General features: G+C 44.0%; 1 protein-coding gene and 3 long non-coding RNA genes across 4 annotated transcripts; 2 read left to right on the plus strand and 2 right to left on the minus strand.

Annotated features, from left to right (window-relative positions):
* Positions 1 to 46,103: 46,103 nt before the first annotated feature.
* Positions 46,104 to 46,782, minus strand: LOC135295579 (uncharacterized). Its single transcript, XR_010357702.1, has 3 exons — positions 46,660 to 46,782; positions 46,377 to 46,425; positions 46,104 to 46,278 (listed from the first exon to the last, which is right to left on the minus strand). It is a non-coding gene; the product is annotated as an uncharacterized LOC135295579 (long non-coding RNA).
* Positions 46,783 to 46,913: 131 nt separating this feature from the next.
* On the plus strand, positions 46,914 to 47,490 carry LOC135295580 (uncharacterized). The gene is made up of 2 exons (XR_010357703.1): positions 46,914 to 46,982; positions 47,083 to 47,490. It is a non-coding gene; the product is annotated as an uncharacterized LOC135295580 (long non-coding RNA).
* A 13,459-nt stretch (positions 47,491 to 60,949) lies between these two features.
* GAP43 (growth associated protein 43) lies at positions 60,950 to 119,338 on the plus strand. Its single transcript, XM_064410213.1, has 3 exons — positions 60,950 to 61,103; positions 91,142 to 91,769; positions 113,404 to 119,338. Exons 1-3 carry the CDS (start codon positions 61,074 to 61,076, stop codon positions 113,490 to 113,492), a joined length of 747 nt encoding a protein of 248 aa, XP_064266283.1. The 5' UTR covers positions 60,950 to 61,073; the 3' UTR covers positions 113,493 to 119,338.
* LOC135294632 (uncharacterized) lies at positions 83,225 to 83,948 on the minus strand. Its single transcript, XR_010356712.1, has 3 exons — positions 83,881 to 83,948; positions 83,557 to 83,778; positions 83,225 to 83,460 (listed from the first exon to the last, which is right to left on the minus strand). It is a non-coding gene; the product is annotated as an uncharacterized LOC135294632 (long non-coding RNA).
* Positions 119,339 to 129,685: the final 10,347 nt, after the last annotated feature.

Below are 129,685 nucleotides of genomic sequence, written 5' to 3' on the forward strand. Positions count from 1 at the left end.
CTCTGAAAAGATGAGAGTTAAATCCTGATGAATAGAAAAGAATGAAGGAGGCCCTGGTTTTACCCTTGATCTTTGGTGAAGGTATCTGTCTTGCCTAAATGGTTTTCCAATACAGATGAAACTTACCCACTAAATATTTGGGTAGAGCCTGCCATGCAATACACTAGAAGTAGGCAAATCAGTGCATACAAGAAGAGAAATAACATCTTGCTTTTTTGGCCTTTAAGTAGAAGTGTGGTAGGGCTAGGAGAGGTCTAACTCCATGGAATTAGTTTACTCAGGAATTGTTATTTCAGTAGAAATCTAAGCAACAGTCTATAATCTGCTGTATGAAGGAGGATCACAATAAGGAGTGGTGAAGAAATCAAGCCTTAGCATTGCTAAGCTCTGAAGATAAAAGCAGAAAAAGCGCACCAGTTTTGCTAGAGGGAGTAAAACAGGCATGCATTTGGGTATAATTTGGTTATAATTTCCCCTGTTTGGGGAAATTATAAGAACAAACAACTGGAGAAATACATGACCTATGATTCCTTTTACTCCTTTCCTGAAATCATTTTGTGTTTATACATGATCTAGAAGTGAGAAAGAAATGGAGAAATGGACCTGGGGAAGATACAGCTCTGAAGGACAGAAAGACCCATCTGTATCATCTTTCCTGAAGTCCATCCCAACATCAGGCATGGAGCCACATCCACCAACTGCTCTGCATCATCCAGAGACACAAAGCTGAACAAAAGGGCAGGATTTTGAAAGTTCTCATCATACAGTTTAGCACAGGCTTGGAGCTCAGTACCTGCAGCCGTGGCTTTGTCACCATGGATATGAACAGGACTGTACGAGCTCCTGTGACAGACTGCATTAGATTGCTTCTAGTGACGTCTTGGGACTAGTGACATCTGAACTTCAGTGACAAGGACAAATCAAAACTGCAGAAGGACATCTTGCTTACTAAAAATTTTGTACATTTTGGTGGTTAAATCACGGTGTTTAATTCACAAGTTTTTCAGGCCCTCTTCTCTCTGACTGGATTGCTCTCATCATAATGTAATTCATGCAAGCAATTAGGTAGTGCTGCCTACAGCAATACCTCATGCTCTCGAGGGATTAGAGGTAAAGAGGAAGTCAAAGAGATGGTCTCCTAGCACACTTCAGTGTACATTTCTGTGTCTCCACAGGTCTCTCCAGCCCTTTGCAACTCATACAGAAATCAACAGTCTCTCATGTTTTGATATAATGCACTTGTTTTGTCTTTGGCTGTAACATGGAAGCTTTGGGTGCTTTGAGGATTGTAGAACAGAGGTATGAACACAAGTGAAAGAAAAGCTGGTTTCAGTACAACTGGGGCAAAGGTTTTCTGACTGCAAGCTAGTGTTACCACCACTTTAAGCCACATATATGTCTGCTAAATGGTATGGGTGTCAGCAACTTAGCATTTCCTTATTCTTCTAGTCCTGCTGGTAATTCAATCAGAGGTGTTCTCTGTCTTCTGCCTCAGGAGCAGAGCATTTACTGTGGAATGAAGAAGAATAATGTTGGCCCTTCTGCTGCTTGTACCCTGACTCCACTCCTTTCCTGCTGCTTCTGAACCCCCTGACCCTTTCAAAGGCAGCTCAGCAGCCTGCTCCAACTTCTATTGAATTGAATTGCAAATCTGGAGATGCTGCAGTGGTAGCAAGCCATCCATTTCAATTTTGTGTCCCTGTTGTCCCTCCCATGGGACCAGGGCAGATCCTGAGGAAATGCAGTCAGCATTTGTTGATCGAGCCTTCTGATGAGGTTAACTTCTGATTTAGCAAGAAACCAGTCATACGATCCCATCTGTGTTTGGGCCAGCCAAGGCTCAGTCACAAGACAGAACAAAATTTTGGGAGCTCTGCATACGACTCATGGACAGTGACTCACCCTTCTGGCAGCACTGGAGAAGCAAACTTGCAAAGCTGGGTTGCCCGTTAGGAAAAATGAGGCAAAAGCAGGCAGCCAATTTTGGACAACTTCCTACCTACCTACCTACCTACCTACCTACCTACCTACCTACCTACCTACCTACCCACCTACCCACCCTCTGTATGACAAGAACTCTTTGGCAGGAGCACCCTTCAGCAAATTGCCTTTCTGCTGAGGAACCATGGAAGATGGATGGCCAATGGGAGGAGTACCATGAGCTGCAGCACATGCTGCAGGGGATTACAGTAACCTGATCCTAAGGAAACCAGCACAGACCACAGATCCAGGGTCTGTGTCCTTACTTGGAGTGACTAATTTTCCACCGACTGCCAGAGGTGAGGGGTCAGAGGGAGAGGTCAGAGTGGGTCACAGATCAGTAGAGACAATACAAATCAAAAAGAAACCCTTGGCCTTTCAGGTTAGTTTGTATTAGCAGTTGTATCTATCTTTTTTTAGCTCCAGCCCTGCTTACCCTTTAGAATAAACTGCTTTCTCTTGAGCACCCACAGAAGAGCAGGTCAGAAGATGGCAGAAACACTCACAAGGTTTATGCCTGACATCCCGCTGTGGTGACCCTGTGGCAACAGGATTTCACTGCTGTTTTCCCAGAGCTGCTCTCGCTCCTGATGACTTCAGTGACAAAAATTTTAGCCTTTTTAAGCCATGCAAGACATACAATAAATTGCAACACAATATGTTGGGTATTTTGGGCAGAGCTCTGCTCTGTGTTCTGCTGGGTGGCACATCAGCCCTGGAGTGGTCTGTTGGGCATCCCACGTTCAACTTGTGTAAGCCACCAATGCCCCCTTCAGCACACTTGGGTTACATTGTCACTTGAAAACATTCCCTTTCACCATTGCTGCATCCTAAGGATGCTTGTGATTGACTCTCAAGGACTAGGTGTGGAGAATACAGAGAAAAGGACTTCTCAGTCTGTGCCTCAGCTTTGGTGTGCATATATGTGTTTATGTTTCTCTTTCTTTCAGAGAAGACAACACATGAATTCACAATCCCATGCCAAAATTAAGAGTTACATGGTTACTTTTGTGCCATGCCTACAGCTCTCATTGTGGATGTCTTGAAAGAATTAGTTCAATTTTTCAGCTGATCTGTAGTCTTTAAAATTAGGTTTGATTCCAAAACCGAGAAGCAAAAGGAGCCTTCTGGCTATTTCTTGACAGAGTGTTTTCGTCTCCAGCTGACCACTAGCTCAGTGAGACTAGCATGTCCTGATGGCATGGGAATATCAGGGAATGCAGCGCATGACCCTGAGCCCACTCCTCCGTGTGCGTGCCTGCTCCTTGTCATGTCACTCATGACATGCTCCCTTTGGAAGCAACAGGAAGGCAAAGTGCTTCCTTGCTTTGCTTTTCTGGTTAGTGGTTCTTTCTGAGGAGGTGGTAGCCCTTTCTCCCCTTCCCTTCTTTCAGGTGTGCTTGATTTGGGTTTTCATAGGTGCTGTTTGGGGTTTTCAAGTTGCTTGGGCAAAGATCTCTAGCCCTAGGAACAAAATTCTAACAGGGTTGCACATTCAGGGACTTTGATGGGGAGCAGAAGTTGCAGGGTTTGGCTTAACAGAGGAACATGTTCTAGCTGTGGAGAAGATAATTGATTGTAAAAAACATATGGCACATCTCTGTGTGAGCAAAGCAGTTGTTATGTTGCAAAATCAGCCTTGCTGACAGAATGGCTAAGGAGCATTTTACTGTACAGTGAATTCTTTATCCTGTTGTATGTTTCCCTGTAGCTACTATTAGAAGTTATCATCTTCAATATCCCTCTTCTCTCACATCTCTTTCACATCTGGTGAGAAATAGTAAGGTCAATATCCCACAAGCCATCAATGTCTCAGCAAGCCCACTACTTCTTTTTTTTTTTTTTTTTTTTTTTTTTTTTTTTTTTTTTGTCTTGGCAACAGCCAATAAATCTCAGATTGCTTCCTTGAAACACAGGAGAGAGGAATCTGTTTATAGTCCCTATGTTGTTACTTAGACTATTTATAGAGTCACAGAATAGTTTAGGTTGAAAGGGACCTTTACAGCTCATCCAGTCCAACCCTCTTGCAATGACCAGATCAGGTTGCTCAGACCAGACCTTAAATGTTTCCAGAAGCAGGGCATCTGCCACACCTCTGGGCAAGCTGTTCCAGTGTTTCACCACTAATACCTGCTTTTTTTTTTTGTCAGAATAATCTCTTCTTCTTGAGCTGGAAAAACCCCAGAGTGTCCCAGGAAAAGGTGGCCTTGTGCCCAGGAACGAGATGGTTTCCATGGCAATAGATTAAGATGGGCTGTCTAAGGCCAAACAAGATCTCAGCAAACTCCAAGAAAATCTGGGTGTTGGTGCCCATTACAGTCTGCAGGCACAGCATCTTGGTGTCTGAGTCCCTTTGATGAGCTGTGAAATAGAAATGGACTCTGAAGCTTCCTAGGGATTTACATTCAAAAGGTGCTGCAGCACTGCCTGATTTGGTCAATATTGCTGGAAAAAAAAGCAAACCAGTGGTGAATTTATTTCTCAGGGTTGTGCTTTCACAAGGAAAGCAGGGTAGAATTAGTCCTTGAATCATGACAGCTCCTTTCTGTCCTTTCTTTATAGTCTGGTCATGACCCTCAGCATGGGAATGTGGGAAAAGGAGTTTTGGGATTATTTAGTCCCATATGCTTTGATACAGGGATTGAAAATTTAATCCTCTTACTGCATGTAGTTTTCTGCATGAGACTTAACAGAAACTTGAGACAGAGGCATCAGGTTGGAAATGTCAGTCTCTTTGCTTTAGACTTCTCTGCTTTGGCCATCTGCAAATTGAAGTGGCTCCAATAATGGGCAGCCTCCAGCAAAATATCTGTGTGGTTTTTTTGAGGAGCCTTACAGTAGGAATTGCTTATTTGGAGATATTTTAGCATGCTTGATGTAATCTATCTTCTTTTCTGACTGTAGGTTGTTGAGAGGAGGGATTCTCTGCATAGGAGGAGAACTATTTTTTGAGAAGAAATCTGGTTCTAGCTTGACTAAGTGGATATTTCTTTTCTTATTTGCACAGCTTCAGCCAGAAAAAAAAAAAAAGCAGAAAATCTGTTACAATCTCTGGTGTAAGTCTTTCTTACTAATGACTTTAATGAAAGTATGAGTTTAGAATCCCTTCCTAGACAGGCTGCTTCAGTTGTTGCCCAAAAAGTAACTCCAAACTATGTATAAGCAGCTTGGGCTATTTTTTAACAACAACATCTTTATTATATTAATAATTTACATGCCTAAAAATCTTCCTGTCATTCTTCCCCTCAGAATTGGTTTTGTTTTCTTTTTTAATTTTTTTTTTTATTAGCTCCCTGTTAAGCAGACTATGTTTTGATTTGAGGAGTAATTATAGTTACTGCTTGATGACAGTTGAGACAGACATTATTGGGAACATCCCTGCATGTCTTACCAGCCGTTGGATGTATTTGGCTGAGCTGATGCTGGATGACATTTTCACTCCAGTGTAAGACAGCCCATGTGGTTGAGTGCTGGTGTCCTGCTGTGTGGTAGGACGTAACCTAAAAGCTGACAACTCAGCTCTGGTAAGATTGCCTTGTCTATTTTTATGTTCTTAGCATGGCCAGTTAAAAGCAGGAAGCAAGGGAAGCAAGCAGTGAGCAATCTTTTCTAGCCACCTTCCAAAGTCACAGCCATTAGCAGATAAGGAAATTTAAAAGTCACAGATAAACAATAAAGTTGCATTGTTAACAGTAGTGAAATCCCTTCTGAATGCATTTCTACTTTTTACCCGAAAAACTGATTCTAAGAAGGTATAAATGTATTTAAACACTACACGAAACCGCTACTTCTACCTAGCCCTGTCAGTTGTGATGATTCTTTATTGGTGAAATAACAACTAATTGTTCCTTAAGTACCCCTGGCTTGTAAAGTTTGTTGATAGTCATGTTGTTTACTCTTTAATTACTTCATTCATAAGCTATCATCCAGGCTTTTGGTTAACACTGTGCTCTTTTCATAGACTTGTTGATAGTCCCAGTTTAGCAGAGCCAGTCTCCAAACTCACTCAGTGGAACTGTGTGAAGGTCTTGAGCCTGAGATCTTCTCGAGGATCTTTCCATGCCTCTTGCTATCAGTGTGTCTCTGCACCTATATTCCATTTGCTTTTCTTTTTGTGAGGAAGCAGGAGGCTGTCTCATTTCCCTGAAGAGCCACGCACCCCTCAGCCACCATTACTCACTGTGACTGTGGCACACAGTAGTGATGGAATCTCTCGGATTGACGCTGCTGTGTCTCATGGGATAGGAAGTCCTCCTGAAGACCCCACAAGGTAACATGAAATACAAGCACAAGTCATTTCGCATAAACCACTTCAAGATCAAAAATAATGGCTCTTCAGACTCAAAATTATTTATTGTAAATTAGACCATTTTGGCATAAAACTGTTTGGTTTGCAATAATCAGTAAGGAAAACTCGAACTTTTTCATTGAAACTTTCGATTATATTATTCTTGCGTCTTTTTCTTTTCATTGAGATTTTCTATTCAAACACCTGACTGTAAATTTCTTATGTTGCTAAATTAAACCTGCAAGCAGGTATTTCTACCTTCCCATATAAATTTCTCGCGTATTGAATGGAAACTTCTGGGCAACTTCAGTGATAATGTTTTTAGTTGTCTCCTTGCCCCACTGTCTGTCACAGCTGAAAGAAAAATACAGGTTAACAATGTCCAAAGCAGTCAAGTCCCCTTAACCTAAGCTTTATCAAGGCCAGCATGATTAGTGCCAGCTTTAAGCACAGCTGATGCAGGTAGTTGCCCAGGGCAGCAGACTGCTGGTGGCAGCAGAACAGTCACTGCTTCTCTGCCTTCTTTTCTGTGTCAGAGCCACCGAGATGGGGCTGCTGCCATGCACACGGGCTGACGTGTGCGAGCCAGTGGCTGTGCCTGGGTGTGTGCTGTCTTCCTGGGAGCAGTGACTGCTGCCCATCGTCCTCCTACTCCCTTGGCATCACCCTGAGGGTGGAGCTCTCCCAGCTCCAGTTCTGTCCTCTGCTTGCCATCCCCAGCCAGTGAGAGCCCGTGCATGCTACTTTTCCATAAGGTGGCAAAGTTCAACTTCATTTACCCCAACAAAGGGCTTTAAACTGTCTGTGCAAGATGTTCTGCCTTATATTTTTAAATGACGATCATGCTCTTCAGTCTCTCAGATTCTTTGGAAAACATTACTACACAAAATATTCTTACCATTGCATTTTCTGTATTTACACATAAGTCATTTGAATAGTTGTCAGTTGGTACCTTCAGAAAACAGTTATTTACCTCTGCCATTTTTTCCACTTGGATCCCTGTGTACACTTGTGTGTTGTGTGTGTGGGTGATGGGAAAAATATATATTGTACACAGGCATTTGTGCATAAGTGTGATTTTGACTTAGTCCGTGTTTATTTAATTGAGTCTGATGATGGTTTACATAGAAGGTTTGAAACATAGATGCTGGGTATACATTCTGAAGTTTATTGATAGACACCTCTATGTAGATAAAGGAGAGGAGGAGGCTCAGGAGTGACATTATCACTCTCTGCAACTACATGAAAAGAGGTGGGGTTCAGGGGGGGGTATCCCTCTTCTACCAAGCCACTAGTGACAGGATAGAAGGACATAGTCAGGGGAGGCTCAGGCTGAACGTTAGGAGGAATTTCTTCACAGAAGGGGTGATTAGACATTGGAACGGACTGCCCAGGGAATTGGTGGAGTCACCACTCCTGGAGGTATTTAAGGAAAGACTGGACATGGCACTCAGCACTATGGTCCAGTTGACATAGTGGTGTTCAGTCACAGGCTGGACTTGAGGATCTCAGGGATGTTTTCCAACCAAAGCGGTTGTGTGATTCTGTAGCTGAGTTTTGCTTAGTTCAGAGAACTGAGGTGCAATTCTGGGTCCTGAAGCCTGTGCTGCCTGCTCCCACCTAACAGAGGAGCATGGCCAGCTCCTGACAGAGGCTGCAAGGTATCACATGCCAGGTATTGGAGATGTCCACTGTGGTTAAACACAGTGCAGTACCTCCGGTGCATTGCCTGGGCCAGTTCTAATAAAGAAGATGCTGGTATATGATGCAGCTACAAAGTCTTCTCCAGATAAAGTCTCCGTGTGACAAGAGACACTTGAGGTGGATATTTCTAGCCAGAGTAATAATACTGTCAATGCCTTGAGAAGGCTGACCTAGAACAGAAGTTAAATTATAAAGTAGGTATTTATTAAAAGGCCTCTAAGCATACACCTTGGGCAGTACAAGAGCCCAGCCAGGGCTACACCCAAGATGAACCTAAAATAGTCACAAAATGGACAACTGGTCACAAAGTCTCACACTTTTAAAGTTTTGGTTCATTTGCATATTGGAGTTAATTGTCCAATTACAGCTTCATATCATGACGTCCCATCCTTCTTGTTTTCTCTCTTCAGTCCACCATTGTTTATGCTCTTGGGCCTGAAACTTGTAACAGTTATCCTTGGTCCCAAGCTAGAAAAGGAACTGTTTTGTTTACCTACTCTGTGAAGAGATCTTACCAATACTTAATATGAAGCTCAGAACTACACGCCTAGGCAGCACAGAATCTGAAAAATATGAAAGCTAAAACTTAAGGATCACTGTCATGGTGGGCAGTGGCTGCAGTAGTGGTGTGTGCAGTCACACAACATGAGCTCTCTTTGGTGGCTGTGATGCTACAGCTCAGTGACAGCATTTAAGTGGTGCACAAAAGATGCTCTCATGCTTCTATGCTGCACTAGTGAGGACCATGACTGTGGATGTGGTGGGCAGAACATGTGTGGAGAGAAACACGGGTCAGCTTTTTATTTTTGTTGTTTTGTGGGGCAGACCATACATTGTGTGCATGCTGTCATGGCCCCTTCAAGTCACTAATCTGGGCAGTAAGAGTGCTATGTGTTTGGTGGTGTTTGGGTGGCAGTCACTGTTCTGTGCGTTGGACCTCCACAAAGGACAACAGAAAATCAAATGGAAATGCTGTCATTGTAGACACAGCACAAGGCAGAGCTGTATCTTTGCTTTAGTCCGAAATGTTGTCTCCCGTGGCTTTTTCCCTTTCATCTTTTTCAGGGCAGGGAAAAAGGTCCACTTTATCTGTGGAGTGACCTTCTCATCCTCTGCCTGCAGCACTGGAAAGAGATTAGCACAAATGAGAAAACACAGAAGAAAGCTGCTGGAGCCAGTATGGGAAAGTCTGTGATAGGAGGAGTGAGCAGCAGGGTGTCTGAGCACGGCCAGGCTGTCTCTAAGGGACACAGACACAGGATGGTTTCAGCTCCTGGTGCCACTGTTCCAGTGGGGAATTGCAACCACTTTAATTAGCAGCTAGCTTTAGCATTTCCCCAGAGCATCAGGAGAGGCTGAGATGAGAAGTCCCCAGAGGGGAGGGGGAAGCTGGAAAAAAGGAGCAATGAACACAAACTGGAATAGATTTTCTAAAGAAGGTACTGCACACCTGAAGGTCTTCCAGGAGGGCATCAAGAAAAAAATAGGAGTGGTTGCAATTAATCCAAAGAAAAGTTGGTGGGGAAAGATTTTCTTGTTCCAAATATCAAGAGTTCCCAAGTCTGTGTATCTTTGCATGCTTACAGCATGGTTGCCTTTAGGCTATGAGGTCTGCTGTGGGCTACAAGCAAATTCCCTCATTTGGTATCCTCATTTGCAGTGCAGTGCCTAAGAAATTGCTCCAGGGGCACCCTGATCTAGTATCAGGTTGAGGTAAAAAGTAGAGCTGGAGGTTGGGAAAGCCAGTATGTTATCAACACATGCAAAGAGAGACTGGATGGGAGGACCAGGAACACACTTTCTGTGTACAGAGTGGGTTCTAGGCTGGCAGAACATAACAGCAGGTGTGGGGAGGAGGAATTGGATCATGCTGGGTAAGCAAAGAAAGAGGGATTTCAGGCAGAATGGGCAGGACATGACTTCTCTCTGCAGCCAAATCTCATCTTCCTATGGCTGGACACAGCTTGCATGGAAATGGCTATTCCCTGGGCCCTAGCTATTATAGTAAGGGTTAATGCATTGCATAGTGGCAATAAATTTTGTGCGTATGGCAGAGGAGTAAGCCGGAAATGTTTGCTGAGGAGAAGCTGCTGTCAGCATTGTGCCTGTTATTAGTCTGTACTTTTCTTCCTTCCCTCTAATGAAATGCTCATTGACATTTATGTCTTGTCACCTGGTGAGAAAGCCATTGTCACCTCCATTGACACTTCTCCCATCACAGCGTGTCCCATTCTAGCTCTTCCAAGTAATTTTCATCTTCTTTTTCATGGACAAACCTTTCCTGGATGGATTTACCTGCCTATTGAACTGGCAAAGATTACCTCAAGACAGCAACAGAGTGGACCTCTATGGCTTTGCTGTCTGTGAACTGCACCTGCACTTTTGTAGGGACACTTGGGGAGCTTGTGTTATGGGCAGCCTGCTGTAAAGCATCCAAACACACTCTGCTCTCCAGTGACTCACTCTTCCTTTTTCTCGCTCCTGTCTTAGCCTTGTTTTATCTTTCAGGTAGCTCTTGGTCCCACTGGCTCTTTTATGGGGATGGCAGGTCTCAAAGACAAGCTTTGTTCACTTTGTTCAGTCAAAGACCATCACAGTGTCTCAACAAGGAAGGGACAACAATGGGAGCTCAACCCTTATTAGCCATCACAAACTCTCTACACTAGAGAGAGCCCTTAATGGTATCCAAGATATCAAAAATGTTCTTAGTTTCCATGAGACACATGATTAAGATGGCTAGAAACCTGTGCTTCAGTAGGAGTAGAGTTTATGGTGCTATTTGCTTTACTGCAAAGAAATAGTTATTTTACTCTGAAGGTATACAGCCTCATTGACATACAGCTACACATTTCTTTGTAACGTGTCTTGGTCAGGCAAAGGTTTTTAAGATAAAATCTACCCGTCCTACGAATTGGTGAAATCGTGAATAATTAATCTTTGCTTAGTTGTCTTTCATATTCTTTTTTTTGTTTTATTTGTTTGTTTTGTTGTAGTGGGTTTTTTGGTTTGTTTGTTTTGTTGTTTTTTGGTGTTTTTTGTTGTTGTTGTTTTTTGGTTATTTTTGTGGAGGAAGGCTCTTGGCTTTTTCTTCAAGGTTTTCTTCAACATTGTAAAACTCCTTAGCAGAACTGGCCACCTACTTTCACAGCTGGTAGGGTGAGATCAATCACAGAATTCTTCCACAGTCTCTCAGAGGAACTCGTAGGTTGCTGGTCTGAGCAAAGAAGAAGGCTTGATGCCAGTACCATCCCCTCCTGCATGCATAGCTCTAACCATAACATTTTTCACAATCATGGGGGGAGATGTTTGATTCTTAGGTCCAGGTGTGCTTCCCAGGCAGCTGTTTCCTACCTCCTCAGAAGAGACCCAGTGGGCTTGAAGGAAGGCTAGTTCTGCTCTTCAGACTGCCAGCTGGAGCTCTCTGGTATGGTGTTGGCACCTGGACAAAGTACAATTCCTGTATGTTTTCTTCTGATGGTTAATTTCTGAGTATGAAAACAAACAGAAAGAACAACTCCTAAGTCTGGAGGTGCACAGGTCTTACTACATCACATGGGAACTTAAATTAAAAAAATCTTTACTCCTTCATATCACAGAATCACAGACTGGGTGGGTTGCAAGGAACCACAGTGGGTCATCTGCTCCAACCTCCCTGCTCGAGCAGGGTCATCCCAGAGAACATGACACAGGAGTGTGTCCAGATGGTCTGGAATATCTCCAGGAGGGAGACTCCACAACTTCTCTGGGCAACCTGTTCCAGTGCTTGGTCACCTGCACAGTAAAGAAGTTGTTCCTCATGTTCAGGTGGAGCTTCCTGTGCATCAGTTTCTGCCCATTGTCTCTTGTCCCATTGCTCAGCACCACTGAGCAGAGCCTGGCTCCATCCCCCTGGCACCCTCCCTTCAGATACTGACAGACACTGGCAAGATCCCTCTCAGTCATCTCTTCTGGAGGCTGAACAGGCCCAGCTCCCTCAGCCTTTCCTAAGAGGGATGCTCCAGTCCCATAATCATCTTTGTCATCCTCTGCTGTACTGGCTCCAGGAGCTCCATATCCCTCCTGTCCTGAGGAGCCCAGAACTGGACACAGCACTGCAGATGTGCCTCACCAGGGCTGAGCAGAGGGGCAGGATCACCTCCCTTGGTCTGCTGGCAATTCTCTTCCTGATGCACCCCAGGATCCCACTGGCCTTCTTGTCCCCCGGGGCGCTGCTGGCTCATGGACAGCTTGCTGTCCACCAGGACCCCATGTCCTTCTCCACAGTGTTCTTTCCAGCAGGTCAGCACCCAGCCTGTGCTGGTGCTGGGGGTTATTCTTCCACACATGCAGGACCCTGCATTTGCCCTTGGATTTCTGGAGGTTCCCCTCTTGCTCATCTCTCCACCATGTCAAAGTCCTTCTGAAGGGCTGCAGAGCCCTCTGGGGCATCAGCCATTGCTCCCAGCTTTGTGTCATTGCTGAGGAGGCATCTGCTCCTTCACCCACATCATTAATGAAAAGTAAAACATAATTCTTAAGTTAAACAATATCACTCCCTGAATCAAAGGTGAGAATTTTCCTGTGAATTAAAAGGCATAATATGCAAAATAATTGCTTCATCTTGTTTCAGTAAATAACATGAATATACTACACTTATGAAAACTGCCCTTTATTGATTTAATCTTCCAGCAGATAATTTTTTATGTTGTGGCTAAAACTGTTTGCTGGAAAGGACAGTTCCTCACCACAATTCTGAATCTGGCTTGAAGAGTAGCATATTCACTCACATCTTCCTTAGGCTAGTAAAAAGGAGAATAATTTAATTTTTTTCCCAGTAACTCAGGCATTTTCCTCTCTCTGAACCTTTGTCTTATAACAGCTGAACCATAGGTCATCATTATTTTTCTTTCAGCCTTTTCTAGATATAACACTGCCTCTATCCCCTTTGACAACACCTTTTCCTCCTCTTTTTCTCTTTTATTATTTCATAACCTACTGTCTGGTCTAGACATAAAATCCTAGGAGACACATATTGTTTATTTATTCTACAGAATTTTTCCCTCTCAGCTCTTTTGATAAATCATATCCAAGTAAATAAAAATTAATCTGTAAAATGGTTGTTTAGAAATAATGCAGTCAAAGTCTTCTCTAGGGTCAATAGCAGCAGAAACTTGTGAGATAGTACAACTAGAAAAGATTACTGAAAGACCATCCTTGAATGTTTGTTCCTGGGCTCTCTGAAGGACTTCCACAAAACTTGCTGTTAGTCCATCTGATGCTAGGAAACAAGCAGGCAGTCACGGCTGAATTTACTTGAAGAACAGTTGGAAATTTCTCAGAACTGAGACAACAATGGACAGTTGCTGGCAGAGGCATTTTAAACCTCATCTTTTTGAAGTTCAAGGCATAATTCCCACTGCACAAAATGTTACGCATACTATACAGTCAGGCCATAGGTAAAATACCATATTCCCTACAACATCACTTTATACTAGGGTCATTTGGTTTTGTGTTTGGCTGGGCGTTTTTTGTTTGTTTGTTTTTCTTTGTTTCATTTTTTTAATACGTCTTTACAATCAAACAATAAAGGCCGTGTTGTACATTTACAGGATTAAAGCAATTTCTTCACTCACAAACTTACAGTTTAAGGGACAGAAGGGAATAACATACTATCATCTAATCTGACGCATGCCAGAGACATTTATCCAGCTGTTTCAGTAATGAGTCCAATAACTTGTGTGTGCTTAAAATAATGCATCATCCAGTAAGGCATCTGATCTTGATTTGAGGATTTAAAAAACGTGCCAAAGTCAGCCTACTTTTGTACTCCATTCCTAGATTTGTCAAAAAACCACCAAACAGATCCCATTTCTCGTCTGAATTTGCCTTTGTCTAGCTTAATGTTAGGGTTTGTTGGTTTCTTTTACTCTGCCATACTAAAGACCCCATAAGCAATAGACAACTCTCTTGAGGTGTTTACGAATAAGTTAGTCACCTCTTGGTCCCCTCCTTGATAAGGTGAGGAGACTGAGCTATCAATACATTGGTGTCATCTTTGAGATGTGTGAGCTGCCCTCTGTCATATTCTCTTCTGAGTCCAGTTTTTACCCCATGGCTGTGTACAGAAACAATTGAGCAACACAGAGCCCCTGTGCTTTGCTGATGCCATCTTTGGTGCCAGTGCTTTCACCAGCTGGGACAGAGCCTCCTCTCTTACCCATAAGATGTGCTCTCTGGAGCTGTTTAATTTTGGCTTCTGTTCACAGCTTTTTTGGGGGAATTCCGTCATATAACTGAGCCCAGCAATCTCTGTACGTTCCCATTTCCTTATGTGAACAATCTGCAACTTTTTCTTAGAGGAGGATTCTACACAGCAGCAAGCTCTGGAAAGCTCTTTCATTCAGCTATAAATCTGAAGAGATTTCTTTCCTTTTTCTGAAACCCAAAACTCTGAAAACAGCTGTTGTCTCCATTTGAAAGAACACAGCATAAATAAGCCATTTATGAAACTGCATAAGTGTGGGAAATTGAATAATGTTTTCAGGCTTTAAGAAACAGACATTTGGACTGGGATTGGTGTGAAGTTCTTTGAGAGATGAGAAGCTTGTTTATTTTGTTTAGACCAAAATCCGTTCAAAAATACTGCCATCAGCTTACCCAGTGTAAGAGGATGTTCCCACAGTAGCCTTCCTCTGTATTGCAACTGAAGACTACTTGAGGCTGATCACAGATTCTGTTCCATTTGGAGGACTTTCATGTGCTTTAATCTATTGAGATCTCTGAAACCCTCTCCTCTCTGCAAATCCTACTCTGCAATCTTCTTCTTCTATGATTCACCTCATAGGAATTCCTGAACAAGTTTTGTCTTCAGTTTTACCAATAAGTGATGCTCTTTGTGATCCCCTGTGGAGCTGTGAAACTCAAGGTGGGTATTTACTAGAGGAATACAGGAGCAAAGGATATTGGGAAGAGGACTAAAGCAACTCAGATGTGATGCATTTGTTATTATGGGGCTGTAGGAAAAGCCCTCTTTCCTTTACCCATCCCAATTTTCTTTTTCATTAGCCTCCTGACGCTAACCGCTGAATAACTTCTAAAGTAAACCACCCATAAATATTGCACGAGTCTCCAATACTAAAAGCTGATAAAGTTTATAGCACTTATAAAATAAATAGAAGGAAATGCTTTTCAGTTTCCTATTTATAGGTCTCAAGAGAGATCTCAGGTATGATTTATCACTTCAATTTTAACTGTATTAGTCTCCCCCTATCACATATACACAACCCTTTTCCTTGGTCATTCTTTTTTTCTCACACACAGCTGCTTCCTCTTTTCCCTGTGCTCACACCCACACAGCCATTTGCCCTCCACATCCTTTGCTAACAGGCAGGAGACTGTGCTCTTTTACAGAGTATTGAGTGCCATCAGTTTTCACCAGAGTCAGCAGGCGTTGAGAGTTCTCAGCATTTAGTGAGGGGCTCTCAACCACACGTAATTCAAAGGAAAAAGCTACTTTTTTCAAGTGAACATGGCACACGGCCAAAGAAGGATTAAAAAAGAGGGAGGCAACATTTGGACGTGGGTGGATAATTAAAGCACAGAGAGTATAGTTAACATAGGGTATGTTTCTTTTTAGGGTATTTCTATATGCTTTCCAAGTGTTAATGGTTCTAAGCATGCAACATTCATCCTCAATTGCCAGTACGTTGCACTTGAGCAGATAAATGGACTGTGTCTAATAATACCCTTTTTCTTGGAGGAAATGAACATCACTCCTTCTGTTTTATAAAAGTGGAGGCACACTTCTGGCCACGTATTGTGAGTCTGAATTAGCATTTTATTTTGGTGCAAAGGTGCACTTCTGAAGTAAATATCCTCCTTGTCCCCATTTAGTTTATTTTCCCATTTAAATGGAAACTCTTTTTCTGGAAATATATCTGTTAAATATACCTGCTTTCAACCCATGGGGCCAGACTACAGCTAAACCAACTTAAACTCCCCAAAACATGTAAATGTGGACATCAGATTATGAGTGCCAGCTCTTTTGCTTTAGAGTTCCATTCCTATTACACTGCAGCACTAGCTAATGTGTCAAACCACATCACTACCACAGCATTTGACACCACTGCATCCTAACTGCATTTTCCTGTTCTGGTTCTACATTAAAAACCAACCAAACAAGAATGCTTTTCATGACTATGATTGAAATAAATACATTTACGTTTGAAATTCAGAGACTTCATTTCCAGGGTTTTCCTTCCCAAAACCTTCACTTGATACTGGAATATGAAGAACAGTATAAAAGAGATCACAAAAGGCAGCAGTCCTCAAAACTGAAGTCTAATTTGCTCCAGGGAAATAAAGGAATTAAAACTGCTGCTTCTGATACTGCTTATGTTGATCTCTCCATCTCTTCACCACAGGAGGGAAACTGAAGTTTAGATGATGTGAACCTGCTTGCTAGAAGAACCCATATTGAATGGATAGGTGAGGGGGTACAGATAATGGAAGAAAAATTCAACACAGGAGAAAAAAGAAATGACAGCTGAAAATATCTGCATGCAGTGAAAGAGGAATTCTTTAAAAGCAAATGCTTGTCTTGCTTAAAAAAAAAAAAAAAAAAAGCAATCCAAGCAAACTGATGTGGGGTGAAAAGTACTGTGTAGACATACAGAATTCTTCCAGGGTGTCAAGAAGTGGCATTTCTGTTTGAAATTTGCAAAGCCCTTCTTACAGTTTTTTCATATATTCTCTGATATCTGTTTCTGCACATGAAAGGCCACTGAGAAAATGTTACTTTCAGTGAATTACGCTCAATTGTTTGGCTGAGGCTCTGCCTCGCTGATCCTCCGTGTAACCAAATATTGCCTTGTCAGCACTGGCATTCTGGAGGGCATGCCCAATTCCTCTCCAGTTGCCATTTCTCTGGTTAAGGCTTTGCTGTTCTTGATGCAGGAGCTCTAACCTCTACAACATCTGATCAAACCACTGTCCTTTTGTAATGCAGTCTGTTAGGTAGCACAAATAAATCTTTCACTATTTACTGCTTTATACCCCACTGACCATGCTGTTGTCTCATATTGACAGCAATCACAGCTGTACTTTTCCACCTGCTCAGGACAAAGATAACTAGTCAATTAGTATCAACTCTATTCCTGTTCAAAGCTTACCCAATCTCTATGGTCGCAAAAAACCACTTCTGGACACAAAAAAGTAATATTCTGGTTTAGTTCATTATTTATCATATCTGACAAAATTGGCCTGCTGGATAATACTGGAATCTATTCATTATCTTCAGGAAATATTGAAACTGTAAGAAGAGAACTGTAACTTCAAATGACTTATAATTTCACAATTTACCCCCCCTGTTGTCATCTTGAGATCATCAAGCATAAGGTTTGTTTCAGCTGAGCTCAGCCACCTAAAACCCAGACATATAAGTGTGAAGTCAGAGTCCCTCCATAATCAGTGGGGAGACAAGTGGTGACACATGATGTTGCTTCCATCTACTACAGACACCTCTTAGGATGAGGTGAATGCTTCCTACGTCAGGAAGCATTTGTCCATGTGGCCTGTATTGTTAATAAAATGAGAAGGCTCCTTCAGAGGGTGATTCAAAGACAGATTTTGCTTCTTTGTGATGCAGGAAGAGGCTGGAGAATGCACAGAGAAGGCCAGTCTGTAGTCACATGTCTGGCATGCAGCTACCTCTCCATGCAAATGCTTTTCTTTCTAAAAGGTACCACTGAAAGTCAGAAGGGTGGTGTCTTTTGGTTGCCATCCAGCCCCTGGTGAATAAGTTATTGAGGATTTTCATAGCAATAAGGGAATTCCTGGGTTCTTACACAGTAGCTGCCCTGCAATTCTTCCTCATCAAGCTTTTCAACGTGTCACCCCCTGTCTTTGCAAGGCCTTTCAGCCGTGCATATTTCCTATGGCAGCAAAGAGGTTAATGAACAAGCCACCCACCACAGTCTGCTTAGGATAACCACAGATTCAGGTGCTGAACTGCCTGGCAGATACTGCAAGGCCAAATTCCAGAAAATACAGGAGCAAAGCAGAAAAAGTGCCTGGTCACTGAGGGAAATGAACAAGGCCTGGAGATGGTGGGGGGGAAACAGCTTGACCAACAACCATCAAAAACCTGGTGGATTTATTAGCCTGCCAAGAAGCAGCTTGGTGAAAGCAATATGTAAAATGTAAATGTCAGTAAGCAACATGAGCTATGGAGCTCTGTGAACAGCCTCTAAAGACCAAGCCCAATGTGCCAAAGCCTTTATTTGCAGAAATCAGTTCTCTCACGTGTCACTGGGCGGGGAGAATGGACTGAGCTTTCCAAGTGCAGAAAATTACATTGTTCCTATCAAACCATTTAATTCTGCACATCCTTAAGGTAAATCATGCCTCTTGATAAGTGTATCACGAGTCACAAAGAACTGCAAGCACTATAGAAGAGCCCAGTCAAGGTCCCTTGGTCCTGCAGAGAAGATTGATAAGGATCACAACAAACAGAATTTTTCTTCCTGAAGCCTGAAAAATTTTGAACAAGATACCGAGCAGTAATGTAGGGCTTAAATCTTCCCTGGTTCCTCTCCTGGAAGAATGGTTTTTTTGCAAGCTCAGTAATCTTCCTTTATCACACTTGCTTCAAAAGCTGAAAGATTCCCTTGCTCTGACAAGTAGATAGGAACAGCAGGCCAGTGAGCCCTGTATTTTCCTTACTGTGCCTCAGCACAGGAGAGGCAGAGAAGAAATTCCAGCATGGAGACTGCTCCATGCTCCATTCAGCTGTGAGCCTCTCCACTCAGACTGCCAATGAGAGTGAGTGTAACAAGCTCCAAAGAGCTGTGGTTTTAGTGGTATGGGCACCTGTCCACTAGGAAGTGAGCTGAAACCTCCGACACATTTCACAGGTTCCACCAGAGACCCATCAAACACTAATAACATTCAATCACTGCTAACCGAGGCTGATTTTGGACCAAATGCTTGGAAGTGAAATACTGCCTTATCCCACCACCCACCCCTGCCATAAGTCAATTATACATTGCAGTATTTGAAACCAATAAAACAGAGCTTTTTACTACATGTCATGGCTTTCTTTGGAAGGTATTGCAACCACAGTTGAGTTTGGAAACTCCGCACATAACTTATTTTATTTTCTATAATGACTCTATCCACATATATCTTGTTATCGCCCTTTTTATCCACAATGTTGCTAATTTTTTTTTTAATTGCAAAGAATATTTTGTTTCCTTCTTTCAGTTTGACAATGAACTATATAATCTTGTTCCTTATTTAGATGCATTTGCTCAGACAGCTTTCATACTGCCCACAATTAGAATCCATCCTAATTCAAACACCATCGCTTATCACATTCCAGCCCACTCAATACAGTGCAGGGGCAGAGACGTCGAGGCATCTCTTGAGAGGACCTAATACCAGAGTCTGAGATGTGGTTTTGTGCCATGAAGAGACCAGCACCAGCTCTAAGGGTGTCCAGTCACATCAGTGGGCACTCAAATGCCACCAGATGCAGATTTCTTACATATGACCTATGAGTCAGCAGGGATTTGTAGTGATATGGCCTAATCCGAAGTTAGTTTTGCATGAAGACAACCGGCTGCTGGGTTCAGCTGGCTTTGAAGCAGGTCCTTAGATAAATAAGGCAGATCTTGACTGGAGCATAGGTAGTTCTGTGTGGTGAATAACTTTATAACCCTGATGTTTCGCAGAGAGAAAACATCTGTCAGCACCCCATTAACTCCAGGAAGAAGGAAAATTTCAAGACAAAAGATGAAAACTGTTGTTTTAGTTCCAGCTGCATTTACCAGATGAGATATATCTACAATTTCAATGGAAAAGAACAACAGTCCTTAAAAGTGAAGGAAAGCAAAACTAAGATTGGCAATTTTTTTATTAAAAGAGAAAGGGATGAATGGTGAGGTGATAACTAAGTACAAAACATTATCACATGAAAGCACACTAAATAAAAAGATATTCAACCTCTGTCCTCTATCCTAGAGAGGTTAACAAACAAACAAACAAACAAACACACAAACAAAATCAGAGGAAGCCATTTAGTGATTATAGGAAAACACACTCCTTGAGGGACAGGGAGTTGTCTCTCTGTGGCAAGATGAGGACCAATTCCCAGCACAGGCTCTTCAGTCCTTCCTTTTTCTTGACCCTCTCTCCTCCCTTCCCCCTTCACCTCCCCCTTCGCCAGCTGCGGCCTGCCATCCCTCTGCTGCTGCTCTCCCCTCATCCTTTGCTGTCTTTTTTACTTTTCACAGTTCCCTAGCAACAGCTGTTTGCAGCTGACAGGAAGAACTGCGGACATTTTGCAGTCAGAGGAATGGGCAGGGCTTGGCCTCAGCTCATGGGTGATGGCTGACCGCAGGAACAGGGGACACGCAGCAGCCCCAGGGCAACAATTTCTGCACCGATCTCTGGTTATGACCTGAAACAGGGGAGCATCACTCAATTCTTAAGCTTCAAACGTTCTTCTTACTGGTTAACAAAAGGTTACTCATTCTGCTTCACCGGAAACACTTATTTCCCCTTGCCAAACACTGGGCTTCACACAATGGAAAAGCCTGTCAGACATCATCAATGTGGCAATCTTACGGCAGGGACATAGGTATTCAAACATGGCACAGGCATCCTCATTCCTCTCATTAAAAACAACAGATCTGATTCTCATGTGCTGGCCTCTGACCTGACAGCCCTGCTGTCCAGCCCGCCTTGCTGCTGGAGGCTGTTACCTCTGGAGCAGCCCTGGAAAATGTGTGCTAAAGCTCAGCTCTGTATGTGTTAGCCAGAGCCACCATGGGCTGCACGTGGGGACAGCCAAGCACCTGGACACGTATCCCCTTCCACTGGCTCAGCTTCTGTGACAGCAAGGCTCTGTCACAGGGGAGGATGGGCGGCAGCATCACTGCAGTAGTTACTGGAGCTCAGCTAAAAGAGTGCTACCCTATCATTATTATTGATTATCTTCTTACTATTATTATAGCTATTGTTGTTGTAATCTTCTCTTAATTTGCCCCACAGAAATCAAACTTGTGCTACTTTATATAGCTGCCATTCCCTCACTACTCACAAACATCTCCTGTCAGAAGTGCTGGAGGTACTTTGGAAAGTGTGATGCAAGTTTTTAAAGCACCTGATAAGGGCTTTTGAAAACTGGACTCCAAGTCATTACACTGCAATAATTTAGTTACTCTGAATGAACAAGTACACCAGCTGAATTTGTATGGTGGGCACATACTTCTATCAACTTATAATGCCAAGTGATCAAGGCATCTGAAAGATCACACAGAGTAGTTGTTTCAGTTTAAAACAGAAGAAGAAAAAAGACAAAGTTCCCTCCATTACCCAACAAAACTAGTGACAATGTTTTTTAACAGGCAGCCACGAATGTTTGAATTCTGTGACAGTGCTTCAATCACAGGCTTTTTTTCTCCTGATTCTTTCCAAGCTTCTTAGCTATCATGTTGAATAAAGGTGCAGAACTGTCTTGCATGATGGAAATTATATGTCTGGCTGTTATGAATCTAACCTCATCCTCAGCCTTGTCTTCTTCCAGAGTGGTATTTTGTCTGTACCTTGTACACCCCCGGATGGGTAGGAGCTTGGCAGCCCTGCCAGCTGGTGCACCTTATGCCTGAGACACACCAGTTTACTCCACCTGCCACCACCTGGCACAGCATCCACATCTCTTACTTTCCCTGTTCAGCACTCCTCGCAGCGTCCCTCTCTGCACCCTGTGTGTCTGCCAGCCAGCTCTGTCCAGGGTTTGAGGTCCCATGGCAGGACGGAGGCTGCAGCCCCCACAGCTGCTAGAGGGTATGTGACTTCCAAAGCCCACGTGTGGTTTGGACAGGAGCAGACCTGCCCTGCCCAACCCCAACTGACCTGGCATCCTACAGTGACTTACACTAAGGTATGCAGCAGTATTAAGACAAACCTTTGTGAAGGATAACCAGGTGCCTTTTCTCTCCTAGCTGGAGAGGCCAAATCTGCACACTGCCTTTGTTGCCCTCTACATCAACAGCAATCATCATTTGCACTTGTACTCCCTTCTCCTTCCTCTACTATTTCCACCTTCCTAGCTCTGTCCCTGTGCCTCCATCTCTATGACAGCAATCTCTGCTGCTTGGAGGAGCTGTTTTGGAGAGTGGGACGGGATACAGATGGATAATGGGATGAAGGAAGTAAGTGTAGGCAGAAGGTTGCTCAGGTAGAGAGAAGGGATTGTGGGGTTTAGGAAAGGTAGCAAATTGGACATGGAGCCCATGTTCTTCAGGGAGTAAGAAAAGAATAAAGGGCATAGGGGAAGAAATGGTAAGAGAAGTGGAGGAAAGGTGACAGACCCTATTACATATCTGTCATCTCCTATAAATCTGAAAGTCTCACTGCCAACCTCTCTTGTTCACACACCTCCTGAAATCTACGCTCCTTTCCATCAGGCTGATGACACCCAACGTGCCACTGATCCTTCTCACCCTCCCCCACTTTTCAGCCTTTCTTGTCTTTTTCCATTGCTGCAGAAAATCACTTTTCTTACCTAAAATGTGCTGGCAGCAGGAAAATTCTCTGAGGCTGAAAAACCTTGAAATGCTGGGGTTGTGACCTGATGTTTGGGAGCTTACCTCCCAACTTTTCTTTTTTTTTTTTACACCAGCCTCACAGGAGCTGAGCTGTGCCTACTCTGACACCTCTGCAAACAGCATCTCCCTTTTTGGTCCTAACACTAGCGATAGCTGAGACCTGTCTGTTGGGGTGAAAGCACGCCGATGTCCTATGACCACACATTTTTTGCCCTTTTTTTTTTTCCCTTCTGGTCCCTGTTCTTCTGTAAATCTCTACTCTTTTTGTTCTTTAAGCTTTTATTTTTCTTCAATATTCATTTTTTGTCTTACCACTAGTCCTAAGTTTGTCTCTCTATCAATCACCCTGACTAAGTAGCAAACTAGTTAAATCTAAGTGCCCTCATTAGACTTGAAATGAGATTAGTGGTAGAGGACAGGAGTTTGCACTTCCCAGGTAACGTTTTATGCTGTGCATTGTCTTAGGTAGAGAACACTGCTTTATTTATACAAGCTCATATTTTATAGCTTCTCTCCGAAGGCAGAGGGAAAACTACTTTTGTTCCCAAAGAAATTCTTCTATTCTTAGAACTTGAATATGCCATTTGGGCCACATAAATGTATGTTGGCCAGATGTTTAATATCCTTGTTTCAATGTGTTTTGCTGACAATAAAGGAATAATGAATGTTCCTTCAGGACAACTTGATGTAGATTAGGATACAACAAATGCATTTTGATTTTTGAGAATGCAGAAACAGCAGACACAAAAAAATGAATGAAATGTAAATTCTCTTCTTATTTTTCCTCTGTGAACTTCATATTTTATCCATACATTTGAGTACAACATGCATTATGAGTTGACCAGCCATATACTGTAAAAACAAGGTAAATATACACCTCAAGCCCAGTCACAATGAATGCCACATAAATCACCCCATATAATGGGTTTATGGAATCTGCCCCTCCTAGCTACACTCAAGTGGATATCTTCAGCTGCCTTCTAGCAAGGCTGAATTTGGTGAGGTAAGTGACAATCTCGAGTGTTTATGTGTTCCACCTATTGAAAAGATGAGTGTTAAAAAACCACTGACTCTACAAGGGATCAAATTTTGCTGTAATTTATATAACTTAAAATTCTCCAGGAGTTACTGGGTGTGTGTTGGTGTACCTGAAAGTAGCATTAAGCCTACAATTTATGGAAGCAATTTAGTACAGTGATAAGCGTATCAGAGATTAACACATACACACAGAGTTTCTGCGTTTTGTAAACTGCCATCAATCCCCCGTACTGCCACCAGAGCAGATAATATCTTCTTGTCTGCAATAAAATACACTCTTTCTAAATCTGGTACCAGAGATATTTATTCCTTGCACAGCTCAACCATATGAATAAAGAAGTCAGAATGACTAGATCAAGTGCAACACAAATCTGTTGGTATGCAGTGTATTTTATGTCATACAGCGTTATTCAAATTTCATGCTCAAATATGACACTAGACAACACATTGGGAAGTTGGAATATGAAATCCTGGTTCTCCTAAAGTCATGGTGGTCTACTCATGTCACTGCTTCCAATAGAATTTGTGTCTGGGCAAGCCTCAGTTGTATCAGTGCTGGTATCCTTTTACAGAGCATGGACTACAAATGAAACTGGAAGGTGAATATTGGTCTACTTGAAATGTATTGTGCAGATAGGGATAGTCCCTAATGGTGTATTATCCTCTAACTATTCACCTCCTTCAGTCCTTAATGTCATTGCAAAAGGGAAGAAAATGGTCACAGTAAGGCAGAGAAATAACCACCACCAAAAGCTGAGCTGTTGTCCTGTGTCAGACAGCACTGCTTTTCACCAGAGGAAAGGGCACTCAGCTATAATACCAGGAAGCACTTTTAAATAAAATAGAAAAAAATAGCATTCTGAGGTAGGGCTTAAAATGAGCCTGGGATTGGACCAGTTGGCATGATATGTGAGGTTTGTGTGACATCATTTGGGAGTTGAGAGATGTGAACTGGTTTTTTAGCAATTCCAATGGGACCAACTTTTCCTCAACTTGTGCTCCCTCTCTGTTCTGCTGTGTCTCTTGTTCTGTTTATCTTCTTTTTTTAGCAACTAGTTCTTCAGAACAACAATGCCTCTTTTTTTTTTTTTTTTTTTCTACTGCAGTATGCATTGTAATAAACACCTGATCTCTGGTTTGACACAAAGATCATCCAGCAAATTATATAAAGGATAAACAGGTGAAGATGGAAGTCCAATCTCTGGAATGAGATCTAGGGATCCAGTATCATTAAAAGGTGATTTCACTGAAAGCCTCTTTAGGAAAAGCCACTATTTCCTGAAGGTGGGATTTCTCTGTGTGGAAGCAGGTAAACCTAGAAGACTCTAGTCACATCCTGCATTATGTAAGATAATGTAAAATCAGTGACAGCAGAGGCATCCATTCTGTGTAGTCATAGTCCTTTCTCTGACAGTGGCCAACAGTGGTACCTTGCTAAGAGCAGAGAACAGAGCCAGCATATAGCAGCTCTTGCCCTGTATATTCTGCCAGGCTCCAGCAAGTTTTGACTTAAGAACTCCCTGTACAATACAGCAGCAGAGCTGCATCAGGTAGCTTCTGATGTTTGCTTCTTCCAGGATTGTACTGGATTAGTTCTGAAATGCACATGAAGTTCCAGCACCCATTAAACCCTGAGAAAAGGTACTCCAGAGCTTAACTGCGCATTACATAAAGAAGCTGTTTCTTCGCTCCACTTTGAACCTGCCACCTGCCTGCCTTGAACATGTGCTGTGTGATTCCAACACAGTGTTTCTCGGCTCTCCTGCAAGCTGAGGCAGAGAAAACTGTGTTTGCAGACTCAGCAGTGTTAGGTAGCACACAGCAGCATGAGAGAGCCACATAGTAGATGCTGTTATTTTCATACCACTCCTCTTGGGCTTTCAAGAACCCAAAGACTCCTGGTGTTCTGGTCCACTTATTGACTGGATCTGGCTTTCTGGGTTTTGTGGATGGATGTACATGATGTCAAGCCTTCCTGGCAAAAGGAATTGTCTGGTTATCCAAAAGGAATTAGAAGTGTCTGTTAGGGTTTTCTTCTTTCCTCTGATTCACAGTCATGTTTCATTTCACCAGTGAAAAGCCCTGATGTGACACAGGAGGTTATTCAAGGCCATCCCATGGCAGTGCAGCTGAGTAAAAAGTATGGTTTACAACCCTGCTAGCAGCTGAGCATGCTAAATACACAACACTCTTGCCAGCATGAAGAAAGCATGTGGCTCCAACAGCTATTTCACTGCAATGATGGAATAGATTTTCCAAGCTGTGCACAAAACTGTGCAGTACAACCTCCTTCCTCCCTCTGAATTGCTCTGCAATGGGTGTAAAGTAACACAACAAGTACATTTAAAGCCATGTTAAAGCCCTTCAAATTTTATGATAAAGGCTGTTGGTATAAAACCCATTACATGCTTTTTCAGACCCAAGTACTGCTTGTTGCACAAGGGCAAATGCAAGCTTAGGTCTGCCAACATAGTGCCAGTCTTAAGAAGATGAGAGTCTGCAATAAAATACACTCTTTCTAAATCTGGTACCAGAGATATTTATTCCTTGCACAGCTCAACCATATGAATAAAGAAGTCAGAATGACTAGATCAAGTGCAACAGCAACACAAATCTGTTGGTATGCAATGTATTTTATGTCATGCCCTCCCATGTCCTCTCAAGCTCCTTGCCCCACTACAGGCAGTCCCCTGCAGGGACAAAATATCAGGCAACAGAAATACCAGCAAAAACTGTGCATCCATCCAGCATTACAATCTTACTGGGCTTTGTTGATTCTCTCCCAAAATGATCTCTGTTCCTGAGAGAAATGAGGCCTCTTCCTTTCTTCCTCCTGAACATTACCAAAAGGTGGAAAGCCCACCTGGCAGTAAAAAAGTTTTGTTAAAGTACACTAGAGGTTCTAGCTGTTCTGGAATATTTGGGAAAATGTATGAATATAGAAGCAAAAATTACATTCTACAGGTTTCAAATATCACACACAGGATTGCTGCACAGAGAGTGAGTGAAAGAGGGTTGTATATTTGATGGTTGAAATACTGCCAGTCTCTCCCCTGCCACAAAACATGTTCATGATGCCTAGACATAAAGTTCAGTGTTTCATTCTATCTCAATAGGGATTTTATGACTAAAGTGTCGAGGATAAGAAAAGACCAATTTGTAGTTTTATTGATCAGGCTAAAGGTCAGGGGCAGACGTGTAGGTCATGGTGCTTCCTCTGAACAGATACAGGACCAAGCACCTACCTTCTGAAAGCTTAAGAATGAGATGGGGAGGGGAACTTACACTGATGAAACATCTCAGCTGAGATGTCAGTCATGACCAAATTGGACAGGCACAGAGATGGGAGGCCTCACAACAACCACAGCTTTGCCCCCATGCCTGCATACTCTGGCAGAGGGGCCTGTATATGTGTTTGCTGAGCTGTGATGTGGTATATGGGCAAACGCCAAGATGCCATTTAATATAATAAAGACATAATTCATGCTGACAAAGTTTATGAGATCAGGTTTCCCAGTCCTAGCTGAACCACATAAAGCATATACTGTCACTACAGGCATTTCGGCTGAAACAGTAGGGGCTTCTGCTTCATGGAGATAGCCTGGAATGTATTTGTCACCATGGCCCACTCTGGGCTGGCTGCAATAGTAGAATAACAGAAAACTGCATTGATTCATTGTTGGGAATTTAGTTTAGACTTAAAATGCCATGAAGTGAAATGGTTTCCACAGCAATGTCAGTTTTTCTCCCCTATTTACATTAATTTTGTCCTCATTTGCCCACGTGAATCACTACTGAAAGTGAGACTTGGTCTCTGTAGCATGTGCTGTTTCTGATCTCTCTGTGTTATGATTGCAGCGTAAGGCTGCTTATGGCTGAGACTGTGCTTGCTGTGCACAGTTTTTATTAAAGATGGTTTAAGCTGACTTTTGTTCCTGCTGCTTCTGAACTATGCCAAGTCATATTCATGCCTCTGGAAGGTCCCATGCCTGTCCTCCCTGCTTACTCTACCAAGGGTAGCAATAGAAGGTGGCTTTCATACTTTCCTACCATTTAGGATAGATATATGCAGGTAAACATTATTGAAAGTGGCGTCATTTAGGTGTTGTTTTTCCTGACCTTCTTTCTTTAGGTGAAGTCTGTACAAAACAAAAAAAATGGGATTTTTTAATGACAAATCCAATCTCTGCATATAAAGAAGAAAGATTCCTAAGTCACAAGTGACAGGCTAACACAGCTAAGCTCTTTGAAGAGGAATCCGAGAGCTAAAACCTTTTGCTTCTTTTTCCCACATTACATTGATGGTAAATTAAGACTGAAAATAAAGCAATGCTACACGTCCCTGAAGATGGTTTATCATTGCACATTCAAAACATCTCTTCGGTGTTGGTCCCCTCATCCAGACTGTAAGATGGCTTGATTAATATCTCACTACTTCACAAAATTTGCAATGAAGGAAATCATAGTGGTCATTTCTTGGTATCTGATCCAGTCTTGTGGCAGGGAAGGTAGATGACAGGTGTGTCTGTGTACTAGTATCCATTTGAGCCCTGTTTTCTCTGAATTTGGAATTAACAGAGCCAGTTAAAGGCCCTGAGAAATATAAATTTAGGAATTTAGGTGTGTCAGGAACTAAGACAGTCCAGCATACACACTTGCACATGCTGAACTGGAGAAAAGACCTACTTTCATTCACATTTTCTTATTGCAGACCTCAAATTTGTTGCTTTTTTCTCTGCCAGTATAATCTTCTTCCTGTTGGTTTTTGAACTCCAAGCAGAATCTGGCTTTATCACACATATACCTTCTAGAAATCTAATTCCTCACCCTTCTTTTAATGCTATTTTTCTCTCTTCAACTGATTTGATCAGCTGAGTAATGAAGTTCTATCATAGGTTCTTGTGATTTTGAGACCTGAGTTCTCATGTCTTGAGGCAGACATTGGCATAGCTAGTTCCGTACCTCGCTGCTACACAGCTTGGTGGCTTCTTGGTGCCTGCTGCACTATCAGTCAGTTGGAGCTTCTGACCACAGCAATTTCATGACTGTGGCCAGCTGCAAGAGTCAAAAAAACCATGGATGCCTTGTCTAAGAGCTCATTCTAAAGAAAAAGTTGCAGTCCTGTGATAACACAAAATCAAATAGCTACCTATACCTCAGTTGCAATCTTTATGCCTGGCAGACTTAAGAATCTGATGTAATGCTTAGCACTTACCTCCTGCTGATCCATACCTTTTCTCTGGACCGTGAAGCTGGAGAACTCGCCTACCCTCCCATAACAAGGATCGAATAGCCTAGGCTCTGTGTGTACTCAAATTACAGCCTCAGTTCTCCATCAGTTACATTTCCATCACCTTCACTGCTTACATATTTGAATGTCTGCTAAATAGATTGTTCTAAGAAAGAAGAAGAAAGGGTCATATTTACATAGTGTAATAAGAAAATAGAAGAGGAGCAGAAAATTGAGAGCTGCCAGCAAATCTACCCAGCATTTTGCAGCTGAGGGGGTTTGCATTTAACAGCCAAGCTATTAGACCACATCAGATCTTCTAATTAGCCAACAACAGTTGGGGAGAGACATTCCCTGGGTGAAGCCAAACAGTGTCTGTGCTGTTTCAGATCAGGGAGTGACCCATCAGTGTGAGGGTTTGGGAGGACAATATCAAAGAAGGAGATCCTACACTGAAAATTGTTCAGACTAGGAAGGAGATGGGGTAAGAGGCAGAGATCATTAGAGGAAAAACATGAGGAAGGAAAGCTGGGGGACAATGGGCATCAGTTTGATTTAGAAGAGCACAGACAATAAAGTAGCCTTATGTACACAGGGAAAATTTTAGTCTCAGAAGCATCTTATTGGTATGGAGAAAGGCTCCTTTTGATCTCTGATGTATAATTGCTGGTTAAGGACACACAGAACTATTACAGAGAAATTGGGCAGAAAGATTCAGCAGCCATATAATGAGGGACATGAGATCAGGATGAGATTTGGGAAAGTTGAAGATGAAGGCAGAAGATAGTTTTGGAACTGGAAGAAAAGAGTGTTAGAAAAGAGTCAAATTTTAAATTGGGGCCCTGCTTTGACCTTATAGGCAGAATAGGTGTAATCTCTCAGAGCTGAAACTCTGAGATAGTGTTCTGCTAGCCAGGACAGTGCATTTGAGATAAGGGTGGTGAAAAAAAAGAATGTTTCACTATGGACAATTAGTCAACACAGATGAATTTCCTGTTTTCAACCTACTTTTAGGACATCCTCTGGCATATGTTTCCAGCACTAGGCCAACTCTCCAGGCTGGCACACAGACGAAAGCAAAGTCTGACCTGTTCCCACAGGATCTGCTGTCACCTGTGCATTTTACGAGGTCTTCTGGAGCTTCTCCCTACTCATGCTGCACAGTGCAACTCTTCCCCAGGGAGCTGTGAACAAATTTGCCTGTGTGGGCACACATGGGAACAGTGCAAAAGGATCTTCAGTGCAAAGAGGCTTGGGTGTGCTAGTGACAACTTTTTCCACAGAGAGGATGTGTTACAACCTCAAGTGAAAGCAACTTCCATATTTAGGTCATTATCTCAGGGTAGGTCAATGCCATCTCCTGTAAAAACAGAAAACCCAAACAACAAATATGTGTAAGACATTTTCCTTTTTTCAGTGGATGAAGGACAATTTTGTCACCTGAGGACAAGCCTGGTTCATCTCTCCAGAGAAGGGAAGCCCTCACCAGACCATAAACTTTGGTAGGGGAGCCCAGGAGCCACAATGGTTTGCAATTATTGCCAGGTGTTTTTTGCAGAGGCATGGTAGCAATCTGGAGAGTTTTTCATCTGAAAATCTTCTTGGAGGTGAACAGAGGAGAACAAAGCCCTAAACTCAGCTCCATATTCCACTTCAGGGTGAGCAGATGGCTCACCTACACCTCTATTTTAAAATCATAGAATTCTTAGTGTTGGAAAAGACCTTCAAGATCATTAAATTCAATCATTAACCCAGAACCACCATGTTCCACACTAAACCATGTTCCCAAATGTTACATCCAAACATTTTTTTGCACATTTCCAGGGATGGTCGCTCAACCATTTCCCACAGCAGTTCCACTGTTCACATTTCACTCTTCTAATGTTTGTCCATCCTTTCAGTCAATTTTTTTTCCTAATATCCAATCTAGGCCTCCCCTAGTGTGACTTGAGGTCATTTCCTATTCTATCACTGGCTGCCTGGGAGAACAGGCCAACCTGCACCTGGCTACAGCCTTCTTTCAGGGAGTTATGGAGATGGATAAGCTCGCCCTGAGCCTTCTTTTCTCCAGGCTAAACACCTCCTGCTCCTTCAACCACTCCTCATACGACATGAGGGTGAAGGAGCTCCTTCATCAGCTCCGTTGCCCTTCTCTGGACAGGCTCTACACCTCAATGTCTTTCCAGTGGTGAGGGGCCCAGAACTGGACACAGCACTCGAGGTGTGGCATCACCAGTATGGAGGAACAATCCCTGCCCGACTCCCTATTGCTGATCCAAGCCAGGATGCCGCTGGCCTTCGTGGCTACCGGGGCATTTTCGGGGCATGTCCCAGCCACTGCTCCCCCCTGCAGCGGCGGGACCGAGGAAGTGAAAGGGCTCCCGGGGCCGTGCCGCGGCTGTCTCTGCCATCGCCTTCCCCGGCGAGGGAGGCCGCGGCGGCCGGGGCGCAGCCGGCCGCTGCCCGGGGCCTGTTTCCATGGAGACGGCGGGGGAGGCCTGGCGGGGCGGACATGTCTGCGGAGACGTGCGGGGGGAGCCCTGGCGGGGCGGACATGTCTGCGGAGACGGGCGGGGGGAGCCCTGGCGGGGCGGACATGTCTGCCGAGACGTGCGGGGGGAGCCCTGGCGGGGCGGACATGTCTGCCGAGACGTGCGGGGGGAGCCCTGGCGGCGAGGGGCGGCAGCCTTAACCCTTCGCGTGGGGGCCAGAGGCTTCCCCGCGGGCCCCGCCGGCGGTGCAGGGAGCCCGGGGCGCTGGGGCGGCTCGGCCGGACGCAGCCCGTAATGCAGGGCAGTGACAGGGTGTGCAGGGGAGGAAGGGGAGGATGAAGAGCGCGTGGCGGGACTGCTGTGCCAGGCTGTCCTTTCCATGGACGCCTAGCCGGGTGACTCATCAACGCAACAGCCATCCCACAGCCATCTCCCAGGCTTAGGGAAGGCACCAGCCCTTCTCCCCGTTAAATATTTAGCAGCTTAACCCAGCTGGCCCCATCCTGTGGTGGGAGCGCCGATGGTGCCCGCGGTCACTCCAGTGTTGCAATGCAGGGTGCGGGAAGGTGGTGGCGGAGCTTGGAGCTGCGGGCAGAGCCCCAGCAGGGCTGCGCGGGCACAGGAACCTGCCCGCGTGTGAGCACACGGGCACAGGCTTCGCACGGGAGGGACTTGCATCAGGGTGGTGGTTTCCTACGGAAAAGTGCTTGTCACCATGGTGACCAAGCAATGCCGCATCTTCCTGGGAGTGGAAAGCAACAGCCCCAGAGCTTTGCTGTGTGAGACCAGTGGGTTAAATGCAGCTGGCTTCACCTTTTGAAGCCAGGGATCACAATCTGTGTTCAATTTGTATATATGCCTATGATGCAAATTGGTTGGAATCAGCCTGACGCCAACCCAATTACTATACGTACACAAGAAGGACACCAGGAATGTGTGCTGGTGTCCACTGCAGGCTATGTCTTCCTAAAAGAACTGTAAAAAAGTGTTCGCAGCAGCCCACAGTGCACCAGGGCATGAGGGTGGAGGTGGGAAAGCTATTGTCTGTCTGGTACTTTGAATAGTAAACTCAGTTTTATCTGAAGATTGAGATGCGTTGGTGTCATCAGGACTGGGACTCACCAAGTTTTAGCTAAGGGCCTTCAGGACCACAAAAGATTCAAATTTGTGTTTTAGGTAGTTATAAGTGCATCCAGTGTATATTTACATATTAGTTTAACATAAATCTGTTGAATTTTAAGCCAGAAGTATCTGATGAAACTTTATTGGTTGGAGGTTAGTGTTTTTTTCATTTGTTTTTGATGCATTCAAATAGCACTTCTAGCTGTCCATCTACAGGCATACCAAGAGCTTTCCTGGTGTTTTGGAACTTGGGGGTTGTTTTTTGTTTGTTTGGGATTTTGGTTTTTTGTTTGCTTGCTTTGATGTTGGGGGTTTTTTTCGGTGTTTGTTTGTTTTGGTGTTGGGCCTTTGTTTTATTTGGTGGGGTTTTTACTGGTTGGTTGGTTGGGGATTTGGGGTGTTTTTTATTTTTTAAAATTTATTTGTTTGGGTTTTTTGTTTGTTTGTTTGTTTGTTTTAAGTTTTGCCGCCAGCATACTATAATTTGATAAAAAGTTATTACTGCTCCATGCAAACTTTGGTCCTTTTCAGGAAGTCCTAAATATTCATTCCAAAAAGAAAAGTCTAAAAGCCCTCATCATTGGTGCCTCTCAAGAAGGTTAACAGCAAACTCCCCTGATCCTCTGGTGAAATTCTCCGTTACTGCGCGTGTCTCTAAGCAGAGGCTAGCTCCAAAACATGATCTGAGAGACTTGTCTGGTTATTTACTGGTTCTCATATGTGGGAGCTCAAAGGCTTTCAAACAGAAGGAGGGAAACAAAAAAAACCCAAGAACTCCAGAAAAGAAAACAACCAAAAACAAAAAATAACCCCAAAACTGGAAGGAAGGAAGGGAGGGAGGGAGGGAGGGAGGGAGGGAGGGAGGGAGGGAGGGAGGGAGGGAGGGAGGGAGGGAGGGAGGGAGGGAGGGAGGGAGGGAGGGAGGGATTCATCCTTATCTGAGTCTCCTTAGGATCATGGAGAATGAAGTTTGGATGATGGAAGTAGTGGCCAATTCCTGCAGCATTTGGGGAGAATTTTATGGCAGATGAGAGGGACTTTTGAGTCCAAGAACTGCTTGCATGTCAGAAGCAAATGCCCATTAGGGAGGTAAAAAGCACCACTCCTGTATGAGCTCCTCACAGTGTGTCCAGTTGGGTAAGGCAGGGCTGTGAGCACTTGAGCATGGCCCAAACGAGCTGGGGTATGTGTGCCTATCCAGGTGGAGGCATGATCCTCAGAAGAAAATTAGCCATATTAGCATAGGGTGACATTGAAGTTAATCTCCTCCATTTCTGCACAGAATTTGCTGGGTCTCCAGGCACATGTGGTTATATTGTTTCCAGCTCTGTAATTATTTGGGACACAACTGCCCATGACCAGCTCCTGGAAAAGTAGGCAGTAGCTGCATGAGGTAGTGAAGCACCACCAACCCTGCTGTCAGCTTTGCCAAAGCTGGCTTGGCAACACCCCTTATAAAAGGGCTGCGTTGGGTACAACTTTATGGCTGAGGCTAATGGTCTCTCAGAAACATCTTTTGCCTTTATTTCCTTACTTCTAGAGTCTTGAGAGATACAATTCCAGTTCCTTTCTGCCTTTTTTCCCAATTCCTTTTCTTTCTTTCTCCTCATCCTGCACTGGAATACTGCAGTGGAAATCTCCACATCAAAACTAAATGTTGCCTATACTCCTCAGAATCCACCAGTCACCTCTGGCACTACCTTGTGGGATCTCTTCTTGGTGTAGCCACATTCTTTGAGATCACCCAGCTCAGGTATGTTTGCTGTAGCTAAAGCTGGCAGAATGCCCTGCTCCTTGTCACCCTTCCTCCTTTCCCCTTCCCAGGACACTGAAGGAAAGGCAGCCACAGCAAAATTACCTGGCTGCTTTTCAGAGGAATGTATCCCATAGCAGTGAGGCAGTGGCCTCAACCACTCAGTATAATTAAACTCAAGCATCATTTTTGTGTAGCCTGTGCTGTGGCAACCACAGCAGTTATTCCCATTCAGATGAAAAGTTCAGAAGGCAGAGCCGTGGCATTTCACAAAAGATCCTCCTTGCAGTCAGGGCCTTAAATAATTTCATTGAATGAAATACGCTCAAGAAGCGAAGAGTACTAGAAGGGGAAAAATGCACAGGGTAGGACCACACTATTTCTGGCTGTAGCTCAATAACAGTTCTTGAGGCAGCACCTGATATACTGTTAGGGTGAAAAATGTTTTTTATACCTAATGCTTTGGCACCCTGATAGCATCTCTGTTTTTTCCTCTCATTCTCTCTTGGGCTCCCTGGAGAGGCAATATATTGTCTTCTCTCTAGTTAAAGAGATTGGGGGCTAATTGCATAGACAGGTCACTCTGTTTCCGCTGAAGGTGAAAAGCAAAGGGCTTGCTAATTCATGCACACAGAGGGGAGGATGTAGCAGTGTACTGTCAGCCATTCCAGGGACCATCACTAAGGCAGGGTGAAGCAGCTTGGCACAGTGCATGCAAGTACTTGCCAGAGAAAACCTCTGGGGCAGGGTAGCAGAAAGAGAAATGCTGATAAAGAAAATCCAGTCAGAAGAGAAGGGAAAAGCATAATAAAAGACAGGGGATCAGATTGCTTGGTTGTGATACATGACCCTCAATTCTTTAGCACCATTTTGGTGAAGGAAAGGGTGTGGCCACAGTACTTCTGCATCCTAGTTATTCTGGACTCTTAACACACCCAATATACAAGCCAGGTAGTGGAATTGCCAAGGACAGAGCAGCAAGAACAATCTGGGTTGTGCCAAAGGGTCTGTGAGATCCCTTGCCATTCAGGATGGGCTCTATGTATTTTATGCTGGAGCTCCTGAGACAGACAGCCAAAACCTGGTCATGATTTGCTGAAAGGAGCAGCAGAACTGGAGATCCTAGAGTTGGAGCTCCTGCAGTGCAGGCTTGGACTTCTTCAGGGCTTATGGTTTGAGTACTGCTGCCAATGAATGCAAAGGAAATTTGACAATCACCCTCAGCTAATGCAGGAGAATAATATTACGTGAGTCTTACATAGCACTTTCCAACAAGAGATCTCATATCTGTATCATTACTCATAGTTTTTTGTCTTAGGAAACAGATATGTGTAGAAGGCAAGTGAAGTTGTCCAAAATTGCCTGGTAAACTGGTGGTAAAACAAATAGGAAACCTGCTGCCTCACACTGCTAAACTGAGTTCACTTGTCACACACAGGGGAATGAAACATAAGGCTGCTGTCTTCCTCTCAGTCCTTCCGAGCTAAAGGAGAAAGCTCTCTCTGAGGCTGTGGATACTGAGGTGTCCTATGCCAGGATGGCAGATGCCTGCGCTGTGTGGCTCCCATGCCCAGTGAGGATCATTGTCCAGACAGTATGTCTCACTTTGCAACTGGTCTGAAGTATTCCTTCCTCACGTGGAATGGCAAATGGTGGGGAGGTAACTAGATTGATCTCCCTAGTAGGCCTTTTCCTGGGACGTGGTACACAGGTTCCAGATGGTACAAAGCCCCCGCTGCTTGGATCTGCACAAAAACCTGTGTCTTCTTCAACCTATTTCACAACAGATTTGGCTTGCTCTTGTTCAGTTGCTATTTGTACAAATTAAGCTGAGCTGCCAGGAACGTTTGCAAACAGTGAAAAGCAAAGTGGGATGTACAAAGCAAGTCAAAATAGGTCTCAAATCTGGCAAAATGCCTGCAGGTGCTTATAACATTTTACTTACTCTAGGGCATGTATTACCCACCCACACAGTCATTCATCCAGCTTTTTCCTGCCCTCACGCCCACACACACTCACCCTTCACAGATTCATTCACCTTCTCTTCTCCCCCCATTTTCTCTTCCAAACACAGTCATTCCCCCATACAAATATACCCTAGACACACTCTTTGTTCCCTACATACAAGCACACACACATTTTTGAGTGCTGAGTGCAGTGACTGTAGGTGGTGTGTAGCAGACGATGCTGTAATCTTATACCTATGCTGTGAAAAAGCCTTTGGGATTAGTGAGCTGAGAGCTCCAATTGTTCTCACTTTCACGTAAAATACCACTAATCCAGTTTATGGGGCTGACTGTTTCCATCCTTTCCTGAACTCTGCCATTGTTTTCCAAGGGGATCTCTCTGCTCGTCTTCCTCTTGCTCCACTTTGCCTCTTTCTCCCAATGCTTTTCTTTTTCCACATTGCTGCCCTAGACCACGGTGTTTCAGAGAGCTTGGCCACCCCCGTATGTCTCCATGACCTAACACTGGCCCTGATTACCTCACTGAGAGGATGAGCAGGGATGAGAAATGAGCCTGCCATGCAGCATTGGGCACAGGGCAAGAAATCCTGCAAGGTATGGTGAGGTCAGAGGCAGAGACAGTAAGTGGTGGGGTGGATCTTGCTGCCATCCGAGCAGCGCTGAGTCCGCCTGGCATTGAGCCTGCCTCTAATGGAATGTGACCCACCGCTGGGAATGAGCTCATCTGTAATCCACTTAATTGAGTTTTATGAGCAGGATTCTCACATCGGGGAGCTAGCCTGCCTTCTTCCTAGCACTTACCCTTCTTTGCTTGCTGCCTGGGGAGAAGGGGAGTAGGGGGTGTGTGCACTACTCCACCGAGCTGGTGGTAGTCTAGCTTTTGGTTTTCTGCCTGCCCTGGAGAATGTGCAGGGAGCTGGACTGACATGCTTTTCAAGACACCCACTGCCTCATGGTGTAATGTTTGCTTCTGCTGCAGGATGCTTGAATGTCCATGTGACTGTTGGTAATGCTGTCGGGACTGCAGAGCCATAAGTTTTCCCAGCATTTTGGTCTCTGTGCAAGTGCTGGGTACTCAGAGGAGATGCTCTCATGTATGCATAAAGCACCTTAACTGTGAGTCCAAGTGTGATGGGACAGAGTCACTCTGATCTCACTCCTCCTTTCAGCGTGCAATGACCTAAGTGGTGGAGCTGTCAGGATCCTGTAAGAGCCTTTGTTTACACTGTAATGTCTTGCCATCTTTAGCATTTGCATCATCATTTGTTTGTACTATGTGAATTGGTCACATAAAAATCAGCTAACAGAAATTTGTCTGCTGCCTGCCAAGGGATTTGCAGGCTTGAGTCCGTCTGGTGAAAGATGCAGCCTTTTCTCTTGGTGAAGCAGAACAAAGGGAGAAAGTGAGGGAGGGAGGCTTCTCCCCAGGGGAGTGTTACTTTCCTTGGAAAAGGCTAGTAGAGACCCTCTGGCATGTGAAATTTGGAATATATTCCCTTCAGTGCTGGCATAAATGTCTGTATTTGAAATAAGTACTATCTGTCACTTCTGGTCTACTTTGTAGAAGAAAACTTTTCATGATTTGAGATCAAGTGTTGCATACACATTGCAGAGTAGTAGCTCAGCAGTTCCATAGATCTATAACTTTATGGAAAGGTCATGGCATATGGAAGGGGAAGTGTACTGACATGTTAACACAAAGCCCATAACAGACCTGTGCTGGGAACAGCAGGGTCACCACTCCGTATTCAGGTGTTTCTTAAAATCCCCAGACACTGGATTCATGTAAATACATGATAATAAAATATCTTATTTTTGTAAATGTGTGCTTTTCGTCTTCACAATTGCAGACAATACTAAAAAATTGGACCAGAGGAAATCTGAGGATTCAAAATTCAGAGAGAAAATAAAAAGAATCTATATGGATTCTTCCATATGTGGATTTTTTTTTTGGTTGGTTGTTTTTATTGGGGTTTTGTTTGTTTGTTTGTTTGCTTATTTGTTTTGAATGGCATGTGTTTTACACCAATCTGAGGAAGGTGTGATGACTTTCTATTGACATCCCAATGCTGAGCTGCTATAATGACTGTTCAGGATGGTTCATTGTAACTGTACTGAAGATCAAGTGCCTGTTTTCTTCCCTTCTGCTTTCTGAATTCAGGACTCCCTCAATTATAAAATCATAGAATAGTTTATGTTAGAAGGGACCTCTAAAGATCATCTAATGCAATGAGTAGGGACATCTCCAACTAGATCAGTCTATTCAGAACCCAGTTCACCCTGAACTCGAATATTAGTTCACCCTGAACTCACCCTGAACCTTGGATATTTCCAGGCATAAGGCATCTACCACCTTTCTGGGAAAGCTGTTCTACTATTTCACCACCCTCACAGTTAAAAATTTCTTCCTTGTATCTAGTCTACCATCTTGTATTTTAAACCCACTACCCCTTGTCCTGTCACAACAAGCCCTGCTAAAAAGTCTGTCCCCATTTTCTTATAAGTCCTCTTCTGGTATTGAGAAGCCTCATTAAGGTCTTCCTTCAGCCATCTCTTCTCTAGACTGAGCAGCTCCAACTCTCTCAGTCTTTCCTCATAGGATAAGTGTTTCAGTCCTTGGATTGTTTTTGTTGCTATCCTCTGGATCTGCTCCATCAGGTCCATGTTTTTCCTATGCTGTGGACCCCATAGCTGGATACAGTGCTCCAGGTAGGGTCTCATGAGAGCAGACCAGGGGAGTAGAATCCCCTCCCTTGATTTACTGGGCATGGTGCTTTTGAAGCAGCCCAGGATGCTCTTGGCTCTCTGGGCTGAAAGCACACAGTGCTGGCTCAGGTCCAGCCATGATTCACCACTACCTCCTTCTCAGCAGAGCTGCTCTCAATCCCTTCATTCCCCAATCTCTACTGAAACTGGGCTGCCCCGGCCCAAGTACTGGATGATTTATGTGCCTTTGTTGAACCTCCTGAGGTTCACATGGACCCACTTCTCAAGCTAGTCCAGGTCCTCTGGATGGCATCCTATCTTTCAGTCATGTCAACCACACCACTGAGCTTGCTGTCATCTGCAAACTTGCCTAGGGTGTGCTTGATCCCCTGATTGAATTGACGAAGGCATTATACAGTACTGGTCCCAGTGCAGACTCCTGAGAGGCACCACTTGTCACTGGCCTCCATCTGGACATTGTGCTTGTGTTAGAAGTTGACTACTACCCTCTGAATGGGATTATCCAATCAGTTCCTCATCAGCTGTTGTTTTTCAAATAAAGTCTTTTTGCATCGCAGTCACCTACAATGTGAATCCAGCTGGGTGAGCAATTCTGGTATCTTTCTTCTTTTTTCTAGACTTTTGCAAAAGATGCACTGCAGGAATGAAACATTCTTCCAGTACCCAGCATCTCACTCATGCATTTCCCCTCTGTCCAGCTCCATGTACACATATCTATGAGGAAGGGCTTTACTCACACACAAGGACTCTACTACTCTACTGCTACCAACGCAACAGATAAATTTGTTGCAAATCTCTGAAAGACTGGTATTCAGTTGGACAAACTTAGACAGAGACTGCCCTGGAGTCAACAAAGATACTTTTTTTTTCTTTCATACTGTTTACTTTAAAATCTGCAAACAGTCATCCCAGCGTTACATGAAGTCCCCAAATGGCCATGCAATCTGGATAGAGGTAACACTGTTCCAATGATTCCAGGGCTGGAAATATATTGTCCCACTTAAATACATTGTTATGCCATGTCCTTTCCCTGTAAAACTCTTGACATGATGTTTGATGCTATTTTATCTCTTGAGTAATACTTAGCTTTAAAAATGGCAGGAGACCCTTGGTATTGCCTCCAACTCTCTCTGTTTGTAGGATCTGCACAAAACATATGGTACATGGAGAAAGGAAGAGCTGTTAAAAGGATGAAAGCTGTTCCAGTAAATGTGGTTGTTAGGAGCCAGTGCAATATCTGTCATCGATGAAAGCAAAATATTTTTGGGTATTTGTACATTATGGCACAAATATTTTTTAGAGAAGTTTGGTAAAAATAATTTTTTTGAGAAGTACACTGTCCAGGAAATTTCTGCTGTCATGTCTTGTAGCACTAGAAATGTCAAAGTTTCTTCAAAGATATGGACAGTGTTTCACTCCACTGCCACTTCAATCCCAAAGAGAAACTTGTGTATCATGTCCTACCTGTCCATAATAGCTAGCCTAAGAAAAGACCCTCTCCACAGCATTTGACTCATGTTTAGATGTTCAGTGAATAGCAGGAGATATCTTGTTTATCTAGGACAGATGCAATCTTGAAGTAGCTGAGACTGAACTAATAATAATGCTTCTCTTTCCTCTTTCTTCCCCCACTAAATATCTCCTTTCCAGGCCATTTTCCAGATTTGCTGGTGTGTCTGAGCTAAAAGCAGGAGACAGAGTGCTGACAGGGGCTGTGCTGTGCTGTGGAGGTCCATAACGCATCAGCTGTGGAAGGTCGTGCATCTCGCCACTCTCAGTAATAAATACACAGCTTGGTTCTTCAGCCTCGCCCTCCCCCAGTGAGCTCTGCAATACATCTACAAAACACCCACTTGCATGCATGCCTATAAGCAAGCAAACAAATCATGCCACTAAAAAACGAACTGAACAATTCTTCCTACAGCCTGGGAAGGAAAAGAAGAAAATACTATGCCAGCTTTTTTTTCTATTTCTGAAATATTGAAGAGCTACTTAGTTCTTATTGTGACAGAAAGGTAGATAACTAGGTTGATTACACAGTAAGAAAGGAAGAGGAAACTGTGGAGGACAGAGAGAGAGAAAGAAACTTTGTGTTGTGTCTCAGTCAGCTTGATTAGTGGCTTTCTCCTGAATCCTCAGTGGAGCGGCCTCCATGGGTCAATCTTATTAGAGGTAAAAATGAAAGAGCTGCAGGAGTCCACACTGAGCTTTACCTAGAAAGTTTGACAGCAGGGCCACTGCTCAGGCTTGGAGAGACAACAACAAGGTGCAAAGGTGACTGAGGTGGAGATGCCTGTGACAGAGCAACTACCAGTGACCGAGTGAGCTGTGGAAACCTGTTCGTTCAGGAAGGCACCAAACCCTAGGTATGTTTCTAACAACAAATCTGTGGCAAGACACCATGACAAGCAGATGCTGAGCAGACAATTTTCCAAATGAGCTGACTAATGCATAGGTGACATTTTCCTACAGGTTCTCAGAGAATGCATCAAAGGTGATTCTAAGAAATGAATCTGTTTGACAACCAGCAAGAAAGGTTTTAAGGTCAGCAGCCCTCACGGGGTAGTGTGAGGCCTACAAAATTTTCTCAAGAAAAGACATCTAAATAGCATTCAAAATCATCAGGACCCTTAATGTCACAGTATTTGACATCAAAAAGAAGTTGTCAGGAAGGAGGAAAAAGTCTGGAGTTCCTGAGGGCAGCTGAACTAGTAACCCAATCTCTTTTCTAGGGAATATTTTCCAAGCAGAAGTTTACCAGGTGGCTATCACAGATATCGAGAAAGGAGTCAGGAAACTCATGTGCTATATTCAGTCTGCAGTTGCTACATGCAACTGCCCTGGGTTTCTCACTGTAGAAAGAGGCTGAGTGATGCTATAATATCACTGATCAACCCCAGATCCTTCATTACATTTTCATTTCAATATTTAGTACTGTTATAAGGTAATCTGGAGAAAGCAAATGAGGGTATGAAATTTAATTTTGCAGAGGTCCTCCCAAAATTGCCAGCCAATTACTCTGGGTCTGAATCAATGGCATGCAAGAGAAGTGCTCTGTGTTACATCATTTAATTCTCACTGTTGGCAATCTCCATTGTGTAGAGAAGCTCGCAGAGGCAGATATTCATTTTAATATTCCCATTAGAACAATCCTGCTAATACAAGTGATTTAAGAACAGACTTTTGTTGTAGAAATAATAGCTTAAGTGGAGGTGGAACCTCCTCTATACATCTTTTTTTTTTTCTTTTGAAATCTCAGGGCCTACAACATATTATATGTCACAGGAAATATCGGTGTAACTGCATATTGTAATTTGCTTGCAGCACGTATTGTGGAACGTATCAATGAAGTATTTGACAATGATAGCAATACAGGAAAAAAATCTTACAGATTTTTTTTATCAAGCTGTTTAAGTCTCATACTATTTGTTGGTGGTGTAATATAACAAGAAGCACTGTGTAACTAATGCTGCATCCAAACTGAAAACATTGCTTATAATGTCTCCTGGCTTGTAAAATAAAATCTTGCCAGAAAAGGCCTCTTTACCTAAGAGACAGGTGTTTACGTGATCAAGGACTCCCCTCCACATCCTCCCATCTCTGCAATCAGTTGTGTAGTTGTGAATGATGGAGTCTACAAATGGAAATGTCAGGCAGAAAGTGTTTATGCAATTTTCAAAATAGTGTAGATACTGTAGTTGAATCTCAGAGAGATAAGATTACACTCTATGTGTCTGTTTTTGTGTCTATGTGTATGAAAGAAAGAGCAAGAGGGAGATTACATTGTGTTAGAAAAAAAGGAATGACAGTGTGTATAAGAGAGAGATAAAATTGTGTTTCAGGGCCTCTGTGTCAGAAATATTTCATTGTGCAGGTGTGTGTGTAGCTGTCCTTATGCTAAAGAGAAAGTCTGAGTGTGTTCAGAGGGAGAGATGATGATGTATTTGCATTGCAGGCATCCAGTGTGTTAGAGAATGTATGCATGGGTACATATACATGTGAGTAAGAGAGCCTGTACTGTGCATTAAACATTTAGGAAAGTCATACAATGTAACTCTTGCAATTTTGTTTACAAAGGAAACCACTGTCAGAGTTTTAGAAACACTTTTCCAAAATTCTGAATTTCCTAGGGCATCTTATACTTTTTCACTCAAAGCAAATTTAGTAGTTCCTATTAAAGTATTTGTTGAAGAGGCAAAACTGTATCTAGGGAAATATGAATTATGAAATTATGCCTGAAAAAAAGTCAATTGGAATAAATGTTCATTTAATTGATGAACAGTACTTGGAGTAAGCAGAAAAAGCCAAAATTATCAGAACTTTCATTTTGTCCAAAGCAAATTTTAATGTCACTTGTTGGGTATTTCATGATAAATTAATTCAAAACAGTAAGTTATCAAAAAAACATCTTTCCTTCCAGGAAACATGAACATATAGTGGTTATTCAGGAGATGAGAGTTGTGATATATACCTGCATTTTTAAACAGAATGCATTATATCCTTTTTCACAAGTAATTTTTGACTCTAAACTCCCTGATAAAAGCATTCTTCTTTTTTTTTTCTTTTTTTTTTTTTTTGAATACAGAAAGTAGTCATGTGAATGGTGTATTTATCTTAGTTGAGAAGAGGTAACATTTTGGATATGCTAAAAAAAAAAAGTATGGCTGAGACTATACTTTCTCCATATGATGGAGAAATTAAGATGTGCTGAAAAGAGGAAATGGACTTCTACTGTCTTCTCCTTCACTTGGACTTTCCCTGCATCTTGACAACAATGCCTGTGCTTCCCTATATGTGAGTTATGGCCAGTCTCTCAGCACCAGACACCCTCTGTCTGTACAGCTCTGCTGGGGGCATATGGCCCCTTTGGATGTGGCCACACTGAGTTCTGCTTCCCTGGACATGGGCTGAGTGTGTGAGGCACTACAGCATTGGAACACACAAAGCTGAGCCCACTTTCTGTGTCCTGCAGTTTAGGCACTTTAGGTATTTTCACCTTACTCAGGAATAAAGTACAAGTGGACCACTGATAAATGCTTAAAATCTTTTAATCTGACCTTGGTTTTATCATTTAGGTGATTTAGGCTGCTTGTGTTCCTGTGGTTTTATCCTGCATGCATACATGTAAGAGGAGGTCTCTGCATCCTCTCCTGCTTACAATCCCCAAGGGCACTGGATACTCCACAAACTACCTCACATAGTAAGTAGGGGAGAGCTGAGTGGTCAGGACTTGCTTCTGCTAATCTGAATGCAGCATCTGAACGTAGGCTGGTGTTCTCCACAGCTGTGATTTATATGCCCATCAGTTCCATGTCATGGCAACCTTAGAAAAAGCTGTTGGACTGCCAGGACTGTCACCACACATGTTTTTAGAGAAGCACTTGGCATCCTTTGCATCTTCTTCTAACAAGGGGAAGAAAATCTGCCTTGAAGTGTGTAGAAACCTTTCAGTCCAGCAAAGACCTGTACAAGAGGGAGGAAGAAGTTGGTAGGGGGCAAAAAGGGATATTTGTGTTTGGTCAGCAATGGTTCTTGTCTCCCTGGGATGGAGTCAAAACCTTACTGCTAGCAGACTTTTACTATCAACAGCCATAAATCCATAAAATGAGATCCCTCCATGTCATTCTGTAGGATCCTTGTTGGAATTCAGCAATGGTTAATGTCTGTCCACAAGTTTTCCTTCTTGGTCTACAGCAATCTCATTTCTGGCTGCAAGTTTGATGATAGGCTTAAGGAATAAAGAAGGGTGAGACTGAATATTGAAGAGAAGTATGTGAAGACAGAGCTCTTTCATCTATTTCAGCACTAACCCAAATTGAAGCCTTCCTGGAGCCCTGCAGGGTAGCCATTAAACATCTGCAGCACTTTGTGTTATCCCATGATAAAACTTTCCCTATCTCTCATGCTCAAGTAAGATGATATGCAGATGACATCTACTCAAACATTTAACCCTCTCTGTGCTCATTCCTCAAGAGAACTAGGCTGTCTAACTCGAGACTATGCAGGTTTCAATGGTCAAGGAGCATGGCTCTGCTATGCTTAGACAACACCTGCACATCTTGTCTTGGTGGCCTTGGTGTGTCTCTGCACAGTAACACCCAACACATCCTTCCCTTCATACTGTCATACACTTTGCTGGTTCTCTTGTGTGCTCTTGTGTTTATGTGCACTGTCAGGTTTGCCACCTGCCAGCACCTTCTTGTGATTTTTCTTGTATTTTCTCCTTTCTGAAAGCCACAGCTCCTAGAGTCAGGTGGTTGCATGAAAATTCTGGCTGTCATTTAAAAAGAGGCGCAGATTTGTAGATTTTTTTGTTGTGGAAAAAGCTTGTAAATGTAGTGCTGCAATGGATTAAAAGAAGCAAAATGAAAAGACATACTCTTTCCTGTTTAGTTTCTTGATTTTTATGCCAACTTGATTTCTGGGGGGTGCACAGCTCAGGTTTTTATGTACAGAATGTAGATTTTGGTACACCTTTGTATGCACATGCACCTTCTCAGCTGTATGTATAAAAATACACACGCATTTGGTGTAGATATACATGTGTACACCCACACCTGCCAACTGCACATATTCCCTTCTCACAGAAACCTTCTCTCCTATTCTGCCTTTATTCCACACATTTCCCTTTCTGCAGCTTCTCTCCACTACCTTCCTCTGAGTTATGGAATCTCCACTATTGCTTGCACTGAGTAACCTTCTCCCCTGCTCTCCCTCCCTTCTCTCCTTCACTCCAGGAAAGCTCTTTCTGATTCTCTTTTCACTGGTGTCTGGCATTCATACCTCTGTAGACAGAGAATGGCAAGAAGACAGTGACGTGAGCAGACAGAATAACCAGGGAATAAAAAGGAGTTGGTTGAGAATCTGTAATTAGAAGCCCAAATTCCATTTCCTTCTCAGGCACTTTAGATTCCCTTTCAGGGGTTTCTAGACTGTCTCAAAATTGAATGTCATTGAGATTTTTTTCTTTTTTCTTTTTAATTTTTTTTTTTTTATTTTGCATCCTCTTGTTTCCTTGGCAACAAGTTGGTGATGCAGGAGCTAGAAATGTGCTATGTCTCCGTGGTGATGTTGGCGTGGGTGTGCCATGGTGACATCCACGATGGACGCACAGCTCTGCCAATCCTACCCCACCCCTTGTAATAAGCACCATGGGCCCAACCTCAGAGGTGACGCTTTTATTTTTAGCTTCATAGGTGTTAATCTGCTCTCTTTTCATGACGATGGGTCCAGACATCTCATTAGTTACATCAGCACAAATTGACTGACTTGAAGAGGGCTGTTAGGGCCAAGCCTTTAGGTTTCTATTCAGGAACTTAGCTCAGAAGAAATTACACTCCTGTCATGGATTGTACCCATTGCAATGACTTGAATCCTTCTCATTCTCTTGGGAAGAAAGTTACCAATCATTAATGAATAGGACTGTGAATCAGAGCTCCCACGTCTTATTTTATTCTAAATGATGTTGTTTCACTCTTTCATACCTCAAGGGCTGCTCATTTGGAATGCAAGGAAGCTGCTGTCACTCTTGGCCTGGGACATGGGAGATTAAATTTCACTGAGATTTTTAGTAGGAAGGTTCCAAGGTAACTTACTTGTATACTTCCGTATGACAAAACTGTCTCATCCAAAGACTCTGTTGCTCAGATGGCTTAGCCCTTGTCTGGGTCTGCCCAAATGGCTCACTGTAATGTTCTTTCCCCCTCTTGTCCAACAGACTCAACACATTTTGAAATATGTTTTTTCTATACATATAGCCTGTTCAACCTTCTTATTCTGCACTTTGTCTTCATCAATGTTCTGGCTGAAAGCCAAGACCCAAACTCTCCTTTGACATAATTCTTGATATGTACAACAGTGGAGTAAGGACTAGCCTCAATCTCATCAAATATCCAGAGGTCCTATTTATTTTTTTTTGCCTTGTTTCATTTTCTAGGAGGCTTTATGACATCACATAGAGACTGTGATGTCAACAGGAACCCTCTGGGTAGGCTTTTGAGAGGTTGCCGTGGATCTTCTTACTGCCAAATAACTGTAACTTTATTCCAATGGGATTTGAAATAGGGCTCATCCATGCAGCATAAAGCCAAGTATCGAATTCTTCTTGCCAGCAAGACCAATTAAAGGATTAAGTGTGAAAAGCTAAAACCCATAACAACCATAGTGACAGGGTTTTCGTTTCCTTTTTAGACTGTAATCATCTTTGCACCATATTGTTCTGGGGTCAGCATCCTCAGGGATACATTGGTGCAGCAAATGATGGAAGGAAGCTGGAGAGGAAAACCAAAGTGAATTCAGCCAAGGCAGGATAAGCTTCTCTTCCAGCCATGCTGGCAGATTTCTTTTACCTTCCTTCCTATGCTTAAAGTTTTGAGTACAGACTTAGTTTATTCAGCTTCCAAGATGTGTTCTTGTTCAAAAGGTGTTTTATTGTGTGGAGCCAGAGAAAAGAAACATGAGGAACAACCAGGCACCAACAGCACATTAAGAAGATGTGTCATTGACACAGAATATCAATGATAAACGAATCCAGATTCTGTTTTTGAGGACATTGTGTTCCAAGAGAGGTACATAAATCTGACTAAAATGCCTTGCCCATTGGATCTGAATCTAGCATTTAGTCCTGACTGCCACTGAAATCCAGGTCAGATTTGTCTTTTTATTTACAGTTGTGTTAACAGATGAGAGAAGCTGGCACATCTGTCTCACACCAGCATTCTATCTAGTGTTGTCTAAAGGAGGTCTCCTGCCTCAAGGAACCAGCAGCCCTTAGGTGTGATCTGATGAGATGCAGAACACCGTAACAGAGACGGTGTTCTGCATCTTATCAGATCTTATCAGATTTCCACCAAGTTTGGTGGGGAAAAAGGCCGCATATTTGGCTGCATGTTTGCTAGGAATGGCACAGCAGTGCCCACAGCCTAAAACCTATTGTGTGATGAATTACCTGGAATAAACAGTAAAGGTAGGGGATGCTATTGTTGGAATACTCGGTAGAGGGACTGTGTCTTAATCATGTGACTAAAACTGAATAGAAAGAAAGGTGAGCTCAAAAACCTCAGCAGAACTGTCCTATGGGATTTTCTTTTTTATTTAGTCTCTTTTTTTTCCCCTAAATGCACTAGCAGAAAATGTCTGCAGAAAATTTTAAATAAAAAACTGCAGTGTTTATGTTTCTAGTCCAATAACTGTTCCTGATTTTGCAGGAAGAATCAGGCTTTTCCCCAAAGTAAAAACCCTGTTCTTCCTCCCATCTCTGGATCTGTGGAAATGAACTCTACACTTACCAGGAACACTGCAAGGAAGATCCTGCCAGCTCATATTCTTCTCCATTTTGAGTAGTTACAGGGAAATCTCAAAGCAGTTTTACCCATACCAAACAGCATGAGATTCCCCATGTCTTTTGAAAAGAGGGTATAACATGGAATAAAGTATAGTCCAGATTCTTCTAGCACCTTTTTCTGCTGTGTCCTTCTTGCACTTGTTACCACCCCTTAGTGCTAGAGACTGTGCACAGAATACATGAGAGACCTCACCCTATGTCTGTCCCCCATAGACAAGTATGCACCAACTATGAGATTGCTTTTGATTTCTGTTCTCTTCCCCTTCTTCCCCTGACTTGAGATTCAGCAGCTTCTGCAATGTGACAAGCTCCTGTCAGCTGTCAGGGCACTAAAATAAAGCTTCATCTTGTCTCTACAGCCCTGAATGACAGGGCTGGCAATAGGTACACTTCAGCCAGGCAGCCACTCCTGCCATATGCTCTTCCAACCTCACTGCATGCTCACATTGTAATCTGTAGCCTGGCAGATCTGCTGTTTTTCCTTGCAAGACCTACAAAAGGAGGCAACCCTCATTCCTATCTCTTTCTATTGCAGTATCTTATGCTGGATTGCAATCCTATTTTTTTACCTTCTTCCTTCAGCTTTGGGTGAAAGTCAGACTACTAGTCTAACACTGGAGAATTAAAATCCTGCTAATTCTTTTAAACTAGAATTGACTGAAAAAATGGTCTTGGGGCACACTTCATAAATTGAATTGAAGCCATGCACCATGAAGTTGGAGAGCAAAAATACCTGCAACCTATCTTCCTTTAGGGAGAGAGGACATTAGGTATTCACACTTAGTATGCCAAGTAATCCTCCTTATAGCACAAGGCTAATATAAAAAAAAAAAACATTTATATGGTGTGGTTTGCTGGAGAGGGCACTGATGAATCAGTTAGCTGCCCTTTATAATAAGCACAACTGCTTCCTAGACTGCTCTTTTCTACTGCCTTGTCTGCCAGTCATCTCTGTGCCACATGCTCCTTATTCAAAGGGCACCTGTTGAATAACCATGAAGCAAAGTGGCAGACCAGGGGCAATAAAAAAGGTGAAGCAAAAATGCATAGTGCAGTTTTAACCACTATATTTCTATGGTCTTGCTGTAGGGATATAGGGATTCTTCTGAATGACTGTGCTGATGCTTGAATGAGGAATGATAAGCCTGTAATTTGCTTGCATGGCTGTGTGACTGCTTCCTGCAGAGTAGGAAAGCCTAGATGGGTATTTTGAGCCCTAACAGTGTGCAGCTCAGAGCAGCTCTTTGCTACCCCAGGCATCACACACATCCTTGTCTGAATGAGCCCTACACCACAAGTTTGGGTTAAATATTGCTGCTCAGTAACAGCTGGGAAGTCCAGAAATTGCAGAAAGAATATGTTTGCAGACAGCTGCTGTGGGAGTAGCTTCTGATGGGTCTGAAATACTATTTGATTTGGAAACTCATCTGTGAAGCAACTTATATTAAAAGTGCACTACATTAGCAAAGAAACCTACCCAACATACTGGTGATTCTGCTGACTCAGAATGTCAGTCTGTCCCTGTCATGAGGAAACTTCAACTCACTACTATCTCATCCCACCCATGTCTGACAAGACAGCAGTCATAAAGATAGCTCACTCTCCCAGAGTTTCATAAATATCATCTCTGAGTAGATGGCAGAGAAAGATTCAAATTAGTGAAGGAGAGGCAGGGAAAATCAAGTATTACTCACTCTCTTTAGCAGCTTGAGAATGACCATGTTTGAGTAGACCAAAGGTCTGTCTAGTTCACTTTATTCAGGAGCCAAAACTAGGGATGGAGAGAAGCAATAAAAAAACCAGCAAATATGCTTCTCCCAGACACTCTTCCAGCCTGTAAGAGTTTTCAGCTCTGATACTTTCTGAGGCAGAGACTGTCTGATTAATCAACAGACACTTAATTCTGAAAGAGCCGTAGCAAGTTCTGTTTCTTCCCTTATGGATAGGCCAAAAGAAGTTATTCAGGGTCAGAGGAGACAAATGAGGGAGCCTTACAGGTTCAAGGAGATGGCTGTGTCAGGAAGACTTTATGAAAAGTACAGTAGAGGGGAAATATTAAGAACATGGGGTAGATTGGGGGATACTGTGTACCACAGGGTCAGAGAATAAGAGTTTTTCCACATATGACTTCAAAATAATCAGATTTGTGATATTTCAAAAAGTGTCTTCATCACATGCAGTAATGTTAATTACCTTAACCGTGGATATGTTTGGCAGACTAATAACAAAGATGAACTATGATGTATTTCAAAGGGACTTAAAGATCAGTGAGGATTTTGTTTCTTCCTTTAGGAATGTGGTAATTGGGAAACTTAAGTAAATTTATCAAGGTTCCAAAGCATGTTAGGAGCAGTAAATACATTGCTGCTGTGAAAAACAGATATGGAACTATTTGAAATTGTAAAAGAAAGGAATGAGTGCTTTCTAAACACTACAGTGAAAGTATATAGCTTTTAAATAACATGAACTCTGTGCTAAGCCTTAGAAAAATAGATAGTGCTGTTGCCAGGGCATAAATGTGCATCAGTTGAGAAAAGGTTGTTGTTGTTCAGCTTTATGCGTGTTCCTGTTAAAGAATTGTTTCCTGAAGTCTGTGAAAATGTCTATTTGTTTCAGAAGACAATGTTGATTTATGTTAAGCTTTACTTGAGAGCAATTGAACACCAGGACCAGGAGAAAGCAGTGGAGTCTATTAGGCCCTTGACTGGGGGTGACTGAGGAGCGAACAAAGTGTGACTGAAGTCAGTGAGAGTGTGACTGAATTGGGTTCATTTGGATGTTGCAAAGAAATCTGAAAAACTGAAAGCAAGTAGTTCTACATCCAAATTTTAATCCACTTATAAACTAATATTTATCAAGGCATATTTTAGGCAGTTTGAAGACTTCTAACTTTGATACTTTGATGGATTTATCTCCTAGGAAGAAGGATCTTAGAAAGACAGAATCCACAGCAGATCCAAAAACTTCCAGTGAATCAAAACAAACAAACAAACCCAAACCAAAGCCAGCAAAAAACCCCAGAATAAAACAGAGCAAACAAAACCTCCATTGGCTTATGATTAGAATGCTTGGATAGATTTTACAGAAATGTGTGATTGCATTTGATACAATGAAAGAATTTTAAATCTTCACTATCATTACTGAATTTTGCTTTTGGGCGTTGAAAAGCAGAGTGTGACTGCGAAGTAGTATTTCTGTCCACTTAATAGCATTTCAGGAGAGAGTAGAAAGATTTATCATCTCTTATGCCTTTTAATAATGTCTTTGTAAAAACTGTGGTGAAATTCTCAGTATTAGGTGAAATTACATGTCCAGCACAACCAACTTTGATATGTAGATTATCTCACTGCTACAAGAAAGACAGAAAGTATTGTACAATAGAATGCTGGAGCAAGTGACAGTAAAACAGGATTTAAGATAAATTTTAAGTCAATGAAGATAAAACAAATGCTTCCTAAATTTGTTGTGTGTAGAGGAATAGGCCTTTAATGTTGAGCATGACATAATTTTTCGAAGTACAAAATCATCCTTTAGTTTTCCTGGTGTGCGCATGTGTACTTACACAGACAGGATCTGTTGATGTCCTCGGAAATAATGAGACAAATTTGGGGCCAGTGAGGTTGCACTGCATGTGAAGAAGATCTAATAAGAGCCTGCAGGAGTTTGACAAAATGGTAAAAAGTGAGATCCAGCAAAGTCCCATTTTCAGTGGGCACAGTATGATCAAAATTAAGTCAGACAGAGTAGCTCAGTATCCTTTGGGAGATCATTTTGACTTCTTGGATGACTAAACATACAAAGGAGGCAGTTTTTGCCAAAGACCTAAAAATTAATAACCTTCACTGGCTTCCAAGCAACAATAATAAATGAGCTCTGTGCTTCAGCAGCTTTCCTCTCCCTCTTGGGCTGTTTTAGCCTATTAGTTCCCAAGGGTTACAGGAAATGCTGGAAGACCTCGAGGGCATCACAAAGCCTCAAGCCATGGCTTGGTAACTACTGAGCTTAATGCAAGAATGAAAATGGCCACACTGCCATTTTAACATTTTAACATTCCTTGTTAATGGCTGACAGCTAAGCAGGGAAGGGCCTGGCCTGTGTCATGTGGAGCATGGAGATTATTTGACACTGTCAGGTTGCTACATTTTTGTGTTTCATATTGCCTGAGAACTGTTTTGTTTTCTCTGATTTATTTTGCTTTTAAGCTTTTAGCCTTATGAAGGAAATGACATAGAAAGTTTTAGGCAGAACTCAGTGCTGTTCTTGAATGGAATCATCGAATGGTTTGGATTGGAAGGGATCTTAAAGGTCATCTAGTTCCAAATCCCTGACATGGGCAGAGACACCTTCTGCTAGGGCAGGATGCTCCAAGCCCCACCTAGCCTGGCATTGAACACTTCCTGGGATGTGGCATCCACCAGTTCTTTGGCCAATGTCTTCCAGTGCCTCATCACCCACACATTAGCGAATTTCTTCTTAGTACCCAATGTAAACCTACTCTCAGTTTGAAGCCATTCCCACTTGTCCTGTCATTACATGCTCTTGTTAAAATCCCTCTTCTTCTTTCTTGTAGGCTCCCTTCTGGTACTGGAAGGCCACAATTATGTCACCATGAAGCCGTCTTTTCTCCTGGCTGAACAATCCCAACTCTCTCAGCCTGTTTTTAGGAGAGGTGTTCCATCCCTCCAACCATCTTGGTGATCCTCTCTGGGCTCATTCCAACAGGTCAATGTCTCTCCTGTGCTGAGGACCTCAGAGGTGGTTGCAGTACTGCAGACGGGATCTCACAGAGCAGAGGGGCAGAATCCCCTTTCTTGCCCTCCTGGCCATGCTGCTTTTGATGTAGCCCATGCAATGGCAGTGTTATTTTTGAACTGTGACTAATTTTAAGAAAGTTGGGCATATATAATTTGCTTTCTAACTTTATAAAGACCTAACACAGATCCCTGACTTGAAAAGAACTCTAAAATGAGAAAGCTCAGAATTACACTTCCCGAAGCAGATAAAATTGTATTCTCTTGTAGGTATTCTTAACAATAGAACCTTTCAATATATGATGATATGATACAGATAAGATTGTCAAACTCTCCATCATTTACTATGGAACATTGTTCATATTTGAGCTTAGCTTTCATAACAAACAGAGAATGAACTTCTTTTTCCTCCTCTCTAGCTGAATAAATTAGGGCAACACAGAAGTATTACCCTTCAAATTTTATATCATATATTATTAAAATAAGTTTAAACTTGACCCCACTGAGATGAACACACATGAGAAGACCATCTAGGTCAGCATACTTGTCCTCTTTGATGTAGGTGGTAAACTAATGCCTTTTTCCTCCTTTCTCCCTCGAGCTGAAGGAGACCTTTACCCTTCCACTGAGCCCTGCATCTGCTGTGTCATTACCAGAGCATGCATAAAGGTCTCTGTGTGCTTGACTGTGGGTGCTCATCACCTCCCTTGCTGCCTCCTGCTGCCTTCTGCAGGCTCAGAAACCCTCTCTGGCCTCTACTTGTTGCTGAGGTTGCGCCTCAGCGACTGGACAGAGGGGGCAGACAGCTCTGGGTAGCAACTACACCAGGGACAACCTGAGTGAATTGTGCATGCAGGTTGTAGGGCAAAGAAAGGAATGCAGCAGGTGGGAACCAAGACTGGCAGATGTCACATGCTACTCCAGCATGTCACAGTGCCAGGTATGCATGGGATAGGGCACTTTGTTGTATAGAACAGTTATGTCAGGTAGTGAGTAGGACTGCATTGAGAAATTAGGCTGTGCCTCTCCGGAAAGTTTCGTTTTCTCCTTGCCACCAGAATTGCTTGAGGAGGGAGCTAATCCCTCAGACTTACACAGAAAATTCACCATTAGGCTTGGAGCAACTCCTAAACCTCCAGAAAATCCCAGTCCAGAAACATAGCTGGATCTGAGCTAAAATAGGGCCCTTTGCTGTAATGCAGTTTCCATGCATGGGGCAGCAGATCTGTATTCCTGACTGCACAGACCTGGACTCTTAATAAAATTCCATCTGTGCTTCCTGCCCTCTGGGGTGAATTCCTTTGGCTAACAGTGGGGTACTGGAAAAGAAATAATAATTGCTGTACCAGGGCACTCTTAAGAAGGTTGGGTATGCAGTGGATCTGATAATGTAGAACTCTTTTAATTGTAACAAAATTTTAGCTGTGGTGAGACTGAACTATGACCCATTCTTTGTCCAAGCCCTGTGCTCTGCGTTTTGGACTGGAGATCTCTTCCAATTTAATCAGATGCAGTGAGTTTTGTGTTGAGGATCCTACTGCAAGGGAACAATCCTCTGCATATACCATGTCTGCCTGGCAGACTGAGGGATCTGGACATTCCTCTTTCCTCTCAGTGGGCATCTTGTGGCTAAACTAAATGAAGTCAAGGCAAGAAGACATCCTTTTTAGGTCTTTAAAGGCAAGTGGATGTTTACAATTTTCCTGCTCTTTTAATTCTTGGTAGATCTTTGTTGTTTTAACTCCCCCATATACAGCTGCGGGTAAGTGAAAGGGTCCTGTCAGCTCACTCCATTACTTCTCCAACACAAATACTTCCTACATCCATTAATAGTCTGTGTTTTGGGGCTTGCATCTATCTGCTATCATTGATCCTGATCAATGTGTGGCCTGGTCACCATGTTCCTGTGAGGGAAGCATGACCATGGTTAGAAATTTTTAATCCCTTTCCTGAAAAGCAGATTTGGCCTGTTGGGTGTCCTTCATCTCTGGAAACTTCACAGCTGACACTGAAGCGCCAGTTAAGGCCATAGAAAGGTCTTCAGTTGTTTTCCCTCTCATTCATTTCCTGTCTGTGTCCAGGGTACTCCATGTACGTCCCCTCATGCTGGCTGCTTCAGCTCAAGTCAGCTCTTAGGCTGGAGAGAAGGAGTCGGGTCAGCTGAGGGGACAGCACAGAAGGAGGATGGACCTGTCTCTGCCCATTCTTCCTCCCAGTGCTGAAGCATCCAGGTCACCGTCCCCACCCTGGCATCAATGAGGGGCATTGTGAGCACAAGCAGAGCAGGACCAGGTGGTCCAAAGAAGGCTCAGGACACCTTGTGTCTCACACCACGATACTGTCATGTCATCATACTGGTATCACTGGGCAGCTCCCCTGTTCAGCACTGCAGTGCCAGGGGAATGGCAATATATCACCAGAGGAAGCCAGGAGTGGACTAAAACAGACCTGAGGGTGGACTTTCCTTCTCCAATCATGTGTGCAGGCAGTGTGTGGGACTCACATCTCAGCGTTTGTTTCCACATCAGCCCCACCACGCCCTGCAGCACGGAACAGCACAGCCATCCCCACTGGCACTGGATACTGACAGCAACTTGTCATGGTACTGCAGGACTTAGAGTGAAGTGTGGGGCCAGCCTGAGAGGCAGGGTGAATTGGCCCATGCTGAGCTCCTGGTTGACACTGATTCTCCTTCAAAACTTGCTTTTCTGAGCGTGTGCTGCAGCAGGAGGGACTGTGTACAACAGCACATATTGAAGGGTCCCTGGAGAAGAAGAAAGGGACTTCCTGGGTGATCCTGTCTCACATTTGGTTTGGCTTGTAAAGTATCACATTCCCCCATGGCAAACTACAACTACACTGAGAATAATAGCTGATAGGTTGACTGCTTTCTGTGATGACATTTTTCTTTTTGACAGACAAGCAGATGAGATTTCATTTTATTGAAGAGTTTCAGTTTCAGCGCTAAGCTGTGCTGGGATTTAACTGTTATGTTTGAATTTTTGATGATTATGAAGCTCAATAATAATTAATATTGACCCAGGGGTTGTTCAGATCATTCTTTGTGCACGTTAAAATTATTCTCCCCTTGCTATTACCCAGGTATTCGAGTTTGTATACACCACACAATTTACAGAAAACCTTTTTTTTCCTAAAATGCTGAAAACAGGGAACTTATTGAGGCCATTTCTTATTGTGTATGATATTGTAAAGTCAGGTGTCTTCAGCGCTGTGAGCCCAGTTGTGCAGGCATGGGAAGAAAAATGGAAATCACAGGGAATAAACACAGAGCACCTGTGCACATCCCTGTGACTAGCTTGATGGCAACAGGTGCTTATGTCACATGAACTCAGTATTGTCCAGGATAAGTAACCCAGTAGTCATTAAAGACACTGAATGAATTAGAGCATTCCTGGACTGGCATTTTCTGAAGCCTTCTCTGCAAGAGTAAGTGGCATTGTGGCTTTGAAAATCATGGCTTTAAAACCCCTTCTTTCCGTCTTAGGACAAAATAAACTAGGCTCTCCTTTTCTAATATTAATAATTCAGGATTAAGTGAAATCCAAGGTAAATTGACATAAGTGATCCTTATACTGAAAAATGAGTACTCCTCCAAGGAGATTCATGACTATGTCTAAATCATTTAGAAAAGGAGTTTGGTTGTAGTGTTGCACTGCACTGTTTTTTGTCACTAAGACATAGATGACTGAAAGTGAGGCCAAATGAGACCAGAGCTGCAAAGCTACTGAGGAGACTAAAATTACAAGTGGTCCCACAGTGGGATTTTCAGGAATGCCTATTCAAATGAGGATACCAAAAAATCTTTATAAAATTGGCTTTTTTCCCGCCAGCATGAAAGTTGGCTAACAAAAGGCAAGGCTACCACTATATGTGGAATATATGAATAGAGAGAAAACCCAGTCTATCTCCCAATGAAAGCAAGTCGCTCACTTCAGAGCTGTTTTTACTGAAGCTTTAAATATCCCTAGTAACGGGACTTTCACAGTACTTCTCTCAAAGAGACGCCTCTTCAGTTTAGTATGGTTACCACTGGGACAGCTCTTAGAGGCAAACTGTTTTCTTCTTGGTTTCATTTAGTTTTGTTTGGCCAGGTAATCAACCTGATTACAGTTCCAGGAGCATGTCAGAACTATGTGCTTCTTCAAAATGAAACTGAATCTGATGTTCTGCTATTGAATCAAAATTAGCAGCTGGACTGAAGATACTATTTCTTTCAATCTATAGGGACTTCAAGCTGCTGGGGTAACCTTGCAGCAGAACTGAACAGGCTTTAAAAGCACAGTTTTGTGTCTCTTACTCCACCCACCTTATTTTGCAATAACCACTAATATGTCTTGTTACTTTGAAATTATCTTTACCCATTTAAATTAAAGACATGACTTTGAATTAAAGGAGTCACCATAATAATTACTTTATATGAACCACACCTCCCTTCATGGTAAAGCAACAAGCAGCATACCCTAAACAGTGGACTATATATCACACCAAATGATTCCCTTCTAGAGGGAATTTTCAATTTGAAAATATCACACTTCTCCACCTCCTTAGCTGTCATTCAGTCAAGTCTCACAGATGAAGCTTTTAAAATCTATGGTCGTTGTTCACCCCCTTCTTCTAGCTGACTTCCCTGGTCCCCCATTGATGTCATTCTTCGGAACTGCTCTTCCTTTTAGTTGTGTAGATTCAAAAGCCAAGGTCAAAGGGGCCTTTCAGGGCACATCTACACTGCGTGATGCAGTGCTATCCTGCGACTCCGAAGGAGTGCTGAATGAGCCAGAGCTGGCAGTGCCCTGAAGAGACAAAGGTGTCATTTGGGTGAAAGCATCCCATCTTAACTTGGGCACTTAAAGAGATGGAGATTCACCTCTTCCTCTTCCCTTAATTTTTGCTTCTGATTTTCATTAACTCCCTGGCTGAAGTTTGTGCCTTTATTTCCCTCTCATTCTCGTTGGCCTTTTCATTGCTGTGGACTTGTCCTTTCTTCCTGCTGTGTTATGAGATAATTTACTTTACAGTTTGAAGTGAAAACAGCCAAAATGGCAGGGCAAGGGATAGTGGGATATGATTTTCAGAACCATATAATTTGCTGAAGAATTTCAGGTCCAACTTTTAAATATACTTAAAGGGTTCTGATTTGAACGACAGTGGTATTAGGAACTGACATGCCCTGAAAATTTGGGTTTCAATGTATGGCTCTTCTCTGTAACGAGATTAATTCAGAGGAAACATGGATGTGAGCCTACAGAGGACTGGCTACTCACCACTAAATCTGTATGTTTGGGGAACATATTAAGGAGGTTTTGTCTATGTGCCAAAAGTTACTTACGATAAACAGGAGCATACAGTGTTTGTGGGGCTGGGCATGAAGAGAGCTGGCTCTGCCTTTGGCTGTGACTGATGGAGGTGAGCAACTGCCCTGGGTGAGCACAGGAAAATGGCCTGACCCTCCTTGACTGCACCAGCACAGTTCCGCTGCCAGCCTGCTCTCCCTGTGGGTGTCTGAGAAAGGTGGGGGCTGGGAAGGCTTCCCTCATCAGGGCTCCCTAGTGCTGGGAGGTTCCCTAAAAAGGCCTTGTCAGTGGGAAGAAAATGAAGCTTCTAAAACACTTATGAAGCGTGATTTGTCTGACCTAGTTTAGGCTCTTGCTTTAGGATGATCTGAGTCACACCCTCAAAGTTCCCGTTTCTCTTAGTTGTCACCAAAGGGAGACTCGGTTGAAGCTCTCAGACATGTTTGACCAGGGGATTCCCATCTCCCAGGGGCATGGGGAACAGCCATGTGGGTTGGCAAGTGCCCACAAGCTCATGACACCCTCTCTTCATCATGCAGATGAGCCCCCAGCAACTCTAGAGGCCAAGGCAAAGGCTCCTAAGTCCAATAGGTGTAATTTAAAATGTCATTGAACTGCTCCTCAGTCCCTTGGCATGGTGTCGTCAGCAGCGATGTACGTCACAGAGATGTCTTCCTCAAATGTGATGTCCACTGCTTTCTAGTACTCCACTTCTTACCTCTCTTCTTTTATAATTGCACAGTTTGCCTTCTTTTTCTCTGCATGCATTTTTCGAAGCTGGATCTGATTTTTGTTTCTTAATCCTTTGGTCTACTTCTGTGTCAGCTGGTACTTGCAACTCTTCCCAGTTTAGTATCTTCTCTGAATGTCATTACCATATCATTACTTTCTTTTTCTAGTCTTGTAACCCAGGACTAATACTGATGCCTTCTTGACCCCAAAATACACTTTCTTAAATTGCATACAGAGGTGGATAGCTAGCTAGATTTTATTTGAAATGCTGTTTGCTTTCCTTAAAATAAATGGTGTACTGGGAACTGCAATGATATCATAGCAACAGGATATGATTATGTAGGAGTCTGTACTGAGGGGTATTCCAGAAACTATATTTATATACATATGCATTTATTTGTATAACTGTGCACACATGCGTGAATATTTGTATTAATAATGTATTTAGATGTAATTAAAGACCAAAGACCTTAGTAATAACCCAAGACAATTTTCTTCTCTTTTTCAGGCAGTTTTATATTAAAAATAAATTAGAAGTAACTCCATGGTGTGGCAGGGAAGCTGATGTAGTGACATTAGAGCTAAATAGAGAACAGCATCTAACTGTGCCTCCCAGACTAAGTAAGTCAAATAAGCAAAATTTGCATTTTGGTAGATGAAATCCTAAAAATCCATCAATTTAAAAAAAAAAAAATTAACATGCCCAACATTGTCACTGTTGTCTGGGATATTTTTTCCCAATAACAGATACAGCTGTCCAGCTTATGTATATTCTGAGAAAACACAGTGCTATAACTTTCCAGACGTGTGCTTGGGAGCGAGTGCATGTGCACATTAATGTTTGCTGGGGCTCCTGCATCGCCATGATCTCCTGTGCATGCAGACCCATGCACTGCTGCTCCCACACGTGCATGGGGGATGCCTCTGTGTGTGAACACGCACATCTGCCTCGCAATAGTTTGCAGCAATTTGCAGGCAGAGATCAATAGGTGTAGAAATTACTTTGACATGGAGATTAATTGAGATCGGTACAGAAGGAAAAGGGATGCTTTCTGTGGGTTTGGAAGCTTTTCTGTTTCGGGGAAAAAAAAAAAAGTATTGTAGGAGTATCATTTTCTGTGCCTGTGGAAGGTCTGTGGGATGGACTGAGGGAACAAGGGAGAAAGTTGTCCCATTCAGTGGTGCAGGACATCACTATTCAGGGTTTATGCCTGCACATACAGAGAAGGCAGCACGTGCATATATGTTGGTGAGTGTGCTGGCGAGAGGGATTTTTAACAGCCATTTTAACACATTTACCAGCTCCCGTTTAGCTCGCAGCTCCCACCTACGGTACATCACCTGTGCACAGCATATACTGCCTGCCGTGGCGGTACCTCCATTCCCTCTTCTCCCCTCCGTGCCCAGCCCACGCCACCCCACCCCACCCAAGCAAAGATTTATGCTTTCTTGACTCATAAATCCCACTCCTGGCCGTGGCCAGGGGGCTTTGGCTGCTGCGGTGGGAGCAGGACTGGGGGCTCCCCAGCTGCCCGGTCCCCTTCTCGCCCGGTGCCTCCCGGACACACCCCAGCCCAGCCCAGCCCTCCGCAGCCCGCAGTGTCCCCTCTCCCCTGTCGCCTCTGTACAGTGGGAAAGTCGTTGGGTAATTGGGTCCAGATTGAAGATTTTAATTATTCATGAGGCTGGCGAGGGACTTGGGGGGGTGGGGGTGGCTGCCGGGGTGGGGGTGGGGTGGGGAGGTGACGAGTCAGGGAGAGCTGGCGAACAATTCTGGGAAGGGTAGGGAGGGAGGCAGGGAGAGGCAGCGTGTGCATGTGTGATGAGCAATAGCTGTGGACCTTCCAGTTGCTGCTAACTGCCCTGGTGTGTGTGTGCGCGCGTGTGCTCGCGTGTGTATGTGTGTGTGAGCGAGAGAGAGAGGGAGAGAGAGAGGGAGGGAGGGAGGGAGTGGAGAGGGTGGGGGGGAGAGATAAGAGAGAGAAGAGGAAAAGGAGAGAGGAGAAGGAAGGAAGAAGAAGGAAGGAAGGGGACAATACGATCATGCTGTGCTGTATGAGAAGAACAAAACAGGTAGAGCTTAAGATTTTTATATTTCTTTCTGTTGAGAAACCTCAGGTTGCTGGATGTCTCTGGGGTGCGTGTCTGCCTGAGTGTGTGAGGGGCTGGGGTAGGGGTTGGGGTAAGGGGGGAGGAAATTTCAGCTGCTTTCAGCAGACGTCTATTTTGCAATTCTTTAGCATCTTGCGACTGAAGGTTCTTTTCACACCCTGCAACGTGACTGTTTTGCCTTTCCGGGGCTGGTGATATGGGGAAGGGGGGTGGCCTACATCCACATTTGGGGGAGCTACCAGAATCCCCCCTCTATTCTTCTTCTTCTTTTTTTTTTTTTTTTTTAAATTTTTTTTTTTTTTTTTTTTTTCTTTAACAGGGGCAGTTATATTGCCTAGGGTTTTCTGTCTGTGGTTCTGAGGGTGTGGATGGGGCGGGGGGGGGGGAAGTGGAGGGGAGTGTTGCGGCTGGCAGGAAACGTGATGAGATCTGGCTCTACCTTGGAGATAAAGGAAACAATTCTTCATCTTATGCCAAAAAGGAAGGGATGCCCAGTGAGCCTTGATCCCTGGTCAGAACGCTCTCAATTGCTCCTGTTTCTGATGAATGGGAGATGCTTTATGTGCCTGTGCTGTGAGGTGGCACGGAGGACAGGTGAATTCATTTTTTTGTGTTGCAAAAATCTGAGCAAGAATTAACCTGAAGGAATTTTTTTTTAAACCTATGCTACAGTGAAAAATCCAATTAAATAATAACAAAAGCATTAGCCTGAGGAGGAGGAGAGTCACCCTCTTTGCAATACCCTTCATAGTACAACCAGTTAGACAACTGTGCACCAGCTGGGAAAGAAACAGAGGACCACGCCTCTGTTAGCTCTGAACTCGGGTGGGATAAGAGAAGCTCATGGTGTGAACCTGTTGGAACCCACTCATTTTCTGTCCTGGTACTGCCTGGCTTTTGCTATAATGGAATTGAGATGATGAGAAGGTTTGGGTGGGGGCTCATTTCAGTGTCAAAATTGTTGTGTCCAAAATGATAATGCAAATAAGAAAAAAAAAAGCTACTAAGATAATTTCCCCCTCACCCTTCCCCTTTTTATTTTGTGTGAAAGCCCAAACCTGCTCCTGATTAAGAAAGCCTTTTAAGCTGAACCTCTTGGACATCCTCAGGAGGATGCTGGATTTATGCAGTTAGAACTTTGAGGCAGGAACTGACCCTAGATATCTTTGTAAGGAATTTTAGAAACTTCCAAGAATTATGGATTTGTAGGTAGTGACAAGGAGCTTTGGTCCTTGTTCTGAGCACAAATCTCAACTGAGGCACATCACCACACTAGTTACTTTCTTTATATATGCATATACAGTGTCTTTTACAGCATAGCACTGCAGTATTCCGTTCACACGCTGATGTGAGTAACTACAGTTCCTGTGAGCAGCACAGTGTTGAAAGAAGATTCAGGTTAAAGTGTGTTTCTGAATGGAGATGTGTGTTAGCAAACGAAAGAAAAATTTGTACAATAATGGGGAGGGGCAAGTGATTGGGATAGAAAGAGACCTTGCGTCATCCTGTGTTTTTCCTCATGCAGGTTTTTCAAATGCTTTGCAATTAATGATATGCTCACTAAAATCTGGGAGGAGGGGGTGAGGGCTGGGGAGGGGGGTAACGCGTTGCAGTCAGCCAGCGGAGCACGTTCTGATGGCAAATACGGGATGAAAAGAGCAGAGGAGGAGTAGGAAGGCAGACAGGGAGGCAAAGTGACAGAGCAGTGGGCGGAGGTGCACGTCAAATTTTAAAATAAATTAGGAGCTCTGGGGTTCTTTGGAGTCAGAAGAGAGCTACAGGGGAATAGAGATCATTCTGCCCGTACCATCACAGGCTGGGCATAAAAGCTCCCAAATGCTGTTCTGATGTATGTGTTCCTTACACCTCTCTGGGCTTACTCGTGTCTTTTTGTGTTCCGCGGCACTCGGGGAATGCGTGGCGTGCAGGTGCCTCGCTCACCCGCAGCCCTGTGTGCCCGCTCCCGCACGATCCCACCGCATGGAACACACCCCTCTCCCTGCGCGTGCACGCGCGGCGCTCGGCCCCGACGCCGCGGGGACGCGCGCGCTCGCTCCGCGCTCGCTCCGCGCCTCCCGAGCTCCCGCAGCCGCGCCGCCTGCGCCTGCCCGTGGGTGGCGGGGGGCTCCGAGCCCAGCTGCTGCTCCTCTACCTGAAGGCACACCTCAATTGCCAAAATGGCTCGCTCGGCAAGGCTGGTGGTACGCCAGAGAAAGCTCCGATTGGGAGAGGAAAAAGACATCGGTTTTCAGCATGTGCTCTTTCTCTGTCCCCACCCAGACCCTTCACTGAGAGAAAAAGATGGAATGGGTTCTTCAGCACTGGCAGGAGTTTCCTTCCCAAAATAAAGGCAGCTCTCTTCAAATTATTTTTCAGGGGAAGTCCCTGGTGTCCCGCCTTTTTGGCATCTAAGGAACAAAATGTTGAAATTACAGGCTTGGAAGGGCGTGGAAGAAACCTCTTCACGTTTGTGTCTAGGTGTGCCTGTGTGTGTCTGTCCACCCACCCCTCAGAGACAAATATGTCCACACGCTCATACCTTGCAGATTATTCTTTCTTGTGGGTGCGATGCCAGTGTGAAGAGTGAAGTATTTGACTGACTGACTGACTGACTGTGCCCGCCCATGAGAGATGTAGGTAGCTAAGTGTTGTCATTTCTGCCTACAGTTGACTGCAGCTCTGAATCTGAGCCTACAAAATAATCAGCTGAGAGGTAACATAACTGAAAAGCTGGGTTGAGCTATGTCTGCAAACCCGAACTCAGCCTTTCCTGACGGCAAGGGATGCAGTCAGTAACACACAGGGCTGGGCAGTGAGATAGGTGGCTAGAAATGCAAGTGTTGCATGCACTGCATACTATAACAGATGGACATTATGAGGGCATGTGCTCGCCATTGGATTGCATGAGTGATTAAACAATAACCCACAAGCAGGTTTCCCACTTGTGGGTGAGATGAGTCCCATTCATCACCAGCCATAGACGACGGCTTCCTTCCCTTTCCATCCTCTCCTCCCCACCCCAGCGCCGGAGAGCCAGCCGCTGCAAAGGTTTAAACCTGCCACACCCATCAAATCAAAGGAGGGAGAGGGGAGAAGAGGCAGTGTGCATTTCTTCCCCCTTCCACACGAGCAGCATGAATAAACATGGCTGTACCTCTAAAGATGCAGTTTAATGCAATTGGAGAAGGCAAAAGCATTAGGGAACAGTTCCAGCAATTACAGCCAGCCGGTGAGGTGGCTTGTCATTCCAGGAACTGCAGAGGTGTACAGTGTACAAGAAGGAGGAAATGGAGGAAAAAAAAGAGAGAGGAAGATGCCTGCAGAGTGAAGGTTTTCTTGCTTCAGGATATTAAAATGTCTCAGGCTTCATTTAAGATAACCTAATTATACTGCACGATCCAGATGCTTTAATACTTGCAAGGCGTGGTCTTGCCTTTAAACACCATTGTGGACAGTAGAAAAGGGGTATTTTAAAGAAAAGATGTCTATTCACACCCCACCTCCCACCACTTGTGGCGTAAATCACCACAGACTGCTGACTTCAGGACAGAAGCACTTCATCTGCACCTAGGTAGAGTCTAGCCAATGCCTCTGCCTTTCTGAGACACTGAGCAGCTTCTGCGCTTGTTCCAGTAAACAATTGTTCCATGGAAGTTTAATTACTGTCCTCACTATTTCTCTTCCTGGGGCAATACCCCTGGGATTTCTACTGAGAAGGGTGTCTCCAGAGAAACAGCCCTCCCATCACCCTCTCCTCCACTGCCTTTGCTGACTATTAGAGACATTGATTTCTCCTAGATCATATAATGTAACTGTTCTTAATGGCACAGGCAAGCCCCTCCTAGGGAACTAATTGCAGGCAGAGATTCCAGTGGGAGAAGGACAGCGATAGTGCTCAGTGGGAAAGAAATCAGTCTGTGGATCCAAATTGTCTTTGGCCACTTGCTCCTGAATCGAAAGCCCAGCAAAACCAGTCAGGCAGTACCTGCTGGTATGCAGAGGCATCCCTGCCTAGAGGGCTGCACTGCATCTTCTGTGTGACCATGCCAGGCTGGGGGCACCTGTGCAGCCCAAGGAACCAACATGTATTAACTGAGGATTTGTCCTGGCCTAACGCTGAGGCTGCCTGAATAATCTCAGAGCTGCTCCTGCCACAGGATATGGAAATGAGCTGTAGCTCCAGGCTCTGTCCATGCTATGCTGAAAAGATGGGCATTGCCTGGGGATGGAAAAGAGAGGGATCTCTCCTTTGGTCATGTAGCTTTGACTGACTAGAAGGAGAAATTGCAAAAAGTTTTTACCTCAAATTGACTCTCCTTGCAGGCCAGTTTTACTAGACCCTGAGATTAGCTCAGCTGGTTAGAGCATGGTGCTATTAACACCAAGGAGCACCAAGGTTGTGGGATCAATCCCTGAGTTCACTTAAGTGCTGGACTTAATGATCCATGTGGATCCCTTTGAACTCAGAATATTATCTGATTTGGATTTTGTGATGTCATCCCAGGATTGTCCCACACAGACATTATATTTCCCTCCCATTTCCCAGAGACCAGGAGTTTCTCACTGCTGGGAGCTGCCAAGTTGCAATGCCTTTTGCACTAGTGGGAAAGAGAACAAGGCCCATTGGTCCTTGAAAGATAAAGGCAGGCTGATAGTCTTGCATGATGCAAATGAAGGATATGTATTCCTGCTTGGATTTGCTGTGCTTGTGCTGTGTGGCATGTGCTCATAGTGACTCGTGTGCTCCATGTGCTGTCCATAGCAGAGGACATGGGGCAGAAGTGGGTTCTGCCTAATCTCTACGGAGCAGACAGGTATCTGCTGTGGGATTGGTGTATTACCAGGTAAAACAGCAGCTATAACCTGAAGGTTGCTTCTTCTTTTGGCTGAGATAATTTGAAGCAAAGGCACCAGAATCACAATATTCTGAGTTGGAAAGGGATCACAACAAAAATCACCCACAAAAATCACTGAGTCCAACTTTTAAGTGAATGGTCCATATGGGACGAAACTCACAGTCTTGGCGTTATTAGCACCATTCTCTATAAGCTGAGGCCTCTGCATGGTTGTGGAAGGCTGGTGGTGCATTGCTGACTGCCATTTGCTCAGTGCATGCACTGCTGGCCCATGCATCCTTCCTTGTGTTGTCCTCTTCCTGAATGTAAATGAACTGTGATTCCTTTGTTGCTTTGGGCTTCCTCCTTACACTGGGAGGGCTCTTTTTGGATTGGAGAAGGAACAAAAGCTCTGGTGACAGTGCTCTGAAGACACCTGAGGATGAGAAACCTTTTGATGGCTCCTCTCTCTTTTGATGCCCTTTGGAAGCCACTGTGTGAGTCCCCTGTTTGCTCTGAGTGTGACAGGTCTCAGGGGTAGATTTGGGAACAGTTCTTACCTGTCTGAAGCTAAGTTTTGAAATCTCGGTGTTCAGTGTTGTAAAGAAATAACCGTAGCCCAGTAGCTCTACAAAGAGGAATGTTGGGCTGTTAAGACGAGGTTGATCATCCAGAAAGGCATGGTGGAGGGTACAAATGTTTGCTGGTAGAATATCTTGCTGTGGGAGTACCAGAGCAGGTACCCCGATGAAACACCTTTCAACATCTGAAGTCCAAAATGAAAGTCAGGAATCCATCCATTGTCATTTAATCTATAATTCCAAGATCCTCCTGAGCACACCAGGAGGTGACATGTAACCTCAGAGCTCTGTTGGCCTCAAGTGGAGAAGGTGTTTATATTTCCTTTGGACTCATTCTATCACCTGCTGAGTGCATGTGTAAAACTCGATGGCTTTTCATGGTTGTGAGCACCACAGGGCAGTAGAGAGGAATTGGTTTAGGGCGAGTTGGTTTCTCTTTCTGGCAGTGCTATTAACCTGCTTTCTGACTGATCTAAGCATACATTCTCTGACTGTTGTGGCCATCTCTGCAAGATACTTCTTTAATTTGGAAACTAAACAATTAGAGTGGGGGGAAAAAAAAGGGATTCAGAAGTCCTGAAGTGAGAGATGCTTTGCACAGACAAAGCTCTGCTTTATCCATTCTCAGTCACTCCTGCAGTGCTAGGATGTTTATTAGCCCCTTGAGTTCCTTTAACACAAACCACTGCTTTTCTTCTCAGACCAAGGCTTTATTACAATGGACCAGAGCCTGAGAGCAGGGCAACAACTTAGTTTTCTCCCTGCTATTTAACAGAATGGTAGCTCCTCCCTGACCACCACAGTGATCCAGCCTATGATATGTGTATGGGGTGAAGGAATAGTGTAATGAAAATAGTGATTTGTTTTTAACACAGCAAAAGGAATTTGTGCTTTTGGAATTACACTGCTCCTGTTGTCTCCGCCTGTTACTCATTCTGTCTCCTCTCCCCATCTGTTCTACTCCTTGCCTTCCCCCTGCTCCTTTGACCATGCAGTACTCCTGCTGGCAGCATCAGCCACTACCACCAGGGTCTGGCTGCCTTCACCTTTTCTGGCACTAGTATTTGAAGAACTGGCTCCCTTCTTTGTGCTCCAGTTGCTTTTGTATCTGCTGCAGTTCTCCACTTGGGCAGAGTTGCAGCTGACACAAATTAATATCCCTAGACAGAGACAGCAAAGTGGTGGATCTTTACTTCTCACCTTCCTGCTGGCTTAGGTAAAAGGTTGCCCAGCCACGCAGCAGCTGGGAAGGGTATGGCTGCAATAGGAGCAATGCCAGTGTCAGCATTCCTGCTTTCCTAATGGTTCATGCTCCATCCAGGCTGCTGTTGGGTGGCAGGCTGTGCTACAGATGTCTTGTTGGCCCAAGACAGGATGTCCTGAACCTGCCAACCAGGGATGGTTGGCATTTATGTCTCAAAAGGGAAGCCAGGATGTACTTATAGTCTCTTAAATTATGACCAATAAATGTCAGTCCCGTTCATTACTCATCTTGCAGCTGAAGTTTCTTGAATTAATTCCAGCCATAATCACAGTATATCTCTATTTATAGAAGCAGAGACATCTCATAATATTTAGGCATTCTCTCTGGAGGATACACCTTTACTAATTACCAGCAAGAGCTGGTAATTAGTAAAGCTAAAGGGCTCCAAAAGAATCTCACTTACTTGGTTTGAATGCCCCTAAAATTCAGGGGTGCAGGGGAGTGTGTTTTGATTTGAACCCCACTCTGAAGCTGGTTTTATTCCACCCTTCCTATAACTTCCTAGAAGTGCTACTGTGCTTTCAGGAACTTCGGGGTTTTTTTTTTTTATGAATTGGGATGATTGCTAATAATTGCTAATGTACAGAATAATTTACAGTTCTGATTATTTTTATAACTGTTAAGACTTATCAATTAACATTCAGTTCATCAGACTATTGAATGGAGTCTAATCCATTTATTTTATTAACATCATCCAATGACCTTATAAATCTGCAATGTTAAGTACTCCAGGGTGTGCAGGTTGGGCACCACGGTACTATGCTATGCTCTTTTGCAGATGAGGCCAGTCATTTATATTAATTCAGATTGAAACCGGCAGGATGTAAACCACAATGGTTTTGAGCTGACCATTGTTCGCCTTGTGTCATTTCACCTTCTGTCTGCCCACAGCTTTAGAAGTAAGGCATTCAGTGGTGGATTTATAAATAATTTAACAAAAAGTGATCTAGGTTTGGAAGGGTAGACATAAAGAAACAGGTGTCAGTTGCTGATTTGCTGACAGTAAAATTGCAGCCCTTTGGTTTCATGTAAGAGTGAAATCCACTGCTGGAAATCACCTGCTGTGCAAATGCAAGGAGGGCATCACCTGCTCGGCTGTGCCTGAGAGGAGTGGAGAAGCTGGGAGGCAATGGGGAACTGAGGCAGAGGGGCTTTTAGAAGCTGGACCAAAAGTTTACCCCTTGCAGGGACGCTTCACTGTGTTCCTTAGTACTGTGAACTTTCACTTCATGTAGTGTTAACATTTTAATTCTTAGCTTGTTATGTTGGAGAAGTCAGACTGGCAGGTTGCAACAGGATTGTACAGGCTGAGATGATTCTGTCAGAATGGAGGCTTTTCCTAATAAAAGATGAAACACTGTGGTTTTAACCCTTCCTATTTACATTTCCTATGGAAAACCCAAGAGAATTTCAAGTCCTACATAGAGTTCTGACGACTGACAACTGCAACAGAAAATTGATGTTTAATGTTGACTGTTAAAATTGATAGGTATGAAACCAGTCCTGCCTAAAGAACAGCACTGGCAAATGGCCTTTCCCTTGTATCCTAAATTCCACTCAGAATACCAGCTAGAAGAAATAAAACCCTAAGGAAAGGACAAATTGAGTAAGGAAAGAAAATGTCTCCCTCTGAAATAACGGAAGAACTGAAGCCAGCTGAAATCTCCTGGAAGTAAACAGAATTTGGATAAGTTCCAGAGAAAAGTTAGCAAAGTTAAGATGTCAAACAATACTTGAAGCTCACTATTTTTATGGTAAAACTGGATACGCAGCAAAAGGAACCCTCCATGATGATGCCAGTGTACAAGATTTTGTACAAGATAAAAAAAAAAAAATTGTTAAAAATGACCCAAATTGCTCATAGGAACTCTTACAGTTAATTCTTACTTATATTCATTGTCTTCTTGCTATGAGTGGTATGGTTCCACAAATCAGGAAGCGAAACAATACCATGAGACAATTCCTTATCTTATACAATTTAATTACTTTTTAATCAGGGTGTGACTGTCAAGAGGAGCCTGAAATGCCTCGCAGTATTTTTACCATTGTTACAATTTTACCATTGTTCTGAACTGAGAAATAAGGGTTTCTTCTAAACTGAAGTATGTTCTTAGAGATGTCTGTCACAGGCTGTAGAACTTTAGAGCTTCCTTCCTTTCTAAGTGTGGAGGTGTCTAAAGCCTTCACACAATTATATTTAAAATGGTAAAATCCCCATAACATTCATCGTCTGTTTACTGGCATGCCTAGATGAGCCTTTTATAACCCATAATCAACTCAATACACAGACAAAATAATAATTGAGCCAGAGCAAGAAAGTGAAATAATATAATCCTGACTCTCTCTGTTTATGGTGCTTATGGAGAGGAGGGGAGAGCTGTGACTGAAGCTTTACATCCAGCATTGTCAATAAGGCTAAAGCATTTTATGCCCATTTTGCATATCTTCCGTAATATGATCAGCTGCAAGTTGATGGCTAAAAGAGGTAACAGGAACCACAAAGGGGGAAGATCAGGATCTAGGAAAAGCCAGAACAAATCAGGATGTACTGATGTAAGATGGTTCTTTCAAGTAATCCTAGCTTATTTACAAAGGTGAGGGAAGCAATCTCTGAACCATAAGCTTTGAATGCTTTGAAGACTCATGAGGCATGGATGAGGTGTCAGAAGGCTGAAAACAAGCAGAAGATAAGAAATTGCAGACTACCCAGTTTAACTTCAATCCTGGAGAAAAAAGAATGGTGGAAATAATCAAATAAAGGAGATTATTAGGAGCCAGCACAGATCTGTCAAGAACATATCATGTCAAACTAATTTAGCTTTCTTCTGTAACAAGGCTTGTGGATACAGAGGAAGTAGTTGTCATACCTTGTCATTTGTAAGGATTTTGACATTATCTCACAGTCTTTTATCATAAATGAAGCAAAGAAATAAGTTCCAAAGGAAGGCATTACAGCCCAGATGCAGAACTGGTGTAGATAATTTTACTCAATGAGCAATTCTCACTGATTTCCTGTTGAAACGGAAGACTATTGAGCAGGTTGCCACAAGCTTGTACTGTGGCCTGCTAGTGCTTCATATTTTCATTAACAAACGTATTTTATATTAAAATTTTAACCTGGATAACTGTCTAGAGGAAGTGTTTTATAAAATCTGCAGATGGCATAAACCAGCTGTGGTGAGCTGGGGGAAACCACTGTAATTCAAGAAAAGCTTGTCAGACCAGGGACCTGGTTTGAACAGCATCAGAGTGCATATGAAGCACTCTCCATGGGAATGATTAATAAATTGCAGCCAGTTCTACATGAGAGACCACAGGCTGTCCTTCAGGAAGGCAGATAGGGTCTCTAGAGGACCACAAGTTCAGTGTTAGGCTAGAACGTCATCCTGTTGCCAGGAAGGGGAACACCATCTTACCAGGCTGTGCAAGTGGGAGCACAGGCTGTCAGACACATCTCATAAGCCTTCAGCTCTGATGTGCACTTGCAGCACTCAGCTGAAATGTCCTGCCTTAGTTTTGTACTGTGCTCTGAGGAGGTGTGGTCCAGTGAGAGTATGTAGACTGGGATAGTGAGAATTGATTGAGGTAAAAGGAGAAAAGACTGAAATAATTAGGGCTCTTTAACCTAAAAGGAATAAGGCCAAGAGTGGTCCAGATGCTAGTCTGCCAAGTGAAAGAAAAAAGGAGTAATGTTTTCCACTGCCCATGATGTATAAAAATAGGAGTAATGGTCTTTAATGGAGTGTCCAAAAATATTGTGATGCACTATGATATATTAAGTAAACTATGGCAGCTTTAATCACTGAAGGGCTGCAGGAAGTATCTCTGGACCAGAGAATATACTAAATGGTCTCTTGTGCTCCTTCAACACTATTTCATATGATTATTATCAAATATTCACTGAAGCAGAACCTGGGCCCAGTCTGTCCTCTTGTGCTTAACCAGTAGGATATAAAGTGATATTTACTTTTGTATGCTCTCTGTCTCTGGCCTGATGATTATTTAATTCTATCATGGAAAAAGTCAAGGAGCTTACTCAGGAAAAGCTAAGATCAGCTTGCTCTAAGCAGTCTTTTGTAGGAGGAGGGTAAGACCTGAGATCTTTTCAGGTACAGTAGAGATTGGATCAACATCTTCCATAATTTAGGGAAGCTAGTGTGTCTACTGAGATACTGAATAAATAGTTATTTACTACATGCTGTCAGAGAGGAACAAGAGTTCCTTCATCACAGGGGTTCAGGGCTTGGATCCAAACCAATAGATACCTCCCCAATAAACAGAGTAAGATGCCTAAACTCAGACTGTTTAGATGTCACTCTGTCTTCAGCATTTGTTACAGCCAGATTCTAAAGGCATTCATTTGGTGTATTATGTTTCTGAGGTGCCCAGATCTACCCATATTTTCTAGTGGACTCAAGGCTATGGTTTCAGCAGGACATCTCACCATGTTCCTAGACTTAGCTCCAACATCCGTCTCCTGAACACAAACATCTGCTGGAACGCCACACCGAGGTGCCCTGTTAATCATCTTCATGTTAATTTCCATTCATAGGAGTATTATTACAAGGGGTTTATCAATTAGTGGCTTCTTTTACCTGCCTGACATGAATTGTCTCAAAGCATTTGTATGGCAGTCACTCAGAAATTCCCAACCAGAGGGCTGTACTCCTACTAGAAGTCACCTTCAGTGCTTAATCCCCTCTGCTGCCATTATGATGTGTTCCAGTGGTTGCTGGGAATGCAGAATAAAATATACTGAGATATAATTCACCTTCTCTGGATGTACCCTCATGCAGCAGAAGAGCTATTGTTGCATGGAAATATAGAACAGGTAGAGCTGATCTATGGTATCTTTCAGTATCTCATGCTGAATCTGTACAACCCTTAGGAAGACATCTTTTGTTTATTCCTGAGTCTTTCCACAACACAAGAGGGGGAACAAGATACCCTGCCTATAGTCAGGATTACCCAGCTTTTGAGAGATGAGATAAATTGCAATAGTCAAAGACAATCTTTTCATCTACATCAAACTTTGCTGGGCTTTTCCTGTTTGGACAGGAATTTTCTTGGTAGGCGTCTTCTTCAAATAGACACTGTGGCTTTTTAATTTATTTGTCTGATGAGATTAGAGGAATAAAGCTTTGAAAGTGCAAAGAATTTTGCAAGCATTTAATAGGTAACAGTTGCACCTTTATTATACAAAGGAGGAGAATGTTCTGATTTCAAATGATGAAATTTCCTATTTTCTCCCTTTTTAGTTCACATTTAAAAGAAAAGATTAAACACCTTTATTAAGCATATATTTAGTTTTCAAAGTCAAACAGTATACAGAAAATTAATTAAAAGGTTGCCTATCCATCTTTAATTTGTCTTCTCTCATGAATAGACATAAAAATGTGGTTCTTAATTATAAGATCAAACACTGGTACCTTTTTTTTTTCAATAGGATCCCTGTCTCATTCAGTGCACAGAATGGCACTTAGGGACTGAATGAGTTTTGCCATAAACAAAGCTGATTTCTGTAGGTCTCCTGTTTCATTTACAGCCAGTGATGAAGGTTATGTATTGAATTGGGCAGGGGGCTGTTCAGAAACAGAAGAATGGTCTCGTATTTTGGCAATTGAATACTGCCCTGAAGAATTAGGCTTTTTCCTGCCTCTTGTCACAAGTTCCTATGTGATATGAAAAGGCCACATAAATGAGGTTTTCCATGGGTGGCCACTAATTGGTGTGTTCTCGTTTTCTGGATTCTCAGTTTGAGACACCTGGGGTCTGACTTGCAGAAGTATAGAGCTGGTATTGTGTGGAGGTTTGCTGTCAACACACAAAGACCTGGGGAAGTACTAATCCAAGGCATCACGAATTGGGGACCTAAAATTTGTCTTTGCTTTGGCCATTTTGACCTTAGCCTCTTTTTGTTTGATTTTAGTGTCTGTAAAATAGAGATAACAACCCCTGTCTCCCTGGCAGAATATCCATTAAGGCTCGTGAATGAGATATTATGGCAAAATAGCAACACAGAAAAAGACCATGAAGAAATCAGTATACTGAATTCAGTGATGGGTTTGAATGGTGTGTGGCAAAGGAGGCACTTTGCTGTGCTTGAAATTGGGATAACAGAAAAATACAGAATTGCTACCCATTCTGTGAGCTCTTTCGTTTGTAGTAGCTGAGGTGGGGGACACTTTCAAGGAAAAAAAAGATACAATAAAGACTATTAAAAGGCATCTGCAGGAGGAAGTCAAAGTGGGGTTTCAGAGGTAGTCTCCATTTTACATTTTCCGCTTCCACCTTTAACATGTGCCCAGAAAGATGTTTGTAAGACAGGCTTTTTATGTAATACATGATTCCCATTATGTTTGACTTGTGCCTGTGAATGATAGGTTGCAAAATAATTGGGAAAAAATGGGCCAAAGCTGTTATCACTGAAACTAGTGCTACACTTTTCATTGATATTGAGGTAAGATCCTTAAAAAATCAGTCCTGGAACATTCTTGTTATTACTCCATTTGCATGTGAGGAAACCAAGGCACAGAAGTGGAATAATCTGCTGCAGTAGTTCTGCCTGTTTTCTCTTTATATAACCAATACATTTAAAATAGCATTCACATCCCTTCTGAATGAATTTATCTAGAAAGGACAGAAAAAGGATGGGTTTGTTCCTCTCTTCTTCCCCTCCCTTCTTCTCACCTGGAATAAATTGAGTAATAAAAATAATTTGTTTGCTTTATTTGCCAGTCTTTTTTTAATTTATTTGTTTTTGTGTGTGCGTGTCTGTCGGGTGGAACACATATCTTCCTGTGAGACTCTCTGGAAGGATCTCATAAGGAAGAACTGACCCTGAAGTAGTGGAAGCAAGCAGGTCTATGCTATCATAGGTCCTGTATTCTGAGCTTGTGCTGTGCTTATGAAGTTCTGGGTTGTTGCCCTGGAGGATGTCCAGGTGGGGAGGTTGTGCTCACAACAGGGTCTGGATCATAAGCTCCACACCAGGATGTGCCTAAGGAAGAGATCAGAGCCTTCAAACTGTGCTTAACAGGGAGCCTGAGAAGAGGCAAGAACCTTGCCACTGTCATACACTTTTATTGATGAGAGCCTTCTCCAAATCTGAATATGCTGTTGCTGTTGTGGAGACCATGAATATTTGTATTGCCTTTTTCAAGTCTCTGGTTTGTAAGATGGGACACAATTTTCTGGTCAGGCATAGGTGGGGATTTTTTCCTACCATGCCTACATATGCTAGCTGCTGCTGAACTGTTGTGTTGCCTCCTAAGCCTCTGTGTCCATGAATTATCTCCAGAAGAAAGTTACTAATCCAAGGAGTGCACAAAGCACTGGTGCAGAGCTGACAGTCAAGGCAGAGGGATCAGAAGAGATATTTCATGGAGACAGTGTAGGTGGCCAAAAGAGAAGGTCTTGTTCACAGGCCTGGAGGAAGGGCACTGTCCCTTTGCCATTTAAGAACAGAAGTGGAGAGGCTGCCAGGGTAGGGAAGAAATAGACCATGCTGCCAAGTGAAAATGTGGTTGTCTCTCTGGGCCAAACTTGATGCATGTTTGCCAGGAAGGCAGTGGGAATGTAGACCTTGTGTTAGCTTTTGTGAGATGGTGGGGATTTTATTGTCCTTACTATTCCTAAAGCAGATGGGATTTTAGGCTAACCTTGCTGTAATGCTTGTGGAAACGTGCACTGCTACAGGACAGAAATGGAGGGGATTGCAGAAAAGGCACTAGACTACATCAGGAGACAGATTTATTGGAAGTATCTGTGATTGTGGGACTTCTCTGGATTCTTATCCCTCTAGAAGAAGAAGCACTGACCACAGTAGATAAAACCGGAACTTGTAAGCACCTGCCCTGGAACTGAAGGGGCCTTACCAAGCTAAGGTCAGCCTTCCCATCTCACAAAGTGCAGTAAGTGGCCCCACTGGCAAGGCTTGCTTGCTTCTCTTTCATGGTTCTGAACTGTTCCTGCAGAGGGCAAAATATGCTTCTTGTTGCTCTGCCTCGTTATATCCACCCAGTTCCATCTTTCACATGTGATTAATTTTCTCTTGGCTTCATGTATCATCAATGCTGATATCCCAAATCTATAATTTTTCAAGTTCTCTTAGATACTTGCCTCTAAACTCTTCTTGCTGTCAGCTGCAGCAGACAGCAGAGGATGCTGAGTACCTCTGAGGGGTACCATACCAAGCAGTTCTGCTGTTTGGAAATCCATTCGTGAAAGCTGAGCAGCACAGAAATGCCTGGAGAAGTTAATCAGAATTGGAGATAGGCAAATTTTTTTTTAAAAAAACCACAAGCTTCAAGCACCATGGTGTAAACAGGAGGTCATTTTACTGCCAGTGGCAGTGAAACAGTGCTCAGTTATACAGAGCATGGAAAGTGCTAAACAGGATTTCTGCCTTTCCTTTGCTCCACTTCTATCAATGCCCTGTGCTTCTGCCCTGCAGCAGCCCTGCTATTCCAGCTCTGATGTTCCAGGGTAGCTACAGAGCTGACAAAAACTAGGCAAAGGAATAGCTGATCCTTTGAACAAAGTAATTCTCTGTTCAGTAGGTTTTTTGTACATATTAAATGATTAAATCTTTAGGGGGCTTTTCCCTGATGCAGTAATTGTGCATTCATTAAATTGCCAGATAAGATGTACTTTCTATTAATTCATTTTTTGCTAAGAAAAACCCTTAATTTTCCACTGATAATTCTGCTTCAACTAATTCAAGGATGGACAACTTGTGTCTTTGGACCCAGAGGCAGATACTGAATGATTGATGTATAACTCCCACAATGGAATCACAGAATCATTTAGGTTGGGAAAGACCTTTAAGATTGTGGAGTCCAATCTTTGTCCAATCAGCACCTTGTCAACTAAACCATAGCACTGGGTGCCACGTCCAATCACTTCTCGATCACCTCCAGGGATGGTGACTCCACCACCTCTCTGGAAAGCCCATTCTAATGCATAGCATTCCTTTCTGTGAAGAAATACCTCCTCGTGTCAAACCTGAACCTCCTCTGGTGCAGCTTGAGGTTACGGAGATACGTCGTGTTACTCCCAGCACACTGCTGATGTTATGAGTGGTTTTTTATCCATATCTCCACGTGGGAGGAAGCTCCCAAGGGCTTCTGAGGCCGCCAGCTTCCTACAAGCTCTGAGACTCAACTGGGCACCTGGCCTCATCCCATCCTCCACTGGATGCTGGCACACTGGGGAGCCATTGCTTTTTTCTACCTGGGCTCTGCTTGTTGAAAAAATCCACACCTTCCCTAAGGGTTCTCGTTAGGAGTTTGATACCTCTTGGACACTGAAAGTTGTTTTGAGTTTTTTGGGGTTTATTGTAAGATGCTGATGAAGCCAAGAGGTTTGAGCTCCCATGATGTAGTTAATTACATTTTAGAAAGTGAAATCTGGGTAAAAGGTGAATTATACCACATTATTGGGAGTGGAAATAGATTTAGACTTCAGCTTCAGCATGAGTTAATATATGTGTGATAAAGACCATGGAGAAACTATGTTAGAAGAAAATTATTAAAGATGCTAAGGCAAATATAAAAAACCAAGCCAACACTGGAAATGTAGTTGTCTGTGCAACCTCAGTACGGTCTTCTCTTGTGAATGCATTTCAGTACACTTCTAATGACAGGAACACATTTTTCTTTTCAGGGATTTTGACCACATTCAGGTCACAGAATGGACAATGCTCACTTAATGAGCAGTTATTCAATATTTTGAATTCTCAAACAAGTCAGTGTGTGACCCCCACAACTTTGCTTAATAGTATTCAAACCTTGCTCTAAAATCAGAAATATGAATTTTCTCCTGAACTGTCTTGTGATTCTGAGCACATGCCTGGTATCACTTTGCAACACCCATGTGAGATACCTGAGTATTTTTACTCCATTTTTGCAGGTGGACAGCTGAGGCATGAAGAGTTTGGTCAGCAGGATGCCCTAGTTTTTTGTCCTGAATTTCAGAAACAGAGTGCCTGACCTTTATTCATAGTTTTTGTTTTCAGTTGCACATATCTGAAAACATCTCCCGTTACTGCCAGCTGCAGCTCTGAGTGCTTGGCACTGCTCCAAATCAGACTCAAGGTGTCTGAAGTCAGCTACTCAGAGATGCAGAACTTGTCATTTGGAATGACCCCATGAAAAGCACAGGCCAGGATAACAGAGGAATCAGTGGCAAAGGTGGGGCAGAGGTGTAGGACAGCCATCTGTTAGCTGCCCTAACCCTGGGATCCTCTGTTCTCCTTTGCCAAACTTCTCCCTCCTGCATTTTAACTTTCAGCTTCCAACTGCAAAAACTAGGACCAAGTTTTTAGTGTAATCCCTTTATACCCCTGAGTCTCCTAAGCTCCAAATATCCAGATTTCCTACTAACGCTTTAAGTCTTCTTTAAGCTACTTTGTCTTACTTTGCAATCTCGCAGCAGATATTTACAAGCCTTTTTCCAAACAGTGGCAGGGTGGTATTAGGTAATTTACAGAACTGCCCTAACAAATAAGATTTATATAGGCAAGAGCCTAGCAGGATTTTCAGAGAGCCTTGGTGCCTAATTCACACTGGTTTCAATAGGATTAAGGCAATGAGGCATTTGTTAAGATCCCACCATTCATTCCTTAAAACCTGGTCCTTTAATTCTTCTTTGAATCAAGTTTATAGGGAACCAGTAGAGCTAAAGCATAGGAATGTATACTAAAATGTTAATAATTTGTGGTAAAGTTCTGTGAGAGTACGATCTGTAAAGCAGGCATCTTGGGGGAATGTGTTACATTTTCTTCAGGCTTCAAAATAATTGCTTCTGCAACCAAAGGAAATTACATGTAGAAACTTTTTTCTCTGCTTTGTACTGAAATCAAAATCTTAGTCACCTGAAAGCCCCAGCAGGTACAATTCTACATGAATATCCTCAGATATTCTAAGGATCAGGCAGATTCCAAAAACTTAATGGCTGGTTTGAGAGAGTAGAGAAAGTGGTTGTACATTCATTAACTCATTCTTTCTGGAAAGGATCAAATGAGTCTTGAATTTAATCTGTTTGAAAGTATTCTCTATCTAGGATTAATTTCTGATTTAATTTCAGTAGAATTTAATGAATTCATTATGCAGACTGACTTCAGGCAGTGTATTTGTTGCAATTGGCTCACTTACTCCTCTATGTTTACACATGTTTGAGACGTGCACTTGCTGATAGTTGTACCATATAATTTCGTCCCCCTGACTGGGAAGGAGGGAAAAGAAAGAGTTACCAAAAAAAGGAAGAAAAATAAGAAAAGAAAAAAAAAAAAAAAAAAAGAAAAGAAACCACTATGCTCCTGGTCTAAAATTTTAGATAGATAATCATTCGCTATGATGAAATTTGCATGATTTTTGCATTGTTTATATTTTCCTGACAGAGGGACCAGTTAATATGAAAAGTAAAGTACAAGAAGTGACATGATCTGGCTATATAATGTAGACATTTGCATGCCATAATCTGGCTTGTTTGAGCAGACCTATGAGTTGCTCGACTCCAAAGATGTGTCTTATGAACAGTTTGGTATTTCTATTGTTAATGGGTCAATAAATTGCTCTGGCGAGAACCAACCTTGTTCTGTGACTTCCTGAAGAAGCAGAATCATGGCTTTCTACCAAAAAATAACACTATATTTAGGTAGTACTAGGGGAAAATAAGCTGGCTACTGTAGTATCTGAATTGTTTTTCCTCTGTAAGCCAGCATGTTCTCGATGCCCTTTCAACACACTCCCATTGCTTGTTTCATTGTTTCCTTTCCAACACCACAAGGGAAATCCATCCCAAGGAGGTAGAAATAATAATGATTGTCGGTGTTATAAATCCTTATACATTGGGCTTTTCTTAGAGTGGGCGCCTTTTCCTTCATCTGGAAGGAAGGATGATAGGAGCCCTGATGGAAACTCTTGGACAACCACTGTTGAGGGTTTGACATTCTTCTATTTCCTCTTACTTTTCTTGGCTGCTCTAGCTGCTTGACATCCTCAGAAAACTCCTAAATTTACTGAATAGTATTTGAGGGGAGCTGACAGGAAATGGAGCAGTCACACTCAGGACAGTGTTAGCAATCCAACCTGTGTGGATTGCTAATTATCTATAGGACATGGCCATTCATAAGTTCCTTTAAGCTTTTTTTCCTTTTCTTTATCCCCAAGTGCTTAGCTATTTTCAGCTCCACCTATTTTAATGGCTGCAGCTTTTCCTCCTGCCTTTGGGAGTCTGATCCACACATTGATTTATTTTGAGCTATATTGCTAATTACTATTTTTGTAAGTATAGTGTTTCATTATTCATTAAAGCTGGGGAGACATTTTAGTAATTTCTAAGTAGAACAAATGTAAATTCAGTAATCAAGTAAGATGTCTCGTTAGGGTTTAAGTGGGCTAGGAGGAGTGATCTGACAAAGGAGCTGGTATGAAAACTTAGAGAAATTGATATATGAAGGAGTGTTATTAAGAAAGCAGAAACAAACTAATGTTGGCATGAACAAGATGCAGGGGCCGGCTGAAATGCTGGGAGGAATTCTTTAGTTCACTGAAGGAATAAACTGCCACAGCAACCCAGAGAGTCATTTTTTGAGGCCAATATCCAAAGACTGTTGAAAACCACTCCTGCAGGGTGGGTGAACAATATCAGCCTTGCTGCACTGTACAGGGAGGGTCTAGAGGACCCTGGAGATTTTCAATTGTTTTCTCTTTAGTGTGTGACAAAGCTGCTCAGTGTGAACTGGCCCTTACTAAGAGAAGAGGAAACACTGTCCATTTTCTGGTATTAGATCAACTGTGCAAGCTTCCCAGTGCCTTCTGTCTGGCTTTGCTTGGGTTCCTGAAGGAAGATGGTTCCTATTCCAGAAACCCATAAGTTGTTCTCAGGATGAAAACCCTATTTCCATATTCCACCTGCATCATAGTAGAAAGATGTGGAAGTAGCTCTGTATACTCTGCCTGCCCAGCCATCCTAGGAGTCCTTATCAGGGTCCCTTTTCCCTCAGCTTCTCTGCCAGGGGGCCTCCCACAGGAGTAAAGCCCCCCACAGGTTAGGCTCCAGGGGTTTCTGGATGTAGAGTACAGTTCTGCTGCAGATGCACCAGTTGCAGAGTCATCTGAACTGTGTGCCTGGGGAAAAGACATTATGATATGCAGTGCTCTGAGGCTACTGACATGCTTCCTGACTGAAGGATGAAAAAGAAAAAAAACTAGGAGATGTTACAACCAACATACTAAATACTCATTGAAGCCCTTTTCTAATAACAACTTTAAAATGGGAAGCCCAGGCAGTGAAAAAATTGAAATAAATAACATTTGTCTTGCAGCAGGAAGACTAGAAGGTCTGGATGACTATTTAAATGGTCCTGTGATATACTAGGCCTTATAAGTGGTGGATGCAAAGCCTTTTTCCAAGGGCTTTTTCCCTAGCACATCTATTCAACATGTTCCCTTTGGCCGGGGGTCTTTATGGCACTAAAATACCAGTGTCCACAAAAGGTTTTTTGCAGCAGGCACTGCAGGCTTGCCTCCCCCTCCCTCCTTTTCAATAGGATTGAATACAGTAAAGGAGCAAAGGAGGAAATAAAATGGCTCAAAGCCACATGAGCATTTCCCATAGCTGAGTGCCAGGGTCTAGAAGAAGTGACTAAGCCCTGGAGTTGCTGAATCTTGTGTTCAGAATCTTCCCAATCAAAACCATGCCTGTACTTTGGTGACAACACACCTGAAGATGGGAGAGAGAAGAGAGGAGAGGGATATGGCACAACATTATGCCACACTGGGACTGTGCCACTCAGAAGTGACAGCTGCAATCACAGGCCTGATTGATCCATTTTACAGACCTTGGGAAGCACTTGAGTTACACAAACTGGGCATGGTCTCAGGCAGTCAAGCCCAGATTCTTGTGTGAAAGAAGCTGCATCATACATGTCCCCTCTGGAGAACTTTTCAGGTTCTGGCAGAACTGAAAAGCCCCCCGTAAGGTCATCCTGCATTGACAGGAGGAAGTAGATAAGAGCATGGCTTAAATATTGCACAATACTTCACTGAGCTACACACCATGCATTTGAGGTTCTTGCAGCACTAAAAATACTAATTTAATTATGTTCAGAGTCTTTCTGGATCTTAACAATGTCTCCATTTGTAAGTTGTTTGGAGCAGCGGACCACAGAGATCTTGTAAAAATTATCCCTAGCAAAATGTCTCTGGAATCAATGAAATGAAACTCCACTTTCATAATCTGACATTGCTTTTGGCACCGGACTTCAAATAAGATTACTGTACAACCATTAATCAGTTAATAAGTTGGAATAGAAGGAATAGAAAAAGATGGTCTGGGTCTTCTCACACTTTTCTGTGAGTCAGCAGTATATAAGAGCTCATAGTGGGACCAGTGACCTGTCTCCTGTATTTGGCATCTTAAAAGTAGGTCTAACTCTTCCTTTTCTCACCTGTAGTAGTGCCTAAGCAGGGAGGAGATATAGATATCTCTCCTTCTCTGCTTCTCCTTTAAACATATGAGAAATGAACAGTAAATGTAGGCCAAGAATAATTTCACATAAGGTTTTCTGTAAGGTCCCTGGCATCCAAGACATAAAGTTGCTGTGAAGAATTCAGATTCATAAGACAGGTCTATGCCTTTCCCACTGCTTGTGGTGCATTCATACACAGGCTGTCACAACAGTCCTATCAGAAACCTTGTAGAAGATCTGTGGGGCAAATATCAACACCAGTGCCACTGAAGTAAAGATGAATGGAGACAAAGGCCAGGGCAAGCCAGGGGATGCATAAGGGCAATCTCTGGGTCAGTCAAATCCCAATGGGCATAAAGATCCACAACACAAATCAATAAACTGAGCTTCCATGAAGATCAGATCCAGACTCAACACCCTCATTCTCTGCCTTCCAGCAGTTAGGCTGATATCCTGTCCTAGTAAAACTGAGGCTGGTGTTAACAGGGTCAGGAAATCCATGGAGGAAGAAGCAGAGCCCATAGGGCTACTCTTGGCTGGTTAAGGAGACACCATGCCAGTGAGACCTGTTGGATCCATGAGAACCAGAAGCTGACAAAAGCCAACTGCCCCAGTGAAAAGATAAAGTCAATACCAATAGTTAGAGGCCTTTGCAATGGATTGCTGCACTTTGGGGATACAATTTCATGGTACACATGGCATTCAGCTCTGCAGCAGGGTTGTGGGACTGGTTTGATTGGAACTAAAGCTGAAGAGGCTATGGGAGAGGATATCTTAGGCTGTTTTAAAGCCAGTTTATCAAATTGTGTAGACCTACAACCCTGTTTTGTTTGGGTTTTGCTAAGAGCAGCTCTGATGATTTGAAAGATTGTATGGTGCTCCTGAGGGAATGGGGAAGCTGTTGGCTAAAGGTTGACTAGGTTCTTTTTCAAGACTGGGAAAATAAAAGACAAAAGTCTGACCAATAGGTTAATGGAGCAGTAAGAAAAGCAGTACTTACATTATTTGCCTTGCTAGAGCTCAATCAAAAATCCTATCTCTGCTTTCTTCAGCTCACCCTGTAATTTCAGCTGTGATGTACACCTTTGTCTCTCCTGAAGTTTAATTGCTGTATGTGACTGAAGGCACAGGTGGCAGCTTCAAGGTTTCACTCCAGCTATAGCTGCAGTTCAGGAGAAGAAACACCTTTTCTTCTTCGTGCAGGTGCTCAGTATAAAGCAGTGGTGGTGCCACAAAGGGCAAATCTCACCTGACTAACCTAGTGGTTTTCTGTGATGGAGTGACTACTCCAGCGAGCAGGGGAAGGGTTACAGATGTCACCATTTGGACTTTTGCAAGGCCTTTAACATGGTCCCCAGTGGCATCCTTCTCTCTAAACTGGAGAGATTGATTTGATGGGAGGGTTCTTCAGTGGGTGAGGAATTGGTTGGACAGTTACCTCCAGAGGGTAGCGGTCAACAACTTGAAGCCCCTGTAGACACTGATGACAAGTGGTGACCTTTAGGGGTCTATATGGGGACCAGTGCTATTTAATGTCCCCTCAGTGACAGAGACAGTGGGATCAAGTGTACTATCAGCATACTTGAAAACAACACTAAGCTGAGTGATGCCGACAGGCCTGAAGAATGGGATGCTCTGTGTTGCCATGGAAGGAATGGGGTAGGAGCAGGACATAAGCTTCTACCTCCTGTGCAGGCCATTCTGGAGACCTTGCATAAGCCTGGACTCTGGGGAATATCAGCAGCTGTCTGCCCAAGATCTCAGGAGAGCAAGTCTGAGCAGAAAATCAGGCTCTGTGCCCTGGGTGCAGCTAGATCAGAAGCAAATGTGTCCAGCTCTCATAGGAGCAGGCACTTTGAGCCACCAGAGGCTATGTAACAATTCCCTAAAAAAACTTTGTGCAGTCCAAAACTAAAAAAAAAAAAAAAAAAAAAAAAAGACTAGGAGACAAAAGGTAGGGAAGGAGAGACATTGGTTATTCTGGGTTTCATTGCCTGCTCATGGTCAGCAGACTATGGATTCAGAGTCTGAAGGTGCTACGTCATAATAGTCCACATAGGAGCAACCATCCTTGCCCAAGCTGCCCCAAACCCAACTAAGCAAACCACATAGTTTGAGCTTAAAAAGGTAAAATTTCTCTTTAGTCCAGTGACATGCAAGCTTGCATTTCTACCTAAGCACCTCTGCATCAAAAATAATCTCTTCTATGAATGGACTTTTCTAATCAAATCATAGCTCAAGGGAAATTTACTGCCTTGTCCTTCTGCTGAATTTCTTCAATCTACTATTTTGGTAGTAGATTTACACTGTCAGTTTGGATACCTTCCTGCTTCCTTTCTAGGCTTTGATCCCTTAATTTGAATGCCTGCTGACTGGTTCCTTCTGGAGTGACACGAGTGTTTCCCTCCAAAAAGGAGACTAGACACAACTGACAGTACAGTATGCATGAGGATCCAACCTCAAGCAAGAGCACAGATGTTGATTACGCCAAACACTCAAAACCTTTGACACAGTCCCCACAGATCTTGTGCCCTGGAGTGCCCTCATACACTTAGGCCACACCCCAGGGTATGCACACAACCTTGGCATGAGCTGTAAGAGCACCACCTTCTCGAGTTCCAACCCAGTCCTGTCTCTGAGACTCTGGGTGTTTTAAATTGAAAGATGAGTGAGTGCAGCCTGTGCCCCAAAACCACCAAAGTGCTTCATAGAGCCCGGACTAGACCCAAGGCAAATGTTTTCCCCTGTGAGCTTCTCTGCTCCAGGGACATGAACATCATCCTGAACATCATCCACTTTGTGTCCCCTTCAGGGGCAAGGCTCTACTTTTTTTCACCCAGCCACCAAAAGCAACATAAGCAGTAGTGAGTGCCTTTTTCCATTTAACTGCTCGAGTTGTTGGAACTTCAGGGTGGTAGAGGACACTGTGGTTGACCACCATCTTAAGAGAAACAGGGTACCAAACAGAAGGGGGAGCCGCAAAACATTGAGGAGAGTATGGATTTATTGAGAAGGCTCACTAGAAATATCTAAATAGGTCTAACTTAGATTGTCTTCTATCTCTCTTTGCAGCCACTGTACACAAGTGAATAACATCCATCCATCTTCTTGACTATCACTTTGTTTAAATCTGGGCACCATAAAATAGAAGGGAGTTTTCCTACGTATGAGAGGATCTTATGGAGGAAAGGGTGGAAACCCCATTGTTAGAGGATTTGAAACTGGAGAGCTGAAACCCTGCTAGTTATACCCTGGGGAACAATCCTGCATAGGCCTTCAGAGGGATGAATTAACCTTTTCTTTCTCAAGGGTGTTTTACCCACCATCACCATAGTCATCCTGGGAGAATAAAGGAACTCTGTTTGTTTCCTCACCTTGAAGACAGGTTGTGTTGACAGGTGCCATCCTCTAGCCAGGTGTCCTCACACCATTTAACTGGGTTTAAAAAAGCTGTTCTGTGTGCTAAATTGCTTCCTCACTTCCCAAAGTGTGAAAGCCTTTCCTCTCTTTCACGTGTCCATGCTTTGCTCCTTCTGGGGAGACAGCTGGTTGTTTTTTATAATACATTCTGCTCCTTAAATGCTGTCTCTGAGACAAATCAGGTCATGTGGAGCCAAGGCCATGAAAAATGCTGAGGTGACTCCATCCTGGGAAATCATTGGGAGTTGGATGCCTAAATTTCTTTGTGAGTCTAGTAACATCAGTAAGAACATACATTGTGCTATAGTCAAGAACAGAGCATGGGCTGAGGTGCACCTTAACCCCTCAAATAGCTCAGGTGCTTGGGTGATTAAGCACTGGTTCACCTAAATAGCAGAAAGGAAGGTTTCCACATGTACTTTAGTACAGGTGTCATGAGAAAAGAATGCCTTTGGGCCCTTACGCCTTTGTGTGGAGAATACAGTTGTTTTGGTGTTTTTTTATTTTTTAGTTTTGTTTGGTTTTTGTTGTTTTTGTTGTTTTTTTTCCCAATAATAATCAGGTATCATATTTCCCTTGGGTGAAATGGGTGGAGTGTGTTATTGATAAAGTGTCAATGGTTTTATAGATGTCCAGGCTCTGGCCAGTATTGATGCCTTGCCTGGTGAAAGGTGTGTAAGTCCTAAATCTGGGCTCCCAGCACACTGTTTTCAAAGTACTGGGAGATGGCCACATATATCAAAGGGCTCTGGGATTTCCTGTCATGTTGAAGAGGAGCTCCTAACTAAGGACAGAAAGGAGCAGGATACCAGGGTGATGGCGGAGCATATAGCATGGCAATGGCATATAGCAGCCTGATGCTAGGATGAACATTAAGGAGGTTGATACATGCTATATATTGGAGGGAGGAGAAACGCCAGAAAAGGAGAGCTAGAAAGAGAAGCAGAAGAAGCTGTGTAATATTCGTGCATCTTTCAGTGAAACAGTAAGTTCTTTCTTGGTCCCTTCACCCCAGCATTCAGAATACAAAACAATGTGATTATTTTTTCCAAGGAAAGGCAATGAGGTACACTATGAGAAACAAGTGGACTAACAGCAAGCAAGAACCAAAGCATTCAGTTCTCTCCTTTGCCTATATGCGGCTGCAAACATGTGGAACATCTAGAAAACACCTAGGTTCTCAATTTCTCCTTTCCTGAAGTACCAGCACAGGAGACATTTAAAAGAGTCTGGAGGTTATAGTAATACTTCCTTAATTCTGTGCCATAATTTGGCACCCTCCCCCTCAATAAGCTGTGAGTTTGGAGATGGAAGGTGTAAAAGCAGACAGAGAATAGAAATCTTCTTGTCATGGCTCCAGGAAATTTCTACATTCCTGGTACCTAAGAACTAACCTCTGCCCTATCGGTGATTTAACATTAATTTATCTCCTACTCTCTCACCTACATGATAGCAAAGAAATTCTCACTTACAGGAACAGTCTGCATGGGAAGGGATGTCCTAGAAACCTGGAGGTGTGGCAGACAAGCAGATGGGGATGGTGAGAGGATCATCCCTCTAGGACTGGAAAGATGTTGTGGACTGCGTAGATAGAGACAGAAATGTGTATTTCATAAAAGCAGAGCTTTGTACACTAGCTTCATTGGGTATGTGAGGATGGTTTAAATAAAGAAATGGACAAGTTTGACTATATCCTTTTATAGATCCCTTTAGCTCTTCATCCACCTGCCTCAGTGATGCAATTTTGCCATTACAGGATCTATGATTTATTTAAAACTATGTGTAAAATGACAATAGATTTCACATACCCTAACAGCATCATGAAGAATATGTCAGTATTAAGCATTAGTGTGAGTTTATACATAAATGTGTAAATGAAGGGGAGGGAGGTGATGGAATACTAATATCTGAAACTTATCCCTACCCGACCTGATTCCTGGCTGAGAACTCTAGATTCCATGCAAACACTAGTAATAAGAGTCACTTTATTCTAGCCACAATACTACAGCCAAGATGTCATGAACGCTTGGGAGATAGATAAGACAGACAGATTTCTTGTTTTCCACTGAGATGGTTTTGAATGCATCCTGGCAGGGCTGACTCACCCTTTTAGCTTTCCAAGGAAGACAAATTGCTTTCCAGGAGCTTCTGCTGTATACAGGTTATTTTTGAGTGTTTCCTTAATTAAGGTTTATCTGCTGTGCACATAATCCACAGATGAAAAGCCCTTGAGGCTTTTTTTTTGTGTGTGAACAGTAGTTTCTCCCTGAACAACCTGTTTCTCACCCAACCCATTGTTACACAACATGACACACATACTTTATAGATACCGTGTCCTATCCCAGAAGTAGCTGCCGGCTAGTAGCCTGAAAAAAAGTAATTTCAAATGCCTGGGATGCTTTACTGGGGCAGGACTGAATAGAAACAGGATTCCTGAGGGCCACAGTTGGCAAAGACAAACTATTAGTACATTTCTTTCATTCAGGATGTTGAACTCCACCTCTGCCCCAGTCTCATGTTTCTTATCTTTTGTATCTGAAATTGTGCTGAAAGCACCCTACTGGAAATACATTTTGCAGTTGCACAACTTGGGATCTGGCAAGGACTCAACTGGATGTCATCCCAGCTGGGAGAAGAGGACTATGATGTCACTTGAATAGCAAAGGAGCCTTTTAGCTCTGCTCTGCTGTAGGTGCAGGTGGGAGGTTTTGGTCTGACCTTCCTGGAGAGAAGTGCTCTCCCATCCCCTGCCAGGTCAGGGGCTGGCAGGGATACAGGGCCAGCTCTGTGCCTCACTGTGCCCTGGGCTCTGTCTAGCAGGGGAAGAAGATAAACCTTTACAGGGCTGTATAGCCTAGGTAACAGGGCAGCTCCTCTGGAGTCAGAAAGTTAGGCATGCAGCAGTCCATGTCCTGCAATAGCTGTCTTGGTTGGTGTAGGAAGTATGTAAGATATGAGAGCAGCAAAGCCAGTGGCAAGAGACATCTCCCTTCAGTCAATGTTTTTCTTGTTTGCCCAGGGATTAACAATTCCCTAACAGTTTCACAGGAATCAGGCGTGGGGACTGGACCCTTAAGGCCTCATAGCTACGTCTAAATTGTCTTTCCAGTAGCCCAGTCTTGCTGCTGTTTGAGACTAGCCTTCAGTCCTTGGGGAGAAGGAGTCAAAGCTACAGCATTTAAGCGTCCCACAGTTCTCTGAAGGAGTACCAGTCTATTTTCACGTTGCTGTGGCTACGGTGTAATGCTGGCATATCCAAGATCTCCTTAAACCAGCTAGTTCAGGTATTAGCAGCTACGTTGCCACAGCAACGCAGGACTTACTGCAAGCTGCAAAACTTGTCTAAGGAACAGGATGGATGAGCCTGTGTGGAGTTGTGCACTATCTGGCTAGTTTAAACGTACTTCCAATTTGTTTCCATCTCCTTGTGCTGAAGTAGGCTGAAAAGCTTCCCAGATGCTGAATAACAGTATTGAGCTAGCTATGCAAGACACATGAATGGCTGCAGCCTGCTGGTGCCTGTACTGTCTTTGCATGTAACCATCACCTGCTCTCTGACAAGCTGAGACAAACACGAAAAACCCACTTTCCATATTGTATAATTTAATGCACTTGAGGAGGTGTAGTCATAATGCTCACCCTGCGATTGGTGCTACAACCATTTTGTCCCTGGGCATGGTCAGGAGCAGAAAAACTCCTTGAGCAGAATTCTGTGTATTAATCTCATTTACATATTCATTCACAGCCTTTTTCACCCCCTACATAAGCATCCTGTGCCCCTCCCATCTCACTTCCTGCTGTGTACAGACCCATACACATCCCTGCACAGCTGTGTAGGGTGACGATTCTCCTTGATAATTTGGGGCTGCTCACTCCTTGGCCACCACACCCACTTAAGGAATGATGGGCACCAATGCCAGGGTGAGGGATTCAGTGCTCACTGGGGACCCAGAGGAACATAGTGGGTACCACCTCTGGCATGGCAGTGGTCAGCAGATTGGTTCCCTGGCTGAGCATCACTCCTGCGTGTGCTTGACCCTGTCTTGTGCTGTGGAAATGATCACTTCCATTCTGTTTCCCATGAATTGCTGCTGCTGTGGCCACTCTTCTTTCCTCGTCTCAACAGTAATGATGTTTCCAGTGGCACATTGCAGTGGCTTCTTCTCCCTTCTTCCTCCCATGCTTTTACTGAACGTGTTTGTAGGTTGTCCCCTCTTTCTTCTGGTCTGGAGCCTTTCCTTAGATGGCACATCCCCGTTGCAATGGCCAAATTCCCACTTCCCACACAGCAGGAAGTGCTTCTGTCTTTCCCAGTCAGCTTGTCTTGTGACTTGATGGAAACCAGGTGCAAACAGCTAAGAGGTCAGTGGCTCTGCTTCCAGTTGGTCTTTTCAGTGCTTCCCATTGGGACTATTAATAGAACAGTGTCCTTTCATCAAAATGCTGCTGAGCTGTTACTTGCCCAAGGCCTGCTAAATTATTGGGGTGAAGCGTGATCTGTCCTGTAGATTCAGTGAAGGTTTATAAGCTGAGCATTATCTCTCTGCAGCAGACCAGCGTGAGGCACAGGCTCTGTTTTTGTCCCATTTAAGACTTTAATGCGCAATTTAAGTGTAAAAAAACACAGGGAATGCCTGTTCTTTGTTATGAGGCTGAATTCCCCCCAATAATAGATTGAAACAGAAATAATAATAGTCAGCTGAAATTGGAAAGAGTGATAATAATCTGCCTATTAATCCTTTAGTGAAACCATGAGTGGAGAGCGAAGGCAAAGCACTTGGAGAGCTTGCAGGCAGGGCATTTGTGAGGAGTACATCCTGTGAATATCCGTGTGTGTCTGACAGCACATAACTGCGGCGGGGTGTACAGCAATCCCATTCTCTGCTGGCAATCCCGAGCCAAAAAACTATAAAAGACAAAGCACTTGGTGTCATTAGAGTCACACACCTGCAAAACAAGGTGTCATTAAAAAGAAACACCGACTTGAAAGCAGAGGTTGAGTTGGAAGGACTGTGAAAATCTCCCTCAGGAGAGTGTTTTGAAAATGAGTAGGGGAAAAAAATTGGTATATTTCAAAATGAATGGGAAAATAAATCATGGGAATAGAGACAAGCCAGCTGGTGAAAGCCTTTCCATACAGCCAAGATGCTCTCAGCATTGCTGACAGAGATGATGAGGTGCTTTAAATTTCTATTTCAAACCTCTGGCTGGAGACCTATGTCTGTCCAGCCTTAGGATGAAATTAGGGCCACCTGGCTCCAAACCCATACCAAATGGAAAGGCTGTTTTGAAACTTTTCACTTCTAAGCAGGAGAGGAAAGTGAGATATTCTCAATAAAATTAGATCATCTGCTACACCTGAAGAAATCTTAACTTATCTCCTTCTTTTCTCTTCTGCCCTCCTCCCTTGTTCTTCTTCAAAGGTTGAAAAAAATGAGGACGGAGACCAAAAGATCGAGCAAGATGGCATCAAACCAGAAGATAAAGCTCATAAGGCAGCCACCAAAATCCAGGCCAGCTTCCGCGGACACATAACAAGGAAAAAGCTCAAGGGGGAGAAGAAGGGAGATGTCCCAGCATCTGAGACTGATGCCGCTGACAAGAAGGAGGAAGGCCCTGCTGGTGGAGCAGCCGAGAACAAAGAAAGCGAGGCTCCTGCTGCCACAGAAGCAGCCGCCGCTGACAGTGCCCAGCAGGAGGAGGGCAGCAAAGACAGCAGCGCGCCAGCGGAGGAGAAAAAAGGAGATGGAGCCGCCGACACGGGCTCAGAGCAGCCAGCCCCACAGGCTGCCACTCCTGCTGCCTCCTCAGAGGAAAAGACCGCTGCTGCCGCTGCCCCCGAAAGGGAAAGTGCCACTAAAGCTTCCACTGATAACTCGCCATCCTTGAAGGCTGACGAAGCCCAAGACAAAGAGGAGCCTAAACAAGCCGACGTGCCTGCTGCTGACACCACTGCCACTGCCACCCCTGCTGCAGAGGATGCTACTGCCAAGGCAACAGCGCAACCCCAAACTGAGACAGTGGAGAGCAGCCAAACCGAAGAGAAGACAGGTGAGTGGGTGCCTCCCTAGGGAACGGGCCTCTCCAGAAATGGATACTTCCCTCCATCTCCTGGGAGCAAGAGCTGGTGTGGGGACTAGATTAAGAGTTAACAAGAAAATCACCGTGCTAGTTTTTTTGGGGTGGGGGAAATTAATTTCTTGCTTAACACCCTCTTTCTTCCAATCAGCTTTTGGAAATACTACAGCTCCTGCTGAGGATCCTGTTCCTCTAGATGGAGGTGCCATCAGCCCTTTTTTCCCTGGTGGCAGGACAGTGTCTGCCATCTGGGAGGCTTGGGAGGAGAGCTCCCCAAGCTCTGCATATGCTAAAAATAGTGATGAACCTTTTCAGTCACACTAGCCCAGACATCTCCAGTGGGGCAACTTGGCCAGGTCACTGGAGGCTTCCAACTTTAGCTGAAAATCTCACAAGACAAAAGCTCTCTCATACTGTAGGAGACCTTGCTGGTGGGATGGTCATGGTGTCAAAAGGGTCTTTCTTCCATCTCCTTGTGTACGGATGAGATTCTTAGTACAACCACATCCCAGTCAGGGACATCTTATTATCAGCAGTGCTTATCATTTCATCCACACCCGTACTTGTAGGGTTTCTACTGCATTCTGCTTGGAGTACCTGTGCCTGGCAAGCTTGCATGAAGCTTTTAGATGTGTCAGCTAATTCTGATAGGGGTAGCAAGACAATCAGATAGGGAAAGGAAAGATGAAGGGCCCTGACAGCTCAGTGAGAAAGGACAGAAGAAAGGAAGAAGTCCTCTAGGAGGTGAAGAAGTCCTCTAGAGAGGAGAAGTCACTCTAGGAAGTGTTTTCAATTCCTCATTGTTGACCAAGTGCAAGTCTGCTTAGCCAGTTCCCCTGGGAAGGGGTGAAGAGTTTTGAGAGGCAACAGTGGACATTTTTTGACAAACCTATAACATTTACAAGCCATAAAGAAGAATTTGTTATAAATTGTGATACAGAGCTGAGTAGAAAATGCCTCAAAGATCTGAGAATATTTTTCTCTCTTGTTCTTGACCTTTCTTATTTTATCGAAGAAATAGAACATAAACAAAAAAAAAAAAAAAAGAAAAGGTAACAAAAGAGGAGGTAGGCTCTGCATGAAACTCAGTTAAGAGGCAGTACCAAGCAAAACTGGCCTCCACATTCATGAATTACTCTGCTGTACAGGGCAGCCTGCATTCATTAACTTGTTGGGGAAAAATGTTGCATATCACCTTGATGGTCATAAACAGCGTGATGTAAATTCTAGAGAGCCTCAGCACCCAGTCTTGTACTTAAAGATATTTCTCCATAATTTCATTTGGCTCACTACTCTTCCACAAATTGCACCTCCCACTCTCCAGTAAGGCTTCCAAGCTTCATAGCTAACCTGGGGCTTCAGGCAAGTCTATTCCTGTTCAGCAAAAGTGGACAGATGGGGAAGAACAGATATCCAAAAGGACAGATTAAATACTGGGAAAGAAACTAATGCAGGACATTTGTGATTTAAGGGATGGGCAAGGGGAGCAGACTTCAAGAGCATGAGTCTGAACTGATTGTACATAACTACAAAGGTTTGCTGGTTTAACTTCTGCTTATTTAGAAGTTTCTAGTAATAAGCCTTGAAATTGAATTGTCTAGGTTTGCTTTTTGTTGTGCAAGTCTCCAGCCACTTGTTCTTTATATGATGAGTTAGGTGGCAACACAAATGTCATGTGATTAATGATATGTGAGTTGCTATGTTGCATGCTGTACTTGTGTTGGTTTTATACTTGGGCAAAGGTATAAACATCAATAGCAAGAATAGTGCACTGTGAATCTGTGTTTTGTGGTCCTCTGTACACAGGATAATGAATGCTAATTCCCTGTTATTTAATACCTGGGATGCCTTATTACTAAGCAATAATGGTTCTGCTTTGAATTGACATTCCATTTTTATTTAGATTAATCTGCTCTAAGGGATGGAGGTAGGACATTTATAGTAGCAAGCTATTTGATTTTAATTTTCATTTATTTTACTTGTTTTGAGTTGTCACTCATAGAAAAGTAGTTTAATTCTACACAATATTCTGAATAATTTTCAGATATCCTGCCCATGCTGTTGTTGGTTTTAACATCATTTAAAGTGGCCAACCATTCATAGACACACCATTTGAAGTGGCCATTTAAAATGCACCGTTTAATATGCATTTGCATATGATACTATCACTTATGTAAACATCTAGCCAACAGAGGAAGCTGGAAAATCTACAATCAAACATATATTTTAAAATGAGTTTTTGGTGATCGAGTGTTGAAGACCAGTATGTGCATCCATTTATACTTATTCAGTATGCATGCAGTAACACTCAATCTTAGCAATGTTTGCAGAAAGCAAACATGAAAGGTGCGTGGCCAGAGTCAAGCTGATAGCCTCTTTAAAATGTTAATGAATATAGATTTTTCTTGAATTCCTATTCCAGTATGATATCAGTCTTCCAGTCACAAACCTGAACAGCTGGCTAAGTGACCCCAGAGTCATCCAAGAAAGAAATGCAGAAAAGATTAAATAGGTCTCCTTGTACATCTCTCTGAGGATTCCAGGCTGTGCTCTGCAATACAGAATATTCCTCTGAAGAGCATCATCACAGGACAAAAGTACCCACAGACAAATATTTCCTGACAGAAAGCCTGTGTTTTCTTTTTACCATCTTCCTCCAAATAGTCTCTCATATCTTTAAAGCTCTCTGTCTCTCTTGTTACTTACTCTTTCCATAGACTTAAACATATTTACCAGGTCTCAACCTCTCAACCTTTCTCTAAGTCTTTGCCCTGCAAACACAGCACTGGTGGTTGCTGGTGTGACTCTGATGGTCATTCATGAAAGAGGGGACATCTGCCACTTCAGTGCTCCTTCAGACCAGGGACAGATCCTCTTTCAGCTTCATCTGTCCCCTTGGCCTTCAAAGGTCACCTCTTATCATTTCTGTGATCGAAGACTGGAACAGAAGTGTGCAGTGTCAGGCTGCCAAAAATAAATCGAATTGGCTCCTGGCCAGTGTCATCAGTTGGCTGGTTGCCATGGCATGCTTGGCTGCTACTACCCTGAGGCGTGCCGACCGTGCTGCTTTGGGGTGGTGATGCTCATCTGCCTTGAATTTTACTACAATGGCTGTATCATACTATCTGTTGATACCTTCCCTGGTGCAAGCACAAGCAAAAGGCAAGGGCATTTCCTTTGTACCCAGGAGGGATTTTTGCCTTTATCTAAGGGCAGGACAGAAAAAGACAGGATGTGGGGAAAGGAATAACTAACCTGATAAAGACAAATGCACAGTTTTTAATGCACAGTATTTCTGGAGTGGGGAGTGGTTTATTGTGACAATCAGTAGTTCCCCTGACAGCCCTCACCTCTTTCCTTGTTACTCAGTTCTACATGGTCTGTCTTTTAGCAATGGCCTAGAAAATGGCTTCGAACAACTGTTCTGTATCCGATGGTACTTGGTCTGGGACGCCAGGCATTCCCAGCTGTACACTAGGGCAGTTTCTAAGCTATCCTCAGTGTATGTAAAAGTAAAAAAAGAGATGGATTCCAGCATGGGTAAGGCATGAAATAAGCCAGTGGGCTTTGTTCAGTGGCAATGAAGGATTGATGTAAGAAGGATGATCTCTCAACCCTCTTCATGTCTTTTGGTGGATGGCAGGAATGCCAAGTTGTCTTGTCATCTGAGCATCCTTGTTAAGACTTAGATTTATAGGTTTTCTTCTTATGATCCAGCTTTTGGCTCTTTGGTGTTGGTATTATGCTTAGATAGTCTCCCTTAGATGCCAACCTACTCAACAGGACAAAATCTAAAACTGATGGGGACAATTTATACATTACATATGGATGAGGAAGTGAGACTCGTTCTAGTAGTGGTTGCATTGGCTTAAATCCAGAGAGTCTCCATGAAGGTTAGTGGAAAAATTCTGGTAGTGCAGCTTTGAAATGAGATCAGCATCCAGCACAGCAGACTGTGGAAGAAGAAGAGCTATGATGTCCTCCCAGGGAGGAGAGGAAGTGAATGTCACACACTGTTAGATTCATTTTGTACTTTTCGCAAGTTTTCAAGTCTCACCTCCAACTTGGGTTGGCTCTCACATCAAAGCACTCTCAGATTGTCAGGTAAGAATACAAAGCCCAGAAATGTGAAAGAGTAAATTGTGCCTAAGGAAACAAACGGATCTTCTTTTGTTGGGAAATGAAGAATGCTTTTCTTGCTTCATGAAATAGCTTTACAATGGAGCAGCTTCACAGCTGAAATGAAAAATCAGCCAGGTGACAAGCGCTTTGCATGTAAGCAGCGTAGCAGTTCCCCCAGGGCCCTGTATCCTGCAAGCAAGGAGCACTGGGAGGCACCATCTTCCCTTCACTTCCTCAGAGGGAGCAAGTCCCTGTGGATCCTTTTTCATAGTTCACAGTTGAATCAGTTCTTTGTTTTCAGTTCAATCCCCGTATTGATGGAAGGACAATACTTGCTGCACTTTGGGAGCACTGGCTGTATAAAGATTTGGAAAGGGAGACTGTCTATTGTCTTGTACCAGCCAGAACGTGCAACCTGCACTCTGCGAGAGGATGGCAGCTGTGTGACTTGGAATTTCAGCCTTGGCTCACGAGTAGCTGGCATGAGACAGAACCACCTCACCGCCATTCCTGTTTCAAGGGAGCTTATCTCTGCTGCTACACCTGGTAGCCAAGGAAAGCAATGCAAATACAATAGTCTTCCTATGACTGCCCCAGAGGGAACAACTCTAAGCAAGCATGGCAGCATTTTTTTGTGTGTAGTGCTACTCCAGCAACAAAGAAAAGACTATATAAATGCAGTTTAGCTTGCCTGACACATGCTGAAGTACGAGTCTGTGTCTAGTCCCCAGCTGCTCTGAAATTTTAGTCTTTGGATTGTGTCTACATGGGTATAAACATCGCCTATTTCATAGCTGGCTTTGCATTGGTGTGAACAGCCATGTGAGGGGCAGGTTGGAATGTCACGATTTTCTTACACACAACCTGACACAGGTGCAGGATTTCCTCCTCTATTGCAGTGCAATACTGTCTCTTGTCCCATGTATGCCTCAGGTCTGCTGTTTCCTAATGAGGTGCAGTTTGCCCTGTAGAGGTGGGAACTGCACTAGTGGGCCAGTGGTAAAGCAGTACTTAACCTTTTTTAATGAAATCATAGGTGACATTAAGCATGTTTACCGATTAAAAGGTGTGAGCCAACTATGGAAAAGGCCCCTTGAGGAGAGCAGGGTAACCACTCCTTCATACCTAAGAGGTACCAGTTCTTCTGGAACCTCAGTAAGGACTGCATGGACACTCAAGGCTGGTTACTGGAGTCATTGGCTTAGTTAGCGAAGGCTGCAAATTATAGGAAAGGTGACAGCAATCTTTCACCCCTTGTGGTTGGCAACTGCAGCTGTTGCTCTTCCAAACCACACATACAGGTGGCATTGTTTGGGCAGTGCCTGCCAGTGTCACAGTGTGTTCCATGTTGTACAGTAGTCACTCATGCTAACACACGGCTCTACAGCCAAGATCGGTGGTCAAACTCCACCTAGATTTTTGCTCTAAATCACTCTCATTACAATGTTTTCCACAGTGGCCCACTTCATCTGCATTCAGATCATCTTCAGAAAATGCTCCATGGGAAGAAGGTTTTCTGTCATAAATTATAGACAAAATTTCTGCTGAGAAAGGCTCCAATAGCAGACCTTTGGACAGTCTGGACAAATAGACAATGAAATTTAGCTGATGGCTCTTTGTTGTAGATGCCAGAAGTGCTCTGCACCACTGCCAGTGTAATCTCTTTACACTAGGATCAAGTAGGCTGGACTTTTCAGATACATATGAGCTTGCAGAGTATCAGCTGGGATTTACAGCTCCAGGGAGCTGAAACTCAAAAGTAGAAATACTGACTCAGTGGTACAGATGACTGCCACATGTAGAGGAAAAGGATTTGTAAAGTTCACCAGGTCAGCACAGTCAGATTAGTTAGACATTCCTCAAGAGCTATTTAATAGGTGCATTAATACTGGATTATCAATGCCACTGCAGTGATCATTTCCAATCTCTGTGGAAATTTCATGGACTTTGGCAAGGTGAAGTTGCACTCCCAAGGATCCATGCGAATAACTGGTAGAGGAATACAGAAATCTAGGTCAGAGCTAACATCCATTTATTGTACTGCTCTCTGTGGCTAGCACAAAGAACTGCTATGGGCAGATCCAGGGTAAACCACTTTGCTGCTGGGACTCATCCCTGTCTTCTGCTGTCTAAGATCTGGTTTAACAGGTAAAGCATGATGTATTCTCTCTTTTGATGCTAATATATCTGTGGTGTTATATGGCATATATGTGTGTGTGTATGCACACAAAATATCTGATTAAGTATCAACAGTTTTCCCAACTCCAACCAACTGTACAATGGCCATAAAGTTCAGTAAAAAATTGGCCACCATTGCCCTAAATATCTTTTTGTACTTGTGCTATATGTCACAGAAACAGCAAAATCTTGTGATAACCCTACTTCATGCCTTTGATTATGGTATATAGCATCATACAGTATGTATTTATTCACAGAGGGCATAGTCTCATAGCCCTTGTTGTTCATCTCCTTCCTGAAGAAATCACAAGCAGTGCTTTCAGCTGCTTTTTATATGAAATTATTCCCATGCTTTTTAGGAACTCTATTGCTTTTCTCTACACTCCCTTCAAATCTGCAAATCTATTTTATGAGATGGAATGACAGATAGTCTTCACATTAGTCCGAAAAAAGCTGTAACTTTTTACACGTTTCCAGAAGGGCATTATTTCTTATGCTTTTTTTGTCATCCCAGCCCTTGCACACACCAATCTCTTTCCTTTTTGCAGACAGCTACTGTATGAGCACAGATGACTGCAATGACTCTTTTTTAAAAAACACTACTGAAATATTTTATTTAGCCATATGATGATCTGTACGACTGGGCAGTGGCCAAGAGAACCAAGGAAAATGTAAGAAGTGACAGAAGGCTTAGAAGTCAAGCCACTGACATCAGCTCTATGGGATAGTTTCCACCTCCAGTTCTGGACTTCCAATAGACCTGTGAAAGACCATATTACACAAGCTCAATTTGAACAGGTTTCTAGACACAATATTTCTCAAGGCTACATTCATGCTGCAAGCTTTATTTAAAGAAGGGCTACCTAATTTCCTAGCTTTCCTCTCTAGATATCTTTCAGGCAGAAAATAGATGAGATATTGAAAATAATGTGTGTGGGAAACCCAAATGCTAGAGAGTACTGCTATTGTGTGCTTTGCTGTTCTTTGAAGCAGAGTCCGGTCTGGTTTTGCAGGTTACTAGAACTGTGACTTCTTTCCTTCTTCTGTATTCCCTGCCAAAGGCTCCCTTTACATATCCTTTAGCTCTGATGGCCTGTATCATTTAAGAGCCTTGGTTATATCATCACCAAATGTGAATTGGTGAAATGTTTATTTTTTCTTTCTGTATCCTTAGCTACATCAGTGTCAGCATGGAACACTGGAACAGAGCGGAAAATCTCAGCTGAAGTCCTGGCAGCCAGGAGTCCACCTTGGACACCTGCCCTTCACTAGGTTGTAGTGTAGTCAGGAAAAGAGCTATGGAAAGCTGGACAGGGTCCAGGGATTTAAAGGAAAATGCTGTTCCCCTAATGATCAGAAAGATGCGACTCGGTGCTTCATGCAAATAAGTCTTAGATAAAGGTCATAAGGTCCCAATTAGCCAGTGTTCAAAGAATGACAGACTTCCCAGCTGTACCTTGAGGCAATAGCAAATGAGTTCTTCCTTCATTATGAAAGAAAGCAGAAGGTGGAAGACACTATTCAACCTCTCCATCTTTCTTCAGGAAAACACAGTAATTGGTAATGCTAGTAATGATAACTGGACATTACCTGTAACCTCCAGGGCTTAATGAAGAAGAAAATCTCTCTGACATTTGGAACACCATCCAGATCCCAAAGCTAAAGTGGGTGCAGTGGTACAGAACCACAGCTGATAATGCATTGCAGGTACAGGGAAGGGGATAGAAGAGCAGGAACAGGAGCTGTGACCATTATGCAGAAGCATTCCCTAGTGCTGCTGACTTTGACAAAACTGTCTTTGCATCTGTGAAAAATGTTTCAAAGACTTCACTTGATAACCACTTGAAGAGATGGAAGATGGAATAAAGTAAAAGTAATTTAAAGTTAGGGTGGTGGGAAGTACTTGTAAAACCTCTTTGATGTTCTTAAAAGCTTGGGGCACACATTGATTTGGAAATGACACAAGTCTCTAGCAGGGAGGTGAGAATGCAAGCTTGTGTGGACTGAGTCCATAATGGTCTAGTTTCCAAATTAATGTGGGATTCCATTCCCTCACTGGGTGGGTGTGGGCTTAGGAAAAAAAATAGAGTAGGTATTCCAGTTTAGACATCCCTTGTTACCTATTCTGCTTATGCAAGGCTAGGATTTCACCTGTGATTTCAGCCTCAGTGTCACAAGCAGTTCACAATAACCTCCAGTCATTGGTGCTGAAACAAGGAATATGTCACAGGAGGCCAAACCCTGGGATTGGATTGTCCCCCTTCAGAAATATTTGTGAGTTGAAGGAGTCTGTCTTAATCTTAGATCTGCTCACAAATAGTCTCTATATTTTTGTCTCCCTGGAAGGCACTCAGTGCAATCTTGCAACATTAGTCCTCTGCTTTCCCTTGTTGTCAGAAGAGATGGAAATCCCCCACATTCATAGAATGTGATCAGAGGGCTGCTGTGAGTTTATCTTCAGTAGGGCTGCTACAATTCATATGAGCAGCAATTCTGTCTGGCCCTTTGTCTGCATTCACAGTCCATTATTCAACAGGTACACCAGGGATCCAGGTGGTGAAAGGAGGTAACTTCTTCTTTATTGCCAAACAGTGAGGAGGCACGAGTGTCACCTTGATCTTGCAGCTCTGTTCAAACACTGCAAACAGATTTGGCACCTGCCTTTAAGCCTATCTTTGGGGTTGAAGATATGTTTCCACAAAGCCATTCCAGCACTATGGCCAGGGCTTTGTTGGGAGACTTAGCAGTGTGGCCAAGCATGGTGCCTGTTTAGACTAAGCTTGACCTCTTCTTCGTGACACATCCTCTCCCAAACACAGCTGGGGCCCACCAGGAAGGCACAGGGAGGAAATGCATAGCACTGCTGTGGAGCAGCAGACTGGTCTCCAGAGACACTAACCCAGCACTGTTCACTGCACTCATTAAAGAGACAGAAAATGAGAAAGAAAATGGGTTTTTGTGCCTCAAGATAGAAACCTTTTACATTGCTGAAGCCAAATGACTACGAGAAAGATGGATAGAGTCACTGATTTTTACATAGCGAAGAAGAAAATTCCAGTTGCTCCTAACTGATGTAGCATACAACTACTTCTTGGCCTCATTTCTAGCAAAACACATAGGCATGGTTCTGCCAAACAGAAGAGATAAGTCTGATCACAGTTCAAATCACAACTGTGCAGGGCTTCTGAGTCTTGATAGACTGGAATTTTTCTGTGATAATATTTTTCTCATTAAAGGACCCTTTAATAATTCAAACCCAAATATATTATATACCATTACCAGGAATTGTGGGAATTTTTGAATGAAGTAGTAAGAAAATCTTTGTCTGCTCTTAGAGTAATTAGCATGTGAGGGTCAGGTCCTCTGTGAATGGGACAGCTAGGAATCTGAAATCCAGTGAGCTTTGCAAGCAAGCCATTGGGCTGCTGGACACATTTTCCCCTGATCCCTCCTGCTGGAGCTATTCCACTTTGTATAAATTATTTATTGTTTGTTGGAGCCAGGATGTGGCATTTGGTCTCCCCTATTCCAGATGAGTGCCCTCACCACTGGTCTACAGAGTCAATGTTTTCCTCTGGCCCAATAAATATTTAATGGTTTATGGAAGTGGAACAGCTCCAGCAGGAGAGGAAGAGTAAGAGAGACGTGTTCATTCACATGGATACTTCACAACATTGCTCTGTGACCAGCAGGCAAGACCCAAGCCAAGGACCTTTATAGCAAATAAAATCAGCAGGAGGAGACAATAAGAGCACAAAGTGGTGGGGTGCCACTTCCTATGCCTCAGTGCAATTTCAGAGCAATGTCAGAGCAGCTCAGGCCAGATGAGTTCATGCCTCATATCAGGCCCTCTTCTTGTGACCACCGTTATCAAAATTACAGTGCTCAAGCCAAAATTATGGGCTGCTCCACCCCGGCCAAAACCGTGCAAACTCTGCATGTGGAAGCTGTGGTAACTGGCAGCTTCCATGGACCTGTGTGGAGCCGGGCGTCATGGTAGACTTTGGCTGCACACAAGATGGTGGAGCAGCAGCTACTGCTTGGTTGCACAGCTGAGTCAGGGCCAAGGAAAATGTCCTTAGATGAGGAAAAGAAGCCTTTTTGCTGCAGACTAGCTCAGCAAAGGGCTGTCTTAGCTCCCTGTAAGGGTACTTTTTACCACCATAGTGGACAGTAGTGAGGAGCTGTTGACAACCCAGATATTCCTGCTGCTCCAGAGAGGTGGTGCATCCTGGCTATGGCACAGCTGGCTGTGCACAGGGCATGGGGCTGCCTGGCTGTGCCACTAGGTGGTCTCCCCAGCATTTGCAGCTGTCCCACTAAGTGCCCTCATGTCACGGCCAAATTCATTATCTGCCTGATGGAACTGTTATTGTGAAAAGCCAATTAAACCGAGATGGCTACTGTGGGACAGCTGCATCGGTTCGCTTGGCACAGCACTCAGAGAGTTCGGAGACTCAATAGTCCCTCTCCAACTGGGAGAAACAGCTCTCAAAACTGGTCAAAAATAAAATATAACAGAGCTTGCCAAATTTGAATTAAAATCAGAATTACTGATGCAAACTGCTGCCACCTTCACAGTGAAGACTGGTGCTGGCAATAAGAGCATGCATGAGAGGGTTTTCCAGACAGCTCCTTCCTTCCTTCCTTCCTTCCTTCCTTCCTTCCTTCCTTCCTTCCTTCCTTCCTTCCTTCCTTCCTTCCTTCCTTCCTTCCTTCCTTCCTTCCTTCCTTCCTTCCTTCCTTCCTTCCTTCCTTCCTTCCTTCCTTCCTTCCTTCCTTCCTTCCTTCCTTCCTTCCTTCCTTCCTTCCTTCCTTCCTTCCTTCCTTCCTTCCTTCCTTCCTTCCTTCCTTCCTTCCTTCCTTCCTTCCTTCCTTCCTTCCTTCCTTCCTTCCTTCCTTCCTTCCTTCCTTCCTTCCTTCCTTCCTTCCTTCCTTCCTTCCTTCCTTCCTTCCTTCCTTCCTTCCTTCCTTCCTTCCTTCCTTCCTTCCTTCCTTCCTTCCTTCCTTCCTTCCTTCCTTCCTTCCTTCCTTCCTTCCTTCCTTCCTTCCTTCCTTCCTTCCTTCCTTCCTTCCTTCCTTCCTTCCTTCCTTCCTTCCTTCCTTCCTTCCTTCCTTCCTTCCTTCCTTCCTTCCTTCCTTCCTTATACCTTGGCTCTTTGAAAATGGCCAGTGCCAGGCTCAGGGCTGCCCTACACCTCCTTTTCTGTGGAGCTGACCACTTACTGGGCAAGCTTCACACACCTCTGGTCACAGAGATTTCTTTGGGCAAAAGGGATGACAACACAGCCCAACCCCTGACCTTATTCAAACCAGGATGATCTGGCCTTTATATAATCTGGGGAAAGTGCCAGCTGCCTACCCAGTTTTGCAGGACAAGCGCTGTGGCTCCTGATCTTTCATCCTCAGGAAAGCAGTTGTTAAGCAGTCCTAGACAAGGGATTTCAAGAAGAGGGGAGAATTGCTCTGCACCACAAATGCCACTGTGATGTCTCAAAATGGGTTTTTTCCCCACAGGTGTTTGTAGTTCAAAATGCCTCTTCCTATGTCTGGGCTCTCAAGCCTCCTCCTGATGAAATGAAAAGCAAAGGCTCCTAGGAGTTTCCCTGGGTACAGTGTGAAGTCTAAACTGCCTTCTGGGGAGCAGTGCCTGTCTATTATCCTGCACAAAACACATTGGGATTCTATGGGTGTGCACCAGCCGTGCGTTTGAGAAATACTAGTAATTTCTTTGATGCAAAGAGCTGGTGGTGTTTGTGTTGCAGCTGCTGGGGACAGTTATCAAGAAGATGGCTGTGGAAAGCCTGACAAGAGGCATTTAATAATTTTAGCATCCAATTTGCAGAGCCTTGGTGTATGATGATGGACGGAAACAAACTAATGATCTCTAAATGAAATTTCTCCTTCATTTAAACTCGAAATGGGAGGATGGCAAAGGGAAGAAAAAGAGACATTTTATATCCTCCCCTTGATTGCAATTCCCTGCCTTCAGCTAGATCAATATCATTTCTGCTGGAGATGGAGGCTGCCTTTGGTTTCCATGGCAATGTGGTTGTTGGAGGCTTGCAGGCTCCATGAATCCCCAATTTATCAGTCTTCTAGGCTTTAATAATGGAGATCAGCAGTCAGGCAGCTTATGAATGGCACATGTCTTTTGGGCTGGGGGAAGGGAGGCGGGAGCATGGTTTGTAGTAAGGGCTGCAGCAATTTGTTTTCCTGCCACTGACAGCTGAAGGGGGAGGAGTACGAGGGGAGGAGTGGCACATTAATTCTGGATGCACTGAAGGAATTTCTAGACCATTTTGCCGCAATTACAGAAGATTTCCTCCTTTAGTTTCTTTTCCCCAGCCAGTTTTGCTGGGGAAGGGGAGGAGAAGAGCTTCAGTCAGTCCTGTGTGAGGAGGCAGGAGCTGTAGATGGAGAACCCAAAGGCTCTAACACTCCGCATGTTTCCTTCCTCTTCTTAACCCTCTTTATTTCAGGATCAGCAGTGCATGAATGCCAGCAGTCTGCCACAGTTTCAGGTTCATTTTTATCCCCTTACTGATCCTACCAGCATTGCCAGGCTTCTCAGCAGAGCTGTGAGATGGGCAGATCTCTGAGGACCTGATCTGTCTGTCAAACTTCTGTCACTTGCTGTGCTATTCTCTGTGCATCTGCTTGGCCTCTCTAAATTCAAACCTCCATCCCCAAAGGGCTGTAAGCTTTGTTCCCTGAATTAATTACTTTGCTAGGAATGTCCTGGCTATAGAACAATCTATCTGTCACTTCAATAAAGTTCAATTTGCCTATACCTATTCAGGGTATTTACATTTCTTCCTATCTTTCTTCTGATTTCTCCCCTATAATCTCATAGGGCAGTTGCTCTAAAGAAGCTAAAGAACAAATGGATGTGTCTTAGAGAGACCTTGTTCCTCTGTCTCCTCACATGCCCTGTTTTTCTAAACTATCCTCCAGAACTTAAACCAGCAATGGAGAAAAGATGGGTGACACAAAAGAATGCTGTTGCATGAGATAGGGATGTCCTGTTTTCCAATACTGCTCCCTCCTGTTCTTGACAGCCAAGAACAGCTGTCAGCTGTTACATTCCACAGCTGGAAGGAAGCTAAAACCTCTATATTCAAGTTCTTTGAATCATAAAGTATTTAAAGAATTAAAGAGTACCCCTTCTGGTCTGCAGGATCTATGTGAAATCAACAGGGGCAGGGGAGAAGAGGATTAAAGAACAACTTATGGGTAATTTTTCTAAGGTTTTCCTCAGGTGAAGTAATGAATGCAGGAGACAGAGGGGCCGGTAGCTTGGAATCACTCCTGGAGGGAGCCTTTCTGGTTCATCAGGATAGCTGAGCACCTGATTGTTCATCATATCAACTCTGATCCCAGCTAATGGCTGGGGACATCACTTCCCATTTCTCTCCTTCAAGCTCCCTGGCTGTGAAGACCATGGAACCTTGGTAGAGGTCTGTTGAGGTCACAACACCTCTGAGGTCACAGCACGTTTGATGCTGTTTGGTAGGAGGCCACTCAATACCAGTATAAAATATCTGCCTCTAAGGCACTCTCATCCTGAAAGAGCTCTTTTACCTTGCCTTTGGCCACTGTACTACGCAGCCTCCCACCTGCCCACCACTTTCTGGTGTGACAGAGCATCTCCACAGAAGCACTGTGACAGATGACATTGCTGCAAGGTGGGAGCCCTCTCTCCTCTCTGCAGCTGCCATTGCTTGTAGTGTGACAGTGGCCAAGGGACTGGCCTTGCTAAAGAAGATCTTGCTGTCTGAAAACCTAACCACTCTGATAGGGCTTCTTCCAGTTGTCGCTGGATTGAAATTGCCCAATTTTGGGTACAGTAGGAAGGGAGTTTGGGACAAAAGTGCTGGTGATAGGCAGCGATAAATGAACAGTCAGCAGTAGGCATGTCGTTTTTCTCAGCTTCCATGTCTGGCATCCATGGATGTGGGAAAGAAACAGCAGTGGAAGAAAGAAAGAGAGCTGCTTTTTTCCCATTCTCCAGGATAGAAGAATATTTGCAAACGTGGCTCTAACAGGGTTAACACCTCACATTCACAAGGAATATCCTCCCTTTTCTCTCCCCACCCTCTTCCTCCATCACTCCCTTTTCTCTGGAGACCTCAATGCTCCCTTCCCTCAGCTGAAGTTGGGTAGTTTCCTCGGCAACCCGGCAGCTGGTGTCTAGACACTGCAAAAGATGCTTTGCAATGGAGCTGTGAACCTGACTCCCCTTGACACCCCCTCCCCACTGCTGTGCACCCTGAGCATCTCTCCCACCATTCCCTCCCTTTCCTCTGCTGCATGCATGGATGCCAGTGCAGGCTTGGATTTACATGGTGATGCTGGAGGAAGAAGGGCCTGGGGTGGGATGAGAAGGAGTGGAAATCCCTAAGCCGCTGCCTCTTCACCCTGACAAAGTGCAAAGGCAGCTGGGGCGACAGAACTGTGTCTGGCTGTCCTCTGAGGATTTAGCAGGATCAGAAAAAGAGGCAGATGTCCAAGCTTGGACCAAAGTTACCAGCTATGGGACTTGCAGAAGTTGTAGTTTTTTGGGTTTTTTTCCTCACAGTTGGGGCAACTGAACAGTTCTTATATGGTTCTGGAAAAAGATGAGGTAGTACAGGAATAGGAGGCCCAAGCTACCATGTATTTGGGTCATATTAGCATTTTTGTTTCAACCTTAACAGGCTGACTTGCTTGCTTCTTTCCAGTAGTTGTTGGGTGACTTCTCTGCACCTCTTGCATGCTACTTGCAATGGGGACATTCCTCCACCTGCTGGATGGTGTGCCAAGGGTTTCCAGATATCCCAGGCGCCTTGTGCTCACCAGGACCCCCAGGGCTCACAGGAATCAGTACCATGGGTCTGTCTCTACTTAGTGAGGGATTGACCAAGGATTTGGGAGAAATCATACAAGTCAGTACCCTGGACCAGACACAGCCACTTCTGTGAAATACCCAATTCCTTCATTTCTTGGTGTTTAGCTGGGGCAGCAGAAGTCTACCAGTTTTCAGAAGCAGCAAAGTTGGGAGGGTGGAGGATTTTAGCTCTGCATATGATGCATAATAGGGCAGACTGCAATGGGCTAACATGGATCAGAAAGAGAACTGTGTAAGCAACAGCTCTGAACCTGAAGTGTGTCTTGTTTCACCAGTCTCAGCCCTATCATCGTCTGCCTGGAATAGACTTCTGGCTGGCTAGAAGGACAGATGGATCGGGACAGATGAATCAAGCTGTGAAGCCTGGATCCAAATCTGGATCCAAATGTCATTAAAACTAGGAGATGCTCAGGGCAGGGATTTTAAATGAGGCTTTCCAGTGCTCCTCATCTTAAAAAAAAAAAAAAAAGAAAAAAAGAAAAAAAAAAAAAGAGAGAAAAAAAAAGGTAGAGTTATCTCTGGGTCATGTGAGATCTGCTTATAAGAGGTCAGTAAAGCCAAGACTAATATTTGGGAGCAGAGTGATGACTGGATGAGGAACAGGTTTTCAGTTCCATCTCTGCCCAAGCTGTAGCTGGCAAAGGACAAAGTAAGGAGGAAGCACGACAAATGCTAGAGAGAGCAGTGTCTGAGTAGATTTGGGCAGTACTTCAGCAAGAATGCACAGGAGAGTTCTAGCTGCACAATCAGTATCAGCAATAATTATGCAAACACTGAGAAAGTAACAAAAGCAAAATCTCTGCATCTGTATTAGAATCCCAGAGTGTTGTGCAATTTCTCAACTCTTGGCATTTGCTGTGGTAATTTAAAGATCTGCAGTGGAATAGAGACAAAAAGGAAAACAAAACCCAAGCCACCAGTCACAAAAGAAATGATCATCAGAGAGGTTGCTGCTGCTGTGGTCATAAGCTGATGTCTTCTCTGATTTAATTAATCTTGGCAAGTCAGACGGGAGCTGGGCAGGTCCCAAGAGACAGTGTTTTACCCGGAAATCCACTCAACCTAATTTCACTAATGTAGGGCAGTGGAGAGACTTGGAGAGGAGCCTGCATGCTCAGCCATTAGAGCACAGCATCAGCAAAGGCAGCTGGAAGCACCACCATCCAGCAGAACTGCTGCTTGTGTGCCTGCCTCAGCTGCACAGCAACCAGAGCCACACATGTTCCAGGCATTTGCTCCCCCAGCAGGGCTCACAGACACAACTCTCACCCTTTCCAGGAAATAAGTGGAGTGCTGAGGAGCAGGAGCTCTTTAAGACCCTATAGCAGCAAGGCTCTATACGTCACTTCCATGTTGTTACTCTTCCATGATGTTCCCCAGCAGGTGCCAGTTGGAGCTGTAGGTATAAAGCCTCTCTTTGACACAGGCTCTTCATCTGGGAAACACACATCAGCCTTTCCCATCGTGCAGCTCTACCCTTCAACAATTCTGCAGTAACAGCTTAAGGTTTGTCCAAGGCTGCCCAAGAAATTTCTCAACTTGACTGCACCGTCCAGAGTGCTAAATGGAAGTGAGAACAGAGGCAGCTCAGCTCACAGATGCCTGTCTCTTGGCAAAACTATCCTATGGTATAAGATGATCTGGACTGCAGCAAAGATTGAAATAAAAAAGCAAATGAAAATCTTAGAGCTAGAAGGGTGGGACCACAGGACTGGAATAACCACGAACAGTGCAAGTGATGACTGGTGTGCATTAAAAGAACTGTAAGGGTGGTTATTGCAAGCACAAACTAGGTTGTTGTTAGTTTGAGATGATTTTTTTTAGCTTTCTGACCTTGCCATTATTGCTTTTCCCTTCAGGACTGAATTTGGTTTTGGCCCCCCCTCCAAGTTTTTTGGTATTTTTTTGCTTTATGTTACAGCTCTGCCTCCCCTCCTGCTCTCTTTCCTCCACTCTCATTTTGTGAGTTTGGGTCTTTCTTTTTGCTCTGTAGGTGGAGTGCTCTAGAACAAATGTGAATGTCTCTACCTTGGCTTACTGTGGGTGTGGATATTCCCAGGCTGCAACTTGTCTTAAAGTAGGCATCCAAACAAGACAAGTTAATAGAGTCTTAGAAATGTCCCATTTATTTCTACTAATTAGGAAGGAAGGAGAGGATGAGAAGATCAGCTGCAGATGTCTCTCTGTAGATGTCTGCAGTTAGGTGAGATATCCATCCACTCTGACTTCAGCTTTCTGATTTCATGTTACCACGTGCACATTGATGCTGCCCTAGTCCAGGCCCACCTGAAGAAAGAGCTCATTGCTTCCTGCTTGTTCTGTCCCTTGCAAGTGGACACAGGAGGCTCTGATTGTGCAGGCAGGAGGAAATCTCACTGTGCTGGTGTGTTCAGAAGGGAGGCAGCTTTGTACAGGTGGAAGTTTGGCTACCCAGGATGAAATGCTTTTGTTCCTCAAGCAGGGGATAGCCTGAATTCTCAACCACTTTTTTGTCACCTTTGCAACAAAGTACAAAGTGAATGAAACATGCCCAAAATGTGCAGTTCTGGCTGTATAATGGTATTTGTCCATTGCAAACCCAAAGGTACAATAACCCAGAGTTCAAAAAAATAGAAAATCAAGACTAGTATTGGATAAAGAGCAGTGTAAGAGATATCCTCTCTGATGTGTGGAATTCCCAGGACAGCTATCTGTGACTCTCCCTGGGGATACCCTGCCCTCCCTTGCTGGGACACTGAAAACAAGGCTGGAGAAAGCCCAGAAAACATACTGCAGAGTTAGCTTGCATCAAACAAACTGGTGAGTCAGATAAAATGCCTCACCTTTCCTTGTGAATCAGAAGCTGCTGTTAACGGGCCCTGATGTCACTGGGGTTGTGGTGCATTGCCCGCATTGTGCAGAGTGCACCCTCTTGTTTTCACTGCTGTGTGTTAGCAGTGCCACTGCTTGAATTTTGGTTTTTTGGGGTTTTTTTTGGTGCTGAATTCTTTTTTCTTTCATGATATTTCTTCTTGTTAAAGTTCATTACTACATAATAACACCAGGTTGCTTCTTTTCCCTCATCCCAAAGACTGATGAAGTGCTGGTAAAGCTGCTAGGAAATAAGACATATCTTAGCAGAGTGTAGCAGGACTCAAAGTCTTTCTCCTTAAAGCTCCAATATCATGCAGGAGAAAAGAAAGACAGTAATTCACTGAATTTTTTGTGATAATTCTTACTCAAAAAGCTAGAGTTCTTGTTTATATTTGGAATATGCGCAGTCCAGCATTTGAGTTGTAGGATCCCTCTCTGTTGGCTTGAATATTCTGATGAAGTGATGTTAAATTGTTCCTGCTGCTCCATGATCCCTGTTGGTCCAGTCTATTTCATGCATGGCAGAAATCAGAGCAGTCTCTGGCCTTCTTCAGCAGAGAGACATTGGCCTGCCAGCTATCTGCTCCCCAGAGAACATTAATGGGGACAGTGAGGCACCTCTGTGCAGTTCTTCTGACAGCCAGGGATCTCTAGGCGCCATGGGTACTCCCTGGAAATTAGATTTGCCACTGTGGTGAGCTAACATGGAATAGAGCATGGCAGAAAATTGTGTTTCAACTTGCCTGCTTATCCTAAGAGCAAGGACACCATAGGAACACTGTGAGCTAACCAACATCACTGCCAGCTCCTCCACCTTGAGTGTGAGCAGATTTCTTGTCCATCCTTCCTGGAGTGCTGTCAAGAGTCCACCACTGTAGGAGCTGTCAGGAGCCCACCACTTTCAGCTGCTGATTAACAGGGCATCTGTGTGACTTGGTAGCATAGCAGATGTGCAGGACTGCCAGTGTCTGTCTCTACAACCCTGTGCTTGCTGTGTTATGGGCCTGTCTGTTGTGCTGTCCTGAGGGGGCTGTGGGACTGCTGGCACTGTGGGACTTGTGCATATTTTTTGGTAGGAAGACACAAAAAGTTTTAAACACAATGAAAAGCAGTGTCAGACTTGGGCTCCTGAAGCCATGTTATGTCTCTTTGTTGCTCTTTCACTCATCTTCCATTTTTGTGAGAAAACACCAGAAATTCTGCCTTACTAGGATCTGTCAGAGCCATGTAAGAAATCAGACTTTGCTGCTGGCTAACAATAGTCTTTTCACTCAGATTTAGGGGTAGATGCTTGCACACTGGGATTCTACCCTCAGCTTTGTAATTCAATGTGTCTCCTGCTATGAATGCCTTGAAGAGCAGCATTAAAGGGACTCTCCTCCCTCCCAGTGATCAAGTCATTCAGGAAAATTAAAAAATTAGGCCATGCTTTGCCTCCCAATGATACTTGTTATGATCCTATTTTAATCAGTAGCCTATTTTGTCTCTGGTCTGTGGTGGTAGCTGTACCAGATACAGATGGAGTCCTTGAATAGCATCGTGCTTAGCTGTTCTGTATCAAGGGAAATCCACTGATGTTTTTGCTGACAGGGGGTTTGTAGATGCAGAGGCTGAGGCCATGGAGATGTTCCCACAGAAATTTTTCCTTCTGGAAAATCAACAGTCAGAATTTACTAAGATAAAAAGTATTTGAAGGTCCAGAAGCAGAGCCTTTAATGAAGATGATTCAGAATGGAAAGTTGCACACAACTTAAAGGTGATTCATAAGGATGTGGTGCTTAGGAACATGTTTAAAACCTAGGCTAAAAGGGCTGAGGGGAAGAGGGAAGTAGGAATGTAGCACCTACTGCCAGTATTGGAAGCAAATACAAGTCTGCCATCTGATGGCATCAAATGAATCAGGCCAAAATGCATGAATGGTGCCAGTAAAGAAAGTTTCACATCCCAGTTAGCATTCTCCAGAAACATGAGTATGAGGATGCTAATCCTCACAAACTAAACACTGGAAACTGAACATCCTCATTGCTAGGCTGACAGCATGGGCCATGGTGTGATTTTTGTGTACACCAAGTAGCTTTGCATCAGACAGGTCCCAGACACAGCTACCCTGTTCAGGAGAAGAAGAGAGTTTAGCCACATGGACATAAGCTGTGTGGTGCCAGTTGGCCTCGGGGCCAGGGAGCAGTTCCTGGCCCATTTTACTTAGTGGTACAATGTAGTTTGACAGCCCATCAGAGATGCCAGGAAGTGTGCAGGGAACCTACAGTGCTCTCTGAATGAGACAGGTACAGTATGTGTCATACAATGACATGTGGTCTGTCCCACATCACCCCATCCTCCTTCAGTGCTTGTTTCTTTTCCCTGTTCTTTGTTTCCCAAGTGTTTCTTTTCCCTGTTCTTTATCCCAAGACTGGATTGCTGCTTGCTTGACCTCCCAATGGGCCGTGTATGTGTGGGACTGGGAGCCAGTGAGGAAAAGGGAGAGATGGCAATGGAGCAGACCAGTCACTACGTGTGCTAAGACCCTTGTGCATTATTCTATCTTACAGCTCTGCAGCCCTGGGTCCACCACCACCTTGTCCTGTAAAAAGCAATCCACGCAGTACATGCACTGTTTCTGAAAGAGGCTGGGAACACGTTAGTGTACCCTTCTGAGAGGTGGGCAGTAGAAACTCCGAGACAACTAAATCTGTCCTGCTGCAATGAAGGAGACATGGGCTAGATGAACCCAGGCGTGAGATCACTCCAGCTTGAAGGGCATTTCTTTCATTTGCCTTTCTCCTTCTGGCTGCCTCTGCCTTCTCCTGAGTTCTGATCCTCTGTCTAGTTCATTAGGGGACAGCTCCTAGCAATTGTTTTAACTTTTCATGTGAATGGTATGCCAGAACAAGCTGTCTGACTGACAGGCAGAGCCAGCTCCCAGTTATACTCAGTGCTTCCCCCCAGGGCAGCTTTGCTTTTGAAAGGAGAGACTAGAAAACTGGAGAGATGTGGCAACCTCTGGATGAAGGCTTCCATCCTTGAAGGCTACAGACATTTCTCTAGATCTCTGTTCAGTGTGAGAGAAGTCTGAGTTACAGGGTATAAAATGTTTCCCTCTGGGTCTTGCAGGCTTCAAGTGTGTATAGAGTTTGTTCTTCGTGACTCTCTTTAAGTCTCGTCTGGGAGTATGCATATTGTAATTGGGGGACAGTGATTCAACAGTGGTTGGTACAGTCAGCGGGTTCTGTAAAAGGGTGTGTGTTCTAGCTGATAAGCCAGGAGTCTAATCAGTGCCCCTAATTAAATCAACAGTAGTTGTCTAGTGCATCAGCAATGAGCAAGGCAGCTCCTTCCAGTGGCATATGCTTTCTGGATGAAGGTGTTTTGTGAGAGCTACATGTTTGCCTGCTGGGCTGAACCTTGGCATGTTCCTTTCATGCTGCAGAAATTCCGGGGACTTTGAGATCTGGGTGACTTTGGAGAGAGAGAAGCCTGAAGCCATGCAGTCCATCAGGCTGTGTGCACATGCAGGATGCTCTAGATCATGGCTGACTAACGCTGGACCATCTCTTTCCCCACTAGATGCTGTAGAAGAAACCAAACCTACTGAAAGTGCCCAGCAGGAAGAGGTGAAAGAAGAAGAGAGCAAGGCGGACCAAGAAAATGCCTGAACATTAAGAAATTACTCCCCATTGCCCCTCCCTCCCTCCCCCTATCCTCTATCCTTCCTTTCCACCCCAATCTCGATTTCCCCCCTTCCTGCTCACATCTGTGAGCCTGTGTCTGTCCCTCTCCCATTACCACTTAAACCCTTTTTCTCTCTGTGTGGCAAACATTTAAAGAAAAAAAAAAAAGCAGGAAAAATCCCAGTCAAACAGTGTGGCTTAAACATTTCTTTGTTTCTTGGTGTTGTTATGGCAAGTTTTTGGTAATGATGATTCAATCATTTTGGGAAAATTCTTGCACTGTATCAGAGTTCTTTGACCTGGCGCGTGCGTGTGTCTGTCTGCCCACTGCGAGCGCTCTCTCTCTCTCTCTCTCCTCTCTCTCTTCTCCAAGTGTGTGTGTGTGCAATGTTACGTTCATCTGAGGAGTCCAGACTTACTGAGTGAGTTAAAACAAGGGGGAAAAAAGGTTCTTTTCTTCCTTTTTCAATGTGATGGAATGAACGAAAGAAAAAACAAACAAAGGACCTAACACAACAAATGAACAAAAAAGAATACTAAACCCCAGTTTGTTTTCAGAACTAAAACAACAACTAGAAAATGTGCCAATTAGCGTAATGCTTGGCTCCAGGCTCCTTTTTCAAACTGAACAATAATTATAATAAATGAGAATAATTATCATTAATACCACCGTGTCGCATTTCTATGCTGCTGTACATCCTGCTGGCCTGTGGTCTTTGGTGAGCCACTTGCGTGGCCCAGCTGTGCTCCTTGGCCACAAGTCAGTGACTGCTCTCCTTGGCACTGCTGAGGGGATTTTAAGGGGAGCAGGCTTGGATTTTGAGCAAGATGTTAGCACTGACTAACATAAATAATGAAAGTAGCAAGATCAGTTTTAGGAAAGATCACTGAAAGCATCCTTCTTGGAGACCTCTAGGCCCTGATTTGGGGAACTATGGTGACCTTGGAGGTATGAGCCAGCAGAGGGACCAGCTTTGATCTATGCCTAAAGTCTAACCCCTGCCAAGGGCTGTCAGGGGACAGGGCCCTAGGACCTGAGCTTCTCGCTACAGTAGCATGATGCTCATCCCATTGGGCTGGAGTTGAAGTCCCTGAGTAGCATAGTGTGGCCCCCAAAAGTGTTCTGTTTGGCAAAATAAATTGGGCCAATTTTTATTCAATATTTAATAAATAGGCACACAGGCAGGACAAGGCCTGGTGGCCTAGGAGCCAGTTGGTGGCACTTTGAGAAATACCTCATTCCTGCTCCTGCTGAACCCAGGGTGTTTCATCCAGCTCTAATGAGGGCCAAGGCTTTCAGCTGTCATTTATGGCTGTGGGCAGAGCCCCACCTCCTAAATGTCCACCAGTGCTTCCCACAGGTTGCAGGGCTGTTCCTTGGTGCCACCTGGCCTGTCCTAGTGGAAGACTGACAGACACCAAACCCTGAGCCTGTGCAGCCACGTGGGTGTGCTGCTGTCCTTATGAGCTGTGAGAGCAAACAGCTAAAATACATTTAGTAATATCTGGGCTTTCATAAAAGCTAATTACTGCTCTTTCACTGCCCTGATTATTTTAATGTGCTTTCCCAGCAGCTCCTGCATGGTTTCCTGGCCTCATTGAAAATGACAGCCAGAGTACCCTGCATTATAACTGTGTGATTCTGCAGGACCAGGATTAAATTGTCCTCACAGCAGGAAGACCAAAAGATGGGAATGCTGACAGCTCCAACATGCTTTGGTGGCTGATGCTTCTTGGAGTGGTGGCCCCATGGCCTTCAGAGGGCTGGATGGCACTCCTTGTCCTACTCCTTTGTTCTCCTCCATCTCTTTGTTGGAAATAGGGAGAAAAGATGAACAGTGTCTCCTCAGAACTGATCACTTTGAACGTAGACTGCTCACTGAAATTGCCATCAAAACATGTCAGGATTAATTTCCATGTGCTTCCTGGAATTCTGCAGAAATAAGAGAGAGAGAGACAGGGAGGTTTTTTTTCTAAAGAGAGGGAAAGAGAGAGTGGGAGATAGATTGGACAAAGATTTTTAAAAACAGGGATTAGAGAGATGAGGGGAGAAAAGATTTTCGAGTGGATAGATGGATGATAGGGAGAGAGAGGGGAGTATAGCTAGAGAAAGAAAGATTAGAGTGCAAAAGATGAGAGAGAGACAGGAAGAAATTAGATAATATGGAGCAATAGACGATTGATAGAGATAGTGAAACGTAGATAGCTAAAGTAGATTAGACAGACTAAATAGATAGAAAGATGGGCTGACTGACAGATAGGTATTGTGTCATACTTCATAGATGATATATATGCTAATATTCCCATGTCATGATGGGTGGTAAACCCTGAGACACCTTCCAGCCTGACCTCAATTCAGCAAATGTAGCTCAGACATCAGGCATTGCTTGGACCGTATGTCAGGTCTCACCACCCCACCCATGTCTGCCATGGCAGCAGCGGGATGTGGATGGTGTTTGGGAGGGAGAGCTCTGAGGGACACGGGGGCTGAGGCGTAGGGAGGAGAGGTGTACAGAATGTTTGCTGTTTGTAACACACAAGGGGCCAGCCCAGCGCAGACACTGCAGACACCCCGTGTCTCTAGCACCAAGTTGAGAGAACTGAGGCTCATCTCTCAGGATTTGTGGGAGAGGTGTTTGGGAGGAGGCAGGAAGGAGGGGCCATATTTTTTTGTTTGGCCTTATATCCTGTCATGACCATTTTAAAAAGGTTTTCTGTCTTGCCTGTTTCTGCAAAGACCATGTGGTTTCCCTGCTCTTCTGATTTCAGACCCCAAGATTTCATCTTGCCTCCACTTTGCTATTACTATTTTTAACTTTATAAGGAAAAGAAAACCACTTCTCATGTCTTCCTGAACACAGGCCTTCCTCCCTCCTCAAAAAATTAAACAACTTTCTCTCCCCAGGGATGTTTTACCTTTGTATTTCGCATGTTGCCTCCCCCTTGGCTGATGGTTGGGGCATCATGCGTGTTTTGTCACCGTTTGTAAAAACATACTTTGCCATGTTGCTTAGAGATCAAAGGGTTGGGTTTTGTGTTTTGGTTTTTTTCCCCCCACAAAGAGAACAGGATATGTGGTTACCAACTGCAAACCTAAATAATTTAAATACTAATTCCTCTCCCTTGGTTCCAGTTTAAAATTACTGGCTGTAACCAAGCACCCCCTATCTTTATTATTGTACCGTGTCCTGATCCTGCCAGAGAGTCAGGGCAAAGAGAGCGTGAGAGAGAGCACAGAGACAAGCCCTGCCTTGAGCAGGCAGTGGTTTAATGTGTAATACACAAGATTTGTATAGGAAGCTGGGCTGTCTTCAGGGTACAGGAAGAGAGCAGAGAAAAGCATTTGGATTTCCTTGAGTTGCCTCTTCAGCCAGATTTCCAAAGGCTAAAAGGAAACACTATAAAAGATGTAGCACGGGACAAAAACTGGAAAGAGAACAAGGGTATTTGAGGAATGATTTTTCTAGCAAGACATCAAGTGAGCTGAAAGCAGAAGAGGCAGGAGGTCCCAGAAGCAAAGAGTGGGCAAAAAGTCATCAGCAGAGTAACTGAAGCTTTTCTACTACTCTTGCTGCAACAACCTACAGGAATTCCCCAGGGAGTATGTACCTAATTCTCTCTCTCTGAAGAGGATATAGATTTGCCTGGAGGTGCCTGTGGTTGTTTTGTGTAAGAAAAGGGCAGGGTATGTCAGAGTGACTCACACTGGGAATATGGTGCCTGACCTCACCATGGCGTGCTGTGGAAATTCAGAGTCCTAGAGGGGCTTTTTTCATGTGCCTGTCGTAAGATACTCTAGTGACCCACAGCTATCCTGAATGCTCCTACCAGCTGTAGGCCAGTTCTTGACATTTCACGACTACATTTCACTAGACTAAGCTTTAAAAAAGTGAAAAAATTCCAACATAAACTCCCCGTCAATGCAGTAGATTGTAAGCATGAATTTGGTCTGCTTTGCAATGCTTGTGCCATTCTGACTGTCTGCACTGATAGCAGATGAAACCCCACAACCTTTGCAATAGTTGCATCAGCCAAGGAGCTTTTTCATGAGCCACATTCCAAAGGGAGGGGAAGGGCATCCGGCTGAGATCCCTTCAGACCCAGTGTTTTCCAATCCTAAACCCTAAAGCCCCGTGAGAGGCTTTAGCCAGAAGGAACTCACCCGTGGTGACCACATAAACAGCATTGCTTGGGAAACATATTACTCCAGATGAAAGAAATAGCTATGACTGATGGAGAGGAGTTTAGGAAAAAAGGAAATAAGAAAAAAAGGAAGAGGGAATTCATACCAAACTCCCCACAGCAGTTAGTTCTTTTTTCCTGTAGTCTCCAAATGGCAAACTAGCACTTGTAAGTTTTCATACTGAAGGTCTGATGTTTGTCATAGGTGTCTTAGGAAGGAAATGGAGTGGCTGCGGCTTGCGGAGGTGGAGGGAAGGGTTTGATTGAATGTTTTTGTGGTTCCTCTTGGCTAAGAAGTCCTCTTGGTGGTCACCTGCAGCTCAGCAGCACCAGAGGTGACACTGGGGATCCTCTTCCAGGCCTGTGCTCAGATTCCCTGTTTTTCTGCATTGCCACATTAGCACTTTCACTGGATATTTAGAGCACCTCAGGACTGGTTCTCCTCTCGCTCACACTGGGGTAACTCAGGAGTCGCTCCACTGGAACCAGTGGTGTTAATCTGGTGTGAAAATAATGCGAGAGGAGGATTCAACTCCTCGTGGGGGGGGGGATTTTCCAGGTCCCCGAGGGGGAAAAAAAATCAATGGGAGTTACATGTCTAACTGCCACTTGTGCCTGTGAAAGTCTGCCCCTTATCTACCTATATGTATATAGGGTACAGTTTTCAGAATAACCTAAGTGACACGGGCACTTGAGAGCACACATTTCACTGGCTTTCAAAGAGACGCAAGTTCCTAAGGCCCAGATGCTGAAGGATGTCCAAACTCCTCTCTGCAGCACATCTGGGGGTCTCAGGCCTGAAATTCTCCAGTCATTTCCCAAAATGGAACTGAAGATCATGAGTCATTTAGGTGGTCCTGAAAGCGCTACCCTCTATCCATTTTTCAGGGTGTTGATCTCAGGTCATGTGCGAGCCTGCATTCTTACCTACAATGCTTTATTACTACATTCTTCTGTTGAGCAATACTTGGAAGAAGAGGTGAAGGTCGAGATTTGCAGAACAGGCTAGTGACCCCAGTGGCTCACATCTGGAGTGCCCAACTTGAGAGACACCTCACTGGGGTCCAAGCCACAGGTCCCCTGTATGCTCTGAACATCAAGATTCATGTATTACACACCCAGAACCACTGGTCACTTCTGAAAAACAGAAATCCCAGCCTGAGACCTAGACTACTCTCATAAAAGAAAATCCCAGGTGAACTGTTCACCCAATAGCTTGGTTTTTCTGCTCATGCCTGTTCCCAATGAATAAAACAAATCCCTGTGCATCACCTAAGCCCTATTTTGAGGAGTTTCACTGGCATACAGCTGAAGTAACACAGTAATAAATCGGGGCCTGAAGAAGGTGGCTACAGCCTAGAGAGTATCAAGAACTGTGATGTGTCTGGAAGCTCAAAAGAGCAGAACTTGACAATTAGAGCGGCCCATTTCCGATGCTCTTGTGTGAGGATCTGGAAAGAGTCTCTCACTCATTGTACTTGTGCATTATGAATGTGTCCATCTGCAGAGATCTAATGTACACATATGTCCTGAATATTGTCCTAAGGTTGCAAGCTTAAAAAATGAGCAGAAAACATTCCCGAGAAGTGAGAATAATACAGATGTCTGTATTTGAAAAATTGGTTCAAATAAAGTCTCTCACTTATAGATATGTGTAGTTGTGTGCCATTATTTGCTCCCTTGTGTAGGACTTTGATTCTTTTACAAAAAAATCTCATTTCGTTCTCCCTTGACCATCTCAGTCAAGTCCTACTACTGTGGAAAAAAAATGCTTTCTACTTATTCTGTCTGGGTAAAAAGCTATGTTACATTGAAATGGTGAAGTAAAAGGCCATACAGGCCAGTATGCTTTTATTGTGCTTAATATCCCTTGAGGTGGAATATCTAACTGGCCTGATGGATGATGTTGTCGCCTGTGCAAAAGTTCTGGGTTTTTATATAACATGACACAGACATCCCCATGGATGCTCTGACCCAGGAAAGGCCTGTGGTTGTCTGGGCGCTGCCTGGAAACTGCCTGGAAAAGGCTGAACTGAGAAACTTGGGCACCACATGGCTGTAAAATGTCCATGGCAATATCTGGGCCTAGGATGTTCTGAGTCAGTGAATCTGCTTGGATGTAGAAATGGGAATGGGGGTTACCAAGCAGTAATGGTTGGACCTCTGGGAATCATCCAGTCCAACCTCTCTACCAAGCCAGAGTCACCTAGAGCAGGTGGCACAGAAGCCAGAATATCCTCAGAGAGGGAGAGCCATGACTTCCCTGGGCAGCTGTTCCAGAGCTTTGCCACCCCCAATGGAAAGAAGTTAGGCAACTTTGTGCAAGCTTATCTAAAGATATCAAATTCCTCATTGGATTTAAATATTCAGTAGCTCACTGGGAAACACCAGAAGTTTTTGAGACAGAAATATATATTTCAGCAGAGAAGAAGCCTCACCAATTATTTCTCTCAGTATCAAGTTTGTGCCAAGTGCAATGATATAAGAACAGAGTAGGAATTGCTGCCTGGGCTGTGCTAGGCTTGTGACTTAATCCTGAGCTGTATCTGACAGCAGCTTGAGAGTAGAGCTGAAATCAAGCATTTTTGTCACATCTATTCATCCCAGGAAGCTTTACAACCACTGTTTAGAAATCACTTGCAACTCATCTATGAAATACAGCAGCTGGCTTAGCAAGGGCCCAGAAAATTCTTGATGAGGCTCCAAGGAGCTGCCTGGGAAACAGAGCAAGCCTCAGCACCTCACATGGGTTCTGGACAAAGTGCCAATTTACAAATGACACAATTAGATGTCTGTATTCTTGTATGTAATCATCAGTTGCCTCGTGGCTTCTCCAAAAAAGGCGTGGACTACATCTTGTGTGCAAACAAATATTAAGCATTCAAAATCAAGTGGTTTCAATTAGCCACATCACTAGATTGCAAGGATCAGCCCTGGCAGATTGGCTTTGCTTCTGTGGGGCAAAACACCTCTAAAAGGACACTCAAGGAACTCTCTCCAAGTAAATGGTTGTCTTGAGGTAGCAAGGCTGCCTTGCACTTTTTTAGCTGTGGCACAGGAGAGGGGGAGGGCAGGAGCTCAACAGTTGGCCCAGGGCATGTGGGTCAGCTGAAGCTCAGCCTCATATAAATCTCCACCTGAGACTTTCTAACAAGGCACACAAAGTTTGCCCTGCATGATTTCCAGAGTCACATTCATGCCACTGCAAAAAGAAATAAACTTTCTGCCTGAATTGTAGAAAATTACCTATGACTCACTTTGGGTGTTCTACCTCCTCCAGTTGCCCAGGCGAACTCCCTTTGGATATCTTGCCACATCCATGGAGTACAACAGCAAACTTTTTTCCCAGTTTCTGAGTGAGCAAAGTGTTTCCCATTCCTTTGGTGTACCCCTGTCTTACCCCACTCTGGGCTGGGGGAGACCTCTTTTCCTTGGGGAAACTGCAACAGGAACTTCAGGTTTTCCTGGTTTTTGACAATGCCAACAGCTTCACAGCACACTTGCCACCTTCATTGCTCTAGTTAGGTCACAGGCAAAAGGCTATTGTTTCTCATAGAATCACTTGAATTTCTAAGTCTGCTTTCCTTTACCCAGCAGTGTCTATGAAGCCCTCTGTACTAGACATTTACAGTCTCCCAATCTGCAACACTTTGCCCTTTTTATCTAGTATACAGAGCTGCCATTAAGTCTGAACAGGGCTACTCCCTTGTTGAAGATGAGCAGAAAAAGCAAAAGGAAATGATGCACTTCTGTACCTAAGATCACTTTTGTTTATTAAAAATGAAATTACTTTTCTCCATGTAGAGCCACTTTTATATATTAAGGAGGAAATACTTTTCCTCTAGCTTGGCATGAAACCGTGAACATTAATAATAAGAGAAGCAAGGAAGTGAAAGCCCATTTGTCTCAGAGGAACACCACTGTGGCCGAGAAGCAGGGTTTGCAGAGAAGTGATAGCTTGTACAAGACAGACTGGGGTACTTGGGTCTCTGCAAATGCATCAGCCTACAAACCAAAATACAAGCTGTATATAGCTAGAAAGGCACTGTTTAATTTAATTATGGTAGTTGATTAAGCAAGTTATGAGTAAAATGCAATTAGTATTTCAGGAGCAATGGGTGGATGCTAAGCTGAGAGAGAGAGAAGCTTCATTATCTGTGGTGAGAGAGAGGAAGGGTGGTACAGGTCATTGGTGGCTGCATAACATGGAAGAGTTAATTGGGGTGAACTGAAAACTGCTGGTGAGGCATCTCTCTGCTGAGCCTGTAATTATGCTTTTCTTACCTTGAGACAGTCATCTTCTGAAGGGTTTTGTGGCCATCCTTAGGACCTTGAGCCAGAGAGGGAAAAACAGTTTCTCTCACTGGAGGTGAGGTCTAATGGAGAGGTTTCCATTAGAAACCTCTAATGGAAACCTCTTTACACTGGGTGTCCCCATCCTTGGCCATTAATCTGTGTACAGTCTGTAGCTTAAATTTCAATGAAGCCTCATTCAACACCTATCTGTGTAGCAGCTCATTGTTTAAGTGTGGAGATGATTTCACTGTGGGTGCTGTGGTGCAGAGGCTCCTTCCTTGTGTTTGCCCAGGTCCTGAATCTCTCCTTCTTGGGTCTCTTTCCTTCTGAGGCAGACCTGAGAGATTTAGGAAAAACGGAGTGAAAGCTAAGAAACTGCCACACTTCCTGGTGGCCTAAAGGGGTGCTGGTGTCTAACAGCAGAGACACCTTGAAATTTTGGATGTGGAAGACAAATGTTCCTGGAGAAGATGTCTCTGAAGGGCAGCTCTGTGAGTGATGACAGGTCACCTTCTTTAGAAGTCACTTAAAGATCAGAAGACAATTCCAGTTTAAATGCCAGCACCCAGCAAAAGGATGAGCAGTTCCTGCAGGCCATCACTTTGGCTTCCTTGACCCCACTGCTTCTCAGTAGTAAAGAGAGAGAAGACCTACAGCTGTGGGTTGTCTCCCCTAGGCTCTTCTCCATGCATGACAGCCAAGCCTGGTGCTAGACACTCCACAGGGCATGTTTGGCAGTCAGGGCTGGGAGAGCAGAGTGTATGGTCTGGGAAGACCTCACATGCTGACTTGTCTCTAGAAAAAAGCCAAAGGCCAATCACCAACCCAGGGAAGGGTTCTGCTCGCCCCAGGGCATGGGCTGTGGCAGGGTGCTGGTGGCTGGGGAGGGCTGGCTCTGCCTGGCCATGGCCTCTGGGCTGCTGACACGTGCTGCCTGCAGCCCCTCGCTGGCGCACAGACCATTAATAAGGCTTTCCAGCCTGTCACTTCCACGCTGAATCCTTTGAAAGCTGCACTCCTCTGGGCCCATTAGAGGGAGGAACTGTCTCTGTTGAAACATATGGGGCTGTCAGGCTCTGTCTGTTGCTCTGAAAGCTGCTGCTCTTGCTGTTTGCTGCTGGGGGGGGGGGGGGGGGGTGGGGGGCAGCAGCTGTCTGGAGGAGGCTGTGATGAGGATGGGGACTTGGGAAGGGGCTGGGGGAAGATAGCAGGTGAGCTGGGAAGGATGCTGGAAAGACTGGGAAGGTAAGCAGTGTGCTGATAGCTGGTGGGCTGCTGTAGGACATTGGGATGCTAGGCAGCTCAGGGGGGTCCCTGATGCTGCAAGTGTGATGGGGGAAGAGGTACATCTGAGGACAACTGGGTGGTAAATATCAGAGAGGTATGCAGGGGCAGGCTGAAGCAGCAGGAGACACAGCTGACAGCAGAGATGTCTGACTTGTCTGGGAAAGGAGAGGATGGCAGCAGTGTTGGGTGACTCTATGAGAATGCTGCAAAAGGTAGGTTTTGGAAAGCATCATGCGGTCATACGGCGCTGGAGTTTCTCATTAAGCAGTACACCCGCCCTCCAGCTCCATTTGCAGAACTGAACAGGATTTAATGGAGTCCCTTGACTTTTTCCTCTGAAATATTCATAGGTTTTAGCAGCCCATTTAATGCTCACCTCCTTCTCCATTAACGAGCGTCAAAGAGGGACTGGGTGGAAAGTAGGCTGCTCTGGAGCCAAGGAGACAGAAAAAGGGACCTGTGCCTCTGCCCAGGGACTGCTGAGAAGCAATCCATTCCTGGGCTGCTTCATGGCCCTCTCACTAGGCCTGCAAAATAACTGGAAATGAGCCTTGGGCAGCATGCACAGGGAGGTGATTAATACAGTGGGAAAGGAAGGAACCAATTAAGCAGAGAGCACTGTCTGGATCTGCTGCCCCCACCCCTGTCACACAGATACACTCATGTCTGTCTCCCTGCCTGTCTTCATAATGTGCAAGGCCAAGAGCTCTGTAAGAATGGCACAGGCTGACAAAAATGCCTGAAGGCAATTAGCTCCCTCCTCACTTCAGTACTAATGCTGTGCTAGGATACAGGGAATGTCCAGAGCTTCCATGAGACAGCACGGAAGCTGGATTATGGATGCCCCATGTAGTCTGCAGTACTTGGCACAAGGATCCTACTGGGAAGTTTGGAGAAAGGTGTAATAAATAGTGCGATTGCACTCTTTATGATGTATGATATGTCCCAAAAGTTTAGGGCAGGTGGCATCTCAGAGCATTTTCCAGACCTGTTAAGTACTAAACCAGGACTCTATTAGTGTGATATACCCCCCCACCAAAGTCTATAACCAAGGATCTCTAGGATCCTAGAGAAAGGTGTCCCTGCTCATCGCAGAGGATGTTTTGGAGCTAGATGACCTTTAAGGTCCCTTCCATCCCCAAAAAATCTAAGATTTATGGTTTTGGGGGTAGGAGAGGTGCAACTCTTACAACTTTGCTCCAGAGTCAAACTTTTTTTGCAGCACTCACACTCCTAAACCATGCAGTTTAAAGTCCTAAGAAAATTTTTGTCAAGGACTCCATGGACAACAGTAGAACATGGATAGTGCTCTATCCATGTTCTACTATCACGAAAAAAGAGTGATACTCCACCAGTGCTATCCCTGCAAAAAGTAAAAGAGATGCTCGACAATGGGCTTCCAAGTTCACTTGGCTTCTCTCTGCATTATTGCTTTGATGAACAAAAAGAGCAAAATCTGCATCCTAATGAGTTGTTCACTGGCTGACAGAGACAGAAGGCAAGATTATAAAAGTACCATTTCCTGTGGTTCCTCCCTGCTGGATTAAAAGCCAAAACAATGTCACAGATGCAACAGCACCTATTTATTCTTGCTTTCAAAACACTCACTAGTCAGGCTGCTTCCCCTTCCCTCCCATACACCCATACAGACGCCTGCTTGCGTGTGTCCTGGGAATCAGATGTTTATGCAAGTATTTGAAGGATGTTCCACATCTCCCTGAAATTATAATCAGCATGCCCAGAATCAGTTTAATTACGAAGCATTCAGCAAACGCCCACAGGCTCTTCCAGGGCAGCTCCACGCAGCATCTCCATGAATGAGGCTGCATGTTTTTCCTCCACTGCCACACACAGCTCCTGATCAGGAGCTCAGGCCCTCACATCTGAACTGCTGGGTTTGTCTGGCTGTTGTGATTCGTTTTTGGGGGACAGCCCGGGGTGTCCCTGGAGGCCCCCCTAGGCTGTGAGTTGGCTGGCAGCAGCAGGCAGGCAAGGAGACTCCACACGGCTTCTGAGGGTGATGATTAAATGGGGGTTTATTGGGGGTCCCATCCCCGGGAACAGCATGGTGGTTACTGAGGGGGAAGGGGAAAGGGGGAGGAAGGGGGAGAGGGAGAGCCTAGGGGAGGGACAAGAGGGGAGAAAAACGGGCTAAGAGGAGAGAAAAGGCTAAGAGGGCGACTGGTCTGGCTCGCATGGTTTAAGAGGCAGATTGAAAGTGGGCGCGGAATCAGACTTGTGCCAATGGGATTACAGATACAGGATGGCTCAGGGCAGGACCACAGGCTTGGGATATACCATACATTTTGGAGAGGTGAGACAGAGCATAGCATTTAAATAAAATGCAGTACTGCATCTGGCTATTTATTTGTTTCCAAGAGAGAAGAGAGACATTTGTAAAGCAGCAGCAGGCCATGAGAAGATACTGAGAGTGTCTTAGAGCGAGACTTGGCTACCTCTGATTTTTTGCAGCAGTTTCTCCACGCAGGACAGAGATGTGGGCAATCCCAGTTTTAACCAGGCTAGACCAGAGATTTAAACATGCCAGGTCCATAGTCTGGCTATTAACTCTCTGTGCAGAAAAGACAAAAATCAAGAATCAAGTACCAAAAACTGTGGAACTATGAAGTTTTGCCATTCATGGGTTGCAGCCCGGCACATCTGGGTGCTCAGCAGATAGGCACTTATTAAAGTAATTAAGGACTGCTTGGTTTAGCTGAGGTAGTCAGAAAACACACTGCTGAGGTAAGAAAAGAAAGCACTTTCTGAGGCAGCAAAGTGCACTTCCTGTAAGGAAGAGCACCATTCATGGCTCTTCAAAACTTTTCTGAAGAATCTCCTTGACTGAGGCTGTGGGCATCTACAAAGATCATGGCCACGTCTTTGCTTTTAGTCAGTGTGCTTTCTATCATCCCCACAGCAAACAATCCCTCATGTAACCTCTCAGGTGATTTCACAGAGGTGCTAAGCACAGGCAGAAGAAAGATTCAGGCTTCCCCTCATCACTCTGTAGTTACAATCTGTGAGTCTGACAAGGTTGGGACTCTTCAGACAACTATTGCTGACTTCATTTCCTTCCCTGTGGCACTGCACTAGCAAAACCCACATGATGATCCTATCACATTGTTATACACACTGGAAGCATTTAGGGCTATTAAGGTCACACTTCAATGTGACCTTAATAATTTACTGCCTTTTTGTAGAGCTTGGGGACCACAGAGCCCAGAACCAGGGAAACCTTTTCTGTCTCTACTGTGCTTGTCATCACATGGCAAGAAATTTCCATGTAAAATACAAATCCTGGTGTCAGAGAGACATTATCAAACCAGCATTTTGATCTGAAGCAAGGAGGGAGTTCACAAACACAGGTTCACTTCTCCACCCAGGCATGTTTACACAAGGAGATGTGGCTTTTCCTGTCTGTTCATAAAGGAAAATGCTAAGTTTTGCCAGATCTTCCACATCCCAGTTCATTAGCTGTTAGGCCTTTGCTCACACAGGCACTTGGCTGTTGGCTGCCATCACAATAAAATGCTCCAGCAGCATTTGGGTGCCTGGTGGCCAGCTCTAGCTGTTCAGGTTTGGTGTTAGTATTGCCAAGACCTAAGGATTGTCTCACGTCTCTGGTGATGTCCCCAGACCTCAGAAGTCTGTCAGCCTTGGCATTACAGCATTGCTATCACCCTGCACCCGGGAGCTGTCAGTACTCTTATCAGTGTTATCTGCACAACCCCTGGAGCACCATAGGGAGGATAATTATGACAACAGAGGGCTGTGAAGGCTTAGACCTTCCAGACATTTTGTGCCACTTTCCTCCTGGTTGGGCAGGAGGGCTCTGCCTCTTGCCCAGGGGTGTGGGAAGAGGCTGTGACAGAACACACAACTGAGCTAATCTCTCAGGATTTCGGGCAGATCAGATCAGTAACTGCTCTGCCCCGAAGTATTTATTCTGCTGGGAAGAGGATGGGAATAACACATACCTTTAAGCCTTGTTAAAAATACATGCCACAAAGACAGCTCTCCTCTCAGGCTAAAACTGTCTCCAGGGACGATCTCTGGGGAATGCCTGTGTAAGCAAAACACCCACCAGGGAAGAGGTTTCTCAGGAGGCGTGTCTGTAGGTGAGCGCTCCGCTAAGTGGAGTGCCTGGGGATAGCACGTTCCCGCTTGATGTGCTGCCTGCCTCTGCCTTTCCCTAAATAGCGCATCCTGTCCTTGCCGCTCGGAATACGCTTGTCACAGAAAACTCCGCACATGTAGGGTAGGACTTTCTTTAAGTTCATCCCCAGCCAGCTCGTAAGATCAAATTTGAAACTAGAAACACCTTTTGAACTCACTCACCTGCTCCTCAGTAGCTGCTCTGCCTTGGCACTGCACATGGGCACAGCCAGTCACCCCTTATACTTCTGTTAATATCCAGGTTTAAACGCCACTGCCATTCAACCAGCAATACAGTGACACAGCCACCTGCACTGGGCAGCCTTTGCCACGTGGTGACACGCTAGCTGGTCTAATAGGAAAGGAAATGAGGATTTTAGGAGGCCTTGACAGAGGGAAGGCAAAGCACTGCTGAATCAGTGACTGGGGATACATGCCTTGCTCCCTGCCGGGAAATAGGGGAATCAGGAACAGCAGCAGGTTTTGGAGATGGGGCAGCCAGAGAGCCTTGCAGGCTGCATGGCAGCCACAGCAAAGCATCCCTGCACTGCTCAGATCAGCTCAGCCCTGCTTTCTGCTGCCACTGAGACTGCTGGAGGGGAAAATTCAATTTGCCTTTTGTTCAGCCAGCCTCACGGAAAGACTCACTCGGGTGAAAAACAGAACCCACTCATGGTGCCTGCACTTGGGTATTGGCTCAGTTGAGAGGGACCCCAAGAGCTGAGCCTCCTCCTCTCACAGCTGGCTCTGAGAGCTCACTGTGTCCCTGCCACAGAGACATCAGCCTCCCTCAACAGCTATGCCTGCTGCTCTGCTTATGGTGGAGAGAGCCATAAAGGATGGCAGGGATCCTTGGGACCAGTGCTTTGCTAAATGAGGCTCAGACCCATGGTGAATATGTGTACTCACTTGGCTGACTGCGGATGCCTCCCAGATATGCCCTACCCTTGTCCCATTTTCATCCCACCACAGAATATCATGGCACATCCTGACAACAAGGCAGTTAAATAAGGAGGCAGAGTGCCCTCCTGTTTTCCTCATATTACCCATACTCTGTTCTGGCTGGTCACCTCAAAGGCAGCTCCTGTAACATGGTCTGTCTGAAAGGCACTGATGCTGGAGCGGCATTTAAATTTATGTTCCCATAAAATATTTTTTCCATACAACATTTTTTTCATAAGCCATGGGACAGATTGGAATCTGACATGTTCAGCTGTTGCTGGATGAAGGGAAGATCAGAAGTGACAGGAAATTTTTAGGAGAACTATATTAAACTCTGTGGAAGATTTTGATTTAGTAGTAACAGTAAAATGAAATTTCAGCTGATATTCCATTATCCTGTTTGCAGTGCACTCTAATAGCATCTCCATTCATAAAACAGTTCAGCTCCTGTCCTTTGGTGTTGATCTATTTGTTTTGCTCTAGAGCAGTTTCCAACACACCATGAATTTGTCTTCCTGCCTACTTATGTATACAGGAAAGGGACAACACCTTTCCAGCCCTGTATTTGCATGTTGGATCCTGAGAATGGATCTTCCTAACAGCACATTTCATATGGGTGACCCTCTGCAAATGTCTTTGTGAACATTTGGCCAGATGTATTTCTTCCCCACCTTCCAGACTAGTGGAGTGCATTGTGAGCAGATAGGCAACAAAAAGAGAGAAAACACAAAAAGCTGGGCTAGGAAAAGGTGGAGGCTGAGGAGGCAAACACATTTTCTGTTTCCATCTGACCACGTCCCAGTGACCCATAAGGAGTGCGTGACTTGCCTGGTTTTGCAGAAATCACGGTATGCAGTCTCACCAGAGGGTTGCAATGCCTCTCCCACTAAGCCTGGCTTGAACTGGAAATCTTTTGTTCTTTTTGGGTCTGCTCTCACTCACAGAAGTCAGACTATACAGCTGGCACCCAGGCAACAGTGAGGCATCTGCGGGTACAAAAGCAGAGGTGCCATGTTCTCTTCACCCTCATTCCTGAAAATTTCATCCCTTCTTTTTGAAATTTATAATAATGGACCTCATTTTTTACTGATATTTTCTTAGGAACTCTGCAAGTGAAATGCAAAGCATTATCACATACCAAAGGTGTCATTTTGCCCCTACTTTCTGGTGGCATTATAGATAAATCACCCTTCAGAGTGCGTTCAGCCCTATTTGTCTCCCTTATTCACCCCCTTCCTATCAGATACTGAAACGCCTCATCCTCCTTCCCTGTCTCCCAGCTCCTGCAAGACATGCAGCTGCTTGCAGGCAGC

Source organism: Passer domesticus, chromosome 2, assembly GCF_036417665.1.
Source record: "Passer domesticus isolate bPasDom1 chromosome 2, bPasDom1.hap1, whole genome shotgun sequence".
Taxonomy (NCBI): domain Eukaryota; kingdom Metazoa; phylum Chordata; class Aves; order Passeriformes; family Passeridae; genus Passer; species Passer domesticus.

Bases quoted from the DNA above. Each gene is read 5' to 3' on its own strand.
- GAP43 (XM_064410213.1), top strand. From the start codon at position 61,074: ATGCTGTGCTGTATGAGAAGAACAAAACAG. The intron at 61,104-91,141 runs GTAGAGCTTAAG...TCTTCTTCAAAG, and splicing joins GTATGAGAAGAACAAAACAG to GTTGAAAAAAATGAGGACGG. The intron at 91,770-113,403 runs GTGAGTGGGTGC...TTTCCCCACTAG, and splicing joins CCAAACCGAAGAGAAGACAG to ATGCTGTAGAAGAAACCAAA.